At 36.1% G+C, this 121,532-nt stretch overlaps 1 protein-coding gene and 1 pseudogene across 5 annotated transcripts; both read left to right on the top strand.

Moving 5' to 3' along the window:
* Positions 1-19,263: 19,263 nt before the first annotated feature.
* Positions 19,264-76,873, top strand: CCDC172 (coiled-coil domain containing 172). 5 transcript variants are annotated; one of them, XM_038578896.1, is made up of 10 exons: positions 19,407-19,459; positions 20,015-20,100; positions 36,176-36,296; positions 42,230-42,346; positions 43,468-43,633; positions 52,969-53,070; positions 53,631-53,760; positions 74,272-74,359; positions 75,198-75,263; positions 75,761-76,869. In XM_038578896.1, exons 3-9 carry the CDS (start codon positions 36,234-36,236, stop codon positions 75,231-75,233), a joined length of 702 nt encoding a protein of 233 aa, XP_038434824.1. In that variant the 5' UTR covers positions 19,407-19,459; positions 20,015-20,100; positions 36,176-36,233; the 3' UTR covers positions 75,234-75,263; positions 75,761-76,869. The 5 variants fall into 5 exon arrangements, with proteins under 5 accessions (XP_038434821.1, XP_038434823.1, XP_038434822.1 ...); XM_038578893.1 differs by lacking the exon at positions 36,176-36,296 and having other exon boundaries at positions 19,264-19,459; positions 75,761-76,863; XM_038578895.1 differs by lacking the exon at positions 36,176-36,296 and having other exon boundaries at positions 19,264-19,459; positions 53,658-53,760; positions 75,761-76,861.
* On the top strand, positions 52,797-52,929 carry LOC119866628 (annotated as a pseudogene).
* Positions 76,874-121,532: the final 44,659 nt, after the last annotated feature.

Below are 121,532 nucleotides of genomic sequence, written 5' to 3' on the forward strand. Positions count from 1 at the left end.
TTTGTTCACAAACCTGCCATTTAAATTCATTTTTAGCTGGATACGTACAGCAAAGAGATGTGTCAACTGTTGTGATTTATTGAAACAGCTGAACAGTTGCAAGATACAGCTCCTTGTGGTCATCTATCATTCCGAATGATGATTAAGTACAAAAGAAAGATACAGTTTAGAAAAAGAGCAACATGAAGTTGGGATAACAGGAATGGGCCACACCGTGGTTGTATTCATAATAAAATCTGAGAAAAAAAAGATTTATTCGGAAAATGACAATAGATAGGTTGGATTTTGCAAAATCAAACAAACACAACTTTACAAAATGGGTATAAACCATGATTCCTATTCACAATTAAATACTGGTTTCTTAGGTTAATTTTTCAAGCAACATTACAATGGTCTTTGGTTATGTGTACAATGACTTCTTACCTTTCTTTAACAAGTGTGAGGCTGAGAGAATTTTCTTAATGGACAGAGAAGCTGTACACATTAAGGCCTCTCAGTTGAGAAAAAGTCAACCAAAAGTGGGGGCTTTTGAGTCTAGAACCAGTTTAAAAAAAAAAAAAAAGATTTTATTTATTTATTTGAGAGAGGAGGGGCAGGAATCAGAGGGAGAAGCATACTCCCCACTGAGCCCGGAACTCCAGGCCTGGCTGGATCTCAGGATTCTGAGATAATGACCTGAGCCGAAGTCAGACACTTAACCCACTGAGCCACCCAGGCACCTCTAGAACCAGTCCTATCACATGCACATTTGAGCAAGTTGGAACCTCAGTTTCAATCAATAAAATATAGATGGTACTAATGGCCCTGCTTCCCCCACAGAATTGTTGTGAAACGAGAAAGCAGATCTAAGCTACCTTTAATAGTATCTTCTTATTTTTATAAAGATTTTATTGATTTGAAAGAGAGAGAGCATGAGCAAGAGGAGAGGCAAAGGGAGAAGTAGACTCCCTGCTGAGCAGGGAGCCCATTGTGGAACTCAATCCCAGGACACCAGGATTATGACCTGAATGGAAGGCAGACACTTAACTGACCAAAGAACCCAGGTGCCTCCATTATTAGTATCTTAAAATAAATTAATTTAAAGAGAATTACAGCTCTTATTTCTTCTACAGTGCTCACATGTAGTCTTGCCTGGGAGCTGGGTGACATAAGATATTATTTCCAAACGTAGCTGTTGTCTTCAAAGTGAGATAATATTGTGCTATTTGTTTTATAATCCTATTTTTATTCTTAGGCTGAGGATACATAAGGAAATATTGGTAACACTTAGATGCCTATAGGAATTAATGTGCATAGATGAGCCCACCTATGCATGCATTTGTAAAAATGAGCATGTGTGTAAGCATGTGTGTATGCGTGCTTGTGCACATGTATTAGCCTAAAAGCTAACTCTGGGATTCTGGGACCAAGTGGCTTAAATTTGAATCCTTCCTATTTACTTGTTTATAACCTTGACAAGTAACTTCATCTCAGTCTTGCTGTGTCTCAGTTTCCTTATCTGGAAAAGAAAAAATATACGCATGTTTGTATAGATTAAATGAATTTATAATCAAAGTACTGAGAATGATGTTTCTACATGTTGTTAATTCCTAATAAATGTTCATTATTTTTATTATCAGGAGGACCTGTGTGTATATATATATATATGTATATATATATATATATTTTTCTTTTTTAGGAGGACCTATATTTTAAGCAAAATTATCAGTGGTGATTTACTTCGTTCAAAACATACACTCATGTCCTCTCTCCCTGATGACCAATAGTTTATCAGAATGCCAGCATACACTAGGATCTTAACTTTTGGAAATCCTTGGCAAAAGAAAGCTGAGTGGCCTGTGGATAAGTCTGGTAGCTACCTAAACAGAAATCCATACCAGGCTTTGAACCACAAATTGTATTTTGTAGAACATTATTGACCCAAACATGGTTAAGTATGCTTCATGAAAAAAAGGGTCATGGACAAATATGTTTGGGAACATTGTGTTCAACTCTACAAATCAGGTTTCTTCATTGTGGGATGTCTCAGAACCTTTCATAAACTACTGTGCAATCTGAGTCTCTAGGGGACTACCAAATGCAGTTTCTCAACCTATTTTCATAGGTTTTTGTCTTTTTTAAAGGAAAGTCTATAAAATCATGAAGAACATTAGGAATTTATAAGTAATTTTTCTCGAATTCAGATATTTTAGGCTGGTAAAGAACCCACAGTACTCAACAAAATGCTCTATTGATTAGGGGGAGTGTTCTGTGGAATCTTCCGCTGGAAGGTCTTGGGGTTGTCATTGTTGATAATGAGTTAATAATGGCTTGTCAAGATTTCTGTGGAACATAGAACAACATGCACCATGAACACTAGACTCAAGTGTGATCTTTTGGGCATCCATTTGTACAATTTAGAGATGATGAAAATTTCTTTTTTATGGGTTAAAACAAAATTGCTAACTACAGAGCAGAAGTCAGGTCAGACAGATATACTGCTCTCAAGAATGTGCTGATGATGATTTGTATTTTATGGTAGCTGAAGAGTTTGAGCTGCTTGTTAATGAGATCAAGCACCATTACATATATTACTGGCATCCTCAGAAGCTGAAGATTTATTTTGAAATATCTTTCTGCTACATTTGTTCAAAGCATTGTCTTTCTGTTAAAAGAATTCACCTGCACATTAAATTTTCTCTATAATATACTACTGATAGCTTAAAGAAATATTTCTGTGTATCTCTTTGTCTGAACTTGGAAGCTATGTATTTTCTTTGAGTTCCATTTCTTCTGAAAACTAGTTGTTGACAAATACAACTGTCACAATGATTGTAGGACTGAATTACCCTGTTGATTTTCTAATTCGTTGCTTGAATTGTAATGACTCAAAATAAAAGCAGTCTCTTTAAAATATTTTGTCATCTTACACTGTCTGAAAGATAAATGGTCTTAAACAAAACAGTTGCTGAAATTCTTTGTGAGAATGGAAGTTTTAGCATCAAGGTCTACATCCAAGAGAATGTAGGTGGTGGAGATTGCTCTTTTTTGGGGGTAGATTTTTCTAATCCAAGCAGAGAAATTCTGTGGAGTCAACTGTAAAGTAAAGAAAAGAAGATGAAAGGAGATGAATTTCCAAGTCAAAAAGAGAGCTGAAATGTGCATTAAAAAGAGTACAGGGTTTAGGTCTAGATCTATCATGAAGCCTTGGGTAAATCAGATAGCTGTCCAGCTGTCAATTTCCATATTTATGAAATGAAAGGAAAGGACATTGATAATCTGGAAGATACAACACTTCTCTTTGGAATGCTGTATGGAAGGAGAGGAGAACAAGGAAAATTTTGGAGTTTAGCCACTTAATATAGAATTCTTTCCATGTGTTAAACATGGTGGAAGAGTCATGCTATTGGGCCACATGATTATGTATTCTTTGGTTACCATTTCACATGTAGATTAGCAATGACTTTGCTTTGTGGGTAACAGCATTTGCAAACTCTACTCAATTTCCTGCCTAGAATTTTGTACGTTGCTGTTGTATGTCTAGAATGTTTTTTCCCCCACTTCTCATTTGAAAGGCTTCACTTACCATGCCTATGAGCTATGATATTAAGGTTCAATGCCAGCAAAGTTTCAGGGAAAAGAGTGAGAAAATTATTTAAAAGGACTACTTTTTGATAATGGCAGTGTTTTGACAGTTTTTGACAGGCAATTTGGAATAATGCAACCTCCTGGATTACAGCCAACCTCTGAAATGGGCTGTAATTTAGAATGATGGCAGTTTCTATGACCTCTATATTGGAGAGTCACTGGAATTAAAAAAAAAATCTCCAAACAGTTTAGGTTTATATTTGAAAATCTGGCTTAAATGTTCTGACATCTAGCCATTTTGTTTAATGAAAAGATTTTCTTGTCTTATGCATAGCTCCAAATACTTATCCTAAAGCCTTTTGCCTTTTTGTGTATGGTAAAACACTTCTCAGATTCCATTCTCAACCAGATCATGAACATTCTAATGAGCTGTTTGTGGGCACGTCTGCCCCTTCTCTCCGCTATGTGAAACCAGATCTACACGGGTATGGGTAATTGAATGATCCTGCCGTCCTGCAGTAAGGCAAGTCCTGGGCTATTACGGCTTCCAGCTTCTGCCTTTAACAAAATGTGTTGTCTCAGGTTCTAAGTCTGGTTCTCAAGGCCCCTTTGAAAAATAGATTCTGTTACTTCCTTAATTCTGAGAGTTAAATGCTTATTAAAGAGTTGTATAAGTTAAATATGAGCTGGGTGTGCAGTGTCGGATTTGTAACAGAACCACAATTCTCCAAACATATCAATATATTCCAAAATTGCCAGTTGCAGGCCATAAAATATTTACATTATGGAGTAAATAATGTATGTTTAGTAAGAAATGATGAAATATTTACAGTTTTTCTAAAGATACTGTATGGGTTTTTTTCCTCTACCACAGCCATTTTTCTTGAAGTGGGCAAAAATAGGTGAATTTAGGAGCTCTGAGAACAGAATAGAAGCGCCTTTGAAGGAAGAGAATGTTCTGGTGCACTAAGTGGAAAAGTCTCCATAAGGAGAAGGAACAACAGCTGATTCCAGATATCGAGATACATATTTCATATGGTTAAAGGTCTAGGGAGGCATTAGCAAACAATTTTGGTATCTTTACCATTAAATTGAAGAGTGGCTGGGCCCAGCTCACGTGACACTATCTTTTGTTAGAGCCATTCTGTGGGAGTATTCTGAACCTCAGAGGATGGGATGACCTTCCAAGCTTCCAAACAAATATATTTTTAAAACCTCTCCCATACACTCATTGACCCTGAACACGATCCAGACAACTCAATCACAGTGTTATAAATCCTTACTGCATGTGTTTGAGAAAGAAGAAGAAGCCTTTAACAGAAGTTTTCAATAGAAAACAGAGAGTCTCACAGAGATTTTCAGGCCTCTGCCCATCCTGAGAAATTCTGATAGGCTCACTCTCATGTAGAGCCTGGCAGTCTTTCTTTTTGAAAAGCTTCCTAGGTTATTCTGATGATCATCTGGGTTTGGGAAATGCAGTAGAAAGAATATTGGCCCTGGAAAATATCCATATACTCATCCCTGGGACCTGTGGGTGTTATCTTATGTGATGAAAGAGAGGCCACAGATGTAGTGAAATTAAGATTCTCAAGATGGGGAGATGATCCTAGGTTATCTGATGGGTTGCAAATGTCATCACAAGTCTCCTTTTAAGGAGTAAGGAGATTTGACAACAGAAAAAGGCAAAGTGAGGACAGAAGCAAGATGTGAGGCTGCTGGCTTTGAAGATGGAGGGAGGAGCCAGGAGCCAAGGAATGTAGATGGTCCCTGGAAGTGAGAAAAAGTAGGAAAGATCCTCTCCTAGAGCCTCCAGAAGGAGCCAGCCCTGCTGATATCTTTTTAGGTCTTTTAAATTTTTATTTATTTTTTATTGTTTAAAGATTTTATTTATTTATTTGAGAGAGAGAGAGAGCTCCCATGAGAGAGCAGGAGCAGAGGGAAGGGCAGAGGGAGAAGCAGACTCCCCACTGAGCAGGGAGTCCAGTGGGGTTGGGGGACTCCATCCCAGGACCCTGAGATCATGACTTGAGCCGGAGGCAGATGCTTAACCAGCTGAGCCACCCAGGTGTCCCTGCTGACATCTTTTTAGCCCACTGAAATAGATATTGGACATTTGACCTTCAGAACTGTAAAATAATAACTTTGTGTTGTCCTAAGCCACTATTTGCAGTCATTTTTCCAGTAGCAATAGGAGACTAGTACATGAACCATTTCCCTAAACCACCTGTCTTAGGAGTCCTTTGCTGCTAAACATAACTCTTCAAGCCAGACCTTTAAGGCTCTAGGATTTAATCCCTTTCCCAGCACCAAAGCAGCCTTGCATCTAGAAACACTGCTGCTCCCCTTCCCATCTGTGGTGGGCACTTCCCTCACAGTAATATGCCCTCGAGGATACACCAAAGCTGGCCCCAAAGAGAAAAGGCAGGAGTGTGCCAATAACTACTTCCCTCAAGTTCGGACATCAAGCCACAAGAATTCATCATACTCCGCCTGTGTACTCAGCATTCTGCAGCTCCTGTGGGGAATTCAGAGAACCAGGAGAGGTCACTCTCTATTCTCGTGCTGAGTACACACATTGCAGAATGATTGTGAACTCTTAGGTTGCATTTTCCAGGAATGTCAACACTGAGGCTCCCCTGGCTACAAAAGATATTGTCTCATTTTGGCATAAGAGAAATGCATCATCGCCATTTAGGGGAAGAAGATGATATCAAAGCATGGGCTTCCCAGTTCTATATACTCTGATTAGAAGACCTGGAAATCGAGTCATCTTTCCATAGGTGTAGGCTCTCCATTAGCTGAGGGACACATCAACAAATTGTCTATGCAGCACTTGAAATGTAGCTCAATTTTCCAAAGAGGGGGAGAGAATCTCTATATTTTATCAGTTTTTGCTCCTATCAGAACTCCTCACAGTGAAAGGGGAAAAAAAAGATGGCAGCTGCATAGAGCTGGGATAGCATCTTGTTTCTATGACAACAGTGTCTGCTCTGCTCCCAAGCTCCATCTGGTATTTTCAGGCCTAACAGCCAGGTAGCATCTAAATGCCTAGTGGAAAAAAAAAATTATCGATAGAGATTCTTCAGATCAGGGACAAATGAACATAGCAACACCATGTCCTTTCTGAGAAAAGCAATGAATTACTTCACCAGTAACAGGGCACTATGAAGACAGACCACTTAGTACATGGAACATGCTCATCTCTATATTATGGACTAAACAAATGCAATGTGCTCATAAAATAAAGTGCTATTGGGGCAGATGGGGGCTTTTTCCTAAAGGCAATCTAATGAGGCTCATATGGGATGATTCTCTCCTTCCTCTCAAGCTCTCTTCGCCGTCCTGCTTTGTGGAGCTGTGTGTGCTTTTGGTAATATGGATGCAGCAGCTCTTACCTGCCTCACTGACCTTCCCTTCAGATTTTATCCTTGTTGATTACTGTTCCCTGGTAGCTCTGCAGAATTTATGAGAAGCTGAATTTCAGTCCTCCTCCATGGGCACTCACTCACAGAAAAGCATGCTTTTAAAACAGCACAACACGACACAGCCGGTTTTTACCTTCCCCTACCCTCATTTTGAAGATAATCTAGTGAAAGCACCTCCTTTTTCTTCCGGAATAGTAGCATCATTAAAAACAGCAGTTTTACAAAGTCACAATTTACCTGAAATAGAATACAATATGGCTCTACAGCAAGGTGGTCCCAGAATAGTTGGGACACGCTTATACTAAAAAATTACTCATTGTTTATCTGACATTCAAATTTAACTGGGCATCCTGCATTTTCATTTGCTAAATCTGGCAGCCCTGTTTATAGGCAGGATGATAGGCCTTTGCAATTCACCTGATCACTTAAGCTTTGATACGGTATATCAAAATGTCAGCACATTGAATTGAATATTGGTGTCCAGTATTTCCTGGTTATTAAAACAAAGGTTCGTTGTTCACACCAAAAACTTCATTTACACCAAAGTTTTGCATACATTCATTTTTCTCCTTTATTTATTCAATGCAGAGTTCCTGGGCACCTGCTACTGGCCTGGCACTGTTCCGGGAGTTGGGGATTGATGGTGAACAAAAGGAACGGGTGCTTCCTCATGAAGCCAACATTCTATTGTGGCTCCTGGCTTTGATGGCAGGACATTTACTCCCATTGCATACAAGGCACTCTGATACACAAAGACCCATCACACATGGTCCCACCTCCAAAAGCAGCTAAACTGTACTAGGCTAGTTGTGCCCTAATCATCTTAAAATTTCCCCAAACCTCCTCAAGTCAATCCCAAGTCATTTCATGAGCATTCAGTTACAGAATAAATTTAAATTTTCATTTTCACTTCCTCTGTCCCTTAGTATCCCAGGTTGGGAGACAATTGACCCTAGGAGAGTGGGACATTACTTAGTGACATCCTGCCATCAGTTTCTAACGTCCTCTCTTGTCCTCACTGGGACCCATCCCCTTGAAGGTCCTTGCTCTGTCCTTCTCCTTCTCTGAGCTCTTACAAGACATTCAGACAGATGAGTGGCATTTGTATTCTTCCTTTGTCTTCTTCACTCTGTCTTTCTGTGCTGCCCCAACTCTTTTCTCCTTTTAACTATTTCATCTATTTGATACAGCTCATTGCTAAACCAGTTACAGAAATTAAAAGTCTGCCTTATTCTAGAAAGTTCTTGAGATATGGACCTACCATAATTCTTCTCGATACGACTCAGATTTTTCCCCCCTTGTATCTCAGGTTTTGACTGTGATACACTCAGTTTCATTTATGAGATGTCTAGGGAGGGTATTATATATACTCAGGTATGATATTTAAAATGTATAATGAGGGATCCCTGGGTGGCGCAACGGTTTGGCGTCTGCCTTTGGCCCAGGGCGCGATCCTGGAGACCCGGGATCGAATCCCACATCGGGCTCCCTGCATGGAGCCTGCTTCTCCCTCTGCCTATGTCTCTGCCTCTCTCTCTCTGTGTGTGACTATCATGAATAAATAAATAAAATCTTTAAAAAAAATAAATAAATAAAATGTATAATGACCATGGTAAACAAAATAATGACCTCCAAAGATATTTGCATCCTTATCCCTGAAACCCTTAAGTATGTCACTTATGTGGCAAAAAGGACTTTCAAGATGTGATCAAGTTAAGAATTTTGAGGTGGTGAGAGCATCTTGACTTATCCAGGTGGGCCCAATGGAATTACAAGTATCCTTATAAGAGAGGGGCAGGAATGTCAGAGAAGGAGAGAGATTTTAGGAGGCTACAGTGCTTGCTTGAGATGGAGGAAGGGGCAGTAGCCAAGGGATGCAAGTAACTTCTAGAAGCCAGAAAAGGCAAGGACACAAATTGGCCTCTACAGCTTCCAGAAAGACTGTGGATCCTTTGATTCTAGCCTAGTAAGACCCATTTTGGACTTGTAACCTCCAGAACTGTAAGATAACAAGTTTGTATTGTTTTAAGTCACTAAAGTTGTGGTGATTTGTTAAAGCATCAAGAAGACTATCCACAGATAAGCCCAGGCATTGAGAAATCAGAACTGACCCTGACCAGGCTTCTTAACGCTCTTTGCTAAGCTGAGTGTTAACCTCTCAGTTGCAGGCTGTGGGAGATCTGGATGGATAGTCATGGAGTTGGGACAGCCTGGTGGTGGGAGTTGGCCATGGAGAGCTGAGGTGTTGGTTATTCATGAACCACTCTGGGAGTATTTCAATATTTTTACAGTCAGAAGTGGTGTACTAGTGGATTTCTGCTGTGCACACCCTTGAACACAACTAACTGAGGGATGTAGAATGGATTCTGGCATGACTCTTGAATTTTTCTTTCCTAAGTTCCCTAATATTAACTCTTAAAGTGGCCAAAGCAATGATTCTGATAGAATTCTATATTCACTTCTATGTGTCCTATGCTGGGATTTTCCAGGGTGTGGACTGGGATGACTCCTTGCTCAGGAGCTTTAAAAAAACAAATTCTTCATTGTTTGATTGTTTTTCCAACTTACTACCCGAAGTAAGTAATTTCCATCTCTAAATTCTGAGTTTTTTTTCCTTCCTTTCATCTCTCCTGTTTCCTCCTTTCTTTAACCCTATTTCTCCTCTCCGCATTTTAAAACAAATGAAATAAGAGGAAAAGAGAGTCAGTGACTGCTCAAAGTCACCTAGTTAGTTATCAGCCACACTGAGCCATGAACCTGGGTCAATACCCCATCCAGTGATGTGAAGTTGCACCTCTCCAAGGGAACCAATGCTCAGTGGTCATCCTCTTTACTTAAATTGTGTTCAGTCTCCTGCAGATCTGTCTATGGCCTTCTACCGTATTCTGAATAAAATTTGAACTGCTGCCATGGCTCTCAGGGCCTGGCATGATGCAACCCTGACCACTGCACCAATCCTGTCTGTGTGGTGGCCCCACTGGTCCTCTCCACTCTCAGATACCAGTACTGTTCTGCCATAGGGGCTTTGTGAGAGCGTTAATGTGTTGTCTACAAGGTCCACAGCAGGTGCTTGCCCCACGATGTTACATTTTACACTTACACTTACTTTGTGTGCCTTGAGTTAATGAATGTATGCACTTTGTTTCTTGTTGCCCTGTAGGCCCCATGCATGCAGAGAGCTCATTCATCTTGTTTGCTATTGTAGCAGAGCCCGGTACATGGTAGTTCTTCAATGAACACTGTATGGATGATGTTTGTGGTCATTCCTCATGGCCTCACCCTAAAATCATCTCACCATTCTCAAGGCACAGAATTCCTAGTTGATCTTGTAAGACACCAACACAGGCTGTCAACCAGATGTGGGGGCTGGATAAAAGGAAACGCATGGTGTCTGGTCATTTATGGAAAATATCACAGCTGGCACTTAACAGAAGTAGAAACTAGCTTTCTGACCTCTGCAGTAATCAGCTTACACCATGAAGCAGGAGATTTGAATCCCCTTATCTACTTCTAGATGAGAATATTATGTCTCATTTACAGTTACAGCCTTCTGGACTGAAATATCATATTTTATGAGTAATAGCATCTGTAAGTAAGATAAAAGACATCACAAAAGAAAATGAAAGCATTTAAAATACAACAATTACTGAAATAAAATCATCTTTAGGACATTCTTCTGACAAGTTCTCTTAGGGTTTATTAATTTCTTCTAAGAATATTACCATGAATCTTTTTTATGAGTGTTTGGATCCTATGTGCACAATCTTTGCATTTATTCACTTGAGGCTAAGGCACAATAGAGTGCAGGATCTCAGTTCTTTCCTGCTTTTCTCTGCGTTAACATCTCGAAAAAGGAAATTATAAAGGTAGATTATCAAATGGTTTAAGAAACCTATTCACGCACGCGTTTCATAAGTAGAATAATGAGATATAGCAGGAACGGAATTACAAGACCATCAAATTTCAAATGATGATGTATATACAACTTCAGTAATTCTAATATTTGCAATATTTCCTTCTTTGTTTTCAGATATTTAAATTCATTTCACTCTGTATGCATGCCCTTCAATTCTATTCCACAACTGCTTACTATTACCTATGAAATAATCAGCTTATTCTCTGTCTAAAACGTTTCTTACCGAGCTCTTTTATTTAAATGCTAATTAATTGTTTCCTATAACCATCTTACAGAGTTTCCATATTCTATTATCAACACACCTGCAATGTCAAATAAAAGATAAGGTTTATGAGCCATGTAAACTATGATAAAACATTTTGAACTGTCTATGGCATCGTGAAGGGAAAATAATGGAGTGTCTGGCTTTTATAACGTAATACTATTGTACTAAGGCCACTAAGCCATTTTAAATACTGGAAGCATAAAGTAATTTTATCCTGATAAATGAGCAATTTAGCAAATTGTTTTAAGAAGAAATAGGATTTATGGTTCACTCTACCTATATGTATATATGAACATTACATTTTTTCAAACTTTCTAAAGAGTTGCTGTGAATAACTCACAGAAAATAACAGAAACATTAAAATTTATCCTAAATTTCCAAATAGTTGCTATTTCTAATTTCCCGAAATTAATAGAAATCTTCATAGAAATTGTAATGAGAGAATATGTTGATTGTTGCCTTAAATTTGAACATATTCAACAACTAGAGTCATTTATTTGCTGCATAACCATGTACTTATCAGGTAGGCAAAGACTATGTTAATGATGAAAATAAATACCTGGTAAGAAATAAAAAGCCTTAAATTTCTCTTTTAATTCTTCCTGTGTAATCCCAAAGCACTTAAATTTATTGTCATTGTAACTACAAATTGATACAACCAGATTTCAAGGCTCTTGTTTATTCTTTCTTTGTAATCGAAAATTCCTATTTCCCTTACATATAGTGTCCACCCAGTAAATACTTCTAAAATAACCACTTGAATCACAAGATGCAGAAGAGTGGTTTCCGAGTCCTGTTTTGTTTTAGTTTTGGGAAGATGACAGGCTAATGTCCTGGGAAGGAGCACGCGGGGCAGCCTTCCTGGACTCTGTGCTGCGCTCCTGACTCTGACAGAGTGAAAATCCAAGTTCATCAGTTTCACTACAGTTTTTTAATTCTAAAGACTTTGCTATTTCATGACTCCTAGTGTTATTGGAATTTCTTCATGCAATATATTTCACAACCAAAACAAGTTTGTTTTTCTAAACCAATAATTAAGGATTGACAGTTTACTTTCATTTCTATTATATAAGTGTGAGACTGAAAATTTATATTTATACATATCTTCATCCTATATATGTGTGTACATATATATGCGCATATGTATGTATGCAGGTATGTTTTCTCTATATGTACCTATATTATCTACCTTTCTCTTTATCTATCTATCTATCTATCTATCTATCTATCTATCTATCTATCTATCTATCTTTCTATTTATCTAATTTCCTAAATGGGGAAGGCTCTTATAGTAGGTGAATTGCCCCAGGCCAGCTCTGAACCTTAGCTGTTATACCCTTTCTTCAAACTCTTACTAGAAAGTTCAATATAGAAAAAGATAAAAGAGGAGTTCTTTTAACTGAAGTAGTTGAAAGCTACTGGTGAACAAAAAAGATCTTTCATTGGAGCAGGAGGAATTAGGAAGGAGTTCTAGACCTAGCTCAGACATTAATTGCCTGTGCCATGTTGGGGAAATCTATCAACCTCCATGGCCTCAGTACTAACATCTATAAAATAAAAGGATTGTGCAAGATGCTTTCTAAAGTCTAAAATAAACACTTTAAACGTTAAAAATACTTTGATTGAAATATAAATAAATCAGTCTCTTAAGTTAAAAAAATCCTTATTAAGTTATGATTATTATGCAGTTGTTTCCTGCAATTTAACTTTTAAGTTCTGTTATATGCATTGAATTGTGTCCCCAAAAAGATACATTAAAGTCTGAAACCTGTGGTAACTCAGAATATGAACTTATTTGTAAATAGGGTTATTATAGATGTAATTATTTAAGATGAGGTCACATTGGTGTATGGTAGGCTTTTATCCAATATGACCAGAGTCCTTATAAGAAGAGGAAAGAGACAAAGAGGCAGAGACAGACTAGGAGAATGTCAAGGGACAAAGAGGTAGAGACTGGACAGTTGCATCTATAAATCAAGGAACACCAAAAATTTACCAGCAAAGACCAGCAGCTAAGAAGAGGCAAAGACCAGATGTGAGGGCCCGGAAGGAACCAACACTGTGGACATTGTGATTTCAGACTTCTGGCCTCTAGACTGTAAGAGAATAAATTTCTGTTGTTCTAAATCACTGTGATATTTTTGTTATAGTAGCTCTAGGAAACTAATATAAATATTAGGAATTGAATATAATGCTTTGTATACAAATTTCATTTTTAGTTTTACATCCCAGATACACAGCTAGTTAGATAAGCATTTACAAAGCATGATCCGTTCTCAATTATTTTTATTTAAATAATATTTGATTTTAATTGATTATGCAGGGATTGCATTACTAATACAAATTCCATAAGTCAAAATATGTCTTCTGAAAAGATATTAATTTGTTGGTGATAAGCATTTTTTTTTTCTAGGAAACGTATCTGCTTTGAAATGAAACACAGCTACTGAAATAGTCTTATTTTATTCAGCCTCTAGTTTTTGGAGGCAGGAAATGAAGTAGTTAAGGATCTGCCTTAAGATATTATCGGGGTTGAAATCCTGATTCTGCTACAGTATGTGACCGTGGGTAAGTTACTTAGTTCTCTGTGCCTCACATCTCCAACTGTAATGTAGAAAAACATACAAGTGTTGAACTTGTAAGGTTATGGGTTGATTAAAAGAATTAAGATGCATCAAGGTCTCAGATGGTGGTTGGCATATAGTATGTTATCGATACACGTTAGCTCTGATTCCCTTCCCTTCTAGTGCTTCTAACCCACTGCCACAGATTGACTACATGAGCAACTCAGGCCACTCACCTGCTAGAAAACATCACATGGCCCCCCATCATATATGAAAATATTAAAGACCATCTAAAAGTTGGCTCCATCTAACTCTCTGCTTTTTTTCTCCCTGACTTGCTATCTATTGAAGTCACATCCTCCTTGGAAATGCAGCTCATATTCTCAACCCCTACTGGTAAGTCTCTCAGATCACCTATATCAGACTTAGTCTTTCTCCCTCTGCCATATTCCCCTAGCACAAGCTCTTGTACACAGCCTGCTTAGGAGTTATTTGTGCATGTTATGTCCCATTTGATAGATGATGACCTCCAGGAGGGCAGGGCTTGTACCTTTCAATTTTGTGTCCTCTCTGTAGTACCTAGCAGAGGTTTTTTAATACTTAGTATATACTCAATAAATGGTTGTTAAACTTGGTTGAACCTACATTTTGTTTTTCTTTTTTGGCAGATGCCCTGAGAAAAACATAAAATAAATGAATTACTTTTCGTCTTTTCATTGCAATATATATGCCCTGGGCTAGGGGTATTTGCAAGCCTGGTTTAGAACCTAGGGAAGTCATCAATCTAAGAATGGACAGGAAATGCATTTTAAATCACAAGAGCAATATAGCCTTATGTAAGGCCTTCTAGCAAAGCAATTATCAATGGCTCAATAACCCAGGTGCTAGAGTTATTATGAACAAAAGTCTGAGGTTGAGAGACAATGAGTGATCTTAACTTTTATATTCCATAGGTATGCAATTCAATGAAACATGTACAGATGGAAGGTTTAGATCTGAAAATCATATGTGGGTATCATAATGCAAATAATTGGCTTTCTTTCTAAAGAACATCTGTTGAAACATCTGAAAGCAGTTGTTTATACTGATGCCAAAATGCTGAAAAATATAATAATTCTCCTATGAGGTTAGAAATATCCGGGGGAAGAAAAATAGTTTTTATGTAGTTCTGTTTTTATTAAATCCTGTTGTTGCTTCTCTAATATGGCACATAGGAGATGCTCAATAATATTTGTTGAATGAATGTTGAATGAATAGCAGAGACTCATTAAACAGTTGTTGGATGAATCATTTTTTTAAGACTTCTAAGATAACATTTTCAGAAAATGGTATGCCCTAGTTTTACCATGCCATATACCATTTTTATTTGGCATAAATTGAAGCAATGCTACCCTTGCTCTGAATATTATAGAATGTAATCAGCATGTATATCTAAAAGAATAAATATCTTACTGAAGAAAATATATGAATAAAGCTAGTACATGATTGAATAAATCTAGTGTATGATAATACTATTTTAATATCCTAACATGTTACTTTTACCCATTATTATAAAAGACTTAAAATTGGAATTGTGGGCTTGTATAATCATGTTTCAACAAATAAAAGAAAATAAAAATCCCTGCTGATATCTATAGTGGTGGCACCCCTAAGACTAATTGAACTTGGCATTTCAAAGCATCACAATATTCTGTGATATGAAGACTGCAGAAGAGGAAGAAGTCATTTCTCCCCATAATCCCATTCCAGAATTTCCAGCAGTTCTTCCTTTGCATACGCCTGTGTGAGGGAGGCAACTGGGCTCCCCAAAGGCTGCCCAAATTCCACTCTGCCAAGTTTTCAGTACAGAAAGAACATGTTAAATAATAAATGTGAGTTTGAATGTAACTAATAAAATTGGAATGTTAAAGAGCAGCATGCTTTTGAAAAGCAGCCTCCTTGTAAGAATGCCCCCTGTGCAAGTCCACGGGAAATAATTCTGAAGGGAGTGATATTAATTAGTAATATAATTTATCTTCTGGAAGCCCTTTCCTTTGATAGCGCCATGGCACAGTTCATAAGCTTCCAAACGAGTGCTCAAAGAAAATGGTTCAAACCACAATTTCAGTTTTGTTTTCCATCCTTGAACAGATAAAAGAGTCAAATTTATTTCAGTATATCTAAGTTTTACACATGCATCACATGATGGAGAATTATGAAGATATAAAAGTGTATTTATGAAGAGTTTTCAATGAAATGGTAAAAGGCTTATGATGTAATCAAAGGAAAACCCAGCAGTATCCAAAATTAAATTCATGGCCTCTGATCTCAGATTTCTTGGTTTCAGCTCTAGCTCTGTCATGTACTAGGTATGCCACCTCGGCAAGATACTTAACTGTTCTGTTCTCAGTTTTCTCATCAAATGCTATGAAGGTAATAGTAAAAATCATTATTTGGAATAGTGCCCAGCAAATAAGAAATAATACTAATAGTAATTAATATTATTATTTATTCACAATATTTTCAAGCTTGTAAAAGAAAATGCAAGGTGAGGAGGATTAGCTGGAAGGCAGTAGCCAAAATGCTATTCATATTTGCATCTGAATGGTAAGTTTATAGATAATTCTTTTCTAAGCATTACACTTTTCCATATGTATTCTTTTATAATAACAGTTTAAAAATGAAGTTTTGGGCAGCCCGGGTGGCTCAGCAGTTTAGCGCCACCTTTGGCCCAGGGCCTGATCTGTAGACCCAGGATCGAGTCCCCTGTCGGGCTCCCTGCATGGAGCCTGCTTCTCTCTCCGCCTGTGTCTCTGCCTCTCTCTTTCTCTGTGTCTCTCATGAATAAATAAATGAAGTCTTTAAAAAAAAAAAAAAAAGAACCTTTATGCACACATGGCTTGGTGGAAGTTGAGGTGGAAATTTGGAATAGGTTAAAAACTCATAGCCCAATATACTACAGCATTAATGAAATATCAATTCTTTTATACAGATGATGTGAAGGAATTCATATTTACCATCTTTCAATTCTAATACAATCTAATTAAAAATCATTTTTTAAAGTTTAGCCAATGTCAATTCTACAGTCACAAATGATGTCAGATGTTTATTATAATCTTACAATTTTGGCCTACTAAAACTAAAAATGCTTTATTTTTTAATTTAAAAATCCCATGCAAAAGTCCCAAAGGTGCCTTTCATGTTTAAGCTTTAATTAGCAAGCACTTTGGTCTCTGACACATATTGTGCAGATGCTGAAGTGTTAATATTACCGAAGCTTGATTACAAAAGGCAATGATTAATGTTAAAGCAGACTAAAAAGATATGCCCTGATTACAAAGGAATGATTAAGGCGGAATGTCAGGCATCGCACATTTATAGCAGCCTTTGGCACAAAGGATAAGACGCTGCAGTCTATACTTAGCATCATGAGGTCTTAGCTCTCTGTAATGCGGGGGTTCGCGCGGCGCAGGAAGCTCCCCCAAGCGCAGGCGAGGCCCGCGCACCTCGGCCGCCACGTGGCCAAAGCGAAAGAGCCACCGGCGCGGACTGGGCCCAACGCGCCGCCGTAGCTCGGTGCCACCCGCGGGACCAGGCCAGGCACCTGCGGGCGGCTGCGGAGGGTCCCGCGCACGGTATTGTCCGCACGGACACAGCCCGGGGCGGGGGGGCTGGAACGGGGAGCTTAGGAGGACCTGCTCCCGAAGAAGAGGCGGTGGGGCGGAGAGGCCAGCCGCGGCGGGGGCTGCTGCCCGGGCGCTCAGAAGCCGGGCTCGGGGCCTCCATGTTGATTTGGCAGCAGGACGCAGAGGGAACCCGCGGGAGCCCGGGGCCTCCGTGGGGGCGGCCGAGTCCAGACACCCGGGGGGAGACGGTGGTGGGTTGTTAGAGACGCGGGGAAGCGAGGCCGGGGCCTGGCGCCCCACCTGGCGCGTCCTGAGCCCAGGCTGATGCAGGTGGTGGTGCGGGTGGGGGTGCGGGTGCGGGTGGCGGTGCGGGTGCGGGTGGGAGTGCGGGTGTGGATGGGGGTGCAGGTGGTGGTGCGGGCGGGGGTGCGGGTGCGGGTGGCGGTGCGGGTGCGGGTGGGAGTGCGGGTGTGGATGGGGGTGCAGGTGGTGGTGCGGGTGGGGATACGGGTGTGGATGGGGGTGCAGGTGGGAGTGCGGATGGGGGTGCGGGTGAGGATGGGAGTGGGGGTGCGGGTGGCGGTGCGGGTGGGGGTGGGGATGGGGTGCAGGTGGTGGTGCGGGTGGGGGTGCGGGTGGCGGTGCGGATGCAGGTGGGAGTGCAGGTGTGGATGGGGGTGCAGGTGGTGGTGCGGGTGGGGGTGCGAGTGGCGGTGCGGGTGCGGGTGGGAGTGCGGCTGTGGATGGGGGTGCAGGTGGTGGTGCGGGTGGGGATACGGGTGTGGATGGGGATGCAGGTGGGAGTGCGGATGGGGGTGCGGGTGAGGATGGGAGTGGGGGTGCGGGTGGCGGTGCGGGTGGGGGTGGGGATGGGGTGCAGGTGGTGGTGCGGGTGGGGGTGCGGGTGGCGGTGCGGATGCAGGTGGGAGTGCAGGTGTGGATGGGGGTGCAGGTGGTGGTGCGGGTGGGGGTGCGAGTGGCGGTGCGGGTGCGGGTGGGAGTGCGGCTGTGGATGGGGGTGCAGGTGGTGGTGCGGGTGGGGATACGGGTGTGGATGGGGGTGCAGGTGGGAGTGCGGATGGGGGTGCGGGTGAGGATGGGAGTGGGGGTGCGGGTGGCGGTGCGGGTGGGGGTGGGGATGGGGTGCAGGTGGTGGTGCGGGTGGGGGTGCGGGTGGCGGTGCGGATGCAGGTGGGAGTGCAGGTGTGGATGGGGGTGCAGGTGGTGGTGCGGGTGGGGGGTGCGAGTGGCGGTGCGGGTGCGGGTGGGAGTGCGGCTGTGGATGGGGGTGCAGGTGGGAGTGCGGATGGGGGTGCGGGTGAGGATGGGAGTGGGGGTGCGGGTGGCGGTGCGGGTGGGGGTGGGGATGGGGTGCAGGTGGTGGTGCGGGTGGGGGTGCGGGTGGCGGTGCGGATGCAGGTGGGAGTGCAGGTGTGGATGGGGGTGCAGGTGGTGGTGCGGGTGGGGGTGCGAGTGGCGGTGCGGGTGCGGGTGGGAGTGCGGCTGTGGATGGGGGTGCAGGTGGTGGTGCGGGTGGGGGATACGGGTGTGGATGGGGATGCAGGTGGGAGTGCGGATGGGGGTGCGGGTGAGGATGGGAGTGGGGGTGCGGGTGGCGGTGCGGGTGGGGGTGGGGATGGGGTGCAGGTGGTGGTGCGGGTGGGGGTGCGGGTGGCGGTGCGGATGCAGGTGGACTGCAGGTGTGGATGGGGGTGCAGGTGGTGGTGCGGGTGGGGGTGCGAGTGGCGGTGCGGGTGCGGGTGGGAGTGCGGCTGTGGATGGGGGTGCAGGTGGTGGTGCGGGTGGGGATACGGGTGTGGATGGGGGTGCAGGTGGGAGTGCGGATGGGGGTGCGGGTGAGGATGGGAGTGGGGGGTGCGGGTGGCGGTGCGGGTGCGGATGGGGGTGCGGGTGGCGGTGCGGGTGCGCGTAGGGGTGCGGGAGCTCTGAATACCTCTCCTCCTTCGCGGTGCTCTCTGGGGTCCTCACACTCCCGCTGGCAGATCCTGAACCGACCCGCGGGCGTCCGGGGCCTGAGATGAGCTTAGAGTCCCTGTTCCAGCACATCATCTTCTCGGAGCATCAGGCCGAGGAGAGTCGCCGCTTAATCCGAGAAGGTCGGTGCTCCCGTCTCGTGCTGGGTCCTGTCTCCTGGGGTGGGGGTGGGAGGGTGGTGCTGCTGGGGGGGGGGGGGGTGGGGGCTGGAGCCAAAAGCAGCCCGGAAGGTGCGGTCCGAGCCCTGAGGGGGACCCTACTGTTCACGTGCACAGAAGTGGGGACTTTGGAAAGATGGAGAGGGCACCTGGGTGGCTCAGCGGTTGAGCACCTGCCTTCAGCCCGGGGTGTGATCTTGGGGTCCTGGGATCGAGTCCCACATCGGGCTCCCTGCATGGAGCCTGCTTCTCTCTCTGCCTTTGTCTCTGAGGCCTCTCTTTCAGTGGCTTTCATGAATAAATATATGAAATCTTGAAAGAAAGAAAGAAAGAAAGAAAGGAAGGAAGGAAGGAAGGAAGGAAGGAAGGAAGGAAGGAAGGAGAAAGAAAGAAAGAAAGAAAGAAAGAAAAGAAAAGAAAGAAAAAGAAAGAAAGAAAGAAAGAGAAAGAAAAGAAAAGAAAAGAAAAGAGAAAAGAAAAGAAAGATGGAGGTGTTTAAGGATTTCATTTGTATTCCAGTAAGGTCGGAAATAAACAGATGTCGTGAAGAAATTAAGAAAGCAACTGAGTTGCTGAATGAAGAGAAAATCAAGTTGGAATTGAAGGTACCTTGACCTGTAGAGCATGCTCCTTCTCCCTTGGGAAAAAAAAAAAAATCTATTCTAACTTGACTTTTTGAGGCTCTTTTCCTATTTAACTAGTTGTCACGCAATTAGGAAGCACACTACTGGGCCGGTTAGTGCAGTTCAGTGTTGCTGGGTAATATTTCAAGCTCTCAGTCCAGGGACACTCATCCTAATAGGCACTTGTCCTAAAGAAGCCAGTTTAAGTAATGAAGAATTGATGGTCTACGTGGGGTGGTTAACTTTTTTAAAGAGCCCAGTGTCCCTGGAAAAAAACAATTATTCAATAAGTAGTTGGTGCAGTGTGTAAATTTTGAGTAGTAAATAATTTAAGAAGTGTGCTGTGTTGATGCACCATTGAATGTAACTTTCCAAAGAGTCTCTGCCTTTTGTTTTTCAATTCTCTACCACATTTTGGACATTTCTTTCATCCAAAAGGATAATTTTTTTCACTGGCATTTCTCTTTTCTGCATCATTTGTAAAGTTCTGTTATTTTAAATAGAAGCAAGGCAATCTGATGGCTTCTTGAAGGAGGATTTTGAAGGATGGGTAGAGTTTTGGAAAGGCAGAAATAAGTAATAGGAGAAAAGCATTTGGGGAGATGTATGAGAGAGGATATATGAACAAAAGGGAAACATGCCCAAGGCATATTGGGAGAGAAATCTAGTCAAAGCAGAGAGCTATCTGGGAATAGGAGGAAACCATTCCAGGCTTTTGATCAGGGAGTGGCGTGATAAAAGTGGTTTTAGAAAGATTTCCTTGAGCCCTGGGAAGAAGGGAACTAAGAACATCATCCAAGTATGCCCTAAGGAAGGCCTGGCCTATGGGGGAGGGGAGGCGACAGTCATTCAAAAATATTTATTCAACACCTAGAAATAAACTAAGCCAGCTGTGCGCAATGGGAAATCTGTTTGAGGAAGTCTGTTTGCTTAAAATATGTCTATTTTAACTTACCAGTGTAAGGCAGTTCTAGTTTTCTTTGTGAACAAAAGTGTTCATAGATCCCTATCCCTTCTCTACCTGGTGAGATCTTCCTTCAAGGCTTACTCAAATGTCAGCTGTGAACCCTGCCCTTGGCCAGGTTGGGACATTTTTTTAAATTATAGTTCAGTGTACCCTGTTACAATTAAACAACAGTACTTGCATGTTTATATCCCTCACTATTTTGGGAGCAAGATACCTGGAATTTTTTTTTTTCCTGAATCATCTGCTTCCACAGTTTGTATCCAATGCCTAGCACAAAGTTTACTTTGGTGTTTGGATGGATTAATGAGTACTAATAGTAAGATAATAGGGAGAGTGCTGTCTTTTAAAGTAGGATTTGGACTGTTAACTCAGACTGTAGGTCCTGTTTTGCTTATGAGTAGCAGATAAAGTAGCTACTAACAACACTATAGGCTGATGGGAAGGGCAGAGAATTAAGAATGTCATGATAAAAGAATTAAGATACTTTCAGGATTGGTAACTGGAAGCTAATCGAAGCAATAGGCAACACATACAATTAGGTAATGGTTAGCTGATGCTTACTGAGCACTTACTGTATGCTGGGCACTGTTCTAAATGCTTCACCCATATTAACTCCTTTAACCCTGCCAGGAATCCTGTGACAAGGCACCATTATTAATTTCCCTTTATGGATGAGGAAACACAGAGGTTAAATGACTTTCCCATGATACATAATTGAAAACAAGTAAGCTACCATAATGAAAATAACAAGTAATGGTAGCATATTTTATTAAAACATTTCTTGAGCTCATCTTACATTTTTTTCTTCATGAAATCCACATATAATAATGTATCTGATGCTTTTGCAGTTAATTTAGGGCAGTTTTTTAAAAGGTCACTTACATAAGTTTTTATACAAAATGTATTTTTCCCAGATTGGTGAAGATATTGACCTGACAGATAACAAATGTTTAAAAAAAAATTTGCTCTTTATGTGTCTTCTTTGAAAAAAAAAAAAAAAAAAGGTTTACTCTTTGTACTGTTTTCTCTTTTAGCAGCCTATTTTGTTGAAAATGGAAATGAATTTGTTGCTAAATACACATACATAAAAAATGTTGACTCAAATATTTATACTTGAGAAAAGACAGAGCAAATCCTTAACATTGTTTAGAAACATCTGCTGAGATTACTAATTAATATAGGCCCTTAAGTGTGCATTGTTTTTTAATCAGCTCATATATAGGGGTTATAGTACAATTGTCTCTTACTAATAAAATTAACATGAGGTTCACAGTGTATACAATACTAATTTCAAATTGAAATAATTTGATTTATAATATAGTCAAAACGGCTTGTGTGTGTGTGTGTGTGTGTATATATGTGTATGGACAAAGATTTTAAAAGTGGAATCACAATTATAATGTAAATGACTAATGGGAAGAACTAAAGAAGTAATCATAAATTGATTTCTTGTATATTTTATTCTCAGAGTTAATTATATGTCTGCCAATAACAATGAAAATATATTTACTTGAATATTTGATTTGGCATTTATTGACCAATTTATCAAGTAGAAGCAGCATTGGGAGAAACTAGAACATAATTTGAATAGGCCAGTGCTTGAGCTATTTGTACAGTGATACATTCAGACAATATTTGGGGCATTTATTTTGGAAGTTGCTTGTGGTTAAAAAATGTATTTAGGAAGTACAGTACTCGTGTTTTTTTTTTTTTTTTTTTTTTCTGTTCTGTTCTGTAAAACCCTGGTAGCATGTAATTAGAACTTGAATGATAGCATTTGCCTTTCAGGGCTCAATGAGTCCTTTAAAATATATGGTTGCAAAAGTCTCAGATTATATAGTATGAGTACTTTGTGAATTGGAGAGCTACAGTATGGGTGGTTAGGTTTGGTAATATGAAAACAGAAAGACAGGAACATGCCCTGGATTGCATTAATGCTTACCAATATAACATACCTAAAGCTCCTGATAGTCAAGGAAAGGTTTTTTTAGTATTGATGACAGAGCAAATCAAAATTAAGGACTTATAGAACATTTGTAATTTCTCCTAAGCATTTTTTTTCTGTTTTAAAAGTATTATATAGTTAAAATTTAGGCATTTAATATGTATAAACATATTATAAAAAAAAAATGCCATACTGTCTCAAGAGAAAGTAAAGAGAGGAAAGTCTGAGGCTGGCTACTTTAATTTTTCTTTTCCCAATTTTAACTTACTATGTAAACATTAAAGCAGTACTAAAATAATATGTCATGAATTTTTAAAAGAAAGTTAATTATATTGAAATAAACAAGTAACTTAAGGTAGCTTCATTTACTTTTCTTCAAAATGCACACATTACTTTTTTTTAGTTGGTAAAAACCCTCCCAGTAGGAGACCCTCCCAGAACAGCAGACAAAGTCATATCTGTTAGTACTCTATTACTCTACTACCTAAAGAGGGAAAGAACAAAATCACAAATTGTTATCATGTATAATACTGAAATGGAGTTTTGTTATGGAGATTTTTCCTTTTGTAAAAATTGTGACAAAAATTTATAGCCTTTTTAATTTTATTGATTAGAAGTTACTCAAAAACATAAGTAAAAGGCAGTCTGGGTGGCTCAGCAATTTAGCCCTGCCGTCGGCCCAGGGTGTGATCGAGTCCTGCGTCCGGCTTCAGTCTCCCTGCATGGAGCCTGCTTCTCCCTCTGCCTGTGTCTCTGCCTCTCTCTCTCTCTCTGTCTGTGTCTCTCATGAATAAATAAATAAAATCCTAAAAAAAGTTTAAAAAACATAAGCAATAAAGTGAATTATTTAACCTCAATTTTAGAAAATAACATGAAAATTCTGTTTATCACAATTTAATACTTTTCTATATATAGTTTTGTTCATTGTGACCAAGACACTTTTGAGGGTAGTTATACTTAGTTGCTTGCATTCTCTCTGACTTTTTCACGTGAAAGTCCTTTAAGCAAAATCCTTCCTTGTCCTAAGCATGTATAGCTGATTTTTTAAAAAATATGGTCTAGAACTTTAGGTATTCTGTCTCTTATACATTCACTTTGGTCATATGTACAATTCCATAGCCAGTGGATGTATTTCAGAGTCTGAAGTCCATTCTACAAAGTATTTTTCTTTTACATTCAGGATACTTGATAAAGGTTTGGTAGATGTTTTCTTTACTCCCCAGTGCTACTTCCAGAACATTTCTCTAACCACTTATGATGGCTCTTGCTATGTTCTACCAACTTTTCCCAGCTTCTTTTTTCTGTTATCCTGCTAATTCAGTGATACTCTCTTTTGCTCTTAGGATTTGGTACCTGGTCCCAGGCTTCCACTTTGTCTCAACTCTTGCCATCATTGTGAATAATGTTGTCTGTAGGGACCATTCAGCTACCAATCTGGCCTGTTCTTTGCTCGCCACGGTTTCAGTAACCTTTTTCTCTTTTCCACTGCAGCCACCTATTTCCATAATCATACTGTGCCATCACCTAAAACCATTTCACTTTCAAAATCAATAAAACATTTCACTTTTCTTCCACGCTCTTTGTTCTCTAATTTCATCAGGACCTTGTGTCCATTTCTGTCTTTCTCCACTAGTACTTGTCTGTGTATTCATTTCCTTCTTTATTCTTAGATTTTATGGTTGGTCATTCCACTCTTCTTCCTGACTCCTCTCTCATTTTTTTTCAACCCCTGGCAAGACTCCAACTCCATGTGAACCAATTGTCTGTGTCAGCACTCAGTTCCAGGGGAGATTAGATCCAGTATTCATGAATGTTACCTTCAGTTCAACTGAGATCTCCATACTGCCTGGAAATACTACTACATTCCTTTTTCACTCTGTAATAACTGTTTAAACCTTCACTCTTCTCATACATATTATTCTCTCTTCTGAACTACTTAACTCTCAGGAGATAACTTTGCATTTTGTTTCAGGGAAAATAGACCATCCACCAGGAAATTTTTTATTTTCCTACCTGGTGTTCTCCAAACCCATGGTGAAGATCATCTTCTCCCCTTTTCTTCCTGTTATGAAGGATATGCCCTTCCTCCTGACAAAGGACAATTCTATCTATGTTTCAAATCTCATCATCTCCTGTATCATCATTATCATTGTTATTATGCATATTAATGGGAAGGGACCTATAGAGAGATAGGTTGAAGATAAGACTAGAGAGAAAAGATAATCATCCCTAAAAGTCCCTAAAAAGGTAGAAGAAGGATGGGTGGGATCCAGATCATAAGGTAAGAATTAGCCTTTGATGAGAGGAGGGATACCTCTTCTGTTGTAAAACTGCCTGGGTGGCTCAGTCCATTAAGCATCTGCCTTTGGCTCAGGTCATAATCCCAGGGTCCTGGGATCCAGCCCAGCTTTAAGCTCCCTGCTCAGCGGGGAGTCTGCTTCTCCCTCTTCCTTTTGTTCATGCTCTCTCTCCCTTGCTCTCTCCAATAAATAAATAAAATGTTTTTAAAAAGCCTTAAAAGTAATAGGTAGTATTGAATAAATCATTATTATATATCAGGTCTTATGCTAAGCATTTTACAAACCTGATCTCAATTAATTCTCACAAGAATCCTGTGAGGTTGGTAGAATTATTCTCCCATTATTCATTTGAGAAAACTGAGACTTGGAAACCAAGTACCTTGCGTGAGATCATGTAAGTGGCAAGCAATAGATGTAAGATTTGAAGGTATATAGGGTTAACTAGAGAGCCCTTACTCTTAAACCCTGTAGTATAGTGCAAAGAATGGAATGAGGAAAAGATGAGGATATAGGAAAGTTTGGAGACAGTGCTAGGGAACTAAAGGCATAGTTCACTAAAAACCTTAGCTTTGTTAGTTCAACAATTTTGATGTATGTGTCATATGCGTTTAATGAAATTATTAATAAGAATGTGTCGTTTCTTTCTTCCTGTGCTTTTCCAGTTGGGTGGCCATATGCAAGCAAGGTAATAGCGTGAGTTTGCAGAAGTTTCCCTGTAATTGTAGGGGCTACTCATCAGGAAAGATCTATTTCAGTCAGGCAGTGGGTTAGCCCCTGAGGGTTTAGTCAGAAGTACTACCCCTTCCTTAGAGAGAAGGCTTCATCAGGTTAGGATGCTTTCGTTTGCAAACAACATAAATTGAGATCAAAACAACTTAATATTGAGAAACTATTGACATATATTTGAAAACCCAACATTTGATTCAGCGGTTATATCAGTTGGAATTGCATCAGGTTGCTTATAAAAAAAAAAAAAAAGTAACCATGGTGGCTTTACCAAATAAGGGGTTATTTGCTCCAGGAAGTCTGAAGTTGGAAACCCGGGGCCATTTATTAAAACTGCTCAAGGAAATCCTGAAAGACCCCAGCATATTCTTTCTGTTCCACTCTCCTTAGCCTGTGGCTTTAGTCCTTATAGTCCTAGTACTGCTCTATCCTCAGGCATCATATCTGAATTCCAGCTGGAAGAAGAGGAGAGCATGAAAATCAAAAAGTCAAAAGACTTCTCCTCATGTGGCTTTTTCATTGTTTTGGTGGAAGGGAAGTCCTCTCTAAGGACTTAGTCCTGAATCTTAAGGATTAGAATTTTGCCACATGATCAACCCTGGAAAATGGAGACTGGGAATGTAAATACTTTTAACTGGATATGTTACTGCTCTGAATAAAATTGGAATTTTATTAATAAAGAATAATGGCAGAATGCTCGTTGTTCTTGTGTTCCCCTAAAAATAACTAACAAGTCCTAGAGTCATGCTTTCTCCTTCTAAATCAGGAAGAGAGGGAAAAGGAAGTTTGTAGAAACTTTCTCTGAAAATCAAGAAATTATCCTCATCAGATACTTTCTTACATCTCATATCCACAAATTGTGGCCAAGTGTAGTAAATTCTCCCAAATTCAGGGGGCTGTCTAGGGATGGCACAGGTTTCTAAAAACTAATAATTAACCAAGGAAAGGAAGAATGCATATTTTGGAGGCAACTACAGTGTCTACAACAAGTATTTTGGTAGTGGTTAAAGCCAGAATGGCCATGTAAAGAGTCCCTATAGTTGGTTGAAATATGTAAGATTAATAGATTATATTTAACATTTAATCTTAGTATGATTTATCATATATGAAAGAATATAATGCAAAGTTTTCCCTTGTAAGTTATCCCTCAGTCAAGCAAGAGGTCTTTTATGTTCAGGTCGTTATAAAGCCTTTTTTTTTTTTAAAGATTTTATTTATTTATTCATGAGAGACACAACAGAGAGAAAGAGAGAGAGAGAGAAAGAGAGAGAGAGAGGCAGAGAGAGAAGCAAGAAGCTCCATGCAGGGAGCCGTACGTGGGACTCGATCCCGGGTCTCCAGGATCACGCCCTGGGCTAAAGGCAGCGCTAAACCGCTGAGCCACCCGGGTTGCCCCTCATTATAAAGTCTTAATGTTACTACATGCGCTTAAAATTCCTTTATTTTATTTTGAAGAAGAACTGAATGATAGTTTGAAATACTTGAAGGGGGATCCCTGGGTGGCGCAGCGGTTTGGCGCCTGCCTTTGGCCCAGGGCGCGATCCTGGAGACCCGGGATCAAATCCCACATCAGGCTCCCAGTGCACGGAGCCTGCTTCTCCCTCTGTCTGTGTCTCTGCCTCTCTCTCTCTCTCTCTCTGTGACTATCATAAATAAAAAAAAAAAAAAAAAAAAAAGAAATACTTGAAGGAATCACCTGATTGAATTGATTTTTAAAAGTAGACAAAGACATTTAACAGATTTAGTTACTATTCCTGGGACTTTGACCTCAAAATTATAAATGCTAAATTTCATTGTGAAAAAGCCACTAAATAATGACAAAAAAATCCAAAAATCTCTAAAATATAATAATGTAATTTAAAAAGGGGGTACATAAGTATGATACCATTTAAAAACACACAGAACATCTATGAGGGATTATAAATAAATAGTGGAAGTATAATGACATGCTGGAATGATAAGTAGCAATATCAAGTAGTGATTATCTCTGATGGGGTAGATGATAAATGTAATCAGGGAAGGGTATACAGGGCACTTTATACACATACGGTTTAATTTCTTAAGTTGGGGGTGAGGGCATAGCTGTTATGTGACTTTTAAAAATACGTTTTAAAAATTACAAAGCAGTGTTTTTTAGTCTATTCAAAAAGTTATGCAATCATCCCTAATAGAGAATATTTTCATCACTCCAAAAAAGAAACGCTAAGCACTTAGCATTCCTCCTCCATCCCTTCAAACCCCACCAGCCCTAAGTCACCACTAATCTACTTCTGTCTCCAGATATTGCATAGAAGTAGAATCCTTTGATAGATGGCCTTTTCTGACTGGCTTCTCTCACTGAGCATATTTTCATGGTTCATCCATATTGTAGCATATATCACTACTTCATTCCTTTTTATGGCTGAATACTATATTCCATCACATGGTTATACCAAATTAGTTTATCCATTCATCAGTTAATAGACATATGGTTGTTTCCACTTTTTAGCTATAATGAATAATGTCACTATGAATATTTGTCTACAAGTTTGTGTCTGAACATATAATTTCAGTTCTCCTGGGTATTCCATCCAGGAGTGGTATTTCTGGTTCACATGGTAAGGATGGGTTTAACTTTTTGAGGAACTGCCAGACTGTTTGCATAGCAGCAGCACCTTCTTACTTTCCACCAGCAGTATACCATGGCTCCAGTTTCTCTATATCCTTGCCAACACTTGTTATTTTCTGGGTTTTTTTTTTTTAATTTGTTTTGTTTTTGTGTTATAGTCATCTTAGTGGGAGTAGGGCAGTATCTGCTTTATACTTTGGTTTTGGTTTATATGTCAAGTTCCTTAATGACATTAATGCTGAACATCTTTTCAGGTGCTTATTGGCCGTTTGACACACTCATTCTTAAGATGAGCTGCTTGATTAATGGTTATGTCCATGGTTCCAATTCTTTTATGAGGGGGCTGGTCTCTGAGAAGTAGTGATCTCTCTTCATTTTGACAGAACTGAAATGATTATATTTCTAAATGAAGTGAAAAATATTATATATAGCATTTATTGAACTCCTTTTTCTCAACTTTGTTTTCATGATCTTAAGAAAATCCAAAGAATATTTCAGGGTAATAGCAGTTTAGAGCAAACTCTACAACAGTATGCTAGATAGCCTTTCTATTTGCAAGTGCTTATAAATCAGAAAAGTTGCACACTTCCTGGCTTGGGCCCACAAAGTGGAAAATCTACTGCACTGCTTCTAATTGTATAAAATCTACCACCAATGTGCCTATTTCTTTCTTCTTTTCTTTTCTCTTTAAAGAGCTACTCTAAGTAAATTGTTTAGGCTAAAATGTTAGAAATGTTCTCAACAGAAAACAAAAAACAAAACCAAAAACAAAACTTCCTTTCCAGGAACTGAGAGAAGGGTTCTCTAATTAAAGAACACTACGTTTGTGTCTCAGTGTGCAGAAAGCATGAGATTACATTTAGTTTGCTGACCTCCTAGGACTATACAGCACAAAAGAATGCCCTTTCAAAAGTTTGCTTTTTTGCTTTTTGTGATTTTTTAGAAAATCAATTAACTGTTTTCCTCATTTCTAAATATCTCCAATCACACATTGGATAATTATTCATTTAACAAACATTCATTAAGCAACATCTACATTGCACCATGAATAACTGGAAATAAATTACATAATGACTTTCTACCTTAATTTGGGAGTTGACATCAAATAGCTTCAAGTGCATAAACTTAACTATGAATGCAAAATTCTTGATGTTCTCCTTTCTAAAAAAAATCTGTAATAACTTCTGATGTTTTCTGTGTGGTTCTGTAAAGAAAAACTTCACTTTTGTCATGAGTAATTAAAGCATAAAAATAGATGAGGTCACTGGATGTGCTTAGAGAATAGCATTTGGCATTTTTGTGGGGATAATCTAATTTTCTAAGGGTGTTTACCTTTGTAGTGGGTTCTTTTGTTCTTGGATATGCCAGCCATTTTTTTACTTCAGGGATTTTTTACCTGCTATCTCTTCTGCCTAAATGCTTTTTCCATCAGCTAGTGGGGTTTTGTGTACACTTCTTTGAGGTCTTTTTCAGTAGGGTGACCAACCATTCCACTGGAATATGAAACTTTACATCAAGACAGTTGCATGCAAATCTTGATGGTTGGTTACCTGAGGTTGCAGTTGCCACTTTAGACCTATGGTTTTTGTATGATCTGCAACCATAGGCATCCCCAAGACTCTTTCAGGAGGTCTGGGAGGTCAGACTTTTTTCTTAACAATGCAGAGGCATTTTTTGCCATTTTCACTGTGCGCACATGCACATTGATGCTAAGTAAAGGCAATGATGAGTAAATCTGTTGGTGTCCTAGCACAAATCAAGGCAGTAGCACCAAACTGTACTAGTAGTTATTGTACTCTTCACTGACATAAACTCACAGTAAAGGACAAAACCCGCCAGTTTCACTAAATGCCTTGTTTTGAAGCTGACCGTGGAGTATGAGTTTTTAATATTGCGTGTGATGAAATGATAGGTTCACATAAAGTACTACTGTATTCCAAAGTACAATGATTGTCTCAAGGGTGAGCACTTACGTGATTCAGTTACAAAATGAACTAGCTCTTTTTTTCTGGAACACCATTTTTACTTGAATAACTGACAGACTGTAGTTATTTAAACTTGAATACTTGGCAAAATTTTCTCAAAAATGAAGTGACCCTGACATTTTAAGGCAAACAACTGATAGTAGTAGTAGTATCTTGCCAATGATAATATTCAGCCTTTCAAACAAAAATTAGAATTTTGGAAGACTCATATCTGTCACTATAAACTTGATAGCATTTTTCCCAATACTTAAGATTTTTCTGATGAGTTTGTTGATGATATTAATGAATGTTATTTTTTAGTATCATATTATGACATGCATCAACATTTGGAGGATCTGAATACTTCAGTGAAGCAGCATTTCCCAAATGGCCAACATATAATGTTACAAAACCACTCATGGATAAAAGATTCTCTGAAAGCACAAGATAGACCAATTGATTTTATTGTAACAGAAGGTGAAAAGTTTATTGAATTAGTTTCAGATTCTACATTGCAACTAACCTTTAAGGAATTACCACTAGTTTAATTTGGGTGCAGTATCAAGCATACCCACAATCATTTGAAAAGGGTATTAAAATATGTTCTGTGAGGCCAGATTTTCTTCATATACTTCAACCAAAAAAACTTATTTTGAAAGATTGAATAAAGAAGCAGATATGAGAATCCAGTTGTCTCCTATTAAGCCAGACATTAAAAAAGATTCACAAAAAATGTAAATGCAACTCTTCTTACTATTTTTGGGGGGTATATTATTTTTTCATAAATATATGTTTTTAAATATGCAATAAATTTATTGGTAGTTCTTAATTAAATGTTTCTTAAAATTTCTCAGTTTTAATATTTGATACAGAAAATATTGATAGGTCTAGCTTATAAAAATAATCAAAAATATCAATAATTTTTTAAGACTATAAAGTCCTTAAAGACAGAAAAGGCTTCAGACCAAAAAGTTTGGTTATGACTACTGAAGAGGATCCTCCCTGACCTCCAGGATATAAAATAGTATCATACCATCCCATCTCTGTCTATTCACAGTCCTTTAGTTTGTAACACTTACTGCATCTTGACATATCTTATATTGATCTGTTTATTACTTGTCTCCCCCACCAATGAACTGTACGCTCCACAAGGAATACAAATTTATTTAATTTGTTCACAACTGTTATTTCCAGTATCTAGAATGGTGCTTGGGTTGCAGTGGTCTTAAATAAATATTGCTGGATGACTATATTAAAACTTTTCTCATATAATTCTGTTTTCTGTGAATTCTGCTTGTTTCAACTGATGGCTTTCTTATGTAGTTGTATTTTGTTATGAGCTTTATTTTTTTTTTTGTGTGTGTGTTTTTTTTTTGTTATGAGCTTTAAATATTTCTATTGTGAACTTATTTTTCACGGGGTTTATGTTTCTTAGGAATATCACATATTCTTTTGATAAAAAAAGACTGCTATGAAGCAGTTTCACCCCTATTGCCAGGGCCTTAACAAGTTTCACTTGTTCAGGACCATTTTTATGTTAACTTCTGAGCTTAGGATTTCTGCAGTACATGAATAAGAGATATATGAATTTCCTATCCATGAACCGTTCAAGCTTGGGGTTGGAGCTTCTTGGGAATGACTCCTTCCACTCATGACTCAATGGTGGCAGCTTGTTTATGTGCTGCTTCTCTAAAACAGTGAATGGAGTTTTGTTATTCCACGTGCACAACTGGCTAGACACTTCTCAATTCCTGACTTTATCCAGTGAGCCTAGTTCCAGCTCCTTCTGGTCTTGACTTTTGGTCTTATGTGAGCATTTAAAACCTTAACCCCTAACACCTGTATCCAATCTCAAAGATTTCCCTTGGGCTTTAACTCTAGCACAACATCTTTACCTTGAGTCATCTCTTTGTTTCTGGTATGACGATTTCCCATTCTTGCTTTCAGATTGGCTGTGTAAACAGTATCTGTTTTAAATGTAGTTCTAGTTTGTATAGCATTTCTCTATATTTGAGTAAAAAGTGCGTCCTTCCCACATTTTGCTTAGACTGCCATATTAACCAGAATTCTTCACTTTAAAATTTCATAATGCTTCAACTTCCTCATTCTTGAGTTCTTATTTCTTTTTTATCTTTTGGTCAATCTGTATAATTGTTAAAGTAATTCTTCAGGAAAAATATGTGCATGATGGATTTTCTAAGCCATTAAGATTTTAAATTTCTTTCTATTGTTTTCACACTTAAATGAAAGCTTGTCTGTATACAGAATTCTTGGCTCACACCTGTTTTTAGAAAATTATGTAGATCTAGCGCTCCTGATTTTTTAAGTTTTTACTTAAATTCCAGTTAGTTAACATACAATGTAATATTACTTTCAGGTGTATAATTTAGTGATTCAGTACTTACATATAACACTCAGTGCTCATCACAACAAGTAGCACTACTGATTTTTGAAATTTATTAATGCAGAAGAGATATATTGAAATCAGCCTGGTTTTTAAAAGTCCTTTTCAGGTAACCTGTTTTAATTTTTCTTTCCTGATTGATTGTACAGATTTTTTTTATCCTTATCATTCCAAATTTGTTCACATATGTATCTATTAGTTTTGTCTAGACCATAGATGAGTCTCCCATTTTAACCTCAACTATTAATTGTGATTTCTTTATCAAGTATTCCTATTGCTTATAAGATTAGATCTTTGCTCTCTCTTCTCTGAACCCATCATCTACTCAGCAGCCTTGGAGAACTCCTTATACTTTACATTACTGATTCCATCTTTTGCAGTATTGGCTGTATTATTTAATACTGTGTAAATTTAAAAGCTCTGTTGGGCTCTTCTTTTTTATATTTCTTTCATTTCCTATCTTCCTTTTTATCTCAGCTTGTATTTTTATCTAAATCTTTTATGTCCTTACTTGCTCTTGTTTTTTAGGGGACATACCTTTGCATCCTCTTGAGGACATTACATAATTGACTGACAAAATTTATCTTTTTGCACCCTATAGCAGTAATCTATTTTAGAGACTTAAAGTTCTGTAAGCTTTTGGGCAATTCACCATTTATCTACCATTACAGTATTTTTTTGGTGGGGTTTATGCTGTTATTATGTGAGAACTGTCCAGACTTACAGCTTGCCAACAGATACAGTATATACATTGTTCCTTATCCCATCCTTGTTTTCTCTAGTTCTTAAAGAATGAACTGTCTTCCTAAAGCTAAAGCTGCTGGTTGACAAGTTGATGTGAATATCCCCAACCTAGTTTCTTGTAGTATACTTGACTGAGGTATGATCTCTTCTTGCTCATGTGCCAAGTTTTCTTACTATGAGGAGGAAAATGTATGTTTTAAAGAATCTGTGAAATTTTATAGTTTTCCATTAAAAGCAGTACATGAAAAATCACTACCTGCAGCATTCCATTGTTTTATATCCTGACAGAATAGGAAGATGTAGTGATAGGTAAGATAAGGTACTGCCCCCCTGAATTGTCAAATAGCATAGAAGTTACCTTATTTCCAAAAAAAAAAAAAAAAAAAAGAAGTTACCTTATTTCAAACTATCTGCACAGTGAGTCTTTCTGATTAAGAAGTATCATTACAGATGTTCTTGGCCTATTAGTATTTGTGCATTACTGCTCTTTCCCTAATCAGATTAATATCTAGCAAAATCAGCAGTTCTTTGGAAATAGGAGTTTTATTTGAGGAAAAGGGGAAGAATATGTTTGGAGTATGGGAGTTATTTTGAGAAGGTTAGACTTAGGTTGTCTATGGATTTTGTAACACCAGATGGTTCAAAAAAGGAGAATGGAAGAGGTTAAAAGCAAACTGGCTACCCACAGTTGTGCCTGTGATCTTGAGGTTGGTAAAAAGAATATCTCATATAGCCTTTGGTACTTAATGTGGTTTTATGAATTGTTATTGCCTGAATTAATATCTCAAGATAAATTGAAAGGTTGCCTACCTCAGCTTCTTTGATTCAGTCTAGTTCCATGGCTTTAAATATAGTCCAGTTTTTCCTGGTTAAAATTCTAATTAATTCCTTCTGAGAAAAGACAGAAAAGAGGAAGGAATGGGAGATATGTGACTGCCACAGTAGGATAAAGGATTAGGTTGTTCCTCTAAAATTGTCTTTTTCTCTTTATTATGAAGCTCCTTTTCCTTTCTCTTTTATGAGGAGCATTTCCTTATGTTGCTAATAAGAGAAGGTTAAATTCTCAGGAAATATAAGGGCCTCCTACCATTATATTTGATGAACATACAGCAGACATTTTTTTTTCTGAATTGAACGAGCTTTGTTTTAATTCTTCATAAAAGTAGTATTTGTTTATTGCAAATTATCCCCAAAATAGAAACATGTAAAACACAGTTAAAACTATCCATAGTTCTACTGTATATACTATTTTCACAGGTCTTTCGAAATTATTTAAGTCCATGTATAATTTTCTTAAATGACTTGCTTTTTTCCCATTTACTGGGTTCCACATATCTCAGTAAATCTATATCTAAATAAACAGTTTTTAATAATTGTATAGTATTCCACTCAATGGCTATACCATATTTTAGTTAACTACTTTCCTACTGATAAATATTTATGATTATTATTAATAAATTATTATTAATATCACTGGGGTGGGATGACAGTCTTGCACATGCACCGTGATGCACTTAGATTTTTTAAGGATAAAGTCCTAGAAATCAAGTTTCTCTATCAGTAATTGTATACTTTTAAGACTTTTGATAATTTCTAAATTGTCCTCCAGAAGTTTTTCCAGTTTATTTTTGTATAATTTCACTACTCATATAATTGAAATGATCAATTCTTTTGGTAAGTATAAGAGAAAAATGTCATCCTTTTATGGTTTTAATTTGAATTTTTTGTTTACTTATATTTTTAATTTTGTTCATTGACTGCTAATATTTACCATGTGTTATACCTAGTCATATCCTCTCCTTGTTTTTTTCTTATTGACATCTAGCTTTTTATATGTTACAGATAATTACTCTTCTTTGTCATTTGTTGCAAATGTTATTTGTACAAAGCTTGCATTTTTATGACATATTTTATATAGTCAAAATTTAGAATGTTTGTGTTGCTAGAAATTTTAATCTTTTTTGTTTGTTTGTTCTGAAATCCATCTCAGACTTGGGAAAGCCTACCCTACTCCAAGATTTTAAACAATGTGTTTTTCCACATTTATTTGTATCTTTTATGTTCTTCAGTAGAGGTTCTTTTTTTTTAATATATGTCTTATATTTTCTAAGCTTATTTGTGTTTTCTTTATTTGGTTGCTGTTATGAATGAGATCTTTTCCATGCTTTTTTTCTATTTATTGTCGGTAACTAGAAAAGATGCTTAGTTTTTGATATTTGTTACTAACCTTTTTATTTAATTCTTTTTTTATTTCTAATAGTTTCTCAGTAGATTCATTTGGATTTGTTAGGTATGTGACAATGGCATTTGCGTAAACAAATGAAATTGTATACCAGCTTTTTTGATAATTATATCTTTTTTTTTTAACCATATTGTACTAATAAGAACTTCCCGAACAGATTTAAATAGCAGTGGTCTTATCTGGCATCCTAATAACCTTCAATGAGAAGATGAGAGATGAGCAAAGACTCAACTGAAGTAAAGGAGCAAACCAGGAGGAATCTGGGAAAAGATTTTCAGGTAGAGAGAACAGCCAGTGCAAAGACTATACGGAGTGAGTGTGCCTGGTATGTCCAAGGAATAATGAGGAAGCCAATGTAGCTACAGAGAGTGAATGAAGAGAATAATAGAAGATAAGGTTGGAGAGTGAATAAGGGAGTGCAGACCACAAAAAGTCTTACGAGCTATTGTAAGGACTAATATTTCCTAATATTGAAACTTCTGACGTTGGATCACTGTGTCATAGTGAATTTTAAGTACTAAATCTGTGGTTAAGAGATACATTTATAAAATATATATATATATATTTTTTTTACAAAACCTTAAATCTATCGATACAATATTCATTGATGTACTCTAGAATTTACAATGTCTATTATTGTAGTCATAACAAACACAGTCTTTCCCCGATTGCTATGAGCTTACAAATGTGAAATCTACATAACTCTTATGTAAAGTTGCCTTACACTATGAGGCAGACCATTTAATCAGCAAAATGTCAGTTCCTAAAGTCTGAGACTATTTTAAACAACAGCAACCACAACAAAGAGAAGCTTTATACTTTGCTTACTTGGACCTAAACATTAATTTAGAATCCTCAGTCATTTTCAATTTTCAAGTTCTTCTGGTAGAAAAATACCTAAAGGCACCCAGGCAGCAAGAGTAGTGAAGAGTCACAAATCATGGCTATGCTGAAAACTGACCTAGTTGACCAGATAAGTCAGCTCACTGGGAAAACTATAAGCTCTGTTGAAAAATCAAATATCCCAAGAGGAATAAAATGGAAAGAAAAAAATCTTTATTGCTGAGGGAAGCAGAATTAACCAGAATGTTGGCACTGCTATAAATTAAAATTTTCCAAAACAGCAATATTTTCTGACAAAGCTTGGCTGTTTGATTCTAGAATATAACTTTAAGGCTGCATGCAAATATTTTCTCTTCATTTGTAGTCAGGGGAAAAAGAGAGAAGAGAAAGAGAAATTTATATTAGTATAGGAACCTTCTACTCTTTTCTTTTTTTAGTCATACCCCTTGATATTCCTGGGTAACTTAGTTAGGAGATAGAGTTAGTGTCTCTTAAATGTTTATGGTAAGATGTCCAAGCTACCATAGATTATAAGATTGTGCCTCAATTAAAACCTGACTGGGAAAGATATGTTCAAAAATATTTTGGGAGGTGGTTCAAGATGGCAGCATAGGAATACCTGAACTCATCTCCCATGCACACACCAAATCTCCAGCTACATATTGAAAAATTCCTTCTGAAAAAGACCTGGAAACTAGCTGAAAAATTATTCCACAACAAAGGATAACAGACAGGGCCACACTGAAATGGGTGGGGGAGACAGAGACATAGTCTCACCAGACCTCCCTCCCTACATTGGCACAGCAACCCTTGATCAGGAGGGAGCTTACAAATATGGAGCTTCTCCCTGAGTAGCACATCAACATCAGGCACACCAATCCTTGGGACCTACATGGGAATGATGAACCCTCAAAACATCTGGCTTTGAAAACCAGTGGTGCTTATTACATCCAAGAGATCCAAAGGACTGTATGGAACTGAGATTCTGCTCTTAAAGGGCTCATATGTAGAATCATTTGCCCCAGAACTAGTACAAAAGCAGCAGTTTGAAAAGCACCTAGAGTATATATGTGTATATACATGTACACACACACACATACATATGCATGTGTGTAAAGGAGAAATTTATTTCTTAATCATAAAGCAACTGTCAGAGGGACATGGGCCTATGGGACTCTCTCCAGAGATGGCGGCACAGGCGGGGCACCATTTTTTCACTCTTCCTCTACCTTGTGCCATTTTGCTGACTTGCTAGCACCAATGTTGGTGGGAGCCATTTTTGCACTCTCCCTTTACCTTCCTTGTACTGGTAGGTGCACACAGTCATAGCACTTTCCAATTTCCCTGCTAACACTAGTGGATGTGCCCTACCCCTGCACTCTCCTGCTGCCTTGCTAAAACTGGTGAACATACAGAAAAAAAAATCACTCTGATTTAAAGATAAGCAGAGAATCTAAATAAATATTTTTCCAGAGAAGACATACAAATGGCCACCAGGCACATGGAAAATGTTCAGCATTACTGATCATCAGTAAAATATAAATCAATATCACAATGAGATATCACTTCATATCTGTTAGGATGGTTATAATAAAAAAGATAAATAAACAAAAGACAAGAAATAACAAGTGTTGGCAAGGATATGAAAACAGAACCCCCTCACACTGTTGGCAGTAATATAAATTGGTACAACTACTATGGAAAATGGTGTGGGGGGTCCTCAAAAAATTAAAAACAACTACCATTATGATCCAGCAATTCCACTTCTGGGTATTTATCCAAAGAAAATAGGAACAATAATTTGAAAAGATATGTGTATCCCTATGATCATTGTGGCACTATTTACAATAGCCAAGATAAGGAAACAATCTAAGTATCCATCAGTGAATGAATGGATAAAGAAGATGTGGTAAGTACATAATGGAATACTACTCAGCCATAAAAAAAGAATGAAATCTTGCCATTTGCAACAACATGGATGGACCTTGAGGGTATTATGCTAAGTGAGGTAAATCAGATAAAGACAAATACTATATGATTTCACTTGTATTTGGAATTTAAACAAACTAACAAAGAAAAACCAAACTAACAGATACAGAGAATAGATTGGTAGTTACCAGTAGGGAGGAGTTTGGGTGATGGGCAAAGTGAGTGAAGAGGGTCAAGAAGTACAGTCTTCCGGTTACAAATAAATCATCATGTCATAGTACTCAGCCTGGTGACCACGTCAGTGATATTGAAAGTTCCTAAGAGGATAAATCTTAAAAAGTTCTCCTAATAAGAAAAAGAAGATTTTATAACTTTGGTGACAAATGGTAACTACACTTGCTCTGGTAATTATTTGACAGTGTATATAAGCATCAGATCATTTTGTTGTACACTCAAAACTAATATAATGTTATATGTCAATTATACCCTAGTTAAAATTATTTTTAAGTCACAGTTTTACATTTCTTCTAATATCTTTCCAATTCTGATCCCCACCCATCACTCTTACAACAAGAGATATTTCTGATAATTTATTCTGTGAAATGACCTTATCTTATGATCATAGCAATATGTTTGGGGTTATATTTGGAATTATTTACCTATTTTACACATCAGAGGGTCTGGTTTTCAAACACAAGAGTGTGAAAAATAGTTTACAGAGTTGGTTGTGATAACAGCAAAAACAAAAGAAATAATGAGAAACACATTCTGCAAGTAGGGGGCCATGAAAAGCTATTTCAGTTTTTAAGAGTAACAACGTATGCTTAGCAAAGAGGAACTGGGAAAATCCAAAAGTCTTTGTCCGTTAATTTTTCATTAAAATATGAAAAAACTCTATTAATAATAGACCTGGGTAGCTACTGCAACTCTAACTTACCTTTGTCTTCACCATGTGAATCATCATATTGTGGACAATAATTTTACTGACTTGAGCTTTCCCAAACTCCAGTCTTTTTTTCTATTATGCTTTTTCTTTTACTTGCCAATTCCTTCTTGTATTAAATGTTCTCATCACAGATCCTAAGTGAATTTAAAAATTAGTGTTACTGTAATTTTTCTGTAGTTATTGACTCTGGAACTTCTTTAGGTTGCTCTACAGAGGAAAATGTGGAAGTAAAAGATAAAGGCAGAGTATAAGACAGAAAGTGGGAATAATGATGAGAAGCAGGCCAATAATAATAATAAAGTAATAATAAAAATAACAACAACAAAGAAGCAGAAAAGACCTCAAAATGATAATTCCCATAGAAGTTCAGGGGAAGAGGAAATTTATAGTTATACCTTTCTTATAAAGCTTTTGAATAGCTGTCTACTTTTCATTTGGGGTATATAGGTTTCATTTTTCAGATTATGGTAAAATATTCCAATTAAATGACAGCTTGTCTAATAGCTCTCTTTAATATTTATTTTCTTTTTTAGGAAAGAGGACATGAGCTCAGTGTAATTTTAGATCTTAGTTGGTAATAGCTGGAATGGGACACCTTAATTTTTTATTTCTTAACATAAGGCTCTTTGAATCTGAATAATAAATTTAGTTATGTCTTACTTAAAAATTTCTTAGTCTGATTAATATTTTCTTCATTTTTGGGTTTCATCATAGGTCTTTCACAACAGATTCTGATTGTGGCAGAAACAATCAGAATTCAGGAACTTTGATTCATACGTGACATACCTTATTGAATTAAAATTTATCCAGCCCAGTATTTGGTCTTAAAGCAATCTTGAATGCATTCATGCTTACCCTCCAGAATAGCAATTCTGAGAGTTGGGTATACTACAAGCAACCTTTTCTCATTAAGTTCTGATACTTTTTGTGTTTCTCAAACTTACATACTTTACCCTTCTACTATTACAGAGAATGGAGTTCCTTTTAGTTCCAAAAGTATCTCAATTACTTTGAAATAGTTCTAGTCCCATAGAAGAAAGGAAATCGGAAGAGCTGGATTTTAGTCCTTGGTTTGCCCATAATTAATTACATTACCTTTGTTGAGGAATTTCACTTTTCTGGACTCATTTTATTCTCATTTATATAATAAATAGTAAATAGCTCTGAAGTGTTTTCTTATTCTAAATAAATATGGTAGATTCATGATCATACTCCTGTTTGCTATTGTTACCATTTTCTATGTGATTTCTTAGATCTGGCCATATGTTTTATGATTTCTTTCTTCTTTGTAAGATAACTAACTGCCTCAGTCCTGCTTCCCCCATTTTAAAAGCCTTTTCTGAGTTTCTTTGGTCATGAAAATTGTATCTCTTTATTCATTCTCTATTGATGTCTTTCTTAAGATAGAGTTGATGAGAACAGCAGCAAGTACTAAAGGTGTGAGTAGATGTGCCATGACATAATATACATGCAAGATCATATTTTATGCTTTATTTCTGTTCCTTTCTTTCTCTTACTTTTTTAATGCCAGTATTTCCAGGACTTTTTAGCCATATCATTTCAAAATCTCTTTCAGGCCAACCCTTTGCCTCTGGACTAGACTATTCCTAAGCTCTTTACTATTCAGTATCTTCTGGGACAGAGATTTCACACTCTGTCTCTCACCTTCAGGAAGTTCTTATGGCTAACATAAATCTTGCTTTCTGCAATTTAAATTGAATTTATTTCCTTTTTCTTTTCACTATGGAGATGGGAACAGCCCCAAACTAAAAGTGATGCTTTCTTATGAGGGCCAGTACTGAATATAGAGGAAAGATTATTCCCAGTCTGGCATCAATTTTAGCTTTTATATATTAAAGCTTCCTGACTTCCATTTCAATATTCATGGTCTCAAGAGATGCTATTCTTTATGGCCCAAATGAAATAATAGTTACATATCCAATATTAATGTTTATTATGTCTCTTGCTAACTAGAACCAAATGAGGTACTAAAATTAAAAAATGAGTTCTCAAAAGCATTTGAGGACTTTAGCAGATTTGTGTTTTTCTTAGTATAACTGTAGTCATGGGACTGGGTTTTTGCCTGTGGTTTGTAGATTTTATCTCATTTTATTAGTCATACTGTATACATGTTTAATTCATCCATATCTTCCTTATAAGTGATGAGAATAGAAACTTGCTCTTTAACACAAGCTGTCTTGAAGCAGATTTCAATGTGTGTAGTTAAAAAGCTTTGGTACGTAAGCTAAGAAATGTGTTAGGTATTGCAAAGAGAAAAGAAAATGCATTTTCTGCCCATAAGGGGCCTATGTCTTATTGGGGGAAAACATTTTAAAACTTGTAATTATAGAACACTTATAAAATAATATATGATAGTGCATTTAAAATAAGATGCTTAATGTGAAATTTATTTTGTTTTTAAGGTTAATATTTGTTCTCTTAACTAAGGCACCCTAATTGTTTCATTCTGATTTCTGTTTTTTTACTTTAAAGGTTCAGCAGTTTTCTGAAAAAGCCTTCCTCTTACAGCTTTGGAAAATTCATGAAAATGCCTTAGAAAGACAGTGTAGTGAAATTACAAACCAGAGGAATATGCTTCTTCAAGCCTTTGTAAGCCTACAGCCACTTAGAAATATCTATTTCACTAGCAGTATTGAAAAGTATTTAAATATACTTAGGTGTACTTTTAGAAAATTATCTGTATGCATATTGGCAGATACTCCTGTTCAGATATGGAAAAGTATTAAGTGCTATTTAAAACCAGTTGGTAGAGTAATATAGTTTGAAAGAATTCTATTGGCAGGAATGCAATATAGAAATTATTTGCAATTGTAATAAGCATAAAAAAATGAGTGAAACTGATTTGAATTGCTCAGGCTTTGAGACCCTGGTTTTAATGCTTTTGAAAGGCAGAGAGTTCACACTTTAGGCATATTTATGGATCTTGGTGAAAAGATTTTGTTTATCTTTTTATCTTAAGTCAGAACCAACAGACTCAGTAGTTTTAAATGACAGGGCCAGTTTAGGAATGTGACTTGTAATTAATTGACATTTTAAAGAAAATACATTTAAAAATATTAAAAATATCTGAAGTCAAAATCAACAGACTTGGTACTTATGTTAACATGGCCAGTGCCCAATGTAGTTCACAACTAATTGACATTTCTTAGAAAAAAAATAGAAAAATACAGTAGTGTTTAGGTTCTAGAGTTTCTGGAAATTCTTATTTCTTTTTCATATTCATGTTTCATAAAATGTAAACTATTTTGTAGAACTGACTTGGAAATAAATATATAATTTTACCTCCTTTGCTATATTTTAAAAGGTTTCCTTCGATTTCCTTGTTTGTTTTTTTTCTATAGAAGTAATTCCCTTGAGTGTACATTTTCATGTTCAGGTTTGGACATTTAATTATTTTACCCAAATTTATATTGCAATGACCAAATGGCACCAATGGCTATAAGTTTAATATATAAACACAGATACAATGATGAGTAGTAGAAATTCTACCTCAATAATACTCCCAAAATATTAAAGATAAAACTTCCATGTGTAAATAGTTGGTATGTAATAGCTTCATATTGCTGGAGGAATAAAGCATTTTTGTAATAATAATGGGAATTATAATTTTATATATTTGTTGTTAATATTCAAAATGATTGCATTTTGAATCACTAAAGAATAACAGTACAATTACCATCTATATTTCATATTTTGTTTCTGTTTTTCAGGAGGCTGCGAAGAAAAAAGTGACAGAGGAGGAAGAAAAATTTATTAAGGAAATTACAGATTTCAATAATGAGTATGAAGTAACAAAGAAAAGAGAACTTTGGATAAAAGAAAATGTCAAGATTGAAATATCTGACTTAGAAAACCAGACGAACATTTTGAAGAGGGGTATGAGTATATAATACCACCTCATTTTTGTATCATTAATGAAAATAACTTATTTGAATCAATGGATGTTCCAGAAATTTAACCTTTTCATAAGTAAATTGGGTTATTGCATAGCTATTCTTTTACCTTTCTCTTAATTAACCTAATGGAAATGTATCTTTTACTGTGAGCAATCTCAAGTTCTTTAGACGTAGGTGTGACATGAGCATTTTAGTCATTCATTCAATAACAAATATCTATTGCTCCTTCTGTATGTGATAGGCATTGCTCTAGGTCTTTGGGGTATAAAACTAAAAAGTGGAAGAATCAAATATGTAAGCAGATATTTATAGTACAGTGTGATAGAAGCCATATTAGGGGTAGGACTGGTGGGATGTACCTCATTTACCATCAATGTAATTTAAACTAGAAAACAAGGTTACACAGTGGGGTGGGGAGAATTTCATTTCAGGAACCCTAGCATGTAGGTTATTGTAATCTGTGATAAGATCCTGAATTAAAGACCTTGCCAAATAGAAGAGAGGTTGAATTAAAGAAATGTTTAGGAACAATAACAGGACTTCATCACTTTTTAATGTGAACAAAAATAGATAAAGTTAAGGATGAATTATAGTTTTCAAACATCAGAGTTTGGGTAGAATGTGGTACCAGGAGGAAGAGCAGAGATAGAAAAGCCTGTAGGAACTATATAGCCTTTTCTGGACAAAATAAGTTTTGTTTCAGGTATTTTTAGGTGGAGATGTCTATGAAATACACAGAGGGGAATTCCCAGGTGGCAGGGGAAGAGTTGTTTGTGAAGCTGGTAAAAGAAATCAGAGCTAGACCATTAAGTTTGGAACTGAATCCAGAGAAGTCAGTGATATCATTCTGAGAAAACTTATTGGGGGGACACAGATAAGGAACAAAGACCAAAGCCAGAAACATTTAAGGAAAGAAAGAAAAAGAATGGGACAGAGCATTCAAAGAAGGCAAGAGGAGAACCAGCAGAAAGTAATATTTTAGAAACCAAAAACAAAATATGTTTTTCTTTAATTAGTGGAAATCAAAATAGGTTATTAATTTGACAATCAGAAGATGTCAAGTGCAGTAGCATAGAGTAGAGCAGTAGAAGACTGGTAGTAATAGATTGGAATCAATGGGAGTCAAGGAAGTAGAGAATGAAAATATAAATGATATTAAATGGATAATTAGTTTTTAATGGAAGCCTTTCTAAAATATACTGTTTGTTACTTTGATGCCTTTAGTAAATGGAGAATAATAAATGCATTTAACTTTTTTGACTTGGAGCTATCAGTATGAATAATTTATTGTTTTGCTTTGCATATGACAACTTTTAAGTAATATTTATCAGGCTTATTGTATATAACAACCACTATCCTAAAGACTATAAATGCTAATGTCATGTTAATTTCATTTAAATCTTAATTTTACCATTTGGTAGTTATGTGATTTGGGGCAAGTTGCTTGACTTTTCTTTGGCCCAGTTTCCCCATCTGTAAAGAAAGGGGTTAATAGTAATGACCTTAACAAAGGTTGTTGTGAGAATTCAATGAAATAATATTGAAGCACATAGAATGCTGCCTGCCACATAATTAAGCCCTCAAAAATATGAGAATTATATTTTTAGTTTCTTTTTATAGATGATGGAAATAATGTTATCATAGATAAATTACTTAGAGTAGACAGTGTAGGACAGAGGCACGCATCTGGAAAGCTTCAAAAAATATTGAATGCTTGAGTCTCATTCAAGACCTATTGAATCAGAATCTCTGTGGGATGGGTAGGGAACATAACTTTTTTGTCCTTAGGTGATATTGATGTGTATTTTCAATAACAAGTTAGAATACAAAGTTAAATGGGTACATACTCTGTAACTAACTTTCTATAAAAAAAAAGTCACGGATATTTCCACTTCTATTCACATAGTGTTAGAAATTTTAGCCAAATCAATTAGGCAAGAAAAAGAAATAAAGACATCTAAATTGGAAAGGAAAAAGTAGAATTATCTCTATGCCCATATGATATGCTCTTATATATATAGAACACCTAAGGATACCACAAAAAAATGCTAGAACTAATAAATAAATATAGCAGAGTTGGAATATACAAAATCAACACACAAAAATAAGTTGCATTTCTATGTATGAGCAATAAGTGATCCAAAAAGGAAAAAAAATTAAATTCCACTTACAATAGTATCAGAAAGAATACTTAGGAATAAATTTAACCGAGGAGGTAAAAGACTTGTACATTGAAAACTCTATAAAACATTACTCAAAGAAATTAAGGAATACTCAGATAAATGGAAAGACATTCCATGTCATGGATTGGAAAATTTAGTACTGTTAAGATGATATTATTACCCCAAAATGATGTATGGATTCAATGTAATCCCTATCAAAATCCCAACAGCATTTTTTCATGCACTGAAAGACACATTCTAAAGTTCATATGAAATCCTAAAGGATCCCAAAGAGCCAAAACCATCTTGAAAAAGTGGAACAAAATTGGAGGACTCACACTTCTTGATTTACTAAAATGCTGCAGTAATCAAACAGTGTGGTCCTAGGATAAGGACAGACATATAGAAAAACAGGATAGAACAGAGAGCTCAAATATAAACCCTTTTGTATATGGTCAGATGATTTTTTTTATAAGCGTCCCAAGACTATTCAATGGGAAAGGACAGTTTTTTCAACAAATGGAGCAGGGAAAACTGAATACCACATACAAAAGAATGAAGTTGGGCCCTTACCTTATACAATATACAAAGATTAGCTAAAAATGGATGAAAGTCTTAAGAAGTAAAACCACAAAGGTCTTACAAGAAATCATACAGGAAACATTTCATCATGTTGAGTTTAGATGTGATTTCTTGGATACCAAAAACAGACAACAAAAGAAAAAGAGACCAATTGTATATCATTAAAACTAAATCTTCTGTATATCACAAAAAAGAATGAGTTGTGTTTTTTATGGAAGAAAATATTTGCAAATCTTATCTTTGATAAGGGATTAATATCCAGAATATTTTTAAACCAGTAGGGCTTGAACTCACAAACCTGAGATCAAGAGTCATATGCTCTACCAACTGAGCCAGCCAGGTGCTCCTACATGTGCAGAATATATGAAGAATTATAACTCAAAGCCAATAAATAAACAACTCAATTAAAAAGTTGGCAAAGGACTTGAACAAACATTTCCCCAAAGGTATGGCCATTAAGCATATGAAAAGATGCTAGTCATTAGAGAAATGGAAATCAAAACCATAATGAGATACCACTTAACACTCATTAGAATTCTATTATCAAAAATATCCAAAGTCTCCACAACATGATATTCTTACAAGTTTCAGGATACAATCCAAAATTATTTGACCTCTGAAGAATCAGTGAAATGTGACTTAGTGTCAAAAGAAAACCATGAGATGCCAAACCCCTAATGATCTAGATATTGGAATTATCAAATACTTTATAGCAGCTATTCTTGAGCTATGCTCAGTGAGATAAGGAAAATGCACTTGTAACAGATGAAAAGATAGATCATCTCAGTGGAGAAATAGAAAACGTAAAAAAAGAAAACATTAGAACTGAAAAATCAATTATTTTAAATAAAAATGTCACTGAATAAGCTTGATAGCAGAATGGAACTGATAGAAAAGCCAGTGAACATGAAGATAGATTGATAGAAATTGTCCAATCTTGGGATCCCTGGGTGGCGCAGCGGTTTAGCGCCTGCCCTTGGCCCAGGGCGCGATCCTGGAGACCCGGGATCAAATCCCACATCGGGCTCCCAGTGCATGGAGCCTGCTTCTCCCTCTGCCTATGTCTCTGCCTCTCTCTCTCTCTGTGTGTGACTATCATAAATAAATTTAAAAAAATTAAAAAAAAAAGAAATTGTCCAATCTGAAAAAGAAAAGTTAAAATTAAACAAAAAATTAGAAACATAGGGACCTATGGGACAATTTTAAAAGGTCTAACATTCAAGTAATTGGAATCTCTGAAGGAAAGGAAAGAGAATTGTCAAAATATATTTGAAGAAATCATGGCAGAAAATTTCTTAAATTTTTGAAAAGACATTAATTTGAAGATTCAAGAAGTTCAGCAAACCCAAATAAGATACCTTCAAATAGATCTATGCCTAGCTATTCAATAATAGTCAAACTGTTAAAAAACCAAAGAGAAAGAGAAAACTTTGAAAACGGGGAACAATAACTCTAATGATTATGTACCTGTCACTAGAAATGATAAAGTCAAGAAGACCGTGGAATAACATCTTGGAAGTGTTGAAAGAAAATTTTTCTATATCCAGTGAAAATATCCTTAAAAAAATGAAGTTAAAATAAAGACATTTTCAGATAAATAAAAATTAAGGGAATCCATTGCCATCATGCCTGAATGACAAGAAATGCTAAAGAAGTCCTCAAAATAGAAGCAAAAATGATAACAGAAACTCAGATCATGCTGAATGAATTAAACAGAAATGGCAAATATATAGATAATTATGAATACCTCTTTTTTAAACTTTAAAAGCTACATGTGACAATTTAAGCAAATAATATATTGTCTTGTGGAATTTATAATGTATGCAGAAGCAGTTTGTATACATGTATACCATATGCATATATGACAGCTATAACATAAAGGACTGGAAAAAGAGACTGGCAAATGGATCTAAACAGCCCAATGTGACTTTCAGGAAACCAGGAATAGAGGGGAACTTTCTCAACCAGATAAAGAATCTGTTTGAAAAGCTTACAGCTAATATTACACTTAATGGTGAAATATTGAATACCAATATCATATGTAATGGTAACATATTAAATGCATTCCCCAAAAGGATTGAGAATAAGCCAAGGATGCCCATTCTTACCACTTCCATTCAATACAACTCTGGATGTCCAAGTCATTTTAACCATTTCAAGGAGACAAAATAAATTTGCCTCTATTTACAGGTTACATGATAATTTACATAGAAAATTATAAGGAATTTATAAAACAATTACTAAAATTAATTCAATATAGTAAGATTATAGAATACAATGTATATATTTAAAAATCCATTGAGAGGCACCTGGATGGCTCAGTTGGTTAAGCCTCCAACTTGATTTTGACTCAGATCCTGATCTCAGGGTCATGAAATCAGGTTCCACACTGGGAGTGAAGCTTGCTTAAGATTCTCTTTTTCTCTTTCCCTATACATCCCTCTCCACTCTCTCTCTCCTTCTCTCCCCACCCCACACAAAAAAACAACAGTTGAATTTTTATATATTAACAGCAAACAATAGAAAAGTGGAATAAAAATACCATTTAAACAGCATCAAAAAAAATAGAAACAAATTTAGCAAAAGACATAATGGACTTCTACACTACAAACTACGGAGAATTACTGAGAGAAATTAAGGAAGACCTTACATAAATAGATCTACCAAGTTCATGATTAGAAAATTCAGTTTTGTTAGTAGATCAGTTCTCTTCAAATCATAGGTTTAACAGAATCTCAGTAAAAATCCTAAGTTTTATTAAGCCATGACAAGCTGATTCTAATATTCGTCTGGAAATGTAAATCACTTAGAACAGCCAAAACAATTTTTTAAAAGAACAAAATTTAGGGATTTATACTCCCTGATTTCAAATTTTGCTAAAAAGCTATAGTAATCAAGATAATGTGTCACTGGCTTAAAAATAGGCAGATAGGTACCATTCGAATGAAAGAGTCCAGAAATAGCCTTACTCATGTGAAGTCAATTGATTATCAACAACAGTAACAAGACAATTCAGTGAGGAAAGGAAATTCTTATTCAGTAAATGGTGCTAAAACAATTGGACATCCATTGCAAAACAATGATTTCTAAATCTTACTTCACACCATATTAAATATTAACTCAGAATGGACATACATGTAAACATAAAAGCTAACATCATGGAACTCCTAGAAGAAAACATAATAGGAAATCTTTGCTATCTTGGTTTGGATAGACAATGATTTCTTAGATGGGACACAGAAACATGAACCATAAAAGTAAAAAAAAAAAATACATTGGATTTAAAATAAAATTTAAAAACTATTAGGAAAATCAAAAGACAAACCACAACTTGGAGAAAATATTTGCCATGCATATATCTGCTGGTGTACTGTTACCTAGACTATGATGAACTCTTACAACTTAATAATAAGGCAACAAAACTTACTCTAAAAGGGGGAAAAGGGCAGCCCCAGTGGCCCAGAGGTTTAGTGCCACCTTCAGCCTGGGGTGTGATCCTGGAGACCTAGGATCGAGTCCCACGTTGGGCTCCCTGCATGGAGCCTGCTTCTCCCTCTGCCTGTGTCTCTGCCTCTCTCTCTCTCTCTGTGTCTGTCATAAATAAATAAATAAATAAATAAATAATCTTTAAAAAAATTTTTAAAAAGGGGTAAAGATTTGAACTTCACAAAGGGGCATACACTAATGACCAATGAACATTTGAAAAGATACTCAGTATCTTTTAAAATACAAATTAAAACCACAATGTTATATCACTATACATGCATTTAATTAAAAAGACTGGTCATATCAAGTGTTGGCGATAAAGTGGAGCATCTGAAATTCATAAGGTATGATGGGAATGTAAAATAAATGGTACAACTTTGGAAATTGTTTTTCAGTTTCTTAAAACATTAAACATACATTTGCTAGGTGACCCAGCCATTCTACAACTAGATACACCAGAGAACTGAAACATACATCCACACTAAGTTTTTAGTAACTTTATTCACAGTAGCCAAAAACGGAACAGAACATAAATGTCTATTAAGAGGTAAATGGGTAAACAAAATTGGTGTACCCATGCAGTAGAATACTCAAAGATAAAAAATAACAAATCTACTCACACACAACATGGATGCATCTCAAAATGATATGATGAGTAAAAGAAGCTAGACACAAAAGAACACATATACAATACAAAGTGTATGTGACAACAAGCAGGCAAGTGACAACAAGCTGATCAGTGGTTGCCTGGACCAGAATGAATAAATTGCAAAAAAAGTAGAGGAACTTTTCAGGATTGGTAGAAATATATGGTTTCTTGATTGTGGTGGTGGTTTCATGAGTATATGACAGCCAAAATTCAAAGAATTATATGGATGTGGATGTACTTTACGTAAATGATTCCTCTAAAAAAGTGATAAGGAAAAAAGTCCTTGATACCAGAAGTACTGTTGTAGGCCTCTTTTTGTATCCTTTCTTCCAGAAATATGCATTTATTTTAATAGATTTACTTCCATGGTCCTGGTACTGTTGGTCTTTGTACTTTCACAAAGCCCATCTCTACGTATATCATAACATTTACATATGAAACTTTAAACTCTGTAATGGCAGGACTTTGTTTAGTTTAATGCTCTGTCTCCAATAGTATGAGAGAGAGAGAGAGAGTTATGAATCAATGACCGCTTCAAAAGGAGACATGTAAAATGAGGTGAGAACATATAATAAGAGAACTTAACCTGGACTAGGAGTTAGGGAAGATCTCCCCAAGCAAGTGACCTTCAGACTGAGACCTTAAGGGTGGTAGGAATTAGCCACATGACAAATCTGAGTGTAAATATCAGTAAGTCAAGAGCGCTGAGGGAGATTTAGGCTGAGACTGTTAAATTTGGGAGTCACCCAGGAAAAATGTATTGAAAGAAAATAATAGAATCCTGAGGAACACCAGGATTTTCAAAGGAAGAAGAAGAAAAGGGCCAGGGAAGAATGTAAAAGGTAGGCAGGAGATCACCTGTGTGAAATGGAGATCACCTTGGAGACCACCACCGTGTTTGAGGGAGTGATCAGCGCAAGTTAAATGTTGTCAAACTGTCAACCATAAATACTAAGACACAGCCATGAGAGGTCTCTGGTGATCTTTAGGGGAAGGAACAGATGGGGACAAGAAGAGAGGAAGACAGAGGCCATGTTGTAATGGGTTGAGCAGCGGGATCAGAGGAAATGGTGATCATTAGTGCCCAGAAGCCCTTGAAACAAAGTTTCTCTGGATGGGAAAGTCCAGTAACCCAAGGGAATATGAGGTCAGGGGAAGACTTTTAGTGGGGAATGTGTTGTCCTTTTTGCATTTCTGTTTCTTAGATGGGAGATTTTTGAACATATTAAATACTGATGGGTCGGAGCCCATGGAGAAGTAGAGTTGAAAATTCCAGAGAGAAGTAAAGTTCCCAGAGAAGATAGGAAATGGTTCACAGGTGGAGGGACGGGTGGTGATTTCAGAAGAAAACAATACAAAATAAAAATCAGAAACAACCTACATGACCATCAATAGGGGCCTCTAATTATCCGAATATATATCTCCCTATACTTTAGTGACTATATTTCTGTGGTAAAATCTAATGAAACTGCTAGGTTGACAAAAATATCGAGAGAATTAATGCCAAATTATACTCCTTAAAGCACTGAGTTAGTCAATTTACCTACCAACCTATAGGAGAGAACTTGCTTTCCTAAATTAATATCCTAAACTACTAACAATCTGGGCATTATCACTGACTTTAACCTTGGCCCATCTGACAAGCAAAAACATTATTGTTATGTTGATATAATTTACATTTCTTTGATATTGCATGATGTTGAATTTACTTCTCTGAATTTATTGATCACTTAAATTTCTTTTTATTTTCCTGTGACTAATCTATTCATATTCTTTGTTCATCTTTCTACATTTTTGTTCTTACTGATTTATATGAGCTCTTTGTAAATTTAAGGAAGTTAGCTAGTTATTTAATGTCGTGTATTATAAATTTTGTGTTCTAATTTACTGTTTACCTTTGAAAAATTAGTAGATGACCTTTAAAGGACGAATTAGAGTTTGTTGTGCGGATAAAGAGAGGAAAGATATTCTAGGTAGAAACAGCAATATTAGCAGTGTTATGGAAGAATTGTAGCCATATGTTGAGTACTATGAAATATTTTAAATATGCTTTACTTATGAATGATAGTTTTCTTATTATCTCATTGGGAAGCTTGTTTTACTTGGTGATGTTACATTATTTTGAATTCTCTCTTGGTAGTCTAACCATCAATTAACTCATTCTTTTGTACCCCATTGTTGTTTAATGAATCCTGGTCCGTTCATTAGAGACAGTTTCTAGATGGCCAAGGGAAGCCTGTTGGAGCTTAAAATTGACCATATGAATTGCTTCTTGGCCTTTTGGTTAAGATCAAGTATAGTATCTGTTCTTGTCAGTTTAAAATTGACCATGTGCTGCTTAAATTTTGATTACAGACACAAGTTAATAATTGCTGACATATTTAAAGCAAAGCCTAAATGGTTAAAATGTGGGGTTTTTTGTCTATTTGTTTCTAGAAATGAAGTCAATGGAACATGATAGTGGCCAGTTAAGTGAACTTCAAAAACAAAAGAGTGAATTAGAACAAGAATTACTTACTGTGCAGAGAAAACTTAAAGGTATTATCTTTATGAGCTTAGTTTACTTTGCTGATGAATATAATTATATACACATAACAGGATCATATTATTATTTCAAACTGTACTAACCTATTGGGATATAGTGTTATTATTGGTGTAAAACAGGAATGGGAGGGCACCTGGGTGGCTCAGTTGGTTAAGCATCTGCCTTCAGCTCAGGTCAGAATACCAGGATTCTGGTATGGAGTAGGCATCAGGCTCCTTGCTCAGTGAGGTGTCTGCTTCTCCCTTTCCCTCTGCCAGCTGCTCCCCCTTCCTGTGGGTGCATGTGCTCATGCTCCCACTATCTTTCTGTCAAGTGAATAAATAAAATCTTAAAAAGAACCAGAAATAGATAAAACACTAAAATGAACAGAATTAGATCTGGTATTTTTAATGTCATAAATTTTGTCAAAATCTTTTTTGTGCCTTTAATTGCTATATTAAAGTAGAAAAATAAAAATCATGAGTGCAGGCATTTTACATGAAGCATCAAAAATTAGAGTATTGTTCTTATGAATGAGTAAAGTTAATTAACTCTTATGTTTATTTTTTTAAAGATTGTAAGCACTTTCTTAATTGTTTAGTTTTTGAAGATAAAAAGAATGAAGCCATTTGTACTACCAAATACCTAGAGGCAGAAAAAGTAAAAATCAATGAAAAGCCTCAAAGTGATGCAGAATGCTTAAGGTAAGTATTTCCTACTATATTTTGGTATAAAATCTGGTAATTTTTCAAGTTGTCAAACAGATTTCAGCATAAAGCTAAATGTGTAGTGATTTTTTTAAGTTCCAGTTAAAGACATTAATTCCTTCTATGTGCATTACAAAATATGCTAATGAGAAAATGCTTCACTACCTAGAAAGTGCTACGTGTAAGTTTCACAATGCATGGGGTTGATAATACTGAAATCAATTTTATCTTTTGTTTTACCTCATGGACTCGGTGTTCCTCACATCTCAATAGATTGAGACAGAGTATTGGTTTCACAACTCTCCTTTCTGTTATTCCTAACTTTTTTTTTAATGATTGAAATTCTTTTTTATCTTTCTAGATTTCAGGGAAAAAGAATCACAATCTACTATTTTACTTGAAATCTATTACTTTTTGTGCTGAAAGAATGAAATGTATTTTCTATATAGAATATTGACCTGCTCTTTATGTATTTGGATAATGAAAGAATGGCTGATGTTTGAAACAGCATAGTCATACACACAAGGAGAAAACCTTCAGTTTGTTAATTTTACTATTATTTATTAATAATTCAATGCTATATTTGCTGGCTTAATTTCTAAGAAGTTCATACACTTTCTAGGCTAAATATAAGGAAAGAAGCCTCATTACTGAATCTATGAGAAGCAAATGAAGCCTTCTCTTACATAAATCATATAGAAATATGTCCACTAGAGCTGAACAAATGCTTCATATTAGCAGTATATTGCCTTAGGCCATAATTTTAGTAGATTGTGAGAAAATATTTGCAATTTAATTTTATGTTAAGTTTTATAAGCATGAAATATCAATCTCTTGGGTGATATGTGTGATGCAGAATGAGTTTCTGTAATGACAATCTGCTCATTGACTTTTTTTACACTTTTAAAAATGATAATGCCCACTGGTATCATTATGGTTAGTAGTGTAAGGGCTTCCGATGTGAACTCCAGTTTTGTGGGTTTATCACACAGTCATAAAAATTTGCCCTGGGTTAAAATTAAACACACAAAGTCTGTTATAGAGTGTTTTTTTCCTTCACAGATGGTGACAGAGGAAATTTGAATAGAAAGAAACAGTAGTTTAGATACATTGTCCATTTTTTGCATTTTAGCAGATGCCAAATAAAATGCCAGTATTTTGCCAGTTCCCACGTTAAATTATTTGGTATGTGTAAATTAGTTTGCTAACTGATATGTTCCATAGACGTTATTTCAAGTATAAAGAACCACGTCAAAGTATAAAGATTTTTGGAAATAGGGCCATAAGCCTTATAATTAGTGCAATAACAAGAAACTAATGATGGCAAGAAACAATGTGACATTTATTCAACATCATGAAGGCCAAAATTAAATTGGTTTTATCCTTAAGTTTTGAAATGTTCTTTTCTGTGTGTTCAAATGTATACTGAAATCTGTTGCCTTTTTCTTAAATTTTCAGGTTTAACTGCTATTGGTATATATGCCATTTTATAGCAGAGTTCTCAAACTTGGCACTTTGACAGTTTGGTACAGGTTATTCTTGGTTGCAAGAGGGCAGTCCTATGCAATTTAAGACGTTTAGCATCATTTCTGGCCTCTACCTACTAGATGCCAGTAGCACCTACCACCCCTAGCTTTGACAACCAAAAATGTCTCCAGACTTTGCCAAATGTCCCCTGGGAAGAGAGGGGTGCGCAAAATTGTCCCCAGTTGAGAACCAGTTTTATTTTAAGGTTATTATAATTGTACGTCTACTTTTATTAAACTTTAACCAGTAAGAAAGCAATTACAAAAAATTAATATTAGTTTATTTCACTGAGCTTATTGTTCCTACTTTTAGTAATTAGAAAATTCTATGCATATTTTATTCTGTCTATATTATTGGAATTCTTTCATAATGATTATGGTCTTTTTTTTTTAAGTTAATCTGTCATGTTCAGATTATTTGTTGGACTCTATCTTGATGCCATCCATTAATGTAGAGAACCAGTACTTACATTCACAGTGGTTTAATAGTCTCTGCTTTAGGTAATCTTTTCCTATTTATAAATACCAAGATGTTTATTTATTTAAAAGATTCTATTTCAAAAAGTATGGGATCATACTTAACATATGTTAACGCAGCTAACTTGTAGAATATTGCTATGATTAACACTTAAGTCAAAGATTGAATTAATTCATAAGAAGCTCCCAGAAAGTTGTATAACTATCTCGTTTTTTTCATATAGTTCAGGGAGGAGAGAAATAATAAACATCAGGTTCTTGAGAGGCAGTAAGCATAGAAGTTAAGATTATAAACCCCTTGAAACCCTGCTCTGCTAATTTAGTAGTTAGTAACCTTGGACAAGCAATTTAACTTGTCTATGCCTCAGTCTGTACATCTGTCAATGGAGGTTCACAATAGTACCTACCTCACAAGAGTATAGTAAAAATTAAACGACTTAATATATATAAAGCCCTTAGAACAGTGCTTGGAACATAGTAAATGCTATATAATTAGATATAATTAAATTATATAATTATTTATGATTGCATTTTTATTTCATATTATCCATGAGCATTTCATGACTTTCAGACTTCTTTCTCATTTTTTCTTCCACCTTTTTTAAAATTTAAATTTAATTAATTAACATATAATGTATTATTAATTTCAGAGGTAGAGTTCAATGATTCATCAGTCTTACATAATGCGCAGTGCTAATTATATTAAGTGCCTTCCTTAATGTCCATCACCCAGATACCCAGTTATCACATCCTTCAACCCCCTTCCCCTCCAGAACCCCTCAGTTTGTTTCCTAGAGTTCATAGTCTCTTATGGTTGTTTCCTTCTCTGATTTCATCTTGTTTTATATTTTCCTCTCCTCCCCTATGATCCTCATTTGTTTCTTAAATTCCACATATGAGTGAGATCGTATGGTAATTGTCTTTCTCTGACTTGTTTCACTTAGCATAATACCTTCTAGTTCCATCCACATCATTGCGAATGGCAAGATTTCCTTTTTTGATGGCTAAGTAGTATTCCATTATATATACCACATTTTCTTTATCCATTCACTGTCGGTTGACATTGTGGCTCTTTCCATAGTTTGACTATTGTGGACATTGCTGCTATGAATATTGGGGTGCAGGTGTCCCTTCGGATCACTGCATTGTATCTTTGGGGTAAATCCTTAATAGTGCAATTGCTGGGTTGTAGGGTAACTCTATTCTCAACTTTTTAAGGAAACTCTATCCTGTTTTCCATAGTGCCTGCATCAGCTTGCATCTCCACCAACAGTGTAAGAAGACTCCCCCTTTTCTGCATCCTTACCAATATGTTATTTCCTGACTTGTTAATTTTAGCCATTCTGACTGGTGTAAGATGGCATCTCTTTATGGTTTTGATTTGTATTTCCCTGATGCCGAGTGATATTGAACATTTTTTCATGTGTCTGTTGGCCATTTGTATGGCTTCTTTGGCTGTTCATGTCATCTGTCCATTTCTTAATTGGACTTTTGTTCTTTGAGTGTTGATTTTGATAAATTGGTTGCTGCCTGTGTTCTCCTCTAGGATTTTGAAGGATTCCTTTCTCACATTTAGGTCTTTCATATATTTTGGGTCTATTACCTGCCTTTCAAGAACCTGAGGTTTATTATTTCTATCCTCCCTGAACTATATGAAAGAAATAGATCAGTCATAGTTATACAACCTTCTGGGAGCCTCTTATGAATTAACCCAAACTTCAATTTAAGTTTTAGTCATAGCAATATTCTAAACAAGTTAATTGCCTTAGCATGTATTAAGATGACCCAAATATGGTATAAGAAAATGATCCAGTTTCATTCTTCTGCATGTGGCTGTCCAATTTTCCCCACACCATTTGTGGAAGAGACTGTCTTTTTTTCCACTCAATATTCTTTCCTACTTTTCAAAGATTAGCTGACCATAGAGTTGAGGGTCCATTTCTGGGTACTCTGTTCTGTTCCATTGATACATGTATCTGTTTTGGTGCCAGTACCATACTGTCTTAAAGATTACAGCTTTGTAATAGAGCTTGAAGTCCAGAATTGTGATGCCACCAGCTTTGATTTTCTTTTTTAGCATTCTTTTGTCTACTTGAGGTCTTTTTCTGTTTCCATAGAAATGTTAGGATTATTCCAGCTCTGTGAAAAAAAAGTTGTTGGTATTTTTATAGGGATTGCATTGACTGTATAGATTGCTCTAGGGACTATAGACATTTTAACAATATTTGTTTTTCCAATCCTTGAGCATGGAACATTTTTCCATTTCTTTGTGTCTTCCTCAATTTCTTTCATGAGTGTTCTATGGTTTTCTGAGTACAGATCCTTTGCCTCTTTGATTAGGTTTATTTCTAGGTATCTTATGGGTTTTGGTACAATTATAATGGGATCGACTCCTTAATTTCTCTTTCTTCTGTCTCATTATTAGTGTATAGAAATACAACTGATTTCTGTGCATTGATTTTATATCCTGCCAGTTTGCTGAATTCCTATATGAGTTCTAACAATTTTGGAGTGGGGTCTTTTGGATTTTCCACATAGAGTATCATGTCAACTGTGTAGAGTGAGAGTTTGACTTCTTCTTTGCTGATTTGAATGCCTTTTATTTCATTTTGTTGTCTGATTGCTGAGGCTAAGACTTCTACTACTATGTTGAACAACAATGGTGATACTGAACATCCCTGCTATGTTCCTGACCTTAAAGGAAAAGCTGTCAGTTTTTCCCCATTAAGAATGATATTCTCTGTGGGCTTTTCATATATGGCTTTTATGATATTGAAGTATGTTCCCTCTGTCCCTACACTGTGAAGAGTTCTAATCAAGAAAGGATGCTGTACTTTGTCAAATGCTTTTTCTGCATCTGTTGAGAGGATCATATGGTTCTTTTCCTTTCTTTTATTAATGTAGTATATCACATTGATTGATTGATTGATTGATTTGCAAATGTTGAGCCACCCTTGCAGCCCAGGAATAAATCCTACTTGGTCATGGCTAATAATCCTTTTAAAGTACTGTTGGAACCTATTGGCTAGTATCTGTGAGAATTTTGGCATCCATGTTCCTCAAGGTTATTGATTGTAATTCTCCTTTTTGGTGGGGACTTTGTCTAGTTTTGGGATCAACGTAATGCTGGACTCACAGAACAAGTTTGGAAATTATCCTTTCATTTCTATTTTTTGAAACAACTTCAGAAGAATAGGTATTAGTTCTTCTTAAATGTTTGGTAGAATTCCCCTGGGAAGCCATCTGGCCCTGGAATTTTGTTTGTTGGGAGATTTTTGATTACTGCTTCAATTTCCTTGCTGGTTATCAGTCTGTTCAGGTTTTCTGTTTCTTCCTCTTTCAGTTTTGGTGGTTTATAAGTCTCGAGGAATGCATCCATTTTTTTCCAGATTACCTACTTTGTTAGCATATAGTTACTCATAATATGTTCTTATAATTGTTCTTATTTCCTCCATGTTGATTGTGATCTCTTCTCTTTCATTCATGATTTTGTTTATCTGGTTCCTTTCTCTTTTCTTTTTGATAAGTCTGGCCAGGGCTTTATTGATCTTATTAATTCTTCCAAAGAAATAGCTCCTAGTTTGGTTGATCTGTTCTACTGTTCTTTTGGTTTCTATTTCATTGATTTCTGCTCTAATCTTTATTAATTCTCTTCTCTTGCTGGATTTAGGCTTTATTTGCTGTTCTTTCTCCAGCTCCTTTAGGTGTAACATTAGCTTGTGTATTTGAAATCTTTCTTGTTTCTTGAGAAAGGCTTGTATTGCTATATTCTTCCCTCTTAGGACCACCTTTACTGTATCCCAAAGGTTTTAAAACGCTGTTTTATTTTCATTTGTTTCCATGAATTACTTTAATTTTTCTTTAATTTCCTGGTTGATCCATTCATTCTTTAGTAGGATACTCTTTAATATCCATGTATTTGACTTCTTTCCAAATTTCCTCTTATGATTGAGTTCAGGTTTCAAAGCATTATCATTTGAAAATGTGCAGGAATGATCCCAGTTTTTGGTACCAGTTGAGACCTGATTTGTGACCCAGTGTGTGATCTATTCTGGAGAATACCATGTGCACTTGAGAAGAATGTATATTCTGTTGCTTTAGGATGAAATGCTCTGAATATATCTATGAAATCCATCTGGTCCAGTGTGTCATGAAAGGCCCTTGTTTCCTTATTGATCTGCTTAGATGATATGTCTATTGCAGTGAGTGTGGTGTTAAAGTCTGCTCCTATTATTGTATTATTATAAATGTATTTCTTTAATTTTTTTATTAATTGGTTTTTATAATTGGCTGTTCCCATGTCAGGGGCATAAATATTTACAGTTGTTAGATTTTCTTGTTGGATTATGATATAACCCTTTAATTATAATTTAGTGTCCTTTCTCATCTCTTATAGTCTTTGGTTTGAAATCTAATTTGCCTAACATAAGGATTGCTAACTCAGCTTTCTTTTGATGTCTATTAGCATGATAAATGGTTTTCCACCCCCTCACTTTCAATCTTGAGGTGTCTTTGGGTCTAAAATGAGTCTCTTGCAGACAGCGTATCAATGGGACTTTCTTTTTTATCCTAATACCCTTTATCTTTTGATTAGGGTTTTAGCCCATTTACACTCAGAGTAACTATTGAAAGATATGAATTTAGGGCCATTGTATTATCCATAAAGTCACTGTTCCTGTATATTTTCTCTGTTCCTTTCTGGTTTATGTTACTTTGGGAATCTCTCTTCATGTAAAGGTTCCCCTTTAGCATTTCTTGAAGGACTGGTTTAGTGATCACAAATTCTTTTAGTTTCTGTTTGTCCTGGAAGTTTTTATCTCTCCTTCTATTTTGAATGACAGCCTTGATGGATAAAATACTCTTGGATGCATATTTTTCTCATTTAGCACCCTGACTATATCATGCCAGTCCTTTCTGACCTTCCAGGTCTCTGTGGTAGGTCTGCTGCCAGTCTAATGTTTCTACCCTTGTAGATTACAGACTTCTTATCAGAACTAATTTCAGAATTTTTTCTCTTTGTCTCTGAAATTTGCACATTTCACTATTATATGTTGAGGTGTTGACCTATTTTTATTGATTTTTGAGGGGAGTTCTCTGTACCTCCTGAACTTGAATGCCTGTTTCCTTTCTTAAGTTAGGGAAGTTCTCTGCTATAATTTGTTCCAATATACCATCTGCCCCCCTCTCTCTTTCCTCTTCTGGGATCCCAATCATTCAAATATTGTTTTGCTTTATGGTATCACTTATCTCTCGAATTTCACCCCTCATGACTCAGTAGTTGTTTATCTTTTTCTCAGCTTTTTATTCTCCATAATTTTGCCTTCTATATCACTAATTCTCTCTTCTGCCTCATTTATCCTAGCAGTTAGAGCCTCTGTTTCCTATTGCATCTCATTAATAGCCTTTTTACAATTTCAATTTGATTAGATTTTAGTTCTTTTATTTCTCCAGAAAGGGATTCCCTGGTGTCTTCTATACTTTTTTTCAAGCTCAGGTATTATGTTTATAATCATTTTTTCTGAACTCTAGTTCTGACATCTTACTTGTAGCTATACTGATTAGGTCCCTAGCAGTCAGTACTGCCTGTTGTTCTCTTTTTTTGAGGCAAGTTTTTCCATCTTTCATTCTATCCAGAGAAGAATAGATGAACGAGAGGACAAAAGACTAAAATGGCAACAATGACCCAGAGAAATATACACTAAACAAATCAGAAGCAACCTGAAGCAAAAAATAAATACATAATTTTAAATGAAATTTTTTAAAAATAAAAGAGAGTATATAATAAGACAGGTGAACAGAGCAATACACTGGATCCTGTGTGTATTTGGTCTGTTTGCTAGAAAACTAGATCACAAAATTGTAAAGAAAGAAAAACTTATATATGTACAAAAATAAAATTTAATACAATGAAAATTAGAGAGGGAGACAAACCATGAGAGATTCCTAACTCTGGGAAATGAACAAAGGGTTGTGGAAGGAGAGGTAGGCAGAGGGTTGGGGTAACTGGGAGTCAGGCACTGAGGAGGGCACTTGATAGGATGAGCACTGGGTGTTATACTATATGTTGGCAAATAGAACTTTAATAAAAACAAATTAAAAATAAATAAATACAATGAAAGGATAGAATGTAGCTGTAAAAATTAAAATCAAAGACAAAAAAAAAAGAAGGAATATAAGCAGACAGGTGAACAGAACAGAACAATACACTAGATTCTGGGTTTATTTTGATCTGTTTGTTAGAAGAAACTGAATCCCAAAATTGTAAAGAAAGAAAAGCTTTTATTATATATATATAATATATATATATATATATATTATATATATATATACACACACACAAAAATAAAATTAAATGCAATGAAAGGATAGAATATAACTTTACAGTTATATCTTATAAATGAAAATTTAAAAAGACTTGCAGAAAGTAGTAACTTTTCTATTTGTAGAGTTGCAGCAATTCTTTTCTTAGAACTCCAGTTGAGTTCACAGGTGTTCAGAATGATTTGTTGCTATCTAGCTGAATTCCTGGGACCAGACAAAACTAAGGTCTTCTACTCCTCTACCATCTTGGACTCCTGACCCCTGTCTTTTAAATGCAAGGTCTCCCTAAAGGTTGATTATCTTCTTTCTTTGTACTTTTTTATGGGCTACCTCATATGCTTAATGGTTTTAGTTATCACATATAGACAATTTTCAAATGTTTGTCCCAAATCCCTCTTTCAGAAGCTCCAATCCTGAATTCCCAACAGATTAATATAAACATAGATCTGAAGTGATGTTGCCCTGATTAAATAAACAAAAAAGTAAAAATAAAAATTTTATCAGAAGTTCAAAGGTCTTTTCTATGCCAAACCACCCTGAACATGCCCAATATTGTCTGATCTCAGAACTTAAGAAGGGTTGGGCCTGGTTAGTACTTGGATGGGAAAATTCCAAGAGATCTTCATAATCTGTGTCTTTCCATTATCTTCCTGCATTTTTTTCATATATCCTATACTACTAGTGCATCAGAATACTATTTATGAAATTCTGAATATGCCACAGGACTTCACTCCATTTTCTTCTCCATGAACTAAAATAAAACTTAGTCTTAAAGCTCAACTCACATGTCATTTTTTTATGGGTTTTTATGGGTCAAATCTAAAATGTAGTGGGCATTTTTGATGTATTTACAAATATTGTCATTCTCACCCTACCCTAATCCATTACCAAGTTTTGTTGCTTTTGCCTGGAAAATATTTCTTGAATCCTTCCAATTCTCTCTTCCCATTGCTAACATCCTAATTCTAGCTACCACCTCTCTCACAGTAACAATCTCTCTTCTTCTCCCTGTTCATGTACTCTTGGATCAGTCAATCCATTGTAAATTGAATCATGTCACTGAAGTCGTTCACTGGCTTCCTAACGAACATAATAAAACCTAACGTCCTTAGAATGGCCCTGTCACGATATGGCTTCTGACCACTTCCCTGATGTTATTTTCAGCTGTGACCCCCTCTTCATTCTGCTCCCTCAAGAACTTCAAGATTTTTACATTTAAGGACCTCTGTCTCTCTGTTTCTTTCTCTTCGAATGATCTGTTAGCCCCTCTGCCTTCCTATCTCCTACCTAGGTGGAACATATACTATCTTTTAGATCTTGGTTGAAATGTTTCCTCAAGAAGCTCTCTCTTACTCTGTGATCTAAATTGTATTATTTTTTAAAATAACATCCTACATATTTTTCCTTTATAACACAGATTCTATTTTGTAATCACATACTTACATGATTTATTTTGTTAGTGTCTGTCTCTGTCATGTGCTCAACAAGAAAAGAGATCTTGTCTACTCAGTTTACCATTGTATACTCATGTTCTAAGACATTGGTACAGAGCTTGGCATATAGTAGGTGTTAAATAAATAAATGAATAAATTAATGTAATAAATTATGGAAGGCTTCCTGTATCGTTCCTTTCTCTGTATTCATAGAGCATATGTTTATAGTTCTGTAATCATATTCTATGATAGTTACATGCATCACTCAACTGGGAATTCCCTCTACTTCTTGTTCATTTTTCTATCAATCTCACATCTAGCACAGTCAAGGGCACACCAAATAAATATTTGGTCTGGAGATTGAGTCTCCATATAATTTAATTTTCACTACAAAGAAGATACAAATCCTTCACATATTTTCAATGTTATTTGCAAAAATGTAGCATATTTTCATCACTGGGATAGCCCCATGGAATTCTTTTTCCACTCCGGATTTTTTTTTCCATGTGGAAAAAGCTTTATACGTTTAACCCTCCCAACTCTCCCTAACACCCTCCTTTCTTTTTGGAAGGGGGGGAGAAGTGATTCAATCTGACTGGTAAATTTAGAAGGGTAGACAAGCACAGCCCCTTTCCTTGCCCTATTTCCTTGGAACCTGGCCTGCCTCAGAGAGTGTATGTTCCTCCCTACTCCTCTATCCCTTAACTTTTACAGTGGTAGGAACCCATAAGAGAAAGCCTGTGGCATCCAACTGTGCTGGTAATGGTGTATCTTAGGTTAGGCTAATCCTGGGGTTCAATACTAGTAAGCCCTTTGCTTGCCACATTCTCCACTATCTCTTATATTCCTAGTACATGTGATATCTTCTGCTTTCCTTATTTCTCAGTTGGGCAGAATTCAGGCAGAGTGTTATATATTGGACCCTTTCAAACTCCCAACACCTATTATTATTATTTTTATTATTGCCCAACACCAGGGTCACCAAAATACAGTTCTTAATCATGACTTTTTATTGGCTCCAAATAGTGACATACCAGACAACTTGAAACATTTCAGGCATTTTCCTTACCCATGAAACTTCTTTGTAGAATGCTTTTACATTTTTTTATAACCAGTATTTGTGCCTGTTTAATACAATAGGAAGTTTATTTCAGAAATGAAGCTGCAAAGTCAATAACATGGGATTTTCCATCTGAACTTTTGAAGATAGTGTGGTTTTGTGAAGAGATATTTGCAATGGAAACTGCACAAAAGTTAATACACACCTCCTACTGAGAGACTCTAAATGCATTAATATGAAGTAGTAAATCAGTGCTGTTGCCTTTTCAGTGAGAAAGTCATCCAGTTAAGTTGGTTGTAGAGGTCACATTGATGGTCCTTCAATTTATAAGAAAGCATAAATACATGATGGTATTGAAACACTCCCAACCTCTCTAAAAGATACACACACACACATATATATGTATATATATATATATATATATATATACACACATTTATAATTTTTATTTTACCAAATGTTTATAGGTGTTTTTAAATTATGAAACTAGGCTATGCTGACAGAATCCAAAATTCAAACACTATATGAAAATATAAAACATCAAAGTCTTCTCTCTTAACACCTTACTCCAGAAACCCCCTGTGTAACCATTGTTAAAAGTTTAACATGTATCTTTTCAGTGTTTAACATGCATCTCTTCAGTGTTTGTGTGTGTGTACATACAAACATGCCACTGTGTATGTGTTTAGCATAAAATGGGATCACACTTACTGGTCTGTAATTTACTTTATTACCTAGAAAAATATTATAGACATTTCTCATGTTTGTGCTGATCAACTTCATCCTCTTTTAATGCCAATAATATGGAAATCCCATATTGATATAGCCTTTCTCCCGCTGATAGATGTATAAGAGTTTCTAAACTTTCATAATTGAAAACATTTTTATACATGTATCCTTAAATAGTTGTGGCAGTGTTTTTATAACATTATTTGGAATAATTATTATTTAGTAGAGCAACAGGAATTGTTATCCAGGCTACCTGAGGAAATAATGCACAGGTATTTTGCCATACTCTGTATATCAACAAGAATGAACTCAAAATGGGTAAGTGTAACAAGACCTCAGCATTAAAGTTTCTGGAAAATACTAGCCAAATAATTATATACCTGTAGCCAATCCAGGCCATCTCTCTCTCTTTTTAACATTTATAAAATATGGAAATCCCCATTTAATTCCAGCATTATTCTTAGCTCTGTGTTTTGTTGAATATTTCTGTTGACTCTGTATCTTTTCTAGTAAAACTTCATCATTTATTCACTAACAGAAGTGTCTTTATAGCATTGATTTTGTAGCCTTCAAGCTAATAGAGATCTCCTGTTTTGTGAATTTTTGGCACATACTATAGTTATTAAAGCTTCTAAGTAAATACAAGGGAAATTTTGATGACAGAATCAATTGATTATTTTAAACATTATATTCTGATGTAAATGTGACTATTTGTAGATGTTCCTAAACTTCAAAATAATTTTATTGTACAGGCCATGTATAATATTAAAGTAATCATTTTCAAAAATCACTCATGTCTTTTATAGAAAACAGATTTTTTTTTCCATTTTCATCTATTTACCTTTACAAACAACCCCTTTTGGTATGGGGGTAGGGAGATGATAGGAAATACATTGTTAAAGAAGGTGCCTAATTCAGCTCACCCAGGATTTGAAATAAAAGAGATGCTGGCAGGACCCATCCCTCTTTTACCTCCTTCTAAGCAGATCTCTCTGATTCAGCCTGATGTACCTGTGAAGGTTATGACCTGTCTGCTGGTGGCCTGGACTGAAGGAAGACATAATTAGAACACTGAATTCTGCTTTCACACATTCAACTTTTAAACTTACTTTCAAAAGTAAATTGTATATGAAAGAGAGTGACCTTTATGTCTTCAAAGAGAGTATTTGTGTTTAAATGGCACTAAAATAATTTTAATATAAAATAATATAGAGAAGAATATAAAAGTCAAGCCTTGAAAACACTGGTGAAAAGTAGAAAGAACTACTTAGCAAACCTCTGGTGTGATTAAGAAAACCAAAAAGGATAAAATTAATACACTTAACATATAAGATTTAAAATTCCACAGTAACTTCTTGCAAGATACATCCACGAAGGCAAAAGAAACAAAAGCAAAAATGAACTATTGGGACTTCATCAAGATAAGAAGCTTTTGCACAGCAAAGGATACAGTCACCAAAACTAAAAGACAACCTACAGAATGGGAGAAGATATTTGCAAATGACGTATCAGATAAAGAGCTAGTTTCCAAGATCTATAAAGAACTTATTAAACTCAACACCAAAGAAACGAAAAATCCAATCATGAAATGGGCAAAAGACATAACAGAAATCTCACAGAGGAAGACATAGACATGGCCAACATGCACATGAGAAAATGCTCTGCATCACTTGCCATCAGGGAAATACAAATCAAAACCACAATGAAAAAAAAAAAAACAAAAAAACAAAAAAACAAAAAACAAAACAAAACAAAAAAAAAACCACAATGAGATACCACCTCACACCAGTGAGAATGGGGAAAATTAACAAGGCAGGAAACCGCAAATGTTGGAGAGGATGTGGAGAAAAGGGAACCCTCTTACACTGTTGGTGGGAATGTGAACTGGTGCAGCCACTCTGGAAAACTGTGTGGAGGTTCTTCAAAGAGTGAAAAATAGACCTGCCCTACGACCCAGCAATTGCACTGTTGGGGATTTACCCCAAAGATACAGATGCAATGAAACGCCGGGACACCTGCACCCCGATGTTTCTAGCAGCAATGTCCACAATAGCCAAACTGTGGAAGGAGCCTCGGTGTCCATTGAAAGATGAGTGGATAAAGATGTATGTATACAATGGAATATTCCTCAGCCATTAGAAATTTCAAATACCCACCATTTGCTTCAATGTGGATGGAACTGGAGGGTATTATGCTGAGTGAAGTAAGTCAATCGGAGGACAAACATTATATGGTCTCATTCATTTGGGGAATATAAATAATAGTGAAAGGGAATATAAGGGAAGGGAGAAGAAGTGTGTGAGAAATATCAGAAAGGGAGACAGAACATAGAGACTCCTAACTCTGGGAAACGAACTAGGGGTGGTGGAAGGGGAGGAGGGCGTGGGGTGGGGGTGAATGGGTGACAGGCACTGAGGGGGGCATTTGACGGGATGAGGACTGGGTGTTATTCTGTATGTTGGCAAATTGAACACCAATAAAAAATAAATTTATTATAAAAAAATTTAAAATTCCACTTGTCAAAAAAAGTTCAGCATCATGGAATGATAAACTGGGAGAAATTTATAGTAGTTATTAATATAGAAATTTATTGTAGTTATGACAAAGGATAACAGCTTACCAAATAATCAACTGATAAAAAAAATCAGTCAGGAAATACAAAATCAATAGTTCTCATTTCATGTATTTATCCAACCAACATGCATTGAATGCATACTTTGTATCTCACACTATGCAAGTTAGTAGGGATAGGAGGATGAATAAGTCAAATGGTAAATCAGTTATACTGTTTATCAATTAAATGCAAATTAAAACCACTGACTATAATTTTTCTATCAAATTTTGAAAGACAGGGGCACCTGGATGGCTTAGTGGTTGAGCGTCTACCTTTGACTTAGGTCATGATCCAGGGTCCTGGCATGGAGTCTCCTGGGATGGAGTCCCTCATCGCGCTCCCCACAGGGAGGCTGCTTCTCCTTCTGCTTATGTCCCTGCTCTCTCTCTCATGAATGAGTAAATAAAATCTTTAAAAATATTTTTTGAAAGACATTCTTAAATTCTTAATGACATTCTTAAGTACCAAAATTGGCAAGGGTGTGGTACAGAGTTAATTCATATATTGCTGAGACAGTATACATTGTATATATTTGGAATGTACATAATTCAGTGTAAGCATCTTAATTTTTATACCATTTAACCTAAAATTTACACTTATGAGCTCTATCCTAAGGAAAATAATTCTAAGTACAGAAGAAATTTTATGTACAAAGATATTCATAGAAGTATTGTTTGTGGTAGAAAAATACAGGAACAACTTAATTGCTATACCATAAATGAATGATTAAGTTAACTCTGGTGTAACCACTTGGACTACTATGTATTTATCTTATATGGTATTAATTGGCATGTAATTAATTGGGAAAAATATAAGTGATAATGTTAAGCAAAAGAAAAAAACTGGAAAGTAAAGTTGTATAATCACCATCATATGGAAACAAAGACCACAGTGAAATATACCTAAATTTCAGTATCATTTGAGTTTGTGTACTAGGACTTTGGGTGAAATTTTTCCTTCTTTCCACTGGTATAGTACTTGTGTACAGTTCTATAGCTAAAAAGAATATTCTTTTAGTAAGTTGTTTTAGTAGAATATTCCTAAATTTTAATATCATTTGAGTCTGTCTAGTAGGCCTTTGGGTGAAATTTTTCCTTCTTTCTACTTAAATAGTTCTTGTATACAGTTCTATAGCTAAAAAGAGTATTATTTTAGTAAAGGCTTTTCTGTAACACTTAGAAGTAACTGAAAAGAATGTGCAGGAAATCATAAAAATACATGGAACATAAGTTTTGCAAAACTAACTAGCAGTATTGGCCCATCCTCGTAATTATTTGATGATTCAGAGAAGGGTGACAATAACCAATGCAAACTGCCCTGAGTTATTGTGCAGTAGGTGAAGGAAGTCCTTCTTGACTCCTGTAGGCAATCAGTCTATGCACTGAAGCATGAGATCTGCTTACCATTATATAGCTTTGGCTAGTTGCAAATGTATTAATATTCATACCATTATTATCTAGCCTCTTTTAAAGCTAGCAACAGCAATTTTTTCGTTAAGTGCAGATCTAAATTCTACAGCTTGATTATATGCTGAATAGTGAAATACTTCCTATAATTCCGTCTAAATGCCCTCCTTAATTTCAGTAGTCTCTCATTCTCGCGGCGCGGATAGCTAACTGAAAAGGAAAAGTAGTAAACTGCCCAGTTCTGATGGACATGAAAAATCTTAGGGAAACTTCAGTTCATTTAAACTGAGAAGGGGAGGAGAGAGTATGGAAAATATGGTAGGAAGAAAGATCACTACCATTTTATTTGAAAGATAAATATATTCAAATGAAGCCTGAAGTATATTGTGTAGCTCTCCACAGTACATTGTAATTCTCCGTTTAACTTTCCACTTACTCTTTAAAAATATCCATTACAAAGCTTTTTATGCTTGTGTAAACATCTAATGCTCAAAATTAATAACTTGTTCTATCTTTCATACTTGAGCATTCCTTCAGAATTCCTATTTACTTTTAAATTCATAAGAGTTCAGAACACAGTGAAGTTGACATATATAGGGTATTGTTTCCCTTCCATCCCTACAATTTATGTCTGTCTTCCCTATGTGTAAGTTGTAAAGTATAATAATATAATGAGCACCTGTGAACTAAACTAGATTATAACCAGTAACTTGCACATGGGCTACTCTTTTATTCCATACCCTTCCTTCCTCATGTAATTCCTGTCCTATGTTGTGTTTCATTTTCTTGTGTGTGCATTTGTGATATGGCATTTAGTCCATTTTCCTATATATAATTTTCTTTATTACATTGTGATTTATTTAAATTTATGCCATATATTTATGTATATGATCTGTCTGCATATTGGTTATTTTCTTTTACTCCTGAGTTGTGTAAAAATGGTATGATACTGTTTGGGATTGTTTCTAAACTCATCCATGTTGTTTTTTTGTTTTGTTTTGTTTTGTTTTCATCCATGTTGTTGAGTGTGAATATATCACAATTTTTTCCCCTTTTAATGTACATTTGGGTTGTTTCTAGTTTTTGTTTTAGCAAACAGTGCTTTTGTGATTATCCTGAGCTACATGTGTAAGAGTTTAGGTTATATGCCTGATAGAATTACTGTGTATAAGGTATATGATGGTTGAACTTTACAAGGTAATAAATTCTTTTCCAAAATGATTAAGCCAGTTTATATTTATATTAGTACATTATAAAATTTCCATTGAACTCCATCCTCTTCAGTACTCTATTTTTAGACTTACTAAAACTCTTGCCAGTCTCAGGGATATATATGATGGCATTTTGTGATCTTCATCTGTATTGCCCTGGCTACCCATGTGATTGAGCCTCTTTCCATCTGTTAATAGGCCATGTGTTTCCTTTTTTGTAAAATGCCTCATAATTATTTTGCAACGAGATTGGGTATTTGTCTTTTATTGATTTCTAGAAGTTTTGTATTTCTAGTTTTTTAATAATTTTGGATTTTGTTTGTTACACGTTGAAGACATCTTCTCCCAGTTTATGAAGCTTTTTGTTTTTGTTTTCTTTTTTTAGAGTTCCTTATACTCTTTATACTGTTTTAGTAGAGTTCTTCCTTTTACTATGGTTGAAATTACCAATAATTTCTTATTATGATTCGCATTTTTGTGTCTTTTCCAAGAACTCTTTACCTACCTAAGATCAGAAGGATAATGTCCTATATATTCTCTAATAATTTGTAAAGTTTGCTTTTTACATTTGTCTTTAGTCTATGTGGCATTGATTTCGTTTATATGTACAACAACATCCATTTTCATTTTTTTGCACATGGATAACCAATTGTCCCAGCAACATTTATTGAATGGTTTCTTCTGCCTCTAGTAATCTAAATGTCACATCTTTTATTAAAAATAAAAATAATAATATGCTATGGATATAATTCATATGTTATTATCTATTCTGTTTTATTGGGCAATTTGTTCATTTCTGCTCAGAACTGCCTTAATTACTACTAAATGCATATTATTCCATTTTAACTATTTAATTACTGGTAGTTTGTAATAAGTCATGATACAAGGTTGGACACCCCCCTTTGTCTTTTTTTTTTTTTTTTTGTCTTCATCAAGAGTCTATACTTGGCCTTTTGCTTTTTATATACATCTTTTTTTTTTTTAAGATTTTATTTATTCACGAGAGACGAGAGAGAGAGAGAGAGAGAGAGAGAGAGAGGCAGAGACATAGACAGACGTAGAAGCAGGCTCCATGCAGGTAGCCTGATGTGGGACTTGATCCCGGGTCTCCAGGATCAGGCCCTGGGGTGAAGGCGGCACTAAACCACTGAGCCACCAGGGCTGCCCGCTTTTTATATACATCTATGAGTCAACTTACCATATTCATGAAAATCTGTTGTGATTTTGGTTACAATTGCACTAGTATTATAGTTACTTTTGAGAGACTTTATATCTTCATGAAACTGAGACTTCCCCTCTATGAACTTAGGATATCTCAGTTTGTCTTTTAAAATACTTTTTAATAAAACTTTATAATTTTCTGTTTTTTTAATTCTACATCTTTGGTAAGTTTTAATTTTAGGTACCTTGTAGTTTTAGATGCTCTCATAAATAACATATTTATTTTAAATGACATGTTATAATTGTTCATTGCTGAGCATGAAAATACCACAAGTTTTTGTATGTTAACTTTATGGCCACTATCTTTGCTGAACTCTATTTCTTAAAAGAATTATTATAGATGATTTAAAGCACATACATAGGTAAAAAGGAAAAATATAATGAATTGTATGTACTCATCACTCAACTTTAACAGTTATTAGTTTATGGCCAATCATGTTTCATCTATATCTCTATGTGTTTTTCCTCCGTATTACTTGAAGCTAATCATATATATCATTATCTTATTGTTTCTCTTAAAAAATAAGAACTTTTAAAAAACATACCTAGAATCTATTATTATACATAAAATAATTAAGAAAAAAATAAAAATAAAATAAAATAATTAAGAGCAATTAACTTATATCATCAAATACCCAGTCAATATTCACATTTACAATTTATAGGTGTCATTTTTTTGTTTGCATGAATTAAGTTCCAAATAAGGTCTACACATGACAATCAACTGATAAATGTTTTAAATCTTGAAAATCCCCCTTACTTCTTTCTTTTTTTAACTTGTAATTTATTTGGTGAGGAAATGATATATTTTATCCTGTAGAGTTTCCCATGATTTGGATGTAGTTGATTATATTCCTATTGTATGGTTAAAAATATTTGTTTGACTTTTATATATTTTTTATGAATTGGTAATTGAAGTTTGATCAAATTTAGGCTGTAATTTTTTGGCAAAGCTATATCATAAATGGTGGTGTTTTTCCACCAGGAGGCTATTGCCACTTGTTTTTGGTGTGTTTAGTGGCCATCAATGCTCAGTTCCTGGTGACTCTCTAATTAGTTTTTGTATTTTGTTCTGTGGCCTAGACTAAATTATGCTTTAGAAGCAAACAATCCTAAAATGTCAGTGATTTACAATGAGTGTTTATTTCTTGCTCACACTACATACATGTTCATTGGGAATTAGCCACACTTCTCATCTGCATTCTGCAACCCAGTGGGAAGGAGCAGCCTCTAGGGCATATAGTCACATCCTCGTCAGTACTTGGAAGTGCTTGTTTTTCATTGTAGCTATTCTTCTGGATGTGTAATAGCATTTCATTATGTTTTTCTTTTGTATTTACTTGATAATTAATGAAGCTGACCACCTTTTCATATTTTTGTTAGTTGTGTATATCTTTTGTGAATAATCTGGTAGAGGTTTCTGTGTTCCTTATACTCTTAGAGTTCCTTATACTCTTTATACTGTGGCTTGCCTTCTTAGGTGCTTGGTGATCTCTGATGTGAGCTCATGGTTTCTTAATCTGGGAGGCCTGTAGGTCTGAATATGTTAATCCTTTCTTTTGGAGAGGATTTTCTTTTGCTTCTACTAGTATACTGGGAACGCCAGTGGCCTAGAACCCCTTTCAGACTTTCCTTAAGAGTTGGAGTCAGCAGAGGTCCAGTTCAATCTATTCTCTTCACCTTGTGGCTGGCCCAGCTGGCCCAGGTTTGTGAGATCAATGTTGCTCTTGGTATTAGCCTTTAAGGCAGCCTCATCTCCTTGCTGCCCTAGCTCTCTACCTCTCCGACCACAGCTCATGGCTTTTGCTTATGCTTTTCTTTTTGTTTTTTTTTTGTTGTTGTTGTTGTTGTTTTTTTGTTTTTTTTTTTTTTTTTTTTTGCTTTTCTTTTTGGAAGGAATGTTAGTCATAATGCTAGAAATAGAAGACTGTTTTTTTCACAATTATTTACATTAAATATAGGCATAATTTCTTTAAATTTCTGAATATTCAAAGGATTAAAGATTTAACTGGAAGGAAGAAATATTGATATTGCTTTCTCACTCTAAAATTAAAATTACATATGTGTACTGTAAAGTTGATGTTTAATTTTAGTTCAAGAAGAAATCTCAAAGGTCATTTTTTCTTGTAATTAAAATTTTTCAGGTGAAGTTCAGAGAGGCTAAATGATTTAGCCAAGGTTTTTAAGCTTGTTAGGAGCCAGGACTAAAACAGAACTCTTCAGACGGTACTATATTTTTCCCACTAAACCATGTTGCTCTGTTAATTAACATAAAATTGTCTATTATTTATTTAGTCTGCCTTATTTTCTTTATGGGAGCTTTGTACTTCTTCAGAATTTTTACAGTCTTTTTAGAATTATAGAGAATTAAAATTTCTTTCCAGATTCTTTAATGTTAATTTAAAATTCTGATGATAGAATCTGCTAATCTGCCACTATCCATATAATTTAAAAAATTATTATGAAAGTTTATTGCTGAACTCACAGGGTGAATTTTTCCTTTAATACAGACTTAAAAAAGAATTACAACTTTATAAGGAAGATGACATGCAAAGTGCTTGTGAAGCTCTCCAAACAGAAATAGAAATTTTAGAGTTGGTAAGCCACCACTCATTCTTTAATTTCTCAGCATTATTTTCTCTACTAGCAAGAATGAGTTTGCTAAGATACGTATCACTGAACTAACTAGTGGTTTGCCTTTCACATGGATTCTCACTAGATACAAAAAAATAAAACAGCAACAATGAACAAAACTAAGGTCAAGATATAAATCTGTGAAGTGTTTTGAGTTCCTTGAGAGTTAGGTGCTACATAAAGCAAATTCTATTCAAAGAGAATATGTACAATTTCAAACTAAGTTAAAAAAAAATTCAAACCTGACCTCACAACATTCCCTTGACTGAAACCGTTATTAGAGGATTAATGCACTGAAGGAGTTTAACTATCATAATGCTTAAAAGCTTTTTTGTTTTTGATAGGCATAAATTATACTTTTATTATATTTGATCCTAAAACTTTCTTATTACAGATTTTTATGATCTCAAGAACTTTGGATTCAATTATTGGAAACTTATTTTCAGATTGTGTGGGAGCACTTTAAATTGCTTTTAACCTCTTACTTTGGTTGTTTATAAAATGAATGCAGTATTTGCCATGCTCTATTTTAATGGAAGACATATATAGCTAGCTTTAAAATATGTTAAAATGTAATTTTAATTTAGTACATTACATTTTGTTTCATATTTATTTTCTGTAAACATCTTTTGTTTAAAATGTTCCAATAGCTTATGTCAGGATTTGTATTTTTTTATTAAAATTTTCAAAAATAAAATTTAGAAAAGCCCAGTTATTGTGCTAAATTTACAGGAACCTTATGGAACTCCTTCATTAAGAATTTCATTTTCCTCATAAATAATTATTATATTTTTCATTTCAGACATTGGCACAGAAAGATCTTCAGGAAAACAAATAACTTGTGGAGAGTTGACCAAAGCTATACAAGGTTTGATCAAAACATCTTAGAATCAAATCTTTGTGATAGACAAACGATACCCATTACAACAGATTTTTGTGGAAAACATGAGGTCCAGAATGTTCAAAGTTGTTGATATCTAGAATTGGTAGATTAGCACTTTAAAAATGTAATTTTTTGTCTTGTTACTTGCTGGAACTTTAAAGCGTCTTATGGGGATTTGATTTTATTTCTAAAGGCAGAAAAAAGCACAGGTAGATACTGTGTTCTCCAACTTATCTCCCCTGACCCTTAAGCTGATCTGTACTTTCTGATGTTGTTCATTTTTTGTTGCAGTTTATCTTGGGTCCAATCAAACACTGGGAGGGAGAAATGATCAGATTATTGACTCAATTTTGTCGATGCCATTTCCACCAACAAAGATGTTCACTTTCATTTTAATCCTTCTCTCACCATAAGATGTCTGTTGACAGAAGTACTCAGAAGCCTTTCATCTGCAAAAGCCAGTTTTCTCCCCTTTTCTCTAGGTGTGTCTGTGGAGTTAAGTCTGAGGTGCCTGCAGCCTTGGCCAGCGTATGTGCCTGCCAGTTTTCTTCCTGATGCCAATGTTGGTGGAATGAAATATGTCATCTTTTTGGGGATGTACATAATCTCCTGAGGGCTCTCAGGATTCATTTTCGCTGAAGCATGGCAACTACAACTCATGTTTGAATCAAACTTGGTATTCCCACCAAATTTGCAACATTATATAGCTTTCTGTGATTGACCATCCTGTCTAGGAAGAAAGGTGTATATACGTCTTACTAGTTTCTTAAAAAGTGCATTGAAACTGTTCAACAAGGCCTTAAACTATGGGAGCTGGGACTAGGGAGGGGAGCAAAACCTGTTTGGGGATATATTTCAAAGTACTGAGTGCAAATGCTAGAATCGTGTTTTCTTTTGTGGTTATAGTTGAATGAGTTTAACATCAACTATGAAATGTTCTAAACGTCTTCTCTCTACTGATGGTAAGGTGGTCTAGTTCCAGACCAACGCTTACTTTGGCATAGCTTTCTTTGTATGTTGTTTTACACTCTTATTTTTAAAAAATTAGTAAACTTAAAACTCTCCTTTGAGATGTGTAGCAATTGCCATCTGTTTAAATAATTTGCATTTTCAGAAGTAATTTCTTATTTTGATTTCTTAAATATTTGATAGTAAATTACTTTTGCTTAAGAAGAAAAAAATTAATGGTACCAGGGAATTACATTCTATTTTATATGCAAATATAGAGTAGGAAATGGTTATTGGGATTAGTCATGACTTCAGTTCTTATTTTATTCCATTTATCTAAATTCTAAGTCTCATGACTATCTACTTATTAAATTTGTATTATTATTAATATGCAGATTGAGTTTACACATAAAGCCTTTTTCACTTACCAGTAATTTTTGTTCGATATTGGTTTTGTAGCTAAACATTAATGTGAATTACAAGATCTGCCACATATTTGCATAACACATAATGACACATATGCAGAATAAACTTTTATTGATACAACTATCTTTTCATATGTGTATCATACAGGATATCAGGATTAAATATTCAGTAATGGAATCAGGATCCAAATAAACTGAATTTGAGAAAAAAATGGAAGATTCGGTATTTTCATTGTTTCAAAATGCATATTCTAAGATTTAAACTAACTTTCAAACAATCAAATGTATGATTAATTTAACACTACATAGTAGAGTCGTTTAAATCACTACCCATGTGATAACAAGTCAAAATAACTGGGACTACTAGAATCAATGTAATCAAAGGAACAGGTTCACTGAACAAAGGAAATATAACAATCAATAGAAATCACAGTGTACTAAACTAAACTGCACTGTCAATGTAATATATCAGCAGTAGATTTGGTCCACTTTTAGTTTTTTTTTTTTAAGACAGTATTTATAAACCTCTTAAGTAGGAAAAATAACTGAAATTTCTGGGTAAAAAATGTGTCTCAGACTGACTATAATTATTCTGGAAGCAAGACTTTGGCTATACAGAAAGGCAGTTTTTAAATGGATGTTCATTCGGTAAGCAAATAATTCACTAAATTTTCCTTCTCCTTAGTTATAGCAAGGCTCAAACTAACCCAGAGTAATAGTGATGCTGCAGGTGATAGGCATGCTACTGTAGGTCTTTAGTGTGACAGAAGTTCTTTCAGAAGCAACTTTCTAATTCTCAGCTCTCCGTTGGGGATAATATGAGGATGTATAGATAGTTTGCTGCATATTTTTCCTGCTGATTAATGGCACCACTTGGCTAGGGAAAAAACAGCAGCAAAATTATAGGATGTGGAGCGTGACAACTAGACTAGACATTCCTTTTTTCCTTCTCTGGCCTGATTATTGAAATGGAAGGAAAAATCAAAGAAAAGGAAAAGCTTTAGGTATATACAATCAAGAAGATTTCTGGGATCCCTGGGTGGCGCAGCGGTTTAGTGCCTGCCTTTGGCCCAGGGTGTGATCCTGGAGACCCGGGATTGAATCCCACGTCGGGCTCCCGGTGCATGGAGCCTGCTTTTCCCTCTGCCTGTGTCTCTGCCTCTCTCTCTCTCTCTGTCTCTCTGTGTGACTATCATAAATAAATTTAAAAAAAATTTAAAAAAAAAGAAGATTTCTATGCTACTCATTGTCTTGTCAAAAGTAGTGTTTTCTCCTGTAAAAGAAACAAAAACTGAGGAGTATTTTGTCTACCTGTCTTTTTTCTCCTTGAACCCTGAAAAACCATGATGAGATTGCTAAAAGTCCAAGATAAGGTATATACAATCAAGAAGATTTCTATGCTACCCATTGTCTTGTCAAAAGTAGTGTTTTCTCCTGTAAAAGAAACAAAAACTGAGGAGTACTTTGTCTACCTGTCTTTTTTCTCCTTGAACCCCGAAAAACCATGATGAGATTGTTAAAAGTCCAAGATAAGGTATATACAATCAAGAAGATTTCTATGCTACCCATTGTCTTGTCAAAAGTAGTGTTTTCTCCTGTAAAAGAAACAAAAACTGAGGAGTATTTTGTCTACCTGTCTTTTTTCTCCTTGAACCCTGAAAAACCATGATGAGATTGTTAAAAGTCCAAGATAAGGTATATACAATCAAGAAGATTTCTATGCTACCCATTGTCTTGTCAAAAGTAGTGTTTTCTCCTGTAAAAGAAACAAAAACTGAGGAGTATTTTGTCTACCTGTCTTTTTTCTCCTTGAACCCCGAAAAACCATGATGAGATTGTTAAAAGTCCAAGATAAGGTTGAAGTCATAGAATTATATGAACTAGAATATAGAAGTGTCTTAAAGCAGAGGCAATTGCTATTGGTAATTTATGTTAGAGTAGAAATTATGCTGTGAAAAATCTACCCTCTTACGAGAAGGATAATTCAGTTGGCTGGCTGCAGATGGGCCGATACCATGCACTGGTCAGGCCCTTGCACTGGGCAGCTTACACTGAGGACAAAGTCCCTTTCTATTTCATACCAATAAATCATACATAACTGTGTCACGTTATTATGAATAAGTCGTTTATCTGCAGTCCAGAAGATAGGAGCAGTTCAGTGACATGATTAGAAATAAATAGGATATGATTTTTAATCCTGGGTGCACAAGGGTAAGGTGTACTGTCATTCAAATATTTATTTATAGCATAACATTTGAAATGTGAAGTTGTTAATGTTCTAAAAAATATTTTAATATTTGAAACAGATCTTTTTTAGGTCAACTTTTATGTTTCTTCTTGACTCCTCTTCTCTCCTTTGTCATTCTGAAAAACCAAAATGAAGCAAATACATTTGCCTTTCAGAGTCTAGTTCAGAACATTTTCTGTCAAGGGAATTTTTTTCACGATGTGAACTAAAAAAAATGAAAAATATTTTTTGTCATTAGCCTGAAGCAGGGATTAAGTCTTGGAGTTTTGTGGCCCTTTTATCTTAAGACAACAATTTTTTTTTTCTTAATGGAAGAACGGGGAAGATGAAATTATCTTTGAAAATGTCAGAGGTGGGAATGTACAGTTAATTGCATTTATACTTTCTAAACGTTATATTTTCAAGTTAAGTTTTTGCTTGGCTTGCTAATGATCTAATCATCATGTTGCTGAAGAAGCCTTATTTTTTTATTTAACTTCCTGACACTTGACCAAAAGATAATATTGAGATAGCACTGACCAATAGATGAAGGAAACAATGTGATCACTTTCCCCATTCTGTAAGGGAGTACAGGGATTCCATTTATTTATTTGTTGTTGTTCATTATACTGATGGTCACATTCATTAACATGAGGAAACATTTTTGCAGGATAATGCTGGTTGTAAGAACATATTTACTTTGATTGGAGGGAAAAGAAAGGAAGCATTACAAAGAAAGCCATGACTGAGGGTAAAATGCTCTCCTAGCTGCTGCTGTGAAAAGTATCAAGAGCAAAGCTGTCAGAACCGAAAGCTTATTTAAACAACTGCTTTTGATACATAGCACATTTATCTTTAAAAGACCTTTATGAAATTGACAGCACCAGAATTCAAATGTCTGGGAAAATAAAGAGTAAGTAAAAATGTGAAATTAATAACAATGACTGATGTAAGTTGCTGTGCAAAACAAGGCCCATGGAGGAGAGAGAAATTATTTTCTTTCTTATAACTAGAAAAGCTATACTACTCTATTAATTCTAAGTTAATTATTTTCATACTTGTAATAAATTGTCATCCTAATTAGTTGGTAAATAAAATCTTGTTAAAATAAAATCCTCTTAATCTACATTTAATAGATGCAAATACAATTACTAATGAATATTTCTGGATATGGCTTTGTGATTGCTGAGAGAAAGTATTTGCAAATTCAAATCACCATCAAATGGGGTGGTTGTTGATAGTTTTTGTAGACTTTAGACAAGGAAGCTTCTGGTTGGGAACGGGTGATATGGGAGTAATCCTAAGGTCAGTGTAATGTCAGCTTTAAAATCTGTCATCAATTAAAATTTGTAAAATATCAAGGTTATATTTATAAAAACAATTTTATCCAATAAAACCAGAGCTCTTTATTGAGATTCTAGGTGGAGCCTAAGCATATATTCCAGTGTTTGTAGGAAGAACTGAGATTTTGATTGATGATCTGATTTGTGTGAAGTCACAGAGGGCAATGGGTCCCCTATTTACAGTTTAATTGCTTGGGCTTCATTTCCAACAACGTTAAAAATACATTGCTTTTGAAAAAATGCTTATAATAAAGTCTTATATAACAGGTAAATATTAGAAGATAAGGGAACTTTGAGAATCATTTAAATCATCCTTTTGGTACCAGAAAACATTGATGAATCAGTACATGTAAATCATTAAGAGCATCTTTTACTCTCTATGAGGTGGAAAGGGCAAATCAGTACAAAACAGACTCAAGTGTTACTGAAAATTCACCTCCTGGGTATCTCTTGAAATTAATAATTCACCCCACTTTGTTACATTTTGTACAGATTTATTTTTTTCAGTGTTACCCTGTGGTCATTGATAATTTAAGGTGATAACCTAAGGGATGGCACCTTCTTAAGATACCAAATAATAAGAGTTATATTCATTTTTCAGTACTTGATAAGACAGGATTGTGAATAGAAAACTTCCAGAAAGATCAACATATAAAAGAATCTCTGATTACCTGAAATTAGTGCTCTTGTTCATTTCTTTCTGTTCCCCTTCTATTCCATCCACCATCCCCTCCTTCCTTCCTTCCTTCCTTCCTTCCTTCCTTCCTTCCTTCCTTCCTTCCTTCCTTCCTTCCTTCCTTCTTCCTTCCTTCCTTCCTTCTATCCTGGCTCTTAGCTACCTCTTAAATTCATATCATGCCACTCTCCTCCTTGAAAATTCCTCTCCAGCCACACTGGTTTTTCTGCTCTGGCCTTGGGATCATTTTGGGAACTGTTTCTTCTGCGTGGGATGCTCCTCTTCCTGATCTCTGTAAGACTGTCTGCTCTGTCATTCAAGTGTCAACCCAGATGTCACTTCCTCTGAGAAGCCCTCCTTTAAGCAGTCAATCTAAAGTAGTTACTTGGTCACATTATCACACACTCAAGTTTAATGCTCTTCATACTATTTGTCATTTCTGATACATTTCTTGTTTGTTGTTTTTTTCTTTTCTATTTCTAACCGCTGAAACACAAGTTCTTTTTTTTAATAATAAATTTATTTTTTATTGGTGTTCAATTTGCCAACATAGAGAATAACACCCAGTGCTCATCCCGTCAAGTGCCCCCCTCAGTGCCTGTCACCCATTCACCCCCACCCCACGCCCTCCTCCCCTTCCACCACCCCTAGTTCGTTTCCCAGAGTAAGGAGTCTTTATGTTCTGTCTCCCTTTCTGATATTTCCTACCCATTTCTTCTCCCTTCCCTTTTATTCCCTTTATTTATATTTACTATTATTTATATTCCCCAAATGAATGAGAACATGTCCTTCTCTGACATGTCCTTCTCTGATTGACTCATTTCACTCAGCATAATACCCTCCAGCTCCATCCACGTGAAACACAAGTTCTATGAGAGCAAGGGTATTGTTAGTCTTATGCACCACTTTTTTCTCAAAGCCTGGAACAGTGTTGGCATTTAGGAAGTGTTCAATAAATGTATGCTAAAATATGGCTAGAATTACCTTGTTCATTTAACTCATATTTATTAATTGAGAGTTTAAGTATAAATTATTGCTTCTCTAGTTAAAGAAGTTGACTTCATTTATTGTTGATTATTTCTTGGTTGAATTATTCTATCCCCTCATTTTTTATTTTCTGAGACCCTGTTTACTTAGCTAAAAATTGGCAGTAATAATGTTTGCTAATTTCAGAACCTATCTTTGTAGAACAACCAATAAAAGCATTGAAAGGAAACCAGAAGAAAATAATGATCCCATATCCCATCATGGAAAAAGTTTGTGGGTCTCTCAATGTTTACTTACAGCTTTCTATTATCAAGCTGTTGATTGGCAGGTAATGGCTTTGAATGCTTACTTTCCACCGGCTACTAGAATAGGAAGTGAAAATTGTAAGTTGCTTGCAAGCTATGAATGTGCATTAGAGTAGCTTAAAAGCATTATTTCTCCATGGTAATAGAAAATTTTGAAATGCATTTGCTTCTGACTATGATTTATTCGGTCTTTCTGGTCTGAAATACAAAGTTTAAGCAATCCTGTTTTTATTCAGCACCATATTTAGAAAAATGTGTGAGTGCCATCTGCTGGATTTCTTTGGTACCACTTTGAACAAGATGAGCGAAAACTTGGAGGAAGTTTGAGAATGACAAATCCTTGTAAACAAGTGATCCTTCCTTCCTTTCTCTTTTCTTTCCTTCCTTTATTCCCTCCCTCCCCATTTATGTAGCTATAAAATTCTAATTGTTTCATATATAATTTTCTTATTTTAAATTTTTTTATTTAATTAATTTATTTATGATAGTCACACACACACACACACAGAGAGAGGCAGAGAGAAGCAGGCTCCATGCACCAGGAGCCCGACGTGGAATTCGATCCCAGGTCTCCAGGATCGCGCCCTGGGCCAAAGGCAGGTGCTAAACCGCTGTGCCACCCAGGGATCCCTATAATTTTCAAATATGATACAAATTTTCAAATTAGTATCTATCTATCTATCTATCTATCTATCTATCTATCTATCTATCTATCTCCAAGAGAAAATATAAAGTTTTAGGGCTCTAAAAGTGAAAATTTAGAAATATTGCTGTTTCTACTTTTGCTAGTGTTAAAAGAACCTAATTGGTTTAATCAAGACATTTTCTTTATTTTTGAGTTTAAAAAAAATAGAAGACTTTTGCTCTGAGACCACTGAAAAATTGGTGTAAAATCAAATTGCTGATTATTTATACAACTTCTGAGTCTTAATCTGATGGTTTGAGTTTGTCATTAGTCTTCAAAGATTGTGAAGTGAATTGTTAGTCCATCAAATGAAGTGAAGTCATTCTACTTAAGATCTTTGGCAATTGATCTGCCAAGCACTTTTACCACCAGATATGTGTTTTCTTTCGAGCTTTACTTTAAAATTCCCATCTCTTTATCATTTATCATCTACAGAATTCATATTGTTTCATGAATTAAGTGATTGAAATATTATCTAGCACATTTCTGTTGATGAAGGGAAATTGGGGTGAATCTCTGTTGACTCCAAGAATATCCTAATAGTCAAATATTTGACAGTATTTCATGTGTTCAATCCATCACCAAATCTTGTTGTTCTCACCTTCAAAATATATGCAGAATCTGGGAGCTCTTGTCATCACAGCATGGCTACCACCCCCACGTAGTTTCCTGACACTTCTGGCTTTTCTTTTCTGCTTTGTCTCTTAGCACTTATCCTATTATTTTTCTTATTTATAAATTTTGTCATATTCACTATCTTTCAGACTAGAATATAAGCTTCATGAAATTCTCTTTTTCACTATCTCCCCATTGCATAGAATGGTGTTTGACACATAATATGTACTCATGCAGCTTATTTCTTAAATGAATGGATTTACTTTAAGCTATTTTCCCCTTTCTCAAATAAAATATTTTATAAATTATTGAGTAGGGATATATTCTTGGTGCTTCTGTCAACTCTTAAATTATAATGTCCAAGTAAGTATAATCTCTGCCATTTACATGCATGCAGATTGACTATATATATATATATATATATATATATATATATATATATATTCTCACTACATTTTAAGGTAAAAAATGAATACCTACTAAACAAGAAATCATGATAATTGTGATATGGAACCAAAGGTGACTAAGATGTGGCCCTTTTATTTACAGAACTTGTACTTCTCTCTGAGGATTGTTAAAGGTTTATGATAAATGACAAAACAATTCAGACTCAGAGCTGCTAGAATTATTCTTCAATGAATAGGAGATGGTTTTGTTTTTGTTGCACTTTGCTGATTTTTCTGAGGGGCATCAGTAAAACTTGGCAGTGATTTTTGAGGAGTTTGGTGTTTTTCCTGATCCATGAACACTTGTGTGTGTTCTGGAGTTAGAGTTCAAATTCCATTTTTGATTTCTCATGCTAGGTACTTTACATAAACCAGCTCTAATCTTTACCACTATCTTAAAAGACAGGAATGTTGGTAGTTGTTTCACAGCCAAGAAACCGGAGGCTGCAAGCCTAAGCAAAATACCAAGATAATGCAGTGACAATTTCCAGGAAGATTTGAACCCAGGACTACCTAAATTCAATCCTCTCCAATAAATGCCATCTTTCCCAATTCAAAATACATAGGGACCAATTTGCCTGGATTTAGAAATGCAACAGTGATTTTCTTTTCATAGATGCAGAAAGCAGTTAACTAGGTACTAGGGATGTTTCAGCTACCTCTCCTCCAGTGGTGGCCCCTGCTTCCTCCTTCCCAGAAAGTTTGGAGGTAATTGGAATACAGATATTCATTTCTTTCAGGTATTGCACAAGTATCTCTTTCTCTGTCAAGTGTCTCCTTGTACCATCAAGCAAATGGAGCGTGCCATCTGTGCCCCACTGAACCTTTACTCAATGTGCATTATAGTGTAGTATCTGGCAGTGGTATAATAGTTAGCCTCCTCTGGATTGTGAACTATATGAGGACAAGAATTTTCATTTATCTTTGGATTTTGAACTCTATCAAAGTGCCTTGCACGTTGCAGGTACCCAGTAAATGTGGAAGACTTCATGCATATGATTAACTTCCACTTAACATACTTAGTGGGTTAAGTTTTATAGATTGGCCTGGCACCTAATCATTTTAGTAATCTTGGTGAGAGAAGGTGATTGCTAAGATTTAAACAACCTACATCTCCTGAAATTAATATTATACTACATGTTAACTAACTGGGACTTAAATAAAAATCAAAACAAATGAATAAATAAATAACCTAATGCTAACTTTTGAACACTAGATACCCACAACTCTTTCTTTCTCAAATTCTTGTTCTGGTGATTTTTCCCCAAAAAAATTCAAATTTGCTCTCAGTACAACCATTTGCCATTCACAGTCATACTTTGATATTGTTAAAAGGGAAGTTGGGAATACTCACTACTATGGGAACATTTTAAAAGGAATGGAGAAAGCATCTAGAAAAAATAGCTGATCACAGACTACCAGAATTAAATAATTAATGTATACATACAAACCCATGGAGGAAGTTCTTCATTGAGAAGGACGTTTGGTTAATCCATTCAGTGAGTGTAGAAAACAGCATAGTTGGCCATATTACAACAGTGTTATGCAATGATGATGATGCACGAAATAGACTACTTACTTATACATGTATAATTCAGTTCTGATTTCTGTTTTCATTAAACCTCATTAATTAAGTTTAACTGGGAATATACTTATTTGAAACTGAAAAACGGAGTCAATTTTTGTTCAAACAAAAATAATAATGACAGTTTTATTTTTACTCTGCACACTGTTAAGTGACGATTGACTGGCTTGCTTTAGAGAGTAAGATAAGACTAATGATGAGTGTATATACATGGGCTTGTCATTAGTTTCCCATTGTTGCTCTGACAAATTACCGCAAATTTGGTGGCTTAAAACAACACACATTTGCTGTCTTACAATTCTAAGGTCAGAAGTGTAATGTGGTTTTCACTGGACTGAAAGCAAGACATCAGAGCTGCATTACTTTTGGAGGCTCTAGAGTAGAATCTATAGATTTTTGCCTTTTCTAGCTTCTGGGGGCTTGGCATGTGGACCCTTTCTGCATGTTACCCCATCCAGCCTACTAAAAGCCAGGTTGTTCTTGTTCAGTCTCCCTGGTTTCCCTCTTTTGCCCTCCTCTTCAACTTATAAGGACCCTTGTAATGTTGAGGCCCACCTAGACAATCCAGGCTTATCTCCCCATCTCAAAGTCAGCTAATTAACAGCTTCACTCCAACCACAATCTTAGTTTCTTTTTGCCATGTGACTTACATATTCACATGTTTTGGAGATTAGGAGGTGGATTTCTTTGGAAGGGGGTATTATTCTGCATAGCACATCAGTGAAATATTTGTGCTCTCTAAAATAAGCTAAGCTGTCTTTTCAATTGTGCAGCACATTTTGTGTTTGGTTTCCTAGCAAGTCCTTTTAAATTGAATGAAAAATTCAGTATTAGTTAATGACATTTGCTTTTTATGATTCTGTAGCCCATCTCCTGGCCCTGCAATAAAGTGAAAACATAATGTAGTTGAGTGATTTCTTCTCCTCCCAGCAAAGTGGGTCCCATAGTCCTGTAACAAAGACGTTTCATGGGCAGTTCTAAGCATTTTTTTCTTCATCTCCTTCTCATCCTAATTGTTAACATCTCTGCCTTTCCTTTCTGAGTTTCTCCCAAACACATTTTTATAATTTTTTTCTCTTATTTTTCACTTCTACTCTTGTTGCCCACTTTTATCTTGTTTATTTGTTTTACTGGATTACTTTCACTCATGGATAATAAATGCCCATTTTTTAGATTTTAAAATGTGATCATTAGCCCCTCACTGAATCTCTCTTGTCTGGTAAAAATCTTCATTTGGAAGATTCCCCAAAGACCATGGAACTTCAAAGTGATCTTTATAAACTAAAACAAAAATATCCACCCTCCAAGTATCCTTTAGGAAAACCACCTGTTGTTTCAAATGTATAGAATCTGTTTTTATTTAAGAAGACAGAAAATATTGCAAAGTAAATGATTAGGAGCAAGTTCTGTGTGTTTCTGAAGGGTGTTCTGTCCTGTTGATTTACCTTGGCAGAAATCTGTCTAGAGACTTACCAGACATGTCTATAATAATCTTGAATGAACTTGTTCTTGTGTATTATTCATAGAGCTATTCAATAACTTATAACTATCTTCAATTTAGTGACTATTTCTTAAAGTTTTGCTCTGGTGGGTGGTGTGTAGGTCATACACAAAATAAGATATAGTTCAAATCTATAAAAAAAATCTTAAATTTAAGTTGCTGTATTGCTTTATGAAAGCAGCTTGGGTTTTGTGTTCAAAGTAAGTATTTTTATTTGCTTTTAACTCACCCAATTTCAAAATGGTCATGCAGTGTCTTTAGAATAAGGCAGATATGCTGTCCTATTCTGGTTCTGCCCTTCCTTTGTGGCCTTGGGCTAGTTACTTAACTCTCTTGGAATTCAGTTACCTAACTGGTAATAAAAGTATAAAATAATACCCATTGTGTCAGGTTATTATAAAGATTCTATGAGACAAAGAATATAAAGTAACTAGCATATTTCTGATGTGTATATATGTTCAGTGAATCCTAGTCATTTTAACTGTTGTTGAGTAGAAGACAGTGTGGAACAGATAGTGTACCTTAGAGTGGTATTAATATTTTTAGTGTTTTTCTTTTTATGCAAAGATGAGCTTTCTGGTTCATACACTTAGATTTCTTGTTTTGAGTCACCAGAATTTCATATGTGTGGCTTATATCCCAGACCCATGACACACTTGGCTATAGGAGGGATACAGTCTGAAGCTGTGAAGCACATTGTTTACATCTTTTGCCAAGTCTGAAACAACTGAACTGACCAGTGTAGCAGAACTTTTGGGGATGATTCAATTTTCTTTTGTTGTTTTTATATTCTGAGATATTATACTGGGGATATCATTTGTTGGATACTGAAGACTTTTCTAACTTCCAATTGAGGGTGGCAGATGAAACATAAACTTTTACCTCTCCTTCTTCCCCCAAACTCTAATATGATAGTAAAATGATTTTTTTTTGAAAACCTAAAGGACAAAGAGAAAATGATATAGAAGAGTTGATAGTAATATGATTTTGGAAGCTGGAAGTAGAGGGGTGATTGGGAAATGACTTAGCAAACTTGAGAAAGTGGATCCCAAAATGGCAGATAGAAAGATGAAAACCATCTTTATTTACCCTTAAAGAATTCTCAAAACACTTGGAAACTGGAAATACTATGTACCTCTAAAGGTAGAAATGAAGGTGGGATTGAAAAACAAAGGGATTGGTTAGGTATGTGTTTAGGAAACTGAGATCCTCAGATCCTATTCCTCATTCAAGCTGGGAACATCCCTTCCCCAGCTATGGCAGAAGATTTTAGATTTATTTTCTAGAAACTATAAAATAAAAGGCCTCTGGACAGAGGGTACCTGGCACTGTTGAGGATAGAGTATAATTACTGAACAGAGGGATTAAGAAAAGCTTACATTCTAAATGTTGTAAGCCTTTAGGTATGGTCCCAAGACCAGCAGCATCAATATCCTATACGAACTTGATAGAAATGTAACTTTTGGAGCTCTATCTCAAAAACTCTATAGGTGGAGCCAGCAATCTGTGTTTTAACAGGCTGTCTAGGTGATTCTGATGTACACTCAAGTTTGAGAACCATACCACTCCAAACAAGACTGGAATATCCTTCTCTGAAGAATTTCACAAGTTCAACAGAAATGACTTAAGGAAAGAAATTTTTCAATGAAACAGTCCAGCCAGATGACCCTAGCATGAAACTCACGTTGACACGTGCCACCCATGTGTCCAGAAATTTAATTTAACTCAATTTAATTTAATTTTTTTTTTGAGAGAGAGAGAAAGAGAGAGAGCGGTGGGAAGGAACAGAGGGAGAGGGAGATACAGAATCCTAAACAGGCTCCATGCCCAGAGCCCGAAGCAAGGCTGGATCTCTCAACCCTGAGATCATGACCTGAGCTGAAGTCAGGAGTCAGACTCTTAATTGACTGAGCTAGTGAGGCCCCCAAAGAAATATTAAAACGTTTTACAGCCTCACTTTTAAATAGAAGCAGTCAATATCCACAAGACATGTCTTTAACAAGAAGACCTATCTGAATAAATATGGGGAAAAGCAACTTGGAAGAGATTATGTAGGGAGATGAAAAAATTTTTAAAATCATTGATATCTTCAGAGAGGTGCAAACAAATTAAATTTAAAATGTTAGCAGGAGCTTTTTGAAAAAAATAAAAGTGAAAAGCTAAATTTGAGGAAATCTCTCAGAAAGCAGAGCAAAAAAAAAAAAAGCAAAGAAAAAATAGAAAGAAAGAGAAGAATCAAGAATCAGTTCATTTTGTTCAATGTCTGTATAATAAGAGTTTGGAAAGAGAGCAGAAAAATCAAGGAAATTTTTCAAGAATTAAAGGACCTAAGTTCTTAGATGGAAAGAACCCATTAAAGGCCTAGTGGAATCACTAGACCTGCTCTCCAACTGACATCATCACAAAATCTCAGAATATGAAGGATAAAGTCGCAAAGTGAAAAATAGGTCATTTCTAAGGGATCAGGAGTCAGAGTGCTTTGAACTTGTCAACAGCAATACTTGGATGACTGATCCAGCAATTGATTTACCAATTCACAAGAGAGGTAATGAGAATCTTATAGATGTGGGGAAAATAAATCCCAGGATCATAGCTGTGCACCAGTCCTGAAGAGCAACAAATCTAAGTGAAAATAGCCTCCAGAAAAGTGTTCCCAAAATGGAATTGCTACAATACCTGATTATATTGGAAATATTGAGAGGAATTTTAAGCAACTGCGATAGAGTTTCGGTCAGTGATAAGCACATAGAAAACTAAGCAAATAAAACCACAAGAATATTACTAACTCCAGAGAAAACAAAAAGTTGTGCAAGGAAGGATAAGTAATACTAATCATAATATTAGGTAGCTCAGCTGTGAATATTTTGATAATCATGTTAGTGTAAACATTGACTATTGATATAACAAAGTATAACACAATGTTGGAAGGATAGAGGTAGGAAAAAGTGTGTTTGTGATGATGGCAGATGTTATGTGAGAAAGAAGACTAAATTCATATCTTTCATGTGGGAAACCAGTAGATAGTGCCAAAACTGAAAAAAAATAAGCAACAGAAGCATGTTAGTGACATGAAGGCAAATTAAGAAATGAACAGCCAAAATAATTGAAATTATTACTTGAGAGCACAGGTGATGGAAAGCAAAGGGGAGCAGGCAAGGAGATATTGATAGTCTACATTAATACAAATAACTTTTATAGAACTGTATTTTTGGAAAATTTGCTTTGTTTACTGACCATAACTCTAAACATAGCATGCAAAGTAGGCCTTTATTGTAATATAAATCATAAATACAGTGATGTGCTAGTAAACCAGCTCACTGAGGCTGCGAGGATGGAAGGAGCCCTGATTTGTAATGTGTTGTAAAGGCCTCTACCATGGCTAATTTCAAGATAACAATAGCTTAACAGCTGGCTCACAAAGTTTCTAAAATTTAATAATCGGCTAATACAAGACAGTGTAAATCAGCTTATAATGACTTCAATAAAAGTACATGCTTTTATTTTTCTTTTTAAAGGAAAAAAAGTCCTTTCTGGCTTGCATGAAAAGCATAGTGGCTATGTGAAACACATTTTCTTTGCAGTTGTTTTTTCTTTAAATTTAAATCACTTTTTGAGATGTAATTCATCTCAATAAAATGCACAGATTTCGAGTGGATTTTGATAAGTTTTGACAAAGGTAAGCACCCATGTAATCACTACCCAAAGCAAGGGATGGAACAACTTCATTTAGGGGCACCTGGGTGACTCAGCTGGTTAAAGCATCTGCCTTCAGCTCAGGTCATGATCTCAGCATCTTGGGACTGAGCCCCGAGTCAGGCTCCCTGTTCCCTCTTCTCCCTGCTCATGCTCTCTGTTGATATCTCTGTCTCTGCCTTAAATAAATAAATCTTTAAAAAAAAATCTAAAATATGGGTGGCTCAGCGGTTTGGCGCCCACCTTCAGCCCAGGGTGTGATCCTAGAGTCCCGGGATCCCACATTGGGCTTCCTGAGTGGAGCCTGCTTCTCCTCTGTGTCTCTGTCTCTCTGTCTCTCTGTCTCTCTTTCTCTGTGTGTGTGTGTGTCTCATGAATAGATAAATAAAATCCTTTTTTTAGAAAAAGGAATAATTTCATTTATAATTATTGACTGGCTGGAATCAGTAACTTTAGTAATATTGGATATTGGGTATGGGGCCTTAATGGATGGGACTACAGGATTCAGGCTATGATATTCCATCATGGGATATCCTTCATTTTTTTCCAGGCAAAAATTTAGTAACCGGCAAAAATTTGGGGGCTATGAAATGGAGAAACAGTGAGATGATCAGTCCTTTATTAAGTTTTATATAAGAAGTTTTTATCTTTGGAAGCTCTGTTTTAATGTACATTGGAGCAAGTTAACTGTTTTAACTGGGAATTCATGATTCATAGGTCTCATCTATCAAGCCAATTTATAAATGCCAAAAACTTATGTTAAAGTTTTCACTATGTTAAAGCTTCTATACCCAGTATGGGATATTTCAGGGCAATGGGTACTCTAACTATAGGAAATTTAGGCAAGGCAACAGTTAAAGTGAGGCATACCTATTTTTTCCTTATATTATATTTAGTTACCTTCTGAAGATTATATGGAGCATGAGGTTTAAATTTAGTGGGATCTCCACATATAAGTACAATTTTGAGCACTACCAATAAGCCTATGAACCTCAATTAGAACATTTCAGCAAATGCTGAAGTTAATTTAGAGCCTGCGTTATAGAGAGATAAAAGCCTATTGGTACTCTACTAATACTTTTTATATAAATTGTTTAGCATATAAGTTTTTGATTTCCAATTAAGTAAAAGTATGGTGTGCCAGATAGAAGACTGTCTAAAACAGAACTATGTTTGAGTTGTTAGGAAACAGAAATGAGGTTTCATGTGTATAGGAAAGTTGCACTATTAAAATTATACAAGACATGTTGAGAAGATCTACTGCAACAGATGTGTAATTTGATCATGCAGAAAACATAGTGAAGTCACGTCATCATAAGCTGGCAGCGCTCTAGTCATAATGTATGCCGTTTGAATATAGTACAGATTATGCAAATCTTTTGGTTATACATTAAGAGTAGGAATTGTTTCCTGGCGCCTGTCAAGAAGAATGACATCATAATGGCTGGTTTAAGGACTGATTCTAATAGCTGAACGTAGATCTAATAAATGAGCTCTTTACCACTTCCTTGAATCTTTTTGTTTAACATGAACAAAATAAATAGCCATCTTTGAACAAAACTGGACAAATCATTCCTATATTATGTGCCATGATTCTTTTTTTAAAAGATTTTATTTATTTATTCATGAGAGACACACAGAGAGAGGCAGAGACATAGGCAGAGGGAGAAGCAGGCTCCCTAAGGGGAGCCCAATGCAGGACTGGAACCCAGGGTCCTGGGATCACGCCCTGAGCCAAAGGCAGATGATTAACCACTGAGCCACCCAGGTGCCCCTATGTGCCATGATTCTTATGTATAACAATTTGAGCGATGAAGAGGAGCCGTCAGATAGGTGCCTTAAAAGGCATGAAATTCTTGCCTATATAATGATTATATATATATATATCTTTAGCTGGTAATGGAGGAAGAATGAATGCTGGATATATCTATATCTACATATCTATGAATATAGATAGATATAGATATAGATATATAGATATAGATCTCTCCCCATTTTAAGCTGTCTAAAACTTAATTTCCTCCTTCACTTACTATTTATTCCCTTGACCTGAAACCTTGTCTTGTGTTTTCTATTACTTTTGTACACATTTTAATAGTTACTAAAAAAAAAAAAAAATAGTTACTTATTAAGTGCTGAGTAAGTTGGGACACTTTTACTTGTCAAAGATCAGATACCCAACCCAAATTCACTTAAAAAAAACAAAAACAAAAAAACAAAACAAAGAAGGAGTGTGCTGTCTCTCTTAAGTAAGTTAAGTCCTGGAATACTAATTGGAAGACCAGTATTGGTCTTCTGCACAGCTGGACCCAAGGGCTTTAACAAAATAATTAGACCTGGCTCTCTCTCCACCCCTAGGCCTGTTTTTCACTCTTCCAGCTTCATCTTCAGGTAAACTCTGGCCACATGCTGGAGGAGACAGCTACTAGCAGCTTCAGGCTTTTAGTGTCAGTGTATCTATACCCCTAGAAAGTGTGCTCCTCCTCGGCTAGTTCTAGCAAGTCTCTGAGTGGCTCTCATTGACCTGCATGGACAAGGTGCGAGTGTCTGAACCACTCTCTCCAATTCTGATTGGCCAGGCCAGGCTGAGAGGTGGGGCAGGGGATGAGGTCCACCGAATGCAAACCTCATACACTGAGAAAAGAGAAGCGTTTTTCTCCAGAAGAAAGTGGGAGTGTTAGCACAAGGAGGAAGAATGAATGCCGGACATTACCAGCTAAAGCAATAGATTTGCATATTCCAAACACTCTGAATGTCCACTTTTTCTTCAAGGTTTGGTTCAAGTGTCATTTTCTCTATAAAGCCTTTTCTGGGCCCTTCTCTATTAGGCAAAAATGATGTCTTTTAACTCTCATTTAACTTTTACATATACCTATGTTATGACACATAATTTTGGCTCCGTTATAACTAATCATTTTGCCTTTTTCCTCCTGGCTCTTTGAGGGTAGAGCCTATGTTTTATTTTTGTTTGAATCCCATCCCATTCATTTAGTCAGCAAATATATGAGTACGATGTACCAGACATGACACTAATGCTAGCAAGATGATAGAGTTCAGTACACATTGTCTCCACACTAACAAAGCTTATTTTTTTTAAACATTTTTTATTATTATTTATTTATGATAGTCATACAGAGAGAGAGAGAGAGGCATAGACACAGGCAGAGGGAGAAGCAGGCTCCATGCAGGGAGCCTGATGTGGGATTCGATCCCGGGTCTCCAGGATCGCGCCCTGGGCCAAAGGCAGGCGCCAAACCGCTGCGCCACCCAGGGATCCCACAAAGCTTATTTTTAATGAGGAAGAAAAAAAACTACAAAGTATGTGTTGAATTTTATGGTATAAGTGTTAAGAGCACAATGGTAATAGACATGGAGGAATGAATGAGTTAGCATGATGAAGGGTGGTGTGGAGATGGGAGGTGACTGTTTCAGGAAGAAGGAAGGGCCTATATGAAAGCCTTCAGGTAAAAGGTGATACTATGAGTGTTCAAGGATCTGAATCTCATATGGTATAGAAACAGCATAGGCAAGATCCTAGAATGCATTATTAACCTATTTCAGATGCTTGGATTTTACTTTAAGGACAAAAGACAAAGTTTCAAGAAGGGGAAGAATCTGACTATATTTACACTGAATCATTCTTTTCTACTACAGAATGAGTAAGAAATTGAAGAGGAACAAGACTGAAGGCAGGGAGATCGGAGACTACTGTAGTAGGAGAAGGTAAAAATTGATAGCAGCTTGGACCAAAATCATTGTAAAGAAGATTGGGAGGAGGAGATAGATTCGGGGGAAATGTAAGCCCTAGAATTAAGAGGACTTTGTGATTGGTTGCACAGAACAGAGGAGAAAGAAGTGAAGAAGACAGAAGATTCAAACATGACTTCCAGGTTTCTGGCTTGAAATCTAGGTTGCGTGGGAGTGCTGTTTATTGAGATAGTGTGTTGTGAGGCAGAAGCATGTGGAAGGGAGGTAAAGGGGAAATGATGAGTTTCAGTTTAATGCTGATGAATATGAGGTAGCTGTATGATACCTAAGGGGAGAAACCCAGAGACAACTGGATATATGATCTGTCACTCAAGAGAGATACCTGGGTTCAAAATAAAGATTTGTTGTCCACATATAAACAATAACTAAAGTCTTAGAGATGAATAAAATGATCTGGGGAGAGTGAGCAGACTTAGAAGAAGGCCTATGACAGACTCTGGAGGAACTACCAAAATGTAACAGGCGAGTAGAGGAGGAACTAACAAAGAACAGCAAGGATTGCCCAGAGTTAGGAGCAGAAACAGGTGACTGTGACATTGAGGAAGCATAAGAACAGAACTTCAAGGAAGAAAGGAAGGGTAACTGTTTCAAATGCTGCCAAGAAAGGCAGTGATTAAAACATATCCATACTAAAAAAAAAAAAAAAAAAAAAAAAAAAAACATATCCATACTGCCTAGCACAACACCTGGTTTCATTCATTAATTTATTTGTCAACTAAATGTTTATTAAACATCAATAATTGGGGCACCCGGGTGGTTTAGTCAGTTAAACGTCTACCTTCAGCTCAGTTCATGATTCTGGAGTCCTGGGATAGAGCCCCGCATTGGGCTTCCTGCTCCGAGTCTGCTTCTCCCTTTCCCTATGACCCTCCTCCCTGCTTGTGCTCTTGCTCTCTCTGTCTCTCTGTCTCTCTCTCTCTCTCAAATAAATAAATAAAAGATCTTTTTAAAAAACATTGGTGATTATGCCAGGCTCAGTGCTAGGTGCTAAAACATACAGAGTGGGGGAAAAACTTTTAATAAGTGGTTAATAGATGCTCTTTCAAATAAATGAGTCATCAAATGAATTATTTTTGTTAAAAATTCAGATGAAGTTGCTTGAAGATGGGATAAAATACATGAGGACACACATCATTGTAAGGCTGATATTCACCCAGCTTTCTACTTTTCCTAGTGACAGAAAATTGGTTTGGGCTTAATTAATCTGGGCCAAAGGAAGGTAAAGGACTTCTTAAAGCATCCAGCAGTAATTAGAGTCTTTCACTTGAAAAGCTTTATTTCCAAGTGTAGTTAACTGTCAGTTCTCACACTCTCTCCATTCCTCATAACCACTTTTTTCATCTAGGTTCACATGGAGCCTGTGATTCTTTTTTAAAAGGGCCCGTCTTATCAAATAACACCTGCAGAAATTGTTTATATCATTGAAGCCTGTCAGGTCAAGCTGAGCAAGACAGTCCATTGAAATCTTTTCCTGTGGCAGAAGGTGCACAGGGAATGTAGCAAATTACATCAACATTTCTTCATTTCTTATCCAGGATATGTTATTTCTCATCTGGGAGCACAAGACAGAGACTACAAGGCTGACGACACCTGTTACACCTGTGTTCCACTGTCCGAGGACATTTCGTTCTCAAGGATGAGTCATAAGAATTTCAATTATTTTCTGATGCATGTCATGAAAAATGGCATCAGTGTTTTCAGTGCGAGTTGGATTATATTAATTAAAACTCAATTTCCTGTAGAAGATTTAAATTTAGCTAGTTCATTACAGAATGTGGGAGTAAGAAAGCAGTAGTTCTTCATGACTGGTGTGTGGGGGTGGAGTCTGATGTAAGTTGAGAAGTGTAGAGAAAATGAAGCGTTTAGCTTCCTAATGGATGTCAGTAGTACAAGCAAAAAAGGAGGCTCCTAGCATCAGCCATTCACATGACAAGATTAATAACAGTTCTGTGCATTGGATATCTGCTCTGCACTGTGCCAAATGCCTTATAAACATTCATCTATTTCTAACACTTATCACAAAAAATACCCAACACACACATGCACAGACACATACACACACAAAACTGGGAGAATGAGTTTGCAACGGGTGGTAAGTGGAATGTTAACGTGAATAACGTGGAGAGAACCTTAAAAAATTAATTAAAAAAAGAAAAATGGGCAAGGGATATCAATAATTAATAGAAAAAGATACAAAGGCTGCTATTCATATAAAAAGATGCTTAGACTCATTTATAATGCAAATAAAAATAAGATAAATTTCTTTAAGAAATTGGCAAAAATTAAACAAAAAGATGATACCAGTATTGGTGAATTTAGGATGAAAAGGCATACTCTTACATTGCAATGTTTTTGGAGACTATGAACATTTTAATTTCATGGTTTATGATCTAGCAAGTACTACTAGGTTATAGCATGAGTTGTGTGATGACTTTAAACAAGAATACAACATTGTTTGTAGTTTTGAAAAATCTGGAAATGATTTAAATATGGATGGAATCCAGGACATATTATGCAACTATTAAAAATTGAGGAATATTTATATTATCAATTTCGGAAAATCTCAATGATCTATTAAGCAAAAAAAAAAAAAAACAAAACAAAACAGCAATCTAGACAATACAGTACAATAACATTTAAAAAACCTGTAATGTGATACTTTCAAAGACAAGTAGAATTGATACACCCCAACAAATGTAATCAAGAATGAGAGGAAATATTACTGATATCTGCAATAAAAAGGGGGGCACCACTACAGATTCTGTAGACATTATAAGAATAATGCAAATATTATAAACTTCTTTATGCCAATTAATTTTGCAACATAAAGTAGACAAATTTCTTGTAAAAACACAAATTACCAAAACTTATATAAGATTCTAAATAGCCCTGTATCTATTAAATAAGTTGAAATTGTAATCAACAAAGAAAACTACAAAGAAAGTCTTACTACAAAGAAAACTACAGCCCCAGGTATCTTTATTAATGAATTCTGCCGAACATTGGAGGAAGAAATAAAACCAATCTACACAAATTCTTTCATAAAGTGGAGACAATACTCTTTCATAAGCAGGAGACAAATACTTCTTACTTCGTTTTGTGATGTTAGAATAACTCTGAGACCTAATGATGATATTAGAAGAAAAGTTAATTATAGATCAATAACTCTCATGAACATAACACGAAACTTTTAACAACCTATAATATACACAAAGGATAATTTATCATGGTGAAGTGGGGCTTATTCCACAAATACAAGGTTGATTTAAGGCTTGAAAACTGGGATGAGGGGATCCCTGGGTGACTCAGCAGTTTGGCGCCTGCCTTCGGCCCAGGGCATGATCCTGGAGACCCGGGATGGAGTCCCACATCGGGCTCCCTGCAGGGACCCTGCTTATCCCTCTGCCTGTGTCTCTGCTCTCTCTCTCTCTCTCTGTGTGTGTGTGTGTGTGTGTGTGTGTGTGTGTGTGTCTCATGAATAAATAAAATAAAATCTTAAAAAAACAAAACAGAAACCCGGGATGCCCAGGTGGCTCATTGGTTGAGTGTCTGCCTTCAGTTCAGGGGTCCCGGGATGAAGTCCCACATCAGGCTCCCTGCAGGGACCCTGCTTCTCCTTCTGCCTATGTCTCTGCCTCTCTTTCTGTGTCTCTCATGAATAAATAAAATCGTAAAAAAAATAATAACGCTTGAAAACCAAGCTGATGGTATACACCACTTAACAGAGTAAAGGAAAAAACTCATAATGGATGCAGAAAAGGAATTTGGCAAAGTTTAATACTCCATCATGATGAAACCTCTAGGCAAACCAGGAATAGATGACAGCCTCCTCTGTTTGGTAAAGGGCATCCCAAAACAACCTACAGCTCACATCATAGTTAATGGTCAATTGTTAAATCCTTTCCCCTGAGATTGGAAACAGGCCAAGCATGTTTGCTTTCATCATTTGTATTCAACAGTGTACTAAAGGTTCTTGCTGGTGCACTGAGGCAAGAAGAAGAAACAAAAGATATCTAAATTGGGAAAAAGTTGTAAAATTCTCATTATTCACAAACAATATCAGTGAGTATTTAAAAAATACTATGGAATCATCCAAAAGTATAATAGAACAAATGAATTTAGCATGAACATAAGATACACAGGCAATATTAAAAAATTAATTGTATTCTGTATACAAGCAATGAGAAATTTAAATTAAATATCAAATGATACTAAATATGAATGCATCAAAAAACATCAAATACTTTGGAAAATACAGATATCTTACAAAAGATATGCAAGACTTCTATATTGAAAAGTATGAAATATTACTTAGAGAAATTACAGAATGCCTAAGAGATAATGTTCATGGATTAGAAGGCTTATTAACATCTGGATGTCAGTGCATTCCAAATAAGTCCATATACTTAATGAAATCCCTATTAAAACACCAGGAGGATTTTGTGAAGAAATACACAACCTAATTCTAAAATTTACATAGAGATACAAAGGACCCAGAATATCTGAAACTATCTTGAAAAATAAGCACAACAGGTAAAATTACAATGCCTGATTTCAAGACTTACTCCTTAAAGCTTAGATCAAGACACTGTGGTATTGGCAAAAAGATAAACATATAGATCAATAGAACAGAATAGAGTCTTACGTATATGTGATCTGTGGATTTTTTACCATGGTACCAAAGCAATCCAGTGGGAGAAAGGAAAGACTTTTCAAACAGATATTGCTGGAAAAAATAGATATCCATATATATAAAATACACCCTTCTCTCACTACATACATAAAACTTAATTTGAGATAGATTATAGAACTAAATGTTAAACCGAGAACATGGAACCTTATAGAAAGAAAACATAAGTGAATATCTTAGCCATTTTGGGATAGGCAGAATTTTTTGGATAGGGCATGAAAAGTTCTAACCATTAAAAAAAATAAATTGATTTTCATCAAAATTTAAAATTTCTGCCATGAAAAGGAATTATTTAAAAAATACAAAGACAAGCTACAGACTGGGAAAGATACTTGTAGCTCATAACTCTGAAAGAACTTGTATCTAGAGTATAAAAAGAGTTCCTGTAGATTAATATTAAAAATGAACCAAGAAAAAAATTGATAAGCTAGACTTCACTGAAATTACCAACTTCTGCTCTGCAAAAGACAATGTCAAGAGAATAAGAAGGCAGGCCACAGACTGGGAGAAAATATTTGCAAAAGACATCTAATAAATATATAAAATATACAAAGAACTCTTATATCTCAACAAAGAAAACAACCCCCCCCCAAAAAAAATAGGTCAAACCTTAAGAGGTATCTCACCAAAAAAGATATACAGATGGCAAGTGAGCATATAAAAAGATGCTTCATAACATAGAGCAGTTAGTATTTAAAGATTTATTCATTTATAAAAAAGAGAGAGAGGGGTGGGGAGGGGCACAGGGAGAGGGAGAAAGTCTTAAGCAGACTCCACATTGAACACGACATGAGCATGACATGAGGCTCTGTCTGGGGCTTGATCCCATGACCCTGAAATCAGGGCCCTGAGATCAAAACATGAACGGAACCAAACGAAAAGTTGAATGCTCAACCAGCTGCACCACCCATGCACCCATAGAGGAGTTAGTGCTTAATGTGTTTAGAGTTTTATTTTACCTTAATTTATTAAGAAGTTCTTTGGGTGGATAACGGTGATGGCTGCACAACAGTATGAATGTATTTAATGCCACTGAACTGTACTCAAAAATGGTTAAAATGGAAGATTTTATGTTATTTACACTTCATCACAATTTAAAAAAACTCATTGAACACAAAAGACTTGTATATTTTATTGAATGTTAAATATACCTCTATTTAGTTAATTTTATTTGTTAAGGGCTCTTATTGCAAGCATTAAACCAAGTATAGCTTCGATTCTGTGAGCCCAATTTACATATTTAGGAAGATAAAAGCAACCTTTGATCCATATAAATGGATGAAAGACTAAAGGCTCATGGTTAATCACATTGTAGTTTTAAATTTCTACAGCCTAAAAGCCTGGAAGCAGGTGTTTTCATCATCTCACAAGGTGTCTACACTTCTGAGCTGAGCAACCTCATTATCCTTCAGCTTCTAGTTGATAACAGTGGTCAATCCCTGAGCACTCAGGATACACAGAAGGCTCAGGAAGATTTTGTTGTCAATGCCATGCATTCCCTTCACCATCTTTGACACTGGAGGAATCCTGGATAGATTTTTTTTCAACGTGGATTCAGTGAGATCAGCCACACTTAATCCAATAGCCCAGTTGGTAAATCATTTTAGCTTGATGACTTTGTAGGCACTTTCAACCACCACCTTAGGCACTTCCTTCCAATCTTCATTGTCACTGTCTTCCCATTTCTGGATTCAGTTCCTAGAGAGAAACGCCTGCTGCATTCACTCTACTCCACAGAGTAACACTTGAGTTGCCATGTTCCCCCCAAATCCATCCATGGCAGCTGCTGGGATGAATGCCTGGTTTTTCAGCTATAAATTAGTGAAATCTAGCAGAATCCAGATTACACCCACTTCCAATCATACGAAATAGACCTCAACTTAAAATATTTTTTAAAAAAGAGAAAAAGTGCTGAACAAACAAAACGAATAAGCAAACCAAAACGAATGCCAAGGCTTTAAAGCTCTCTGAATAATTCAGCTGAACTGAATATGCAAGTAAGGCTGAGAAATACTTTAATGGTTCTGGTATCGTTTAGTTCCTTGGAGAAAACATTTTCCAGTTGGCCATTCCAGAGCTGTCGGCCCATCTGTACACTGTACTGTGTATTTTAAATTTGGATTCCTTAATACCCATGGCAGAAAACAACCCTGGTGCCTGCACAGTTCTTTACAGAGACTCACTTGTTTAAAAAAAAAAATGACTTGTTAAAAAATGAAAGGTCCAACAGATAGAACAGCCTTTAGGATTGTGTTGTGAATTCTCAGAGTTTACTCAGACACAGCTAAAGCCAGGTGAGGCACCGTCCCCTTGCCTTCACTGGAAAGGCTCTGATTTTTAATATGGAGCATGTGAGCCTAGAGTGATGCAAATCCTGGTGAGTCTTAATGGCAGTCCTCTTCAGTGTGATAATCTTTGTTATCTACATCATTCTTTCCACCTCACCATTTGCTGGAGGCAACCATGAGGGCTGTTCAAATAACTCCTTTGTTCACAGACTGCCTGCCTAATGCCAACCAGGACAAACTGATTCATTCACTCAGACTCTGAGTCAGAAGCTAGCCGTATCTAGTGATCTGTCATTTGCACGTAACTATAATTGTGTCATCGAGATCTGTTTTGTTGCTGGTGGCTCTGAGCCAAAGATAATTATTTTATTTTTTCTACCTTAGGATTGCACTCTTCTATAGGCTATTGTGCAAACTGGGGAAGTGTGGATTATATTGTTGTGTTTCTGTCAGCTGTTTTTTTTCCCCCTTGTGAATAGATCTCTAGTGCTGGGTTCTCATCCAGATTTCCTGGTCTCCTTTCTATTTGAAAAAAAAAAAAAAAATCACTGGCCACTGTCCCGGCCACTAAGAGACATATTCCTGAGCCTGGGAGTTCTCTTCTGGATACTTTTCCTTTACAAGGCACTGACATCTGACTCCATGGGAGTAAAGCTGAGATTCTCCTTGTGATTCCTGTCAGAAAGTTAAAGTCCTATTTATCTAACCACCTGTTTCCTCCTACTCCCACCAGGCTTCCTTCGTGTAGCCCAGAAAACAGCTTGTAATCAATGTAAATTATATAGGCGTAATCGCAGACATAATTCTAGAACTTCTTAACTCTGAGTTAGGATCAAGCGCTTCCTTTATTTGGAGGACATTGTCCCTTAAGAATGCACATTTATTCCCTCGGCACCATCTGATTTCTTAATGTGAAGCCGAAGAAATTGTGGTTTGTGTTTGTAATGTTCTGGCACAAATTCAGAACTCAGTACTTGCTTGATATTCCAGAAAGCATCTCTGTGCTGGTGAATTTAATATCATGGAATAACATTTTTCTAGTGGGCTATAAAATAATGCTGTAGTAATTCACATTTATTGAACAAAAATATGGTAAAAATTGAGTACCTTGTAAGCACTAAATATGGGTGCTTAGGTTCTTATTTGATGACTCATTGGCGGCCTCTCAAAATTTTCCTGTGGCTTTAGGTTTGAAACCCTTTTGTAGGGACATGGTATAGACTACTGGGGTTGTCTCACTGGTCTGATACATTTTTAAAAAAATAATTTAATTGGTTTTTGTCTTTTCTTCTTTAAAAACAAAAGATATACAAGTTAGGGTTTTTAAAAAGATTTTATGGATTTATTTGAGAAAGAGAGCACTCACCCAGAGTGGGGAGGGGCAGAGAGAGAGGAAGAAGCCAACTCCCCGCCTGAGCAGGGAGTCTGATACAGGGCTCAATCCCAGGACCCCGAGATCATGACCTGAGCTGAAGAGAGGCACTTAACTGACCAAGCCACCCAGGTGCCCCTACATTTTAGTTTTTATTTTTTTATTTTTTTTTTAAAGATTTTTATTTATTTATTCATGATAGTCACAGAGAGAGAGAGAGAGGCAGAGACACAGGCAGAGGGAGAAGCAGGCTCCATGCACCGGGGGCCCGATGTGGGATTCGATCCCGGGTCTCCAGGATCGCGCCCTGGGCCAAAGGCAGGCGCCAAACCGCTGCGCCACCCAGGGATCCCCTACATTTTAGTTTTTAAATAAATTCATGTAATGTCTGAATCCAGACAGAATTATAGTTTCTTTGTATAAACTCCCAGATTATATTTTAGGAACTTGGTTAACTACTGAGGCCATGTTATCAGTTTATTGTACCTGGATTTTTAATGGTGTGAATCACTTCTTTCCCAAGACGTTTTTGTAAGTTGTCCTCCTGTCTGGGTTGCTGTTGTCCCTCTCTGCACTGTCTCCTACTAGATCAGATACAGTGCTCATCAGTGCAACAGACCATGTGAGGAAGTATTCACTGTTGATTGACTCCCAAGAACTGTAATGGACATCACCAAGTCATAGTCATTTCTAAGGGCTGTGAATGTTTCCCTGCTCTGAAGCCTATGCCCTAATGTAGACTCTCTAAGTAAAAACCTTTTATAGTTAAGATCAAATGAATATTCACATCCAATTGTAGACTATTATAATAATACTAAGTCTTCACTAAGGTCAGGTTAACTCCATATTGCATTTCCTGAGATGTACATATTGTATCCTTGAATTTGTCAGATAAAGCTTTAGTTGCTACATAGTCAAAGCCAGATTTTTTCTCTCCTTGCATTCTGACACATGCATGCTGACACATGAATTTCCTACATTCTGTTGACTCTGTGGGCAGCAGCTTCCTGCCTGCATAATATGAACAACATTATCAGGATATGTTTCTTTACCTATTGTGGTGTTTGGTTATGTGGTCTGACTGGCTGGGGATTTTAATTGGGCTGAGTTCAGTCAGAAATTAACTTGCGAGGATTTTATTGGTAACTCCACATTAGATTTTTGTCCTGTGTTGTCTAAGAAATACAAAAAGTTTTAATGGTAAAATAGGTAAACTGGTCTTTACCATAAGCAACATAGTTCTTGATTCTTTTTTTGAAAGGATAATCTCTGAGCAATGTCAGATGTTGTGGCTGTAATAATCAATGGTATTACTCTAAGTGAAGCAGTAATGCTGGAAGGCCTTTTTCAAATACATGAGCAGATTTGCTAAACTGCCCAGGGACATCTATTTCTTTAATGCAAAGGAAAGCCATCAAGGAAATCTTGGGACATATACTGATCAACGTCAAACTCATCAGTGTGTCCTGAAGTGTTCATTTTAAAACAAAAGATCCATTTGAGTACCAGGATGGAGAGCAGGAATATTGAGAATGAGTTAGTTAATTATGCTTTTTCTTGTCCTGTCTCCTTTCAGTAGAATCTCACTTTTGTCTCCAGAAAATAGAAGATGAGCCATTTTTTCCATGTAACTCTTTACTGGGTGAAAAGCAATTCTAACCCTGCCTCATTCTAAAATATTGTCAAAAGCAAACAGGAATTCAAGAGGAACAAAAATTCTAACAACTGATTAAAATGGTCTTTGGTGTACAAAATTCTCGTTAGTTTCTAATCCAATCATATTTTTTTTCATCCCTGCTATCCTGTGATCAATCATAAAACTACACAATGTTTTAGATCACAATAGATGAATGCAAATTTTTGCATGGCTTCCAATAATTATTTTTTGTATTTAAAATAATCAATAACAATGAGTACTCTTATTCTTTTGGGGGGCTTACCCTATAGTCCTAGCCAATTAAATATTGTCTTCCCTTATCTTTTAAAGGAGTGTATCACTATGGCTACACAGATGATCTTTACCATTGACCCTTCATCCATTTGTTAATTCTTTCAGCACTCTTGCTAAACTTTTCCTACTTCTCTTGCACCATGTATGCTAGGTGCTAGAGATAAAAAGATGAGTAAAACCCGGTTCCTGTCTTTGAACTCACAAAGTAATGGGGAAGCTAAACTTGAGCAAACTTTGGTTTTTACCAATTAAGAGCTTACAGCTGAAAGGTGGTGAGAACACATTATCTTTTTTCAAAAATTGACTGGACTTGGTTTAATTCCCTGCCTTCCTCTACTACCTCTTTTCCCACACCATCCCCACAAAGAGAAAAAAAAAAAATGAGACTAAAATCTTTTTTGGAAAAGTCCCCCAGTGGCAGTTGTGGGAGATGATATTACTTCCTAGAGTAATAGAGAAGAAGAAAGAATGTTCCATTCTAGGTCCACACTTGATTTTGTAGAGCCAAAGGGAGAAAACCAGTTAATACTAAACTCCATTTAGTATTAAAGCAACCAGATGTTTTCATCCTGTTCTGAAATGATGGAGGCACATTTGCTTAGAATTAGTTATTTTATATTTTACTTTCATATTTTATAAACAAATAAGTACAAAAATGGACAGATTAACTGGATAGTTTGGACTAGAAACCCAGATGTTTCATTTGTGAGAATTTATGGTTTGAAAGATAATGCAAATATTTAAAATAATTTAAAATCTAACCACTTCCATGTGTCATTCTTTATTTAAAACAAAGATATGTCTGTGTAGATTTTTAGTTTTGTGTAGTTATGATAGCAGAAGTTAAGGTAAGATAAGAGGGGCCCACAGGCTATGTAACATAATATTATTTTTCAAGAAAAAGCAAAAAGAAAGAATCTTAGCAACTGTAGCTACGCAACACATTAAAGATGATTTTGGAGAAAAGAGACTTGTTTATTATTGTATGAAAGACTAAAAAATTTTACAATACTTTTATTTAAGACCAATGTGTTACATATTGACAATACATTGCTGTTTCATTCATTTGATTCTTACTTTAACTAAAAGTCCAAGTTTATCTTTCAGGTTAATGAAAGAGAAAAGGATTCCTACTAGCATAAAATATCATTTTAAAATATCTTTAAGGGGTATCCCTGGGTGGCTAAGCAGTTTGGCACCTGCCTTTGGCTTGAGGCGCAATCCTGGAGTCCCGGGATCGAGTCCTGCATCAGGCTCCTGGCATGGAGCCTGCTTCTCCCTCTGCCTGTGTCTCTGCCTCTCTCTCTCGCACTCTATGTCTATCATGAATGAATAAATAAAATCTTTAAATAAAAAAAGTTAAATATCTTTAGAAATAGCCACATTTTTCTAGAGCATAACATCCTAAAGGTGTAAATTTTCATATTTTTTTAGATTAGGCTGGCTGAGTTTTTATTTTTGATACAATTAAAATTCAGATGTTGTCATTTTTCATTTTCCTGTATTAATAGTTTAAAATCAGTTGAATACAAGATTCTTAGTTAAAAAATATAGTATGAAAGTTATCCTTGTTGTAGTTGATATTTCTCCTTAGAAAGCCTGTGAAGCCTAATTTATTTTTATTTTAAGATGAGAAATTTCGTTATAATGATGACCCTTTTATTTTATTTTTAAAAAGATTTTATTTATTTATTCATGAGAGACAGAGATATAGAGAGAGGCAGAGACACAGGCAGAGAGAGAAGCAGGCCCCACGCAGGGAGCCCAATGTGGGACTTGATCCTGGAACTCCACGACCACGCCCTGGGCCGAAGGCAGGCACCAAACTGCTGAGCCATCCAGGGATCCCCAATGATGACCCTTTTAAAACAAATTTGATTTGTTAAGCAGGCAGGATCAAATTCCTTATAAACACTGATCATCATAACAATCACTAAAATCTTTATTGGTAATTGTTAAATTTTTTTTAGGAATTTGAAAAACATGTTTACTGTTAAATTTTTTTTAGGAATTTGAAAAACTTGTTTACATCAAAGTAATATGTTTACTAATTCATGTGGAACTTTCAAGAAAATATATGGAGTTAGTTCAATAGGTGATACTTGTCTCCATTTTATATGTGAAAAAAAATCAGTTTTTAAGCGTGTTGCCTGAGACCAATGACCTGTTGAGGATGTCACTAATAGAACTGGCAGGTTTGTTCCCTGACTTGTGGGGCAAATCCCTCTGTTCATTCAAATATTTTGATTGGTTTCAATATGCAAGTTTGGGGAGAATAGTTGCAAAGAAAAAATATTAGTCCACATAATAGAAGAGAAAAAGTTGGAGTTCCTGGGACAATTTGAGAGGGAGGGTGTAAACAGATGAGGGAGGGGCAAAAAAGGGACCGGAGAACTGGGAAGAAGTATTGGCCTTCCTTGGGTTCTTTCAGTCTTTAATAATTTCTACTAAGTTTTTAAAATGCCTAGTGTAATTATTTTTGGTGAAAACTGAATCTTCCATAATCTTGACCTTCTTTGAGTACTCATTTACCCAAATTCAATATTTAGTGATATGTTGCTATATGAGAGCACTGCCCCTGAGTGCTGGGGACACATTGATGATGAGGCTCTCCCTCCTCACCTTTATGGAGGCTATGGTCTACTACAAGGTCAGCAATCCATAGGCTGCTGGCCAAGTATGGCTCACAAGTTAAGAATTATTTTTTTAAGCGATTGAAAAGAATCAAAAGAAGAGTAAAATTTCATGACATGTGAAACTTACATGAATTTTACATTTCAGTACCATTAATAAAGTTTTATCGTAACATAACTGGGCTCATTTGTTTATGGATGGTTTATGGCTGATTTTGCGCAAAAAGGCAGGGTTAAGTTAGTTGTTACAGAGTACAGCTGACCCAAAATGTCTAAAATATTTACTCTCTCACTCTTCACAAATAAAATTTTCCAAATCTAGTACATAAAATTGATGCTAAATAAGAGATTACAATTAAGTATAGTACATTATTATGGGGAAAATTTAGGATTATATGGACCATATAGCTTGCCAAACAACTCAGACATAATGGGTAATATTAATTATCTGTACTAGTCAGATGTAGTCAATGCTCCTTGCTTGTTACAGTCAGTACTCCTTCCCACCCTAAACCACCCTATGCCAAAAAGAAAATATACTGATTTATGTTAACTAGGAAGACTAAGGAAAATTCTGGCTTTAAAATGGCTGGCTTCAGCAGTTCAAACGATATTATGCCCAATTTATTTATCTCTTTTCTTCAGGTTTTTAACTCTGCTATCTTTCTCCATGTTGGCATCATTTTGAGGTAGACTCTTTTTGCATTGTAGCAAAAGTGATCATATATAATTCCAGACTTCATGTACTTTCTGGTGACGAGCCCCAAGAAAAGTGAGTTTCTCAACATTTAAATAAAAACCCAGAGAGGATTCTGACTGGACTGACTTGGGTCATGTGCCCATTCATAAATCTCAGAACTGTGGCTAGGCTGCATCACATGACATCCTCTCAATGATAGAAGATGCAGGGGATGCAGTTCCATGTGATTGACATCCCTACCAGTAGAAAGAACCTGCTGGGATAACAAAAATAAGAGATTTACACTAAAAGCTGACATCCATAATATTTTTTTTTTTTTTTTGCGAATCTTTGAGATGTTGGGGAATATATAGCATTCCAATCACAGTGATGGGTATAGTCTCAGAAAAGTAAAATTCTATGAAAATATCTTAATACTTTATTACAGAGATTGCATACTGATTGCCTATGGGACTGATTTGGCAATCAGTGATCTGTAGTTTCTTTTTTTTTTTTTTAAATTGAGTCAATCATTTTCAGCTTCTCCTTTAAAAAAATCAATTTTGGTAATACAGCAATACCAGCATGCAAATAATTCCTGCATGCAAATAATTAGCTACCTTTTTTATATGGAGCATCAGCAACTATTCTGTTAGATGGAACATTTGGTCTTTTGTTAGCCACAATCACCATCACTGCCTATTGCTTCTCTAATGTTGAAGCTGATTTCAGTTGCCACTTGTGTCTGTTTCTTCTAGAATAAAGAATTGTTTGTCTATATGCCTATCTCCACTGAATGTGGGGAAAAGATGCCTGATTCAGATACGATAGAAGAGATCATCTTTCTTTGATGAAATGAAGACGATTCTTCCATATATAACATTGCAAATAAAAGATGTCCCTATTGAAAGAATCACAACTTAAGAGGTTGTGAAATATGAAATGAACATCTGAAACCATTATGAAACAATCATAAGATTTATGACTGGTATATGGAGAAGATGAGAAATGAAAAACTTAACCTGAGACTCGGATCAAAATATCAATGATTGTTTTGAATATCAATAAAATATCTGATATTGCTCCTAAAATGAGGTTATATATTAAGTGAAAAAATTACCCAGACAGCAAAAGCTTTATAAATGATGGCAAGTTTATAAAAGAGCATCACAGAATAAAGCACAAATTATGTGTTCTGCACAGAGACAAGCATTTGTACACTGAAATCTTACTGGAACTACTGTTGACCAGAATTTTGAAGTTATATTTTAGCCCTTACAGAAAAGTTGTATAAAAAAATGTTAAATTGATTGCAGCATTTTTTATTGCAGATGATGAGAGCACAGATCTAAATAATATCACATCATCAGCTACCCTGAATTGGTGATACTGCCAAGAATATGTATGTGTCAGAAGATGACAGGCTGTGATTGGACTCAGCAAATGACTGATCTTTGTCTGTAAGAAAATGTGCAAAATGCAGGGCAGTTGGTCAAAATCAGTCAGTGTGATTCAACTCTTAAAATGGACAGTGTTAATGTGAAAATTTAAATTTAAGAAGGGAATATTCCCCACGACATAGAATTTAGGTCTCCTGATTACATCATTTCTAGGAATTGCTTTATGCCAAAGAATTTAAAACGTAATATGCCATGAATGTGCCATAATTAATACTGAGAACTGGATAATGTAACATAGCATAAAATCCAGATATACCAGGGCTTCTTTTTATAAATTAGATGGATACTATTGTGGCCTGTTGCAGTACGTGGACTTATGTGGCTGAGTGCTAATATTTTTGGAGGCTTCCCTGTCATTTGTCACTCTACTCAGTTTCTAACAATGAAAATTGGATCAAAGTCTTGGCCTTTTGATGCTAGAATCCATCGATTTTGAATAGTTCTCTGCAAAGACATTCACAATCAGCTACACAAATGTATGATTCAATTTGCTCACTTGAAGTAAAATTGTGTCTTTAGGAAACTAATTTGCAAGGAATAATCTGGCCCATTATCCTGCACTGAAATCAGTTCCCTGAAATGAAAAGTCATGGCTTGAACTACATTACCAAAGCTGTGGAGTTGAAAATGGAATTCCAAAAAGGTTCTCTGATTTTAAACTTTATGAAAATAAAGTAACATTGAAACATTAGAAAGTTTGCCTTTATAATTGGAGATTGATAATATGAAAACAAGAGCTATAAACTGAAACTGTTGAACTGCAAACCAATAACTGAAAGTTAAATACAATGGTTCTGCGATGCCAGAACTGAACAAACACATCTCCAGACCCAAGCACCGTGTAAAGAGAATCTATACATGTTAAGTAGCACCAATGTTTGTAAACTCCATTTTTGCATATGAAACTGAGTAAATCAAATTATTGCAACGAGTTGAAGGATTTGTGGTTTAGGTTTACACGGTCTGATGGTGACATATTATGTTTTCATTTAAAGTCCAGAAGTAACAAATTATGAAAGAGAACTAAGTAATGAAATATTTCTATTTTTCGGGCAGCCTGAGTGGCTCAGCGGTGTGGTGCCACCTTCAGCCCAGGGCATGATCCTGGAGAGCCGGGATGGAGTCCCGCATTGGGTTCCCTGCATGGAGCCTGCTTCTCCCTCTGCCTGTGTCTCTGCCTCTCTCTCTACCTGTGTCTTTCATGAATAAATAAATAAAATATTTTTTAAAAAAGAAATATTTCTATTTTTCAATGTTTTTTATTTTAAGGTTTCAAATATCTCTAAAAATAACACATATACCTGCTCATACTATATACAGAAAGAAAATAAAGTAAATTTGGTTATTTTCCAATACTTCTCTCACTTCTCATCAACCTCACTTGTTTATGGGACTAGCTGGCCCTCGTAAGCATTAGAATGAGCAACCCCTGCATTGACCTAAACCTCTATTGATGCTCAATCATCCTTTGATGGAAAGCTATGTGAAAGAAAATAATCTTTATGGTATCTATAAACACAGAGATTCCAAATAGCAAGAATTTGCCAGAGAGTGTCCAGAACTAGCTAGGAGAAAAAATGTACCCAACCAGGGGCCTCAAGGATATTGTTACTGTGGAGATAGTAGCACCGGTCCTTTTCTAGATGGGTAACAATAGTCATAAATATCCTCCAACTGCCTATCCTTGATCAGGTGTTGTGTTCACTAAGCAACAGCAACACTATTGATCTGGCCTGGGGGAGAGACCAAGCACCAGAATATCTTTCCTCTTCAAAAGTGAATGTTTCTCCTACACATTAATAAATTTGCTTTCCAGTTTGTATAGCAGCCTCGTTGTCAGTTTGGGGAGCTAAATTAGTTGTTAGAGCCTTATCACCCTTGGGCATAAGAACAGAGTATGTGTATGTTGACCTATAAATAACACACCAGATCCTGCTACTTAATTATTTATAACTCAGTGCTCTAAAAATGGTTGGACCATACCCATTAACATTCAACTATGTATGAGTGTTTAGGAACAACAGTGAGAATCTTCCTTACCACAATCATTTCGAAATCAAATTACTCTTTTACTAATGCTTTTTTTTAAAAAAAAATTAATCTGATCCAGTGGCCTTACATTTTGAAAAATTTACCAGTAAGCTAGTTGAATATGAATTTACCATTAACAGAAGTCACATTAAGGAAGAGTTGGCTGAGCCTCCAGGGCTCCTAACCACAGCCTGTAGCGGCAAGTGCTTCACTATGTAAGGCAAAGACAAAGTGGTTAATGGCCCTGTTAGGCTTTTCCACAATAAATTAATTAATGTGGGTTTACATTCTTCTCAGAGGCAAATTGGCATTCTCTGACATGCACCCATTAATATAAGTTATGAGACAAAGTATTTTAATTATATATCACGCCACATAAGGCTTTATAACTTGTACCAAGTCTGTCAATATCGAAGTCAATAAAAGTTGAGTGACTGTGAAATAAGATTCTGAACAATTAATCTTAAGGCTAAGATAGTATGAAGAGTGAATGGATATTTTAAAATGCATATAAGATTTTTACTTTAGTCCCATTTTTCTGGTTTGTATTATATAAAATACTTAAGTTTCCCTTTAAAAAATCCATCATGATTATATTGGAAGAAAAGTTGTTTGTATTTGCCTTTTAGAAATAGTTTTAAGTATGACTTTTTCTAGCTGAATTCTCAGACATATTTTAGGTAAATTAATTTAAAATGTTTGTTTTAAGAACTAATGTTGGGGAAAGATACCATACAATAGAGATATATTTCTATAAGAAAAACATCTGAGATGTGAGTGGAACAGAAAAATCAGACAATCCTGTTTTTTAAAAAATCCTTACTATAGTGACAGTCTAATAAAACCACAAAGTGTTTGTTGGAAAGGATCTTGAAGGTCGCGTAGTTTAACTTCCTGCCAGATGTATAAATCTCTCTTACGTCACCCCAAACAGTCATGCAGCCTCTCCTTGAACATTGCCACTGACACTGGATTTATTACCTTTCCACTCAGTTCATAAATTTTACCTTCTACCTGGTTTTAGGGTTTTTTTATGTACATGTCATATGATTTCTACTAGACTATAGTCTCCTTGAGGGCAGATTCAATATTTAAATCCCTAATATCCTGTTGATAAAAGTGCTTTCCCTGTAATAAGGTTCTCAAATATATTATTGAAGTCATCAATTACGGAGTTTCTATTTGGGGACATTCTACTTATTAGAAAATTCCCCCTTAAATTGAGCTCTCCTGTTCTTTCAACTGGTCCTATTTCTTTCTCCAGAGACCCAGCCCAGGAGTCATCCTTATTGTGAAGCTTAAAAGTATTTGACTTGTTATTAATGCTTCCTGTTATCCTCTTCCACAATTGGGGAAGGGGGGGGGAGCTGATTTTAGTCCCAGTTCTTTAAAAATAACAGTGGTGTTAATTTTCCTTATGCCACTGAAAGGTCTCAGGTTTGACTGAACCTGAATCAATCCCTTTATTCGTCAAGACATGCTGTCTTTGGAGTTTTTTTAGTTGACATTCAAGTCATTCGTTCTTCATTCTTAAAATTATTTAATGATGTCCTGCCCCAAGAGAGAGGAGCTCCTTTCTGGGTGGTGCCAAAAAGTCATGCCACCTGACTATGATAAAAACTGAGTCAGCGTAGATGGCAAGGAATAACCACACTTTAGGATAGTTTTATGATCAAAGCATTACTGTGAGAGAGGAAGACAAATTTGACGAGGTTGTTTTTTTTTTCCTCGCAAGATGAGCTTACTCAATGATCTATGAATGTGATCCTTAAAATTCAAAGCTTAGACTGCTTTAGTGCTGCAAAGGACCTTAGATCACAAAGTTCAACTTCCTCAATTTATTGACAAGGAAATTAAACTCAGAAAGTGTCTATTGGCCTAGATCATAGTGGCCAGTCATATCAGAAGCAGAGACCAAGACCCTTTATTTCTATGTATCCCTCTGTGTCCAGAGAGCCTTCTCACACAACTGTCTTCAGATGTCAAATTGAATTGTCTTTTTGATATCATGTACTGTCGTGTAAAGCTTAAATATAAAATCTTCCAGGGGGAAATATGTGCTTTAGTTAAAATGTGTTTTGTGATTTATCACATAAGGAGCTTAAGAATATGTATTCAATAAACCTCAAATAGCACCATACCATTCTGTCTATAACAGCCCCAGTACTGGGTCTCTTGTGAAAAGAGAAAACCCAATTGTCTTCAAGTTACCCCCAGGTCATCTTTTCTGCAGAAAACTTAAATTCATTAAGATGGCAACTAGACATTGTGGACATATGGAAGCATAAATAAATAATATTGAGCAAATTAATGAGATAATAAAGATTTAGCCTGATAAGAGATAAATGATCATCAGTACCAAAGTTGAATTCTTGGAACTATTTGTTGTGGGAATACATACATTTGTTATATTAGGATACATCTACCTATTTTGGTATATCAAAGAGAACAATACATAATGGTGATCCTTGCTTTCAGAGAATGGACAACCAGGCCTGTAGTTAATTTATTTAAGAGTCTACATGTACCAGAAAACATGAAGAATAGAGCGAATACACTCATAGAGCTGCTTCCTTTTCCATAAGTTGTTGAAGTTATATTAGAAATTCAGAATATTGACAAGAATTCTATTTTTTTATATATTTAGCAAAATCAGGATGACACCATTCAATATTGAGACTGCTTCTTTCCTTCCTTCCTTCATTTTTTCACTCATCTGTCCAAGTATTTGTTCTAGAAGTACTGAGTGTTCACCAAGTGACAGCCCCCTTATACTTGCTACTGAGGAACACAAAGATGATTATGAGGTACTGATTTCCTTAATTTTGATGAGGGGTCAGGTGAGACAGTCCAACATGTCACTAATTATAATGTAATATCATAAGAATTAGAGATGTGTCTAAGTATGGGGGAACCCAGAGTAAGTGATAATTTCTAATTTAAAGATGAGAATGATTTCACAGAATAAGTAATACTTTACGTGGATCTGAATGAAAGCTTAGGATTTTACCCCACAGAGTAGGGAAGGTAACAGTGTTGCAAAAATTGCTCAAATAAAGGTACAGAAGCATGGGCACCATGAGCTGGTTGCAGTGCTCTAAGTGGTTCTGTTGTATGGGCACTTAGAGCTAGGAGTGGGAGAAGCCCAAGGAGGTGGTGTGAAAAAAGCCATGCATTGCATGCTGATGAGTTTGGATTATGTCTCATAGACAAATCAGAGGAATAAAATCAATCAGATTTGTGTGTTAGGAAAAACTGTACTAATCGGGTATCATAACAAGCATACAAATATATCCTTGGCCTTGAATTTAATACATTACAATGTAGTTCATTACAATTTAATAATGGGGATGAAAAAATAACATGAGATTTTTTAATTTATAAGAAGGATAAAAATAATTATTTACATTCTTTTTGCAACAGCCCAGATATGGAAACAACCTAAGTATCCATCAGTGGATAAATGAATAAAGAAATTGTGGTATATACATCCACACACACACACACACACACACACACACACACACACACACAGTGGCATACTTTTTAGCCATAAAAAAGAATGAAACCTTGCCATTTACAACAGCATGGATTGACCTTGAGGGCATTATGCTTAAGTGAAATAACCTACAGAGAAAGACAAATACCATATGATCTATTTTATATGTGGAATCAAGAAGAAAAAGAAAAAATCAAGTTCATAGATAACAGAACAGCTTGGTTGTTACGGAGGTGGAGGGTGGGAAAATGGATGAAAGGAGGAACAAAGGTGAACAGAAAAAAATTAAAAATGGAATAATAAAATTAAAAGTCATACAAAGAATAAAAATAATACAAGTTAAGTGGGTATTCAGAAACTGGAGAAAACTTACATGGCTGAGGGGAATCAGGAGAAATATTCAGGAAAGATACTGTCACACTTGAACTGGGCCTTGAATTGTGAGGAGTGTTTAACATGTAGAGGAGGGTGGAGAAGGGCCATCCAGCAGGAAGAACCAGCAGTAACCAAAACCTCAGCAAGTTGATGAGAGAAATTGACAGGAGCAATGGGTGTGGAGGGGCGTAGACTTGAAGGCTCAAAAGCTAAAGTGAGGAGAGGACAAGGAGGTCCTTTATCCAAGTTAAATAGCTTGAGCTTTATTTGACAGAGACATTTGAGGAGAATGTATTCAGAGATAGGATTCAAGATGGTTGGTCTATAAATAATGTCTAGGACACATGGCTGGGGAAAGAGGAGCAGTATTTCAGGCAAGAGATGAAGTCCTGAGCAGGGATCATGACAGTGAGTTTCACAGGAAATAAACAAAAGAGACACCATAGAGGAAGAATCAGTAGGGCTCTAGAGAGCATCAAAGAATAGTGGTTCCTACAATAGAAACAGGGAAGGTGAGAAGAAAAGCTCCAAGGAGAGAAGAGTTTCTTAGAACATGGATGGGATGACTTTATGATTCGTTTATAACACCTAGCTAGGAAGGTCCAGAAGAGAGCTGGTAATGGTGGGACCAGAAGTTTCAGAAAGAGCATAGATGGAAGTTTCACACATAGAGACAAAAGGTGACATCATAGGAGGGAAGACTCTTTTCTCAAGTGGAAATATCTAGGAATCTATGGTGTGAGAGAAGGAGAATGTGGGGAATAATTGTAGTTAAAGAATAAGGAAAATCATTGAAAAAGCCACCAGCAATGGAACCAGGGAATCAATAGAAAAGGGTAAGCAAAACAGGTTATTTCAGGGACCTAGAAAATGGGATGTGTGTCACCAGAGCCAGGAAGAAGTAAATACAACAGAGGAACAGGGAGGCTCAACCATTTGGGAGGCTCCTGTGAGACAGTGAGGTGTTTAGGGGTTTTACTGCATTCAAATCCTAGCTCAATGTTCATTATTGCCTTGGGGTTCATTTCTTTAACTTCTGTAACTTCAACTTTCTTACCAGAATAAAATATCAACCTTGCAGGGTATTTGTGAGAACAAAATGAGCTAATATTACTTGCTTCATGCATCTCTGGGAAAGCGGGGCAGGCACCCATGCTGGTCTATAAAGGACCAGAGAGAGGGCACCAGCTTGGGGGAGTTTATGGTGCTTAGGAGGCAGGGCTCAAGGTGAGGGTTCCCACACGCATGCGCATGGATTCCCTGTTTGGACTTCCCACTCAAGCAGAAAAAGGGAGGACTCAGGCTTTCTTATCAGGTTACCAGATGGGGCGCAGAAAGGAAGGAGTTAGGGTGAGGCTTGAAAGCTGTCAGTAGTCAAGCACCAAACAGTAGAGTCAGGCACTACAAAGTGTTTCCCTAAATCTCCCTTAGCCGGGCCCCAGAAATGCCCCCAGCCACTCCAGCACCACCCACCCAAGGGGAAATGCCATGGAAGGGGAGCCAGAGTAGAAAGAGACATAGGTGAATGTGGTCTCAATACTTTGCAGGGGGGGAAACAGCCCTGAGTCCCCCTGCTGGGGAAGCACCTGTATTGTTAGTAGGGAGCCCTGAAACTCAGGGTAAGTCCTTTCACCACTGAGCTTTTGACTGGTTTTAAAATGTGTTTGGCAGGATTTACACTTAATCTACTTAAGCTCTGGTTTTCCTTGGGTGGGAGTCCATGACAGAGCAACCAAAGTTAGGAATGCTGTTGATCGTGGAACCAGCACCTCACAGGAACACGTTCATTCCCTGCTGAAGCAAATCACGTCCCCTCCCTCTGCTCTCTAATCTACAAGTCACCTTCTTGTTCTCTGTCCTTGAGCACACTTGTTCCTCTTCCTGACGTCCTCACCCTACAGTCAGTCATCCCTCTCCTCACTGTATCCAGCTACTTCATCATGCTTCCTAATGAGCTTGTTTTCCATGACTCTCTCTCTCCCCGTGGTTCATTTCTATTGCGCCCACACTTCCTTCGTAATTACACAAGCTGTCCACGTACAGATTTTCCTGTTGTCACTGTGCATCCATGGAAGGAAGACTTACCTGTGAATGACCCTCCCTTCTAGTCCTGCCTTTCTCCTGGGCTTGTTTGGACAAGTCGCCCAGCCTCTCTTAGTAACATTCGTTCTGTACCACCTCGCACGTAACAGGAGCCTGGGTTGGACTTAAGAAAATAGTAATTGTTCTTACAGCTCCCATTTATGGTTTGCCCTGTGCCTTGTGGAGGCCAGGCTCTCTGTGAGCATGCTCATTGCATCTTCCCAAGAACACTGACATCCCTTGACTGTGATAATGATTCCACAATGTATGTATAGCAGATATCATCACATTGTACACTTTAAACATATACAATTTTATTTGCCAATTTTACCTTAATAAAGCTGGGGGGTGGGAAGGAAGCAAATGAATAGTTGGATGAAGGAGAAAAGGCCAACTTACTGATATTAAAATTAGTGCAGCTAAGATCATGGGGCTTATCTATTTAACCAGTGTGCATAGGGAATCTGAGGCTCAGAGAGGTTAAGTTGCCAGCAATTGCACAGCTAAAGAGGTCCTGACTGGCCATGAACCCAGATCCAGCTCTGAAGTCCAGGCCCCAAATCATCATGCTACTACATTCATCCTATGAGAATCCACTTCTAGAATTTAGGCCTTTTCAAACTGTGTTGAAGTCTCCTATATGAACTGCCAATATAAATCCTTGTAACCTCTCCTTCCCTTGCCTCTTTGACTGTGATATTTTTTTCTATATGTTCCAATTTCTTTCCTGAACGTGGGAGAATTTAAGTTATTTTTTTCAAGTGTAATTTTAATACGCATTCTAATATAGTACATTACTATTATGAAAAGTGTACTACTTGGAAACTTCAAGTAGCCTTCTAGAGTAACTTGTAATTATAATGAATTGTGTTGATGCAATGTATATTTTTCTGTGTATAATTTAACAAGTATGTGATGACTATCTAATTACAGTCTATAGTTCACCGAGTAATAGTTTACAATAATATTTCCTTGGTAGAGGTTATTTTTTCACATGAGATGCTTGTTTTATGTCTGCCTACAAGTGGCATAGTACTACAAAATGTGCATACAAATAAAGTCTTACGACAGAGACAGACTCCAGAAGCATAATCTGTTTCAGGGATACATTTCTAAAAATTTGCAGAAAAACTACATTCCTTAAACCAATCAAGCTGTGAACAAATTCATTAAAATCTTTTTTGTCCTTTCAAACATCATAAGAATTATTCTGACGATACTCATGAGAGAAAAATCTGTTACTCAAAAATAAAACGGGAAAAAAACGTGAGTAGATTTTTGTACCTCTGCAAAACACACTGGGGGCTTCCCTGTGTCATTGAGCTTCAACTTCAAGAGCTAAGTTGAAGAACAGACATAGTAAGAAAGGAAACCCTATTGGCTCTACCTTCAGACTCTATCCTGAGCCAGTCCACTTCCCACCACCTCTGTTGGCACCTTCTTGGTCCAAGCCACCATCATGTCTCACCTGAATTACTGAAAGAGCCTCCTACCTGGTTTCTCTGCTTTTCTCTTTCCCTACTTCAGTCTCTTGGCAGCAAGGCAGCCAGAAAGACCCTGTTACAACCACAGGCAGACCAGATCTCCTCTGCTCAGAGCCCTCCAATGGCTCTCTTTTCGCTGAGAGGGAAAGCTGAAGTTGTTACAATGACCAATAAAACCTTACTCACTCTGGTCCCCAGGTGCCACTGTGGCTTCATCTCCTCTCCCCTTCCTCTGCTCCTGCCATACTGACCATTTTGCTCTTTCTCAAAAACAGGAGGCACACTCCTACCTCAAGGCCTGGGACCACCTGTCCCTCTGGAGAGTCACGAAGTTTACCTCCCTTGCCTCCGCCGTAGTCTTTGCTCAAACATCACCTTCTTGGTGAGGCCTCCCTGGACCATCCAAACTTAATAACAACCCTCTCCTCCAGTCAAATCACAAATTCTGCTTTCTTTTTTTTCCCCCATAGTACTTAAACCGCCATACTCTATAATTTACTTGTATATGGTGTTTATTGACTACCTTCCCAATTGTCATATTCAAGAGGGCAGAGTCTTTATTGTCTTTTATTTATGGATATAGCATGAGAAACTAGAATTGTGCCTGGCATGTAGTAGCTGTACAAGTATTTGGTTTGCTGAGATTACTCAGGTATTTGTCTTTGTACTACATTCTTTCTATGCTTCACCAAAATGACCATGACGAAATCCTGGCCTCCTTGAAATCTTGGATAATTTAAAATGCCATGCATTAAGAAATAGCCGAAAAAGTGATCTTTAAAACTACAGCCATATTCTTGGGGTTCTGACATTAATATTGAAATATTAATCATGACATCTTTAAAGGTTCTCTGCCTTACTAAAATCCTAAAAATAATTTATCATCTCAAGGGCAAAATTAATTGAATTATTCTCTCTTCTTGAATCAAGAATTCAACTGATTGGCTGTTTTTCCTCATTTTGGTGTGCTGGCACCTACAAGCAGAGCCTTGATTTCATGATGAACTTTTAAACGCTCTTGTTAACTGCTCTCTCTGACATTTTTTTTTTTTTCAGGCAGAACGACCATGATTTCAGCAAGCAGCTATCTGACAATTGTTAAATATAATTGTTCAAGTATAATGAGCCTTACACTCTCCAAATGATCTTCTCTCTACAGTAAGAATTTCCTCAAATGATGTGAGATCAATGAAAATCAATGCTACAAAAACCAGTCCTTGTCTCTGAACAGTTCAGCCTAGGGGAGGAGACAAATTGGTAACTGCCTAGCGATTCTATGACATGCCAATTGCTATAGCAGATTCATTGAAAAGTGCTGTGGAAACACGGAAGAGGGCATGGTTTGGGAAAAGTTCGTATGTGATCATTGTAGATCTTGGTATTTTTTTCATTTAAAACTGCTCATTAAGCACTTGCTAAATTCCAGGCATTATGCTTGACCCTTGGGATGGAGACATGAGTAAGAGGTTGTCTTCTGAGAGGACCTACTGATGATTATGCTATTCATGCTGATCCTGCACGTGTGGCTGAAAACATTGATTCTTGGGGAAATGACCAATTGCAACTGGTGAAGTTTTTGGAGCATGCCTTTTCCATGGCGTAGTTGCTGGGCACTCAGCGTCCAGGCACCGGCTCAGAGCTGCTGAATGGCCCATTCTCTAACTACTGGGTGTCTGGATGCCTGCGTGCTGGGGTGGAATGGCCGCTATCAGTTCCAGGAAATACTTTAACCAAATAAAGCACCCAAGACTTGTGACTACTCTTGGTTCATAATCTCTTCTTTGTCTGATCCTTTCATAATGTAACAAGATTTGTATGAAAGGGCTGAATGCTTCATAAATACTTTAAAATCCTAATGTTGTTATGGTAAGAGGAAAAGACCTAAGAAAAATCAAGAAATGACTTTCAGCCATCTTTGATGAACATATAAAAATTGAGAAATTGAGGATATCTGTGAATTCAGTCGCTCTAAGTTAATGTAGTAGCCAACAAGCAGGCTTTCATTACATTAAAGTTCATTGTGAAGTGCGTGTACCATGATGTAAGTGGTGTATTTAGCTATATGTGGATATAATAAATTTGTTCTCATAACCATTAATATAGTTGAAAACTAACAAATAAAATTAACTCTTAATATAGTACTGTCTAGTAGGTACTGCTCATATAATAAGTAATTCAATCACCTGAGTGACCCCATGGGGCAGGAACCATGATCATCCCCATTTTACAAGGGAGGAAAGGTGCTGTGAGGCTCACTAGCCCAAGGTCACAGCTAATAAGTGGCAGAGCCAGAATTTGGACCCAGGTGATTGGGCTCTAGATGATGGTACTGCTATGTTATATTGCCACACAGGTAAGATGGGCAGGTTAGCCATTATTAGACATGTTCATTGTTTAATTCATACATATTTTAGGAGTCTGTTTGTAGTAAGTGAATGTGTGCACTCAGAAATGTGTTAAGGGAAGAATACTCAAAATGTATAATCCTAATTTAGAAACATTGTGC

The sequence above is a fragment of the Canis lupus genome, chromosome 28 (assembly GCF_011100685.1).
Source record: "Canis lupus familiaris isolate Mischka breed German Shepherd chromosome 28, alternate assembly UU_Cfam_GSD_1.0, whole genome shotgun sequence".
In the NCBI taxonomy this organism is placed as follows: Eukaryota; Metazoa; Chordata; class Mammalia; order Carnivora; family Canidae; genus Canis; species Canis lupus.

What these genes read in the sequence shown, in the direction of transcription:
- CCDC172 (XM_038578893.1), top strand. Translation starts at nt 19,381, where the DNA reads ATGAGCTTAGAGTCCCTGTTCCAGCACATCATCTTCTCGGAGCATCAG. An exon ending in ATATGCTTCTTCAAGCCTTT is followed by an intron (nt 42,347 to 43,467) that starts GTAAGCCTACAG and finishes TCTGTTTTTCAG; the next exon opens with GAGGCTGCGAAGAAAAAAGT. An exon ending in GACGAACATTTTGAAGAGGG is followed by an intron (nt 43,634 to 52,968) that starts GTATGAGTATAT and finishes ATTTGTTTCTAG; the next exon opens with AAATGAAGTCAATGGAACAT.